A 144,179-nucleotide genomic window follows, 5' to 3' on the forward strand; every position below is an offset into this window, starting at 1 on the left:
GGAGCAATAGTGTCAAACAACCAGACCCTCTGGAGCTCCGGGGGACTGGACCACCAACCAAAGAGTACACATGGCTCTGGCCACATATGTGGCACAGGGTGGTCTTGTTGAACATCAGTGGGAAGAACGGCCCTTGGGCCTAAGGGGGCTGTAAGGTGGGAGTGGGTGTGTGGGTGGGGAGACACCCTCATAGAGTCAGAGAGGGTGTGGGATAGGGGGGTTTTTGGAGCAGATACCTGAAAAGAGGATAACATAAAATATAAAAAAAGAAAATATACAATAAAAGAAAAACGTTGGGGGGGGAAAGAGAAAGAGAGAGAGAGAGAGAGAGAGAGAGAGAGAGAGAGAGAGAGAGAGAGAGAGAGAGAGAGAGAGAGATCTTCCTGACAGTTGAACCTTGTCCTTGGTTCTGAAATGAATTTCACTATCATATTACCTTTCTGAAGAAACTCACCTCTTCCCAGGACCATGAAAATAATATTATAATTTATTTCCCGAAGTTTTCTTTCGTCATTTTATCCTTCGATGCTAAACCAAAGATACTCCTAAGAAAAGTGATGTTCTTATAGAGAACTTGAGGACTGTATATGAATTCTTGACCAATGTGAATTATGGGAATATTTTAAGAGATAAAATCAAGAGAAAATGTAAAAGTAAAATGAAGAGCATTCGATAAAAATATCTTAAAACAATAACATTTGGCTAAAAACACTGATCACAAGGGTGCTTTCAGACTAAAAGACAGCTGCTAGGCAGATGTCCTCACTGCAGTATTTTGTATAAGGTTATTATCTTATTTACTTTTTACATTGCTGAGAAAAAAATACTTCAACAAAAGCTACTTAATGGAGAAAGGATTTTCAGATTTCCATACATTATAGTATGGAGTTATAGTCTTAAGTGTTTGAGGAATTGATTACATAGATCCTGCAACCAAGAAATAGAGTCCAATGAATGATTGTGGTCTTTCTACATTTTGTACAGTCCAGGATTTAGCAGAGGGAGTGTTCCTCCAACACACACTCATTAGACCATTCTTACAACTTCTAAAAGAGAGACATGAAGGTCAATTGTGGTAACATTTCTGTCCATTTTTAAAGCCAAAATCTTTTATGGAAGTTTTCTGAATATGGAAGCTAGAAGCAGATGTACACTACAGAGGCAATGAAGACAAATCAGGATGATTCAGAACTAGATTCAGTGCCTTGGGGTGAAGAAGAAGAAGAAGAAGAAGAAGAAGAAGAAGAAGAAGAAGAAGAAGAAGAAGAAGAAGAAGAAGAAGAAGAAGAAGAAGAAGAAGAAGAAAAGAAGAAGAAGAAAATATCTCCATGCTTTGGACTTACTTCACATTAAAATTACTTATGTCAGTAAACAGCTTCAACTTTGATCAGGAAGCTGACCTAAAAGTCCTATCTCATGAAGATAACAGAGTCCTTTAAGGAAGATACAAATATATCACTGAAAGAAATACAGGAAAACACAGGTAAATAGGTAGAAGACCTTAAGGAGGAAACAAATAAGTCTGTTAAAGAAATACAGGAAAACACAATCAAACAGGTGAAGGAACTGACTAAAACTGTCCAAGACCTGAAAGTGGAAGTAGAAACAATTAAGAAAACACAAATGGAAATAAACTTGAAAATGAAAAACCTAGGAAAGAGGTCATGAATTACAGATGTAAGCATCACCAACAGAATACAAGAGATAGAAGAGAGATCTCAGGTGTAGAAGATACAGTAGAAGAGATTGACACAACTGTCACAGTAAATTAAGAAAAATTTTATTTTCAAGTTCTGTATACATACATGTATAGTGTGTGCTATGTGCTGATACATCCAGGTACCCCAAGGAGAATAAAAGGCAGTATTGGATGTCCTAGAACTGTAGTTATAGGTGCTGTAAGCCAATGCCATGGAAACCTAACCCAGGTCTTCTGCAAGGACAGTTCAAGCTCTAAATATTGAGCGATCTCTCCAGTCTCTGGTTTTTACTTCAAAAATATTATTTCTTACGAGTTGTCTAATTTCCATAATTTATTCATCAAATGCTGGGTGTGGTGGTGTCTGCCTTTTAAATGCTCCAGTATTATAAAGAATATTGGGGAGAAATCCGGCCTGAGTAGGGCCACAAGCCTCTTCCGGTTTGAAAAGCACAGGGGTAGCTAGGGCGCAGGGTCTGCTGACACTCACCAGCTACCCACAACACCCGCCACAGGATCTTAAGACTTCTGGTGAGTGGAACACAGCTTCTGCTCCAATCCAATTGAGCTCGGGACCTGAGACTGCATTAGTTAGGGAAGCAGATAACCAGCCTGAGTAGGGCCACAGGCCTCTTCCGGCCGGACCAGCACCAGGGTAACTAGAGCGCAGGGTCAGCTGACACCCGCCAGCTACCCACGACCCCCGCCACAGGATTTTGAGACTTCGGGTGAGTGGAACACAGAGTCTGCTCCAATCTTTAAACAGTGAAAATGATAACAACTAACCCCAGAGATTACCAGATGGCGAAAGGTAAACGTAATAATCTTACTAAAAGAAACCAAGACCACTCACCATCATCAGAACCCAGTACTCCCACTTCGCCCAGTTCCGGGCACCACAACACACCAGAAAAGCTAGACCGGGATTTAAAAACATATCTCATGATGATGGTAGAGGACATCAAGAAGGACTTTAATAACTCACTTAAAGAATTACAGGAGAACATGGCTAAAGAGTTACAAGTCCTTAAAGAAAAACAGGATAATACAACCAAACAGGTAGAAGTCCTTATAGAAAAACAGGATAACACAATAAAACAGGTAGAAGTCCTTAAAGAAAAACAGGATAACACAATCAAACATGTAGAAGTCGTTAAAGAAAAACAGGAAAACACATCCAAACAGATGATGGAAATGAACAAAACCATACTAGACCTAAAAAGGGAAGTAGACACAATAAAGAAAACCCAAAATGAGGCAACACTGGAGATAGAAACCCTAGGAAAGAAATCTGGAACCATAGATATGAGCATCAGCAACAGAATACAAGAGATGGAAGAGAGAATCTCAGGTGCAGAAGATTCCATAGAGAACATTGGCACAACAATCAAGGAAAATGTAAAACGCAAAAAGATCCTAACTCAAAACATCCAAGAAATACAGGACACAATGAGAAGACCAAACCTACGGATAATAGGAGTGGATGAGAATGAAGATTTTCAACTCAAAGGACCAGCAAACATCTTCAACAAAATTATAGAATAAAACTTCCCAAACCTAAAGAAAGAGATGCCCATGAACATACAAGAAGCCAACAGAACACCAAATAGACTAGACCAGAAAAGAAATACCTCCCGACACATAATAATCAGAACAACAAATGCACTAAATAAAGATAGAATACTAAAAGCAGTAAGAGAAAAAGGCCAAGTAACATATAAAGGCAAGCCTATCAGAATTACACCAGATATTTCACCAGAGACTATGAAAGCCAGAAGAGCCTGGACAGATGTTATACAGACACTAAAAGAACACAAATTCCAGCCCAGGCTACTATACCCAGCCAAACTCTCAATTAACATAGATGGAGAAACCAAAGTATTCCACGACAAAACCAAATTCACACATTATCTGTCCAAGAATCCAGCCCTTCAAAGGATAATAACAGGAAAAAAACCAATACAAGGACAGGAACCACGCCCTAGAAACAACAAGAAGGTAATCCCTCAATAATCCTAAAAGAAGACAGCCACAAAAACAGAATGCCAACTTTAACAACAAAAATAACAGGAAACAACAATTACTTTTCCTTAATATCTCTTAATATTAATGGTCTCAACTCCCCGATAAAACAAAATAAATAATAGAAAGCCAACCTTCACGTGGAAACTAAACAACACTCTTCTCAATGATACCTTGGTCAAGGAAGGAATAAAGAAAGAAATTAAGGACTTTTTAGAGTTCAATGAAAATGAAGCAACAACATACCTAAACTTATGGGACGCAATGAAAGCATTTCTAAGAGGAAAACTCATAGCTCTGAGTGCCTCCAAAAAGAAACTAGAGAGAGCACACATTTTGCAACTTGAAAACACACCTAAAAGCACTAGAACAAAAGGAAGCAAACTCACCCAAGAGGAGTGGACTGCAGGAAATAATCAAACACAGGGGCGAAATCAACCAAGTGGAAACAAGAAGAACTATTCAAAGAATCAACCAATCAAGGAGCTGGTTCTTTGAGAAAATCAACAAGATAGATAAACCCGTAGCCAAACTCACTAGAGGGCACGGGGAAAGCATCCTAATTAACAAAATCAGAAATGAAAAAGGAGACATAACAACAGATCCTGAAGACATCCAAAACACCATCAGATCCTTCTACCAAAGGCTATACTCAACAAAACTGGAGAACCTGGATGAAATGGAGAAGTTCCTAGACAGATACCAGGTACCAAAGTTGAATCAAGATCAGGTGAATGATCTAAACAGCCCTATATCCCCCAAAGAAATAGAAGCAGTCATTAATAGTCTCCCAACCAAAAAAAGCCCAGGACCAGATGGGTTTAGTGCAGAGTTCTATCAGACCTTCAAAGAAGATCTAATCCCAGTTCTTCACAAACTATTCCACAAAATAGAAACAGAAGGTACTCTACCCAACTCATTCTATGAAGCCACAATTACTCTGATACCTAAACCACAAAAAGACCCAACAAAGATAGAAAACGTCAGACCAATGTCCCTTATGAATATTGATGCAATAATCCTCAATAAAGTTATTGCTAACCGAATCCAAGAACATATCAAAACAATCATTCATCCTGACCAAGTAGGTTTCATCCCAGGAATGCAGGGATGGTTCAATATACGGAAATCCATCAACTTAATCCAGTATATAAAGAAACTCAAAGGCAAAAACCACATGGTCATTTCGTTTGATGCGGAAAAAGCATTTGACAAGATTCAAAACACCCATTCATGATAAAAGTCTTGGAAAGATCAGGAATTCAAGGTCCATACCTAAACATGATAAAAGGAATCTACAGAAAACCAGTAGCCAACATCAAAGTAAATGGTGAGAAGCTTGAAGCAATCCCTCTAAAATCAGGGACTAGACAAAGCTGTCCACTTTCTCCATACCTATTCAACATGGTACTTGAAGTCCTAGCCAGAGCAATTCGACAACAAAAGGAGATCAAAGGGATACAAATTGCAAAAGATGAAGTCAAAATATCACTTTTTGCAGATGATATGATAGTATATATAAGTGACCCTAAAAATTCCACCAGAGAACTCCTAAACCTGATAAACAGCTTAAGTGATGTAGCTGGATATAAAATTAACTCAAACAAATCAATGGCCTTTCTCTACACAAAGAATAAACAGGCAGAGAAAGAAATTAGGGAAACAACACCCTTCTCAATAGTCACAAATAATATAAAATATCTTGGCGTGACTCTAACTAAGGAAGTGAAAGATATGTATAATAAAAACTTCAAGTCTCTGATGAAAGAAATTATAGAAGATCTCAGAAGATGGAAAGATCTCCCATGCTCATGGATTGGCAGGAACAACATTGTAAAAATGGCTATCTTGCCAAAAGCAATCTACAGGTTCAATGCAATTCCCATCAAAATTCCAACTCAATTCTTCAACGAATTAGAAAGTGCAATCTGCAAATTCATCTGGAATAACAAAAAACCTAGGATAGCAAAAACTCTTCTCAAGGATAAAAGAACCACTGGTGGAATCACCATACTGGACCTAAAGCTTTACTACAGAGCAATTGTGATAAAAACTGCATGGTACTGGTATAGTGACAGACAAATAGACCAATGGAATAGAATTGAAGACCCAGAAATGAACCCACACACCTATGGTCACTTGATCTTCGACAAGGGAGCTAAAACCATCCAGTGGAAGAAAGACAGCATTTTCAACAAATGGTGCTGGCACAACTGGTTGTTAACATGTAGAAGAATGCGAATCGATCCATTCCTATCTCCTTGTACTAAGGTCAAGTCTAAGTGGATCAAGGAACTTCACATAAAACCAGAGACACTGAAACTTATAGAGGAGAAAGTGGGGAAAAGCCTTGAAGATGTGGGCACAGGGGAAAAATTCTTGAATAGAACAGCAATGGCTTGTGCTGTAAGATCGAGAATTGACAAGTGGGACCTCATGAAACTGCAAAGCTTCTGCAAGGCAAAAGACACCATCAATAAGACAAAAAAAACCACCAACAGATTGGGAAAGGATCTTTACCTATCCTAAATCAGATAAGTGACTAATATCCAATATATATAAAGAATTCAAGAAGGTGGACTCCAGAAAGTCAAATAACCCCATTAAAAATTGGGGCCCAGAAGTAAACAAAGAATTCTCACATTAAGAATACCAAATGGCAGGCGGATTTCTGAGTTCGAGGCCAGCCTGGTCTACAAAGTGAGTTCCAGGACAGCCAGAGCTATACAGAGAAACCCTGTCTTGAAAAACCAAAAAAAAAAAAAAAAAAAAAAAAAAAAAAAAAGAATACCAAATGGCCGTGAAGCACCTGAAAAAATGTTCAACATCCTTAATAATCAGGGAAATGCAAATCAAAACAACCCTGAGATTCCACCTCACTCCAGTCAGAATGGCTAAGATCAAAAATTCAGGTGACAGCAGATGCTGGCAAGGATGTGGAGAAAGAGGAACACTCCTCCATTGTTGGTGGGTATTGCAAGCTTGTACAACCACTCTGGAAATCAGTCTGGAGGTTCCTCAGAAAATTGGACATAGTACTACCTGAGGATCCAGCAATACCTCTCCTGGGCATATATCCAGAAGATGTCCCAACCGGTAAGAAGGACACATGCTCCACTATGTTCATAGCAGCCCTATTTATAATAGCCAGAAGCTGGAAAGAACCCAGATGTCCCTCAACAGAGGAATGGATACAGAAATTATGGTACATTTACACAATGGAGTACTACTCAGCTATTAAAAAGAATGAATTTATGAAATTCCTAGCCAAATGGATGGACCTGGAGGGCATCATCTTGAGTGAAGTAACACAATCACAAAAGAACTCACACAATATGTATTCACTGATAAGTGGATATTAGCCCAAAACTTAGGATACCCAAGATTTAAGATACAATTTGCTAAACGCATGAAACTCAAGAAGAATGAAGACCAAAGTGTGGACACTGTGCACCTTCTTAGAATTGGGAACAAAACACCCAGGGAAGGAGTTACAGAGACAAAGTTCGTAGCGGTGATGAAAGGATGGACCATTTAGAGACTGCCGTATCCAGGGATCCATCCCATAATCAACTTCTAAACGCTGACACCATTGCATACACTAGCAAGATTTTGCTGAAAGGACCCAAATATAGCTGTCTCTTGTGAGACAATGCTGGGGCCTAGCAAACACAGGAGTGGATGTTCACAGTCAGCTATTGGATGTATCACAGGGCTCCCAATGGAGAAGCTAGAGTAAGTACCCAAGGAGCTAAAGGGATCTGCAACCCTATTGTTGGAACAACATGATGTACAAACTAGAACCCCGGAGCTCTTGTCTCTAGCTGCATATGTATCGAAAGATGGCCTAGTCAGCTATCAATGGAAAGAGAGGCCCATTGGACTTGCAAACGTTATATGCCCCAATATAGGGGAATGCCAGGGCCAAAAGAATGGGAATGGGTGGGTAGGGAAGTGGGGGGCGCTATGGGGGACTTTTGGGATAGTATTGGAAATGTAATTGAGGAAAATATGTAATAAAAATATAAAAAAAAATAAAATAAAATAAAATAATGCAACATATTTTCTAAAAAAAAAAAAAAAAAAAAGAATACCAAATGGCCGTGAAGCACCTGAAAAAATGTTCAACATCCTTAATAATCAGGGAAATGCAAATCAAAACAACCCTGAGATTCCACCTCACTCCAGTCAGAATGGCTAAGAACAAAAATTCAGGTGACAGCAGATGCTGGCGAGGATGTGGAGAAAGAGGAACACTCCTCCATTGTTGGTGGGTATTGCAAGCTTGTACAACCACTCTGGAAATCAGTCTGGAGGTTCCTCAGAAAATTGGACATAGTACTACCTGAGGATCCAGCAATACCTCTCCTGGGCATATATCCAGAAGATGTCCCAACCGGTAAGAAGGACACATGCTCCACTATGTTCATAGCAGCCCTATTTATAATAGCCAGAAGCTGGAAAGAACCCAGATGTCCCTCAACAGAGGAATGGATACAGAAATTATGGTACATTTACACAATGGAGTACTACTCAGCTATTAAAAAGAATGAATTTATGAAATTCCTAGCCAAATGGATGGACCTGGAGGGCATCATCTCGAGTGAGGTAACACAATCACAAAGGAACTCACACAATATATATTCACTGATAAGTGGATATTAGCCCAAAACTTAGGATACCCAAGATATAAGATACAATTTGCTAAACGCATGAAACTCAAGAAGAATGAAGACCAAAACATGGACACTGTGCCCCTTCTTAGAATTGTTTACAAAACACCCATGGAAGGAGTTACAGAGACAAAGTTTGGAGCTGTGATGAAAGGATGGACCATCTAGAGACTGCCGTATCCAGGGATCCATCCCATAATCAGCTTCTAAACGCGGACACCATTGCATACACTAGCAAGATTTTGCTGAAAGGACCCAAATATAGCTGTCTCTTGTGAGACGATGCATGGGCCTAGCAAACACAGGAGTGGACGCTCACAGTCAGCTATTGGATGTATCACAGGGCTCCCAATGGAGAAGCTAGAGAAAGTACCCATGGAGCTAAAGGGATCTGCAACCCTATAGTTGGAACAACATGATGAACTAACCAGTACCCCGGAGCTCTTGTCTCTAGCTGCATATGTATTGAAAGATGGCCTAGTCGGCCATCAATGGAAAGAGAGGCCCATTGGACTTGCAAACTTTATATGCCCCAATATAGGGGAATGCCAGGGCCAAAAGAATGGGAATGAGTGGGTAGGGAAGTGGGGGGCGGTATGGGGGATTTTTGGGTTAGCATCGGAAATGTAATTGAGGAAAATATGTAATAAAAAATATTAAAAATTTAAAAAAAGAAATAAAATAAAGAATATTGGGGACTGTGAAGGCACTCAGCTGCCTCTGCCATTTCTTTAATTTTTGGAAGCTGCTTTCCTGCACTATCTGTACACTCAAGTAATATTTATTACTTCTCAGGTCTCTGATGAAGTTGAAGAATACATAGTTGTAGTCTCACAATTAAACTTCAATTGGTTAGCATTTAAGAAGATGTTCTAGTTTTGAAAAGATGTTTTTAGGGTTATAAAATACTTTAGCTTGCCAAGTATAAACAGACTTGACATTGTAAATGTATATCATATCTTATAGTTTTTTATAATTGTTTCATAATTATTATAATTGCATTCAATTTTTATTTGAAAGAAATCGATTATATTATCAGATTACAAAAGGGGGCCTAGCAAACACATAAGTGGAAGTTCACAGTCAGCTATTGGATGGATCACAGGGCCCCCAATGGAGGACGTAGAGAAAATACCCAAGGAGCTAAATGGATCTGCAACTGTATAGGTGGAACAACATTATGAACTAACCAGTACCCCGGAGCTCTTGATGCATATGTATCAAAAGATGGCCTAGTTGGCCATCACTGAAAAGAGAGGCTCATTGGACTTGCAAACTTTATATGCCCCAGTACAGAGGAACGCCAGGGCCAAAAAGTGGTAGTGGGTGGGTAGGGGAGTGGAGGGGAGGGGAGGGGGGAATTTTGGGATGGCATTGGAAATGTAAACGAGGAAAATACCTAATTAAAAAAAAGTTAAAAAAAAAAAACTGGACAAAGGGACAACCTATCAATAAATGAATGGCTAAGTAGCAGGAAAAAAAAAAGGAGTTTTAGAGAGGACATCTAGTGTACTCTATGGATGCATCACCTGTCAATTAAAAAACCTAAGGACTATTCCTTAGGCAGGAAATAGAAGGTGGGAAATTGAGAGGAGAAAGAATTCTGGGATAAAAGGAGGTGGGCAGATTTGCCAGGAATTTATGATGAGCCAAATGCATAATACTTGAGCAAAAGAAACTAGCAACGTAGCAGAATGTAGGCTATAATAAATGGGATTTTAAAGTTATATCTAGTTAGAGAAGAGCATAGCCATATGACCAAGGTATTTCTATATATATATATATACTTTGAGTTTAAGTCTTATTTCTGGGATCATGGAGCTGGGAGGACAAACCGGGGCCTAACTTCAACATATATTAAATCTAATAGAAAAGAAAGTTGGAAATAGCCATGATTTAATTTATACAGAAGACAACTTCCTGAACAAAGCAACAATGACTAAGACTCTAAGATCAATAACTGATAGTTCAGATCTCATAAAATGGAAACAGAAATTTCTGGTTTCTTTGGAGACTTGGTTGTGTCTTGTGATCTTTTTCTGGAAGCTGTCTCATGAGAGGATGTTTTGCTGAAGGAGACAATTGATAGGATGTTTTGCTAGAAAAGATATGTGGTCTTTTTATGGAAGTTGTCTTGTGAAAGAGCATGTGATATTTCAATATACCAGATGCTTGAAAGGGCATATGATGTTTAGAAAGTATATAAATTAAACCTCACAGATACTGAGAGGATGTTCTTCCATTGGTTTACTTTGCGACGCTTTGCTGGTCATCATTGATGGTGTTCTTGTATTGGTACACTTTACACTTTACTGTTCTTCTCTGACCTTTGCTTATCATGACTTCATAGAAAGGAACCTGCCAGAGAACTTCTTTTGGTATTCTAGCTACTTCTTGGCACTTCTATGGCCATGCTAATTTGGCAGAGCCTTGCAATTTCTTCTGGATTAAGTCACTGCTACTGATTCATGCTTGGTGTTTTGGATTGAACTGCTGATATACTGACAACAAAGATTCGAATCACCAAAAAAAAAAAAAAAAACTACTTCTAAACAGGTACAAATCTGCTGTTTCCTATTAACTTTTCTTTTTCCCTACCTCTGATAGGTGAGCTGTAATAGAGGTTGAAACATTTAAGAACCATTATTAGGTTTGAAAAATCTAATCATACAGTAAACTGAAAATCTTCTGTAAGGCAAAGGACACTGTCATTAGGAAAAATGGCAACCTTCAGATTTGGAAAAGATGTTCATCCACTCTACATCTGACAGAGGGCTAATATCCAAACTTCATAAGGAACCCATGAAGTTAGACACAAACAACCCAAATAATCCAATTAATAGTGGGGTATAGAGCTAAACTGAAAATTCAAAAGAGGATTCTTAAATGCCTGAGAAGCACTAAAAGAAATGTTCAAAGTCCTTAGTTATCAGGGAAATGCAAATCAAAACAACTCTGTAACTCCTCTATACCCATCAGAATGGCCAAGATCAAGAACTCAAATGATAGAACATGCTGGTGAGGATGTAGAGAAAGGAAAATACTCCTCCATTGCTGGTGGGTATGCAAACTTGTACAACCACTTTGGAAATCAATTTGGCAGTTTCTTAGAAATCTTGAATTAGTTCTACTTCAAGAACCAGCTACATCACTCTTGGACATTAACCCACTATACCGCAGGGACACTTATTCAACTGTGTTCATAACAGCTTTATTCACAATAGCCAGAGACTGAAAACAACCTAGATGTCCCTCAACTGAAGAATGGATGAAGAAAATGTGGTGCATTTATACAACAGAATTGTATGCTCGGCTATTAAAAAACAAAGATATGAATTTCATTGGAAAATGGGTAGAATTTGAGTATCATTCTGAGTGAGGTAACCCAGACTCAAAAGGACATGCATGTTATATACTCAATTATAAATGGCTATTACCGATAAAAATACAGGATAATTATGCTACTCTACACAAACCCAAAAGAGCTAAACAAGAAGGAAGGACAAAGCAAGGATGCTTGAATCTCACTTTAAAAGAGGAAGAAAATAATCTAAGGCATCAGATGGAGAGAGGGAACTGGGGAAGAAGGGATGGGAATGGGGAAGTTTTAGGATCAGATGTAGGGAGAGAAAAGAGAGATGTCCAAATAGGAATGAGAGTGAATGGAAATCTTCAACTGGCAGGATTTGGGGGAGTATGGGGCATTTTGAATACATGCCACATGCCTGGGACAGGGGAGGTTCCCAAGAATCAATGGTGCTGACATCAGCTGAGACTCACAACATTGGGGATATAAAACAGGGTGAGAAAAGGGACACTAACCCACCTTCAAAACTTTCTTTTTTTTTAATATTTTTATTAGGTATTTTCCTCATTTACATTTCCAATGCTATCCCAAAATTCCCCCATACCCCCCCACTCCCCTTCCCACCCACTCCCACTTTTTGGCCCTGGTGTTCTTCTGTACTGGGGCATATAAAGTTTGCAAGTCCAATGGGCCTCTCTTTCCACTGATGGCCGACCAGGCCATTTTTTTTTTATTTGTTCGTTTTTTTTATTACGTATTTTCCTCAATTACATTTCCAATGTTATCCCAAAAGTCACCCATACGCCCCCCACTTCCCTACCCACCCATTCCCATTCTTTTGGCCCTGGCATTCCCCTGTATTGGGGCATATAAAGTTTGCAAGTTCAATGGGCCTCTCTTTCCAGTGATGGCCGACTAGGCCATCTTTCGATACATATGCAGCTAGAGACAAGAGCTACGGGGTACTGGTTAGTTCGTCATGTTGTTCCAACTATAGGGTTGCAGATCCCTTTAGCTCCTTGGATACTTTCTCTAGCTTCTCCATTGGGAGCCCTGTGATCCATCCAATAGCTGACAGTGAGCATCCACTTCTGTGTTTGTTTGGCCCCAGCATAGTTTCACGAGAGAGAGCTATATCTGGGTCCTTTCAGCAAAATCTTGCTAGTGTATGCAATGGTATCAGCGTTTAGAAGCTGATTATGGGATGGATCCCTGGATACAGCAGTCTCTAGATGCTCCATCCTTTCATCACAGCTCCAAACTTTGTCTCTGTAACTCCTTCCATGAGTGTTTTGTTCCCAATTCTAAGAAGGGGCACAGTGTCCACATTTTGGTCTTCATTCTTCTTGAGTTTCATGCGTTTAGCAAATTGTATCTTATATCTTGGGTATCCTAAGTTTTGGGCTAATATCCACATATAAGTGAACACATATTGTGTGAGTTCCTTTGTGATTGTGTTACCTCACTCAAGATGATGCCCTCCAGATCCATCCATTTGGCTAGGAATTTCATAAATCCATTCTTTTTAATAGCTGAGTAGTACTCCATTGTGTAAATGTACCATAATTTCTGTATCCATTCCTCTGTTGAGGGGCATCTGGGTTCTTTCCAGCTTCTGGCTATTATAAATAGGGCTGCTATGAACATAGTGGAGCATGTGTCCTTCTTACCGGTTGGGACATCTTCTGGATATATGCCCAGGAAAGGTATTGCTGGATCCTCTGGTAGTACTATGTCCAGTTTTCTGAGGAACAACCAGACTGATTTCCAGAGTGGTTGTACCAGCTTGCTGGACCAGAAAAGAAATACCTCCCGACACATAATATTCAGAACAACAAATGCACTAAATAAAGATAGAATACTAAAAGCAGTAAGAGAAAAAGGCCAAGTAAAAAGATTGCAGCCCTTCAAAGGATAATAACAGGAAAAAAACCAACACAAGGACGGGAACCACGCCCTAGAAAATACAAGAAGGTAATCCCTCAACAAACCTAAAAGAAGAAAGCCACAAGAACAGAATGCCAACTTTAACAACAAAAAAAAACAGGAAGGAACAATTACTTTTCCTTAATATCTCTTAATATCAATGGACTCAACTCCCCAATAAAAAGACATAGACTAACAAACTGGCTACACAAAAAAGACCCAACATTTTGCTGCTTACAGGAAACACATCTCAGAGAAAAAGATAGACACTACCTCAGAATGAAAGGCTGGAAAACAAATTTCCAAGCAAATGGTATGAAGAAACAAGCTGGAGTAGCCATTCTAATATCTGATAAGTTTGACTTCCAACCCAAAGTCATGAAAAAAGACAGGGAGGCGCACTTCATACTCATCAAAGGTAAAATCCTCCAAGAGGAACTATCAATTCTGAATATCTATGCTCCAAAAACAAAGGCAGCCACATTCATTAAAGAAACTTTAGTAAAGCTCAAAGCACACATCTCACCTCACACAATAATACTGGGAGTCTTCAACATACCACTTTCACCAATGGACAGATCATGGAAACAGAAACTAAACAGGGACACAGTGAAACTAACAGAAGTTATGAATCAAATGGATCTGGCAGATATCTACAGAACATTCTATCCTAAAACAAAAGGATATACCTTCTTCTCAGCACCTCATGGTACCTTCTCCAAAACTGACCACATAATTGGTCACAAAACAGGCCTCAACAGATACAAAAATATTGAAATTGTCCCATGCATCCTATCAGATCACCATGGACTAAGGCTGATCTTCAATAATAAAATAAATAATAGAAAGCCAACATTCACGTGGAAATTGAACAACACTCTTCTCAATGATACCTTGGTCAAGGAAGGAATAAAGAAAGAAATTAAGGACTTTTTAGAGTTCAATGAAAATGAAGCAACAACATACCCAAACTTATGGGACGCAATGAAAGCATTTCTATGAGGAAAACTCATAGCTCTGAGTGCCTCCAAAAAGAAACTAGAGAGAGCACACATTAGCAGCTTGACAACACTCCTAAAAGCTCTAGAAAAAAAGGAAGCAAATTCACCCAAGAGGAGTAGATGGCAAGAAATAATCAAACTCAGGTGCGAAATCAACCGAGTGGAATCAAGAAGAACTATTCAAAGAAACAACCAATCAAGGAGCTGATTCTTTGAGAAAATCAACAAGGTAGATAAACCATTAGCCAGACTCACTAGAGGGCACAGGGAAAGCATTCTAATTAACAAAATCAGAAATGAAAAAGGAGACATAACAACAGATCCTGAAGACATCCAAAACACCTCAGATCCTTCTAAAAGGCTATACTCAACAAAACTGGAGAACCTGGATGAAATGGAGAAGTTTCTAGAGAGATACCAGGTACCAAAGTTGAATCAAGATCAGGTTAATGATCTAAACAGCCCTATATCCCCCAAAGAAATAGAAGCAGTCATTAATAGTTTCCCAACCAAAAAAAGCCCAGGACCAGATGGGTTTAGTGCAGAGTTCTATCAGACCTTCAAAGAAGATCTAATCCCAGTTCTTCAAAAACTATTCCACAAAATAGAAACAGAAGGTACTCTACCCAACTCATTCTATGAAGCCACAATTACTCTGATACCTAAACCACAAAAAGACCCAACAAAGATAGAAAACTTCAGACCAATATCCCTTACGAATATTGATGCAAAAATCCTCAATAAAGTTCTTCCTAACCGAATCCAAGAACACATCAAAACAATCATCCATCCTGACCAAGTAGGTTTCATCCCAGGGATGGAGGGATGGTTCAATATACAAAAATCCATCAACATAATCCAGTATATAAACAAACTCAAAGACAAAAACCACATGATCATCTCATTAGATGCGGAAAAAGCATTTGACAAGATCCAACACCCATTCATGATAAAAGTCTTGGAAAGATCAGGAATTCAAGGCCCATACCTAAACATGATAAAAAGCAATCTACAGCAAACCAGTAGGCAACATCAAAGTAAATGGTGAGAAGCTTGAAGCAATCCCACTAAAATCAGGAACTTGACAAGGCTGCCCCACTCTCTCCATACCTATTCAACATTGTACTTGAAGTCCTAGCCAGAGCAATTTGACAACAAAAGGAGATCAAAGGGATACAAATTGGAAAAGATGAAGACAAAATATCACTTTTTGCAGATGATATGATAGTATATATAAGTGACCCTAAAAATTCCACCATAGAACTCCTAAACCTGATAAACAGCTTCGGTGAAGTAGCTGGATATAAAATTAACTCAAACAAGTCAATGGCCTTTCTCTACACAAAGAATAAGCAGTCTGAGAAAGAAATTAGGGAAACAACTTTCTCAATAGTCAGAAATAATATAAAATATTTTGGCGTGACTCTAACTAAGGAAGTAAAAGATCTGTATAATAAAAACTTCAAGTTTCTGAAGAAAGAAATTATAGAAGATCTCAGAAGATGGAAAGATCTCCCATGCTCATGGATTGGCAGGATCAACATTGTAAAAATGGCTATCTTGCCAAAAGCAATCTACAGATTCAATGCAATTCCCATCAAAATTCCAACTCAATTCTTCAATGAATTAGAAAGGGCAATCTGCAAATTCATCTGGAATAACAAAAAACCTAGGATAGCAAAAACTCTTCTCAAGGATAAAAGAACCTCTGGTGGAATCACCATGCCTGACCTAAAGCTTTACTACAGAGCAATTGTGATAAAAACTGCATGGTATTTGTATAGTGACAGACAAGTAGACCAATGGAATAGAATTGAAGACCCAGAAATGAATCCACACACCTATGGTCACTTAATCTTCGACAAGGGAGCAAAAACCATCCAGTGGAAGAAAAACAGCATTTTCAACAAATGGTGCTGGCACAAGTGGTTGTTATCATGTAGAAGAATGTGAATTGATCCATTCCTATCTCTATGTACTAAGGTCAAATCTAAGTGGATCAAGGAACTTCACATAAAACCAGAGACACTTAAACTTATATAGGGTAAAGTGGGGAAAAGCCTTGAAGATATGGGCACAGGGGAAAAATTCTTGAATAGAACAGCAATGGCTTGTGCTGTAAGATCGAGAATTGACAAGTGGAACCTCATGAAACTGCAAAGCTTCTGCAAGGCAAAAGACACCGTCAATAAAACAAAAAGACCACCAACAGATTGGGAAAGGATCTTTACCTATCCTAAATCAGATAAGGGACTAATATCCAATATATATAAAGAATTCAAGAAGGTGGACTCCAGAAAATCAAATAACCCCATTAATAAATGGGGCTCAGAACTGAACAAAGAATTCTCACCTGAAGAATACCGAATGGCAGAGAAGTACCTGAAAAAATGTTCAACATTCTTAATCATCAGGGAAATGCAAATCAAAACAACCCTGAGATTCCACCTCACACCAGTCAGAATGGCTAAGATCAAAAATTCAGGTGACAGCAGATGCTGGCGAGGATGTGGAGAAAGAGGAACACGCCTCCATTTTTGGTGGGATTGCAAGCTTGTAAAACCACTCCTTCAAAACTTTCAACACAAAATTTATCCTATCTACAAGAAATACAGGCATAGGGGAGGGAGCATTAAACAAGGGAATAGCCAACCAATAAACAATGCAACTAGAGTCACATTATTTCTGTAAGTAGAAATCCTTGACACTATTAATGGTACTCTGTTGTGTTTGCAGACAGGAGTCTAGCATGGCTGTCAAATATAAACTGCATGGTACTGGTACAGGGACAGACAGGTAGATTAATGGAAAAGAATTGAAGACACAGAAATGAACACAAAGACCTATGGTCACTTGATCTTCGACAAGGGAGCTAAAACCATGCAGTAGAAAAACCACAGCATTTTTAACAAATGGTGCTGGAACAACTGGCGATTATCATGTAAAAGAATGCAAATTGATCCATTCTTGTCTCCTTGTACAAAGCTCAAATCTAAGTGGATCAAGGAACTCCAAAAAACCAGATACACTGAAACTTATAGAGGAGAAAGTGGAGAAAATCCTCAAAGATATGGGCACAGGGGGAAAATTCTTGAACAGAAGAGCAATGACTTGTGCTGTAAGATTGAGAATCCACAAAGGGGACTTTATAAAATTACAAAATTTCTGTAAGGCAAAAGATAGTGTCAATAAGACAAAAAAGCCAGCAACAGATTGCGAAAGGATTTTTACCAATTCTATATCTGAGAGGGGACTAATATCTAATATATATAAAGAACTCAAGAAGCTGGATTCCAGAAACTCAAATAACTCATTTAAAAAATTGGGGTACAGAGCTAAACAAAGAATTCTCAACTGAGAAATACCGAATGGCTGAGAAGCACCTGAAAAAATGTTCAACATCCTTCATCACCAGGGAAATGCAAATCAAAACACCCCTGAGATTCTACCTTACATGAGTCAGAATGGCTAATCAAAAATTCATTTAACAGCAGATGCTGGCAAGGATATGGAGAAAGAGAAACACTCCTCCATTGTTAGTGGGATTGCAAGCTGGTACAACCACTCTGGAAATCCTTTTTGTGTTCCTCAGAATATTGGACATAGTTGCAGATCCAGCAATACCTCTTCTGGGCATATACCCAAAGATGCTGTAACTTAAAATAAGGACACATGCTCCACTGTGTTCATAGCAGCCTTATTTGTAATAGCCAGAACCTGGAAAGAACCCAGATGTCCCTAAACAGAGGAATGGATACAGAACATGTGGTACATTTACACAATGGCGCAATTAAAACAATGAATTCTTAACTAGATTTTTTAAAAAGTAAGAATAATTTATTCTTTACTTGTTATTCATTGTTACATTAGTATAGAGTTACAGATTTTTTTAAAAATTCATTCATTACAAGTTTAATGGCTCAGCCTGATACTTTGATTTAGATCTATCTATCTTTCTAAGAATAGAATTTTCATCAGATCTCCACACTTTGCTGTTTTCAACAAAGATCCAACCTGCTGGTTTTTACTAGTAGACAAAAGTCAAAAGAGGAAGCCTATGGAAAAAAAAGAAAAGAAAAGAAAAAGCATTTGACAAAACTCAGCAGCCATTAATGATAAAAGTCTTTGAAAGATTAGGAATTCAAGGCCTATACATAAATATAATAATAAAACAATACACAGCAAACTTGTAGACAACATCAAACTAAATGGATCTCAGAAGATGGAAAGATTTCCCATACTCATGGATTGGCAGGATTAATATAGTAAAATTGGCTATCTTGCCAAACAATCTACAGATTCAATGCAATCCCCATCAAAATTCCAATTCATTTCTTCACTGAGTTAGAAAGGGCAATTTGCAAATTCATCTGGAATAATAAAAAGCAAAAAAACAAAAAACAAAAACAAAACAAACAAACAAAAAATTCTAGGATAGCGAAAACTATCCTCAACAATAAAAGAACCACTGGTGGAATCACTATGCCTGATGTCAAGCTTTACTACAGAACAATTGTGATTAAAAACTGCATGGTACAGGTATAGCAACAGACAGGTAGATCAATGGAATAGACTTGAAGTCACAGAAATGAACCAACACGCCTATCTTCACTAGATCATTGACAAATGAGCTAAAACCATCCAATGGGAAAAAGAAAGCATTTTCAAAAAAATGGTGTTTATCACGTAGAAGAATTCGAACTGATCCATCATTATCTTATTGTACAAAGCTCAAGTCTAAGTGGATCAAGGAACTCCACATCAAAACAGATACACTGAAACTTATAGAGGAGAAAATCCTCAAAGATATGGGCACAGGGGGAAAATTCCTGAACAGAACAGCTTGTACTGTAAGATCAAGAATCAACAAATGGGACCTTATAAAACTGCAAAATTTTCTGTAAGGTGAAAGACACTGTCAATAAGACAAAAAGGCCACCAACAGATTGGGAAAGGATCTTTACCAATCCTAAATCCAATAGGGGACTAATATCCAATATATACAAAGAACTCAAGAAGTTGGACTCCAGAAAATCAATTACCCCATTTAAAAATGGGGTACAGAGCTAAACAAAGAATTCTCAACTGAGGAATACCGAATGACTGAGAAGCACCTGAAAAAATGTTCAACATCCTTGATCATCAGGGAAATGCAAATCAAAACAACCCTGAGATTCCATCTCACACCAGTCAGAATGGCTAAGATCAAAAATTCAGGTGTCAGCAGATGCTGGCAAGGATGTGGAGAAAGAGAATCACTCCTCCATTGCTAGTGGAATTGCAAGCTGGTACAACTACTCTGGAAATCAGTCTGGCAGTTCTTCAGCAAACTGGACATAGTACTACCAGAAGACCCAGCAATACCTCTTCTGGGCATATACCCAGAAGATGTTCCAACTTTAATAAGGACACATGCTCCACTATGTTCATAGCAGCCTTATTTATAATAGCCAGAAGCTGGAAAGAACCCAGATATCCCTCAACAGAGGAATGTATACAGAAAATATAGTACATTTACACAATGGACTAGTATTCAGCTATTAAACCCAATGAATTTATGAAATTCTTACGCAAATGTCTGGATTTGAAGAATATCATCCTGAGTGAGGTAACACAATCACAAAAGGACACACATGATATGACTCACTGATAAGTGGATATTACACCAGAAACTTAGAATGCCCAAGATACAATTTAAAGCACATGAAACTCAAGACGAAGGAAGTCCAAAGTGTGGATACTTCCAACATTCTTAGAATGGGCCACAAAATACTCATGGAAGGAGTTATAGAGAAAAGGTTAAGAGATGAGAGGCCATGAATGACCATCCAGAGACTGCCCACGTTGGGATCCATCCCAAAACAACCAACAAACTCAGACACTATTGCATATGCCAGCAAGATATTGCTGTCAGGACCCTGATATAGCTTTCTTTTGTGAGGCTATGCCAGTGCCTGGCAAATACAGAAGTGGATACTCACAGTCATCTATTGGATGGAACACATGACCCCCAATTAAGGAACTAGAGGAAGAACCCAAGAAGCTAAAGGTGTCTGCAACCCTATATGGATTGCCAGTGCCAGGAAGTGAGAGTAGGTGGGTTGGGGAGCAGGCAAGAGGAGGGTATAGGGAACTTTCGGAGAGGAAACTAGGATAGAGGATAGCATTTGAAATGTAAATGAAGAAAATATCTAATAAAAAATCTTAAAACAAAAAATAAATAAAAACAATGAATTTATGAAATTCTTAGGCAAATGGATAGATCTGGAGAATATCATCCTGAGTGAGGTAACCCAGTCTCAAAAGAACACACATGATATGACTCACTGATAAAGGATATTAGTCCTGAAATTTAGAATACCCAAGATAAAATTTGCAAATCACATGAAACTCAAGAAGAAGGAAGACCAAAGTGAGGATACTTCATTTCTTCTTAGAATGGGGGACAAAATACCCATGGAAGAAGTTACAGAGACAAAGTTCAGAGCAGAGCCTGAAGGAATGACCATCCAGAGACTGCCCCCCTTGGGGATCCATCCCACAAACAACCACCAAACCCAGACACTAGGCAGAAGCCAACAAGAGCCTGCTGACAGTAGACTGATATAGCAGTCTCCTGTGAGGCTCTGACAGTGACGGCAAATACAGAAATGGATGCTCACAGTCATCCATTGGACAGAGCACAAGGTCCTCAATGAAGAAGCCAGATAAAGTACCTGGGAAGCTGAAGGGGTCTGAAACCCCATAGGAGGAACATCAATATGACCTAACCAGTACCTCCCAGAGCTCCTTGGAACTATACCACCAATCAAAGAAAACACATGGAAGAACTTGTGGCTCTAACTATATATGTAGCAGAGGATGGCCTAGTTGTTCATCAATGGGAGGAGGGGTCCTTTGTCCTGTGAAGGCTCTATGCCCCAGTATAGTGAAATGCCAGGACCGGGAATGGGAGTGGGTGGGTTGGGGAGCAGGGAAAGTGGGGAGGCAATAGGGGATTTTCGGGGGCCGGGGAAACTAAGAAAGGCGATAACATTTTAATGTAAATAAAGAAAATATCTTTAAAAAAAAAAAGAATCTCATCATTTCAAATTTAGTCTCTACTTCCTGTTTGTGGCTCAAGATGTGAGCTCTCAGCTTCCAATACCATCTGCCATGCCTGCTTGCTGCCAGGCTTCCTTACTGTGAGAGTAATAGACTCTTATCCCTCTGGAATTGTAAGCCCCAAATAAAAACTTCTTTCTGTAAAAAAAAAAAGAAAGAAAGAAAGAAAGAATAGAATAGAAGAGAAGAGAAGAGAAGAGAAGAGAAGAGAAGAGAAGAGAAGAGAAGAGAAGAAAAGAAGAAAAGAAAAGAAAAGAAAAGAGAAAAGAAAAAAGAAAGTTTAGTGTAAATCTTAATATGCTATTCAGATTTCTCTTGCATTTTTACTTATTTAATTGTATTTCTTATGGTTTTAGTCCATAGTTTGTTCTATTGGTTTGGTTTGGTTGTTTGGTTTGGTTTGGTTTGGTTTGGTTTGGTTTAGTTTGGTTTGGTTTGGTTTGGTTTGGTCTAACTTAAAGAAATCATGTATCATGAACCAGAATCATTGATAGTTACACTTTTAAGATGGAATAAATATTTGTTTCTTTTAAGACATGGTCTCACTATGTAACCTTAGCTTGCTGGAAATGCATAAAGATCTACTACCTCTGCCTCTTAAGGTGGTAGCATTAATGTCACACACCACCACACTCAGTGGGCTAAATTTTATTATCTCTACATCCTTTCAAACTTCAATGAAAGTCATTTGAGTGGAAAATAAATTTTTCCATAATTTTACAACTGTTATATTAACAATTGTGGCCTCCCTTCCCCCAGCCTGGAACCTGCCTGCTCAAGGGTGGAGCTACTGGCTCATTCGTCCTGCCACGCCCACTGCTGGAACCTGCCTTTGCTGCCTGGAGGCACACACGTGTTCGTCCTGCTATTGGACCCTGAGTTACTTGGCGGGATATTGGGTTCCCTCCCCCTTCCTTTATAACTGAGTGTCTGGAATTATTAAAATTGAGCTTTGATCAGGATTTGTCTTAGCTCCATTCTTTCTTCCGCCCCGTCTAGATTCCTCTCTTTTCAGTGAACTGCCATTCTCAGTTGAACCGTTTGTGTTGTGGACTGCGGGCAGGCCGCAACAGTTGGCGCCAGAACTGGGACCTGAAGAATGGCAGAGGGATGCTAAGAGAAACGACTGCTGTGTGGAGCTCCACAAGAAAGGAAAGGATCTTCGTATCGGAGGAGCATCGGAGCAACGAACAGGTACACATGCTAGCGCTAGCCTAAAAAAAAAAAAAATTCAGTTTTGTAAAGTGTTGCTGAGGATGCGGTAGGATACTAATCAAGTTTGAATCAGTGCTGACCCAACACTGTTTGTGCTTGGGGTCAGCAGTTCGTTAATCGGAACTAGATACGGAGACAGGCGGTGTGCCGCAGCTTTTTAGAAAGCTGCTTAGGTGGAAGAAGGAAGGGTTCAACGTCATGGATCAGGTGGTTGTTTTTAGTTTTCAGGAGTTGCTTAAGAAAAAAGGAGTAAGGCTTGAAGTACAATTAGTAAGAAATTTTTTAGATAAGATAGATAGCTGTTGTCCATGGTTCAAAGAAGAAGAAACGATAGATTGTGGAACCTGGGAGAAAGTTGGTGAGGCCCTGAATATCGCTCAGACAGATAATTTTACCCTAGGTCTCTGGGCGCTTGTAAATGATGCTATAAAAGATGCAACTTTTCCAGGGCTAAATCGCCCTCAGGCGGAGTTTGTGGTATTTCAGGAGGAGTGCCTATCAGAGAAGGCCTCCTCAGAAAAAGATCTTCTTAACTCAAAAATTGATAAATGTGGAAACTCTGATGATGGACTGAATTTTAACAAAAATCACTCAGATAGAGGAATTGCCCATTACCTTAATGAGAATTGGTCCTCTTGCGAATCTCCTGCTTCACCTATAGTCACCACTTCGGGAGGTGCTACGCATAGGGACACACGGCTAAGCGAGTTAGAATTTAAGATTAAGCTTCAGAGGCTGACTAATGAGCTTCAGGAACTAAAAAAGATCTCAGAAGCGGAGAAGAGTAACTCTTCTGTGGTTCACCAGGTGCCGCTAGAAAGAGTTGTGAGTCAGGCTCATGGGAAAGGACAGAATTCGTCTAATACACTGGCCTTTCCTGTGGTCGAGGTAGTTGATCAGCAAGATGCTAGGACCAGACATTACCAGACCTTGGATTTCAAGTTGTTAAAAGAGTTAAAGGCAGCTGTTGTGCAATATGGTCCTTCAGCCCCATTCACTCAAGCATTACTGGACACAGTTGCGGAGTCAAACTTAACCCCCTCAGATTGGAAGACTCTGTCCAAGGCTACCCTGTCAGGAGGAGATTTTTTGCTTTGGGATTCTGAATGGCGAGACGCCAGTAAGAAAACTGCTGCTTCTAATGCTCAGGCTGGTAACCCAGACTGGGATAGCAACATGCTTTTAGGAGAGGGTCCATATGAGGGACAGACAAATCAGATTGATTTTCCCGTTGCAGTGTACGTGCAAGTTGCGACAGCCGCACGCCGTGCTTGGGGAAGGTTGCCAGTTAAAGGAGATACTAGTGGAAGTTTAGCTAGCATTCGGCAGGGTTCTGATGAACCATATCAGGACTTTGTGGACAGGCTGTTGATTTCCGCTAGTAGAATCCTTGGAAGTCCAGACACAGGTAGTCCCTTTGTTATGCAGCTGGCTTATGAGAATGCTAACGCAACTTGCCGAGCTGCAATTCAACCGCATAAGGGACAGACAGATTTGGCGGGATATGTCCGTCTTTGCGCAGACATCGGGCCTTCCTGCGAGTTCTCGCAGGGAACCCACACGCAAGCAATGTTCTCGAGGAAACGAGGAAATAATGCATGCTTTAATTGTGGAAGTTTGGATCATTTTAGAAGTAATTGTCCTAAGAACAAGGGCGCCAAGGGTAGACAAACAGGCCGTACCCCAGGAATATGTCCCCAGTGTGGGAAGGGCCGCCACTGGGCAAAAGATTGTAAGCATAAACCAAGGGTTTTGAGCCGCCCGGTGCCGGGAAACGAGGAAAGGGGTCAGCCCCAGGCCCCGAGTTACTCAAAGAGGACAGCTTATGGGACCATAAATCTGCTGCCCAGCCAACAAGATCAGTTCTTGAGCTTGTCAGGTCAAACCCAGGAAATGCAAGACTGGACCTCTGTTCCACTGTCCACGCAGTATTAACCCCAGAAATGGGAGTCCAAACTCTGCCTACCGGAGTCTTCGGACCACTGCCCACAGAAACCTGTGGCTTTCTCTTGGGACGAAACAGTTCTATTGTAGAAGGCCTGCAGATTTTTCCAGGTGTTATAAATAATGATTATGAGGGAGAACTTAAAATCATAGCCGCTTGCCCTCGTGGTGTTATAACTATACCTGCTAATCAAAAAATTGCTCAACTTACTTTGATCCCTTTACGCCAGTCACTGTATAGATTCTTTGAAAGTGAGGAAGGACAAAATAATTTTGACTCCTTGGGCGTAAATTGGGTGAAATCTATCACAAATCAGAGACCTAACCTTAAATTGACTCTTGATGGAAAAGGCTTTGAAGGATTAATAGATACCGGGGCCAACGTAACAATTATAAGAGGGCAGGACTGGCCCTCAAACTGGCCCTTGACTGCTTCCTTGACTCACCTTCAAGGAATTGGGTACGCCAGTAACCCAAAACGTAGTTCCAAATTGCTAACCTGGAGAGATGAGGAAGGGAAATCAGGAAAGATTCAGCCGTATGTTATGTAAAATTTGCCTGTGACCCTGTGGGGAAGAGATCTGTTGTCACAGATGGGTGTTATTCTGTGCAGTTCTAAGGAGATGGTGACTGAGCAGACATTCAGGCAGGGACTCCTGCCTGGTCGTGAACTAGTAAAAAAAGGACAGGGAATTAAGACCTTTGAGGATCTTAAACCCCACTCTAACATGAGAGGTTTAAAGTATTTTCAATAGCGACCACTATCTTGCCTGCATCCCACGCGGAAAAAATTCAATGGCGTAATGATATTCCGGTGTGGGTAGATCAGTGGTCTTTACCTAAAGAGAAAATAGAGGCCGCTTCTTTGCTAGTGCAGGAGCAGTTAGAAGCAGGACATTTGGTGGAGTCTCACTCTCCCTGGAATACACCCATTTTCATTATCAGGAAGAAATCTGGAAAATGGAGACTGTTACAAGATTTAAGAAAAGTTAATGAGACCATGGTACTTATGGGAACCTTACAACCGGGGCTCCCCTCCCCAGTGGCCATTCCTAAGGGATATTATAAGATTGTTATAGATTTGAAAGATTGTTTCTTTACCATCCCTTTGCATCCAAAGGATTGTGAGAGATTTGCTTTTAGTGTTCCTTCTGTAAATTTCAAGGAACCCATGAAAAGATATCAATGGACAGTCCTCCCGCAGGGGATGGCTAATAGTCCCACTTTATGTCAAAGGTTTGTGGCGAAAGCAATTCAGCCTGTTAGACAACAATGGCCAAATATTTACATCGTTCATTTCACAGATGATGTCTTGATGGCGGGAAAGGACCCCCAAGAATTGCTTTTGTGTTATAAAGGTTTACAAAAAGCCCTAGCTGATAAGGGATTGCAAATTGCTTCTGAAAAGGTACAAACTCAGGATCCTTATAATTATTTGGGTTTTAGACTCACTGATCAAGCTGTTTTTCCCCAAAAGATCGTTATTCGTAGAGATAACTTAAAGACCTTAAATGATTTTCAAAAATTGTTAGGTGATATTAACTGGCTTCGCCCCTATTTAAAGCTTACTACAGGGGAGTTAAAACCTTTATTTGATATTCTTAAAGGGAGTTCTGATCCCACTTCCCCTAGATCCCTAACCTCAGAAGGATTGCTGGCCTTACAACTAGTGGAAAAGTCTATTGAAGAGCAATTCGTTACCTATATAGATTACTCCCTGCCGCTGCACCTGTTAATTTTTAATACGACTCATGTGCCTACGGGACTGCTATGGCAAAAATTTCCTATAATATGGATACATTCAAGGATTTCTCCCAAACGTAATATCTTGCCATATCACGAAGCAGTGGCTCAGATGATTATCACTGGAAGAAGGCAGGCATTGACTTATTTTGGAAAAGAGCCAGATATCATTGTTCAGCCTTACAGCGTAAGTCAAGACACTTGGCTGAAACAGCATAGTACAGATTGGTTGCTTGCACAAATAGGGTTTAGTGGAATTATAGACAACCACTACCCTCAAGATAGGTTAATAAAATTTTTAAATGTACATGATATGATATTTCCTAAGATGACTTCTTTACAGCCTTTAAATAATGCTCTATTGATTTTTACTGATGGCTCCTCTAAAGGGCGAGCTGGATATCTTATTAATGATCAACAGGTTATCGTAGAGACTCCTGGTCTCTCGGCTCAGCTAGCCGAATTAACAGCAGTGCTAAAGGTCTTTCAGTCTGTACATGAGGCTTTTAATATTTTTACTGACAGTTTATATGTTGCTCAATCAGTACCCTTATTAGAAACCTGTGGCACGTTTAACTTCAATACGCCATCAGGATCCTTATTTTCAGAATTGCAAAACATCATTCTTGCCCGGAAAAATCCGTTTTATATTGGCCACATACGGTCTCACTCTGGTCTTCCTGGGCCTCTGGCCGAGGGTAATGATCGCATTGACAGGGCTCTAATAGGAGAAGCTTTAGTTTCAAATCCTGTTGCTCTGGCCCAACGTGATCATGAAAGGTTTCACCTCTCTAGCCACACCCTAAGGCTCCGCCATAAGATCACTAAGGAGCAAGCAAGAATGATTGTAAAACAATGTCCTAAATGTATTACATTATCTCCAGTGCCACATCTAGGAGTCAATCCTAGAGGCCTTATGCCTAATCATATTTGGCAAATGGATATAACCCATTATGCAGAATTTGGAAAACTAAAATATATACATGTTTGCATTGATACCTGTTCAGGATTTCTCTTTGCTTCCCTGCATACAGGGGAGGCTTCAAAAAACGTAATTGATCATTGCCTACAAGCCTTTAATACCATGGGGTTGCCTAAGCTTATTAAGACAGATAACGGGCCATCTTATTCTAGTAAAAACTTTATTACATTCTGTAAAGAATTCGGTATCAAACATAAAACTGGAATTCCTTACAACCCCATGGGACAAGGAATAGTTGAACGTGCTCATAGCACCTTAAAGAATTGGCTTTTTAAAACAAAAGAGGGGCATCTATATCCCCCAAGGTCACCAAAGGCTCATCTTGCCTTCACCTTATTTGTCCTAAACTTCTTACAAACTGACATTAAAGGTCAGTCTGCAGCGGAACGCCACTGGCACCCAGTTACTTCTAATTCTTATGCATTGGTAAAATGGAAGGACGCCCTGACTAATAAATGGAAGGGTCCAGATCCAGTTCTAATCTGGGGAAGAGGCTCGGTTTGTGTTTTTTCACAAGATGAAGATGAAGCACGGTGGCTACCAGAGAGATTAATTCGTCAGGTAAACACAGATTCTGTCTCTTCTCATAAATATCATTCTAAAGACTAAAATTCCTCTTGAGCTGGGAGTGGAAGCTCTCAAAAAACACTGTTTTCCTCTGAGCCAATTCCCCTACAAGAGGCCGGAGATTAACTTTAGTTTTACAATTTGCATCTAAATAAAGTACCTTGACTTCTCCAAACAGAAAATTTACATTGCTACACTCTCATTGTTTAGAATTCTTCCTTTTCTCAAGCAGGTCAATCTACATTCTCCGGTTCTCCGCCCCTACGAGCAAACAGGTGGTACTGCTAATCTCCCTTCCAAGGACATCCCAGCATGTGGCTTTTCAGTCTAAGATAAGATTTAGATTTACCAGGAGAGCTAGGGAAGTAGAAATTTCATATATATTTACAGAGATTAGTTCTTATTTTGATAGAGATGGGCTTAGTCCCTTAGCTGGCCTCTGGCTTTTCACCCTTGCTGTTACTGCAAGGTGTCCTTAGTTCCTCAGGCTACTGGGAATAACAGGGATGAAGAGGAAAGACTTTCAGCTCCTATTTTAACCAAAATTAATGGTGTTAATACTGACATAATTCTTATCTTGGCCTTGCTAAATCTGAGGTTGACAAGTCTCATATAGAGACCGTGCAATAACTCAGAATTGCGCTACTGATTCATAATCATATGAATACAGTATGGGTACCGCTTGGCGCAGGAGATTACTGTGGAGGGAAGGTCCAGTTTGACCGTTTCTGAGTTCCCTGTGCGACACACCTGATTTGAAAGAGGTTGGTATCTGACTCCAGCTAAAAACCAAAAATACTTAAGGCTCTGCCTCCCCTCCCCAAAAGATACCAAGAGCCACAGATGTGAGTTGTTACAATGCTCACGGGAGGAATCAGGTCAATGTCCACCCAAGTCAAGGTTAAAGGCCCACTCATCTATGGATGAAAAGAATCATTTGATCACCTCTGTTAAGCATTGCCTATTTAAACTTATTTAATAGGGGGGAGAGAGGTTGGAGACCTTGCTGTCGTAAGGGCAAGCCCTTCACTGCCTCCCACCCAAAAAATAAAAAAGCCAACTGGCCTTGTACTAGGAGCCAGCCAGTCTTACCCCCTTCTCCCTGTTCCCCTGCCTTTCACCCAAAATTGTGGATAATTATGAGCTCAGTGTTATTCTAAAATTGTTTAGTTAAACTCAGCCAGGGTTCCAACGCCCTACTTAAAATGCAAACAGGTAGCTACCTATTCAGCACTAATTAGCATTATAAAGTCAGAGCCTACAGCCCAGCGCTGCTATTCCGTCAGTGCTTTAAAGACAGTCTTAGCCAGATACAGTTTACCATTAGAAAAGTTAGGGAATCCCACGGAAACAGGTTTTTTCTTTAGCCCTAGGAACTCAGGCAGAATTATTGAACATAGATAATTTTTCTGCCTCAGGCCACCCCCTTTTTTGTTTTTGTTTTGTTATCTAATGGGGGGAAATGTGGCCTTCCTTCCCCCAGCCTGGAACCTGCCTGCTCAAGGGTGGAGCTACTGGCTCATTCGTCCTGCCACGCCCACTGCTGGAACCTGCCTTTGCTGCCTGGAGGCACACACGTGTTTGTCCTGCTATTGGACCCTGAGTTACTTGGCGGGATATTGGGTTCCCTCCCCCTTCCTTTATAACTGAGTGTCTGGAATTAGTAAAATTGAGCTTTGATCAGGATTTGTCTTAGCTCCATTCTTTCTTCCGCCCCGTCTAGATTCCTTTCTTTTCAGTGAACTGCCATTCTCAGTTGAACCGTTCGTATTGTGGACTGCGGGCAGGCCGCAACAAACAATCATTTGTATTTCATTCTAATTGTCCTCCCCTAACCCCTGTGAGTATATGTGTAAGGTTTTTTGTTTGTTTGTTTCCTTCAATGGATGGATGGATAGATGATAGATAGATAGATAGATAGATAGATAGATAGATAGATAGATAGATAGATGGATAGATAGATGATAGATAAATTGATCAATCTCATAAGACACCAAAAACTTTCACCTTGGTGACCACATGAGTAGTTACACAATCAGAAATGTTTATCTAGACTGTGACCTTGAGTATGTAGTCTATTACACTGATTTCCACATTCTGCACTATGCTGCCCTCATAAAATGGATTATTTTACAAACATTCCTTTAGTTTGCAACATTGAACTCACAGGGATAGCACTTGTTTAAAAGCTCAAATTATTCTAACTGTCCTTTACCTTAACAAGAAAGATTTGTACATTGTACAAGATCTCTTCTGGAGTTAAATTCTGTCTTTTGTGGGAAACTGAGATTAATCATTACCTAAGAGCAGGTGGTGTGGATAACCAAAGAGTGAAGAATGGACTAAGAGATGAGAAAAGTTGGTAGAACACAAAGAGAACAAAACCCTATTATTGTAGAAAACAAAAGGCCCCTTATTTCTACCAATAAAAAACAAATAGGATTTTGAAGAGTGTTGCTAAGAAAGGATATTTTGAGTATTTGAAAATGAATTCAGTAATCCATTATATAAACAAACTCAAAGACAAAAACCACATGATCATCTCCTTAGATACAGAGAGAGCATTTGACAAAATCCAACACCCATTCATAATAAAAGCCTTGGGAAGATCAGGAATACAAGGCCCATACCTAAACATAAGAGCAATCAATCTACAGCAAACGAGTAGCCAACATCAAAGTAAATGGTGAGAAGCTGGAAGCAATCCCACTAAAATCAGAGACTAGACAAGGCTGTCCACTTTCTTCCTACTTATTCAACATTGTACTTGAAGTCTTAGTCAGAGCAATTCGACAACAAAAGGAGATCAAGGGGATACAAATTGGAAAGGAAGAAGTCAAAATATCACTTTTTCAGATAATATCATAGTATATATAAATGACCCTAAAAATCCCACCAGAGAACTCCTAAACCTGTTAAACAGCTTCAGTGAAGTAGCTGGATATAAAATTAACTCAAACAAGTCAACAGCCTTTCTCTACACAAAGGATAAAGAGGCTGAGAGAGAAATTAGGAAAAACACACCCTTCTCAATAGTCACAAATAATATAAAATACCTTGGCATGACTCTAACTAAGAAAGTGAAAGATCTGTATGATAAGAACTTCAAGTCTCTGAAGAAAGAAATCAAAGGAGATCTAGGTGGATGGAAGCTCTCCCATGCTCATGGATTGGCAGGATCAATCTAGTAAAAATGGCTATCTTGCCAAAAGCAATCTACAGATTCAATGCAATCCCCATCAAAATTCCAACTCAATTCTTCAACGAATTAGAAAGGGCAATCTGCAAATTCATCTGGAATAACAAAAAACCTAGGATAGCAAAAACTCTCCTCAAGGATAAAAGCACCTCTGGTGGAATCACCATGCCGGACCTAAGCTGTACTACAGAACAATTGGGATAAAAACTGCATGGTACTGGTATAGCGACAGACAAGTAGACCAATGGAATAGAATTGAAGACTCAGAAATGAACCAACCTACCTGTGGTCACTTGATCTTGCACAAGGGAGCTAAAATCATCCAGTGAAAAAAAGACAGCACTTTCAAGAAACGGTGCTGGCACAACTGGCGGTTATCATGTAGAAGAATGTGAATTGATCCATGCCTATCTCATTGTACTAAGGTCAAATCTAAGTGGATCAAGGAACTCCACATAAAACCAGAGACACTGAAACTTATAGAGGAGAAAGTGGGGAAAAGCCTCGAAGATATGGGCACAGGGGAAGTTTTTCTAAATAGAACAGCAATGGCTTGTGCTGTAAGATCAAGAATCGACAAATGGGACTTCATAAAATTGCAAAACTTCTGTAAGGCAAAAGACACAGTCAATAAAACAAAAAGGCCACCAACAGATTGGGAAAGGATCTTTACCTATCCTTAATCAGATAGAGGACTAATATCCAATATATATATACATATACATATATGTATATATATATATATAGAACGCAAGAAGGTGGACTCCAGAAAATCAAACAACCCCATTAAAAAATGCGGCTCAGAGCTAAACAAAGAATTCTCAGTTGCGGAATACCGTATGGCTGAGAAGAACCTGAAAAGAATGTTCAGCATCCTTAATCATCAGAGAAATGCAAATCAAAACAACCCTGAGATTCCATCTCACAGCAGTCAGAATGGCTAAGATCAAAAATTCAGGTGTCAGCAGATGCTGGCAAGGATGTGGAGAAAGAGGAATACTCCTCCATTGTTGGTGGAATTGCAAGCTTGTACAACCACTCTGGAAATCAGTCTGGTTGTTCTTCAGAAAACTGGACATAGTACTACAAGAGGATCCCACAATACCTCTCTTGGGCATATATCCAGAAGATGTTCCAACTTGTAAGAAGGACACATGCTCCACTATGTTCATACCAGCCTTATTTATAACAGCCAGAAGCTGGAAAGAACCCAGATGCCCCTCAACAGAAGAATGGATACAGAAAATGTGGTACATTTACACAATGGAGTACTACTCAGCTATTAAAAAGAATAAATTTATGAAATTCCTAGGCAAATGGATTGACCTGGAGAGCATCATCCTGAGTAAGGTAACCCAATCACAAAAGAACTCACATGATATGTACTCACTGATAAGTGGATATTAGCCCAGAAACTTAGAATACCCAAGATACAAGATACAATTTGCAAAACACATGAAACTCAAGAGGAACAAAGACGAAAGTGTGGACACTTTGCTCCTTCTTAGAATTGGAAACAAAACATCCCATTATCAGCCCCCAAAGGCTGACACCATTGCACACTCTGGCAAGATGTTGCTGAAAAGACCCTGATATAGCTGTCTCTTGCAAGGCTATGCACGGGCCTACAAACACATAAGTGGAGGCTCACAGTCAGCTATTGGATGGATCACAGGTCCCCCAATGGAGGAGCTAGAGAAAGTACCCAAGGACCTAAAGGGATCTTCAACCCTATAGGTGAAACAACAATATGAACTAACCAGTACCCCCCGGAGCTCAAGTCTCTAGCTACATATATATCAGAAGATGATCTAGTCGGCCATCAGTGGAAAGAGAGGCCCATTGGTCTTGCAAACTTTTTTTTTTTTTTGAAAAGTGATTTTAGCGTTTATTTCTAAGTTATAAAATGTTTCCTATGAAAGCTCTCTAAGAAAAAAGGGAGAAATCAGAATGAGTAATAAAGGGGGATATAGGAAAATTCTTTGCTCAACTCTTCTTTGTCCTCAGCATTTATACAACTTTTTAGAATACATCATCACATGGTAAAAAGTTCATCACAAGTTAACAAATAAAACCAAATCATAAATCAAATAAGTAGATAACAGTAGTGAACGTTTACATGCACATCCTTTAGGAGTATTTATCTGGCTAAACTTGTATTACCTGTCAAAGCTCCCCAGGTTCATCAAGAGGTAAAAACCATAACTAAGTTACTAGTGAACTTTTGTATAGATAACTCAGTCAATATATTATCTTCTGTCTTACACCTGTAATAAATTTTTAGTTCCTTTTTTAAAACCTTTGTTTAATGGTTTACAACTTTTTTTTTAAAAAGTTTTATTTATTTATTATATGTAAGTACACCATAGCTGTCTTCAGACACCCCAGAAGAGGGCATCAGATCTCATTACAGATGGTTGTGAGCTACCATGTGGTTGCTGGGATTTGAACTCGGGACCTTCAGAAGAGCAGTCAGTGCTCTTAACAGCTGAGTCATTTCTCCAACCCGGTTTACAACTTCTTGGAATATGCTTTGTGTAGTAGAAAATCTGGTTACTATCTAAGAGTAATTAACTGGTGACACATGGGAATCTGACAGAGTTCTCATTGAAGTTTTGACTATTAGAAGAGACCTAATAGCAGTCCCACTGCAAAAGAGCTTAATAAATACTGATATAATTTTAGGAATTCTATAGGACCATCATAAAGAATTGAGAATTCATCTATTTGTCTATATAGCATCAGTTCAAGACAGTACATCTTTGTAGATCTACAGAGGTCAGCTCAAAAAAGTGGACTAATACCTAGTGATTGTCATCTATGTTTAATAACAGGAAAAGCAGATTGATTAATAGTAGCAGGAATCTTTCCTAAAATGATTTTGGCGTGGGCTTTGTGTATTGAACTGAATTTGTTGTGGACTATTATAATCTGAGGCAGGCCATCTCTGGAAAATCACCTGCTAGTTATTAACTTGTCGGCTCCTGACAAAATGTCAAAAACTATAGATATGTAGTTGGAGGGTAATTATATTCTAGGTGCTGAAAAGTTACTGGTACACTCTTTACATGGGTGCTAATATTAAACATTTAGGTAAGTATATAGTAATATCGAGTATCTATGCAATCATTAGTAAATAGAATTCCTAACATAACCTAAGACACTGAATTGTTTTGAACTTTTAAATTTATTTTATATAGAAGTGAATGCAGTAGAAAAAAAAAGTTAAGGTAAGATATAACAATATACATCTATGAAATATTCTTGCCTAATATGAGGCCAATAAAAACTTAAAACCAGCTAATAATTTTATAGGTCTATAAAACAAATGAACTAAACCATTGTATGAACATCTCAGACAAACCCAAATTTAAAATATATTCTTGATATAAACCAAGTTCTTAAAAAAATCTGTGATAATTGGTAGACAATTAGAGTGAATATTTTAACATTACAAACCCCATAAATATCTTAACATTGTGGATACTGACAGACTGATTGTAAGAGCCAGAAGAACAGGGAGTATGATATGAGATTGTAGATTGTCCCTTCTAAAATGATACTGAAGATAGATACATGTAGTCTCAAAAATATGGCTACCTAAATAAGACCTGAACAAGGAAGATATCAATAGAAATACTAGCACAAAGTGGAGAAACCTCATAGCATACCAACGCTAAACAAAAACCTATAGGAAGCTAAGAAATACTGAAGCAGGAGGCATAAACTTCTCTAAGGATGAGCATTCTTAATTAATTATCCAATAACTGGTTAGCCCTGAAACCACATATGTGCAAGTGACAGTATACATTTACACACTGAACATGTTGCACACACAAACACACAAAAATACAATGTGTGTGTCTCTTTGTTTATCTCTGTCTCTCTGTCTCTGTCTCTGTCTCTGTCTCTGTCTCTCTCTCTCTCTCTCTCTCTCTCTCTGTGTGTGTGTGTGTGTGTGTAAAAACAACAATTAAAGAAAAAGAGTCAATGAATCTTAGGGACAGAGCAAGTAGCGCTCTATGTAAGGGATTGGAGGGAGGACAGAGAAAAGGGACATGGAAATATATTGTAATTTAAGACAAATTAAAGAACAACATATCAATCATTGTTAATGGATACCCTATTCAGTATGCTTCCAGGTATGGACATGAATGGGGTGGAAATTAAATGAAGAAAAGATGTACACATATAGACTAATGAATACATGGAATAGCTGAAATAGGGAGGACTGAGCTCTCTGATGGAGAGTCCATTGGTCCTTTCAGAGCTTAATATGATTAATGTATACACCTGAGGAAGGACATGAAGTTAATACAGGAAAACCAAACCAAACAAACCAAACCAAACCAAACCAAACCAAACAAAACCAAACAAAACAAAACAAAATATGGAGGCAGGTTTACTGGTATAAATGTGGATAAAGGAATCAGGTTTAGGCAGGTAGAGGTCACTATAATGGGGAAATACATACCTGGTTAGAGAAAGCTATAGTGGACACTTTCTGCACACACTATCAATATTTAGTAGTGGACCAGAGGAAGGCCTTGCCATCCCACATCATGTTCCTATTCTCTGAGGCTCTAGCCTTTGAGGTAGACTCATATCAACAAAATTACTTCCTTCAGGACTTCACATACTCAGGTCTTCCTCTTCTGCTCACAAGTAGGACGTAAGTTAGATTCTACTTCTGGATCTTGCAAACTTTATATGCCTCAGTACAGGGGAATGCCAGGGCCAAGAAGTGGAAGTGGGGGAGAGGGGAGGGAGGAGGGTTTGGGGGACTTAGCATTGGAAATGTAAATGAAGAAAATACCTAATTAATAAAAAAAAAGAAAATGAATTTATTTTCTCAGGAAAGTTATAAAACCAAATATCTCTCTATTGCTACAGGCTGGTTTTGTAATGGAAGAAACAGGCAATATGAATGTCTGAACAGGGGCATGGGAGAGTGAAGATAAAACCTTGAGAAATGCAGTCACCCTCCCACTCCCAGACAGATTTACAGGGTTACTTTTTATCCAAGTAAGTCATCAAACTCATTTAGCTGTCCCTTCAAATACATCTTAACTGTTTGCTTAGAAATTTGTGTAACTGAGTAAATAGGTACCTTGTTTTCCTGCAGCTCTTTGTAGTTCCTCCTCCTTTCAAAAGTCCTATAATAATATGATAGATTTTTACAAAAGTCAACTTTTACACAACTTACCTAGACAACTTCTAATGTATTTCCAAGTACATTACTCAACCAAAACAAACTCTGTAAGGGCTATTTGTACCTCAGCAACCCTTCAGTCCTTGCTGTTCTTAACACTGTACCAGACTTAGTTCTGTTTCTGCAACTGATCTGCAACTGCAAGTAGTCAAATGGTAAATGTTTAGCATCTTTCAAGACTCAGCTTCTTCTCTGCATGACTTACCTACTCTTTTCTCTTGAATTTTCTGCCTTTCTCTTTTCTTTACACTTGAAAGACAGTAAGGAACTACAGACCACCTGAAAACACCAACCTAAAAAAAATGTATATGAATATCTCTTACCTACCTTTTTCCCTTCTGAGAGACAGTTTATGGTAAAAGACAGATACTAGAGTGACCATATGTAATAAGTAACAAATACTGGCAATTTCTTTCAGTGTGTTTTTTGAGGCAGCCTGACCTGACACTTTGCTCAGCAACCAGATTTGTTGGAAATCACAATGCTCATTTAGTGATAATGTGGGTAACCTGTTGGAAAAATTATGGAGTAAATGTCAAAATATCACTCCACCAACCAACTTGAAGCCAATACTTGTGAGTAGAGCCCAAGTACTCTGCTCCCATTACTCACCAGTCAGGTTGCCTAGACTTCAGCAAGCCAGAAAGATAATCACTAGAGACTTAACCCAAGCTACATCTTTCAGTTGTACTGACCTAACAACTCCAAAAAAAGCTTCACATGGGTGAATCTAAGGTGAACACTTTTCTAGTTCTTCTTTGCAGATATCTAAACTCTGACTTGTATTAATCAAGTGGGTTAGAAATGAAATGTTGTCAGATGGCATGTAACATGGACAGAACTGGATTTTTTTACTTTGACACATTAAATTTCTTAATGTACAAAGATATTCGTTTGAAATAAGCAACTGAAATATATACTTTTAACGATATTGGACCCATTGATAACCTTTTACCTATTTAAGTATTAAGTAGAGATTTCACTCGCAAGTCCTGCACACACACTGGTCTGGACTGAATTTTGAAAATATGTAATCTCTCCTTTAAAAAAATTCATAAAAAAATAAAATAAAATGATAAAAAGATGTAATCAATCTCTCTCATCTATCTATCTCTCTCTCTATCTATCTTTGTGTGTGTTTCTGAATGAGGATAAATTTATTGAATTAGCTTAATTACTTTATTTCTTTCTTGACGTTAATTTCAATTAAAAGCTAATAATTGAGAGAAAATCTTAAATAATATTCAAACTTTTTGTTCTTTTGAAAGAGGAAAATTACTGACCACCAGAACACTCACCCCAGAGTACATTCTGAACTCTCACACCAGAGTCAGACCCCCTCTCAAATGAAAACTGTTCCGGGGACATTTCTGAGATAAGGGTTTCCTGGAACGAACCCAGTCCTACCCCTCCCAACTAAGGACTGTGCCAGGGACATTTTTGAGATAAGGGTGTGAGTAAAAACCTCAGTTCCAATGAATCAAGTACATGGCCAAAGTGTGGGACGCGGTTGCAAAAGCACTTTGGAAAAACCCTTGGCTGAATCACTTAGTGACGTAAAACCTGTATTTTCCCTGCCCTGCTCCCCCCCTTGCCTCCTACCTATAAAAGCTTGTGAAAAGTTTGGGCTAATCGCCGGATCTCCTCTGCACCTTGCAGGCTGCATGAGGTCCGACCCCAGATATCTGGTATATGTGCTTTTTGTTTGTTTTGTTTGCTTTCTTGTCGTTGTTGTATTAAATCTTACTCCCTATACATCTTAAGTACCGGTCTCAGTGTCTTCTTGGGTGCGCGGCTGACCCGAGGCTTGAGTAAGTGCCTCCCTTTGGGAGTTTTGGAGTCTTTCATTTGGTGCATTGGCCGGGAATCAGCGCGACCACCCAGAAGTCCTGGACCCACTCAGAAGTAAGATTTACTGTTCTGTTTTGGTCTGGTGTCTGTGTTTTGTTTGTCTCTGAGAAGGCCATTCTGTATCTGGTGCGATCGCAGTTTCGGTTTTGCAGACGCTCAGTGTGCAATGTGCACAGTGAGACCGCGCTCCGGGTAGGAGCGCAGGGTGTGGATAGACAGACGTGTCCAGGTGTCCACCGTCTGTGCACCCTGGGAGACGTCCCAGGAGGACAAGGGGAGGACTAAGGACGCTTAGTGGACCCCTCTGTGCGAGATCGTGGGTTCGAGTCCCACCTCGTGCTTCAGGGTGCGAGATCGTGGGTTCGAGTCCCACCTCGTGCTTCTGGTTGCGAGATCGTGGGTTCGAGTCCCACCTCGTGCTTCTGGTTGCGAGATCGTGGGTTCGAGTCCCACCTCGTGCTTCTGGTTGCGAGATCGTGGGTTCGAGTCCCACCTCGTGCTTCTGGTTGCGAGATCGTGGGTTCGAGTCCCACCTCGTGCTTCAGGTTGCGAGATCGTGGGTTCGAGTCCCACCTCGTGCTTTGGTTTTTTCTTCTTATCTCAGTCTCGTGTCTGCTTTTGTCGTGTCTGCTATTATTCTAGAAATGGGACAATCTGCTGGGTGTGTAGGTGTGGAACTGCTGCATTTGTGTATTCTGAGATTGTGGGTTTATTCTGGCAGTGGCTGTGAGAGGACGACTGTCTATGGCCTCACAATCTGCACCCCAAAAAGAGATGTTCCAAGGGAGACCCTGGAAGGAGTGGCCAGGGTACAGAACAGTTAAAAAGACCTGGCTGTTGCCTGGCAGAGTGAAGGAGAGAGAGAGTGTTCTCTCTGCCAGAGCAGGAGTGGATGTGGAATCCCACCCCTATCAGGAAAAAGAGTCAATGTGAAATCCGACCCCGTCAAAAAGTGGCGTTTGGCTGGTTGTGTTTGTGTCACGTGACAAGACTGTGTGTGTGTGTGTTAACCCTTTGTCGACTGTAGACTTGGACTGACGTCAGGACAAAATTTGTCAGCAATAGTTTTAAAAAAGGAAAAAAAGGGAAAAAAACTCAGTGCTGGTGAGTCCCAGACTGCTCAAAAGAGCTCTGAGATTGCAGAGCTGGGCTAAGAATTTCCGGCTTTGGCAGCGCGAGTAGGGCTTTGATAGCAGCAGTGGCGCTGAGGTTCTGGCTTCTGCAGGCACGGCAGAAGCAGAGGCTGTCTGTGCCCCGAGTTGTGAGATGCTGGTGGTGAGTGACCCCGCCTGCCGGTCCCGGAGTGGCCGTGAAGCCTGCCACAGCTGGGGAGGGGCCGACTACAGCCGCCGTCCCTCCTTTGGCCCCCCCAGAGTCTACCCGCACTCCCTTGTGCCTGCCTGACTGTGTTAATAGTTCCAATGAATAGTTCAAATGAGGTAGTTAAATAGTTAAATTGCTGCCTCTGCCTGCCTGCCAGCGTTTGTTTGCCACTCCCAGGAGTTGACGCTGCATTCCGGCGCGCGGCGGAGACTCCGCTCTGGGCTCTCCGCATCAAAGGGTTTGTTTTCAGCCTTTGCCTGCCTCTTGGGTGGGAGAAAGGCTCATTCTCCTGCCCCCTGTATCCTGTCTCTTGTAAACAGAAAAAATTGTGTTCATTTTGAGATATCAGTGTACAGCCAGATGTAAGAGCTACACTCCCTTCTCTGCCCCATGTGTTTTCTCTTCTCAGGCATCGCCCTGAGCTGCTAGCAGTGAATCTGTTTTAAGCTCCGGTGAGGGAGACATACAAGGTAAGGAGCACCTGACTGCCAGGCTCTGTTGAGGGTCTCATGTCTGTGGGGCTAGTAAATGTCCCATCAATCTGACCTAGGTAATAGGTAATAAAAAGTTATAGAAGTTAAGAAAAGGATAGAGGTCTGCAAAAAAGAACTGAGAGCAAAGCTTCAGCGGACTCAAAAGAAATAGGTTAACAGTAAAAAGAGGTAAACTATGAAAAAGTTAAGTGACAGAATATAGATGTAATAATTAGATAACATTCAAAGGAAAGAGAACAAAGAGATATATATATATAGATAGAAAGAGAAACATTATATGAGATCTCCATTGCAGTTAAAAAACAGGAGTAAAGAGAGATAAATGACAAAGACTAGAACCTAGCAAAGTGACACTTGCTAATAATACTAGCACTTAGAGATGATCTGTAAGAAATAGGGAGCCAGAAAATTTTCAAAAAAGATAAGAGAAATGAAATGCTGGTCACAAAAGTCAGGGAGACTAGAAAACTTAGTACCTGGCAACAGAAAAAAAAAAGAAAGCTTTTGGCTAAAGATCAGAGTGTTTGCTGTTGAAAAAGAAGAGCACTGGGTGAGAGACTGTCCTAACAAAAAGAAGAGGAGCCCCCCCTCATGACCAAACCCTTCACCTGTTTGTGGCTGAAAGTAAAGAAAAAGCAGAAGGGGTGCTAACACAGAAGCTGAGTCCTTAAGAGAGACTGGTGGTCTACCTGTTAAAAGCAGCTAAAAAGAGACTGTGTTTTCATATTCCTCCACTGACCAATGCAAGGCAAGTTTAAAAGGTTCCTGGACGCTACAGGTCCTTGCAGACTGTGGATTCCAGGTTTTGCTGAATTAAAAAGATAAACAGCCCTTCGTATAAAAAATAAAAAGAACAACCTTGGATGGCCTTAGATGCTATTGAGACTGCCCTAATGTTGTCCCTAACTTTGGGACTCCTAAATGTGACTGAGAACAAAAGTATTGCCAAAGAGGTTCTTACTCAGAAATTGGGACCCTAAAAGACCAGTGGCACTTGAAAAATTAGACCTGGTGACTGTAAGATGACCTGCTTGTCTGCACATAAGTGGCTTCTGGTCAAGGACGCAGATAAACTGACTCTGAGACAAAACTTGGCACATGCCCTAAAAGTGTGGTTCAGCCCCCTGACCGATGGCTGACTAATGCTCTGGAAAACATTATCAAATTGTTCCCCTGACTGATGGACATATTATCAGAGCTTTTTGTTGACTCATCACTGACATTCTGGCAGAAGGAACTTCGGCTCAGAAGGCTGAACTCTTGGCACTAACCCAAGCCCTGCGGTTGGCTGGGGACAAAGAAGAAATTCTGGCCCTCCTAGAAGCTCCTGAATGAACTGGGTTAGTTGGGGTACCGGGTATCAGCCAAGAAAGCTCAGTTATGTCGTACCGAGGTGCTGAGACGACGAAAAGCGGTGGCTCACCGAGGCCAGAAAAAAGACTGTGATGCTGATCCCAACCCCCACCACCCCGCGCCAAGTACGTGAGTTTCTGGGGACGGCGGGCTTTTGCAGAAAAGAAAAAGTCCCATTCACCTGGACTGAGGAACACCAAAAAGCCTTTGACAGCATAAAGGCAGCCCTGCTTGTTAAAGACGCTGACAAGCTTACTCTGGGTCAGCATGTGACTATACCCACTACCAGAGTTTACTGCTCCTTGGCGGATGACTCCACTCCTGTACATCAATGTGCTGATGTCCTGGCTGAGGAAACTGGAACAAGGAGAGATCTGACTGATCAGCCTTGGCCAGGTGTGCCTGCCTGGTACACAGATGGCAGCAGCTTTGTCACAGGAGCAACAGTAGTAGATGGAAAGCAGCTCATATCCATGGGGCCATCTACCAACAGAGGGGGCTACTTACCTCGGCAAGTAAAGATCAGATCAGCCTTGGCCTGAGAGTTTGAGCTGGTACACGGACGGCAGTAGCCTCGCGATTGAAGGTAAGCGGAAGGCGGGGACAGCAGTATGGTGGTGGACAAAAAGCAAGTGATCTAGGCCAGCAGCTTCCCTAAAGGGACTTCAGCCCAAAAAGCTAAACTTGTGGCTTTGATACAAGCTTTATAAAAATCTACACTGACAGCAGGTATGCTTTTGCCACTGTATGGAACAATATACAGACAAGGAGAGCTGTTGACATCTGCAGAAAAAGACGTTCTCAAAATGGATAAATGAGACTGCTCACATAGTCATCAAGAATATTATTGAAGAAAATTTTTCCAAGGTTCAGAGTGCCAAAAGCAATAGTGTCAAATAATGTTGCCCAGGTAAGTCAGGGTGTGGCCAAGCATTTAGAGGTCAAATAAAAATTACATTGTGTGTATAGACCTCAGAGCTCAGGACAGATAAAATAAATTAGTTTAAAACTCTATGACAGACCTTGACAAAATTAATCGTGGAGACTGGCATGGACTTGGTGTTCCTTCCCTATGCCCTATCTCTTGATTCAGTTTTACTCTGTTTAAAATCCTTTATGAGACTCCTATGCCCATTATGGTCTTAAATGATGTGTTTAAACCTATGTTGTTATAATAATGATCTGTATGCTAAGTAAAAAGGCTTGCAGGTGGTCTGGTCATAACTGGGAAAAATTGGACTGAGTACGCGGACGACATTGCTCCAGGGATCCCAACAGCTGAGACAGTGAACGAGCTGGGTATCCCAAGGACATCTCACCAGTTCCAGCCAGAGATCTGATCTACGTGCACCTACATCATGCCCAGACCCTCAAGCCTCGCTAAAAGGGCCCCTGCCTAGTTCTGTTTACTAATGCTTCTTGTTCTGTTTTTGTTCCCATGTTAAAATAGAGTCTTTCATTTGGTGCATTATGCAGTATCTGAAATTCTAAGATTAGAATTATTTACTAAAAGAAGGGGGGAATGAAAGAGGAAAATTACTGACCACCAGAACACTCACCCCAGAGTACATTCTGAACTCTCACACCAGAGTCAGACCCCCTCTCAAATGAAAACTGTTCCGGGGACATTTCTGAGATAAGGGTTTCCTGGAACGAACCCAGTCCTACCCCTCCCAACTAAGGACTGTGCCAGGGACATTTTTGAGATAAGGGTGTGAGTAAAAACCTCAGTTCCAATGAATCAAGTACATGGCCAAAGTGTGGGACGCGGTTGCAAAAGCACTTTGGAAAAACCCTTGGCTGAATCACTTAGTGACGTAAAACCTGTATTTTCCCTGCCCTGCTCCCCCCCCTTGCCTCCTACCTATAAAAGCTTGTGAAAAGTTTGGGCTAATCGCCGGATCTCCTCTGCACCTTGCAGGCTGCATGAGGTCCGACCCCAGATATCTGGTATATGTGCTTTTTGTTTGTTTTGTTTGCTTTCTTGTCGTTGTTGTATTAAATCTTACTCCCTATACATCTTAAGTACCGGTCTCAGTGTCTTCTTGGGTGCGCGGCTGACCCGAGGCTTGAGTAAGTGCCTCCCTTTGGGAGTTTTGGAGTCTTTCACTTTGAGATTATTAATTGAGAACAAACTGTGGGAAACCAGACCCTCAACAACTCTCACCCTGAAGATTTGGCTGACCCTTTGATGGGAGTTATGTCACCCTCTCCTTCATGTCTCCACTTGGCACCTGGGACTGTTTAGATAGAGCCAATATTCCAGGATAAGCTGCAAGATGTTTGAAGCCTGCAATCAGCATCTGCCCCAGATGTCCATCCCTTTCTCTGTACTTTTATAATACTCCCTTGACCCCTCCCTATTTTCTCTCATTCTGTGCTTATAATCAGGCTTCTAGACTCCATTAAACAGACCTTGACAACACTTTGCTTGGTCTGGCTCCCTTTTCTCTGCCTGTTTCTCTTTCAGGCCTCGGTCCTCCTTGACCCAGGGAATTACTAAGTCCTACTGTTGGGACACGTGCACAAGGAGACCAGGTGCTGGCACTGACTGTAAGGGACTTGTGACCCTGGTCAGGCCTGGTTTTCTGCTTCCCTAATGCTGTCTCAGGTCCCACGCAATTGGATTGGAACAAAAGTTGTGTTCCACTCACCAGAGGTCCTAAGATTGTGTGGAGAGTCCTCTAGGGACCTTGGGGGTGTCTGCCAACTCCGCGCACAAGGTATCCCGGTGCTTGCGCCAACTAGAAAGAACTTGTCTGAAGTTCTTATAATAGAGATCCATCACTTTCTTAGTTAGAGTCACACCAAGGTATTTTATATTATTTGTGACTACTGTGAAGAGTGTTGTTTCCCTAATTTCTTTTTCAACCTATTTATCCTTTGTGTAGAGAACAACCACTGATTTGTTTGAGTTAATTTTATATCCAGCTACTTGACAGAAGCTGTTTAATCAGGTTTAGGAGCTCTCTGGTGGAATTTTTAGGATCACTTTTATATAGTATCATATCATCTGCAAATAGTAATATTTTGACTTCTTCCTTTCCAATTTGTATCCCCTTGAACTCCTTTTGTTGTTTAATTGCTCTACCTAGGACTTTAAGTACTATATTGAGTAGGTAGGGAAAAAGTGAGCAGCCTTGTCTAGTCCCTAATTTTAGGGGGATTGCTTCAAGTTTCTATGCATTTAGTTTGATATTTGCTACAGGTTTGCTGTAGATTGCTTTTTTTATGTTTAGGTATGTGCCTTGAATTCCTGATCTTCCCAAGACTTTTATCATGAATGGGTGTTGGATTTTGTAAAATGCTTTCTCAGCATCTAACAAGAAGGTCATGTGGTTTTTGTCTTTGAGTTTGTTTATAAAGTAGATTACATTGATGGATTTCTGTATATTAAACAATTCCTGTATCCCAGCCTACTTTATCATAATGGATGATTGTTTTGATGTGTTCTTGGATTAGGTTTGCAAGAATTGTATTGAGTATTTTCACATTGATATTCATAAGGGAAATTGGTCTGAAGATCTCTTTCTTTGTTGGTCTTTAGGTGGTTTAGGTATCAGAGTAAATGTGGCTTCATAGAATGAATTGTGTAGAGTACCTTCTATTTCTACTTCATGAAATAGTTTGAGGTTAATTGGAATTAGGTCTTCTTTGAAGGTCTGATAGAACTCTACATTAAAGTACTGGGCTTTTGGGAGGGAAGGGGTTGTGAAAATATTAATGACTGCTTCTATTTTTTTAGGGCATGTGGGGCTTTTTAGATCATTAATCAGATACTGATATAACATTGATACCTGGTATCTGTCTAGAAATTTGTTCATTTCATCCAGATTTTCCAGTTTTGTTGAGTATAGCCTTTGTAGTAGGATCTGATGATGCTTTGGATTTCCTCAGGTTCTGTTGTTATGTGTCCTTTTTCATTTCTGATTTTGTTAATTAGGATACTGTCCCTGTGCCCTCTAGTTATTCTGGCTAAGGGTTTATCTATCTTGTTGATTTATTCAAAGAAACAGCTTATGGTTTGGTTGATTCTTTGTATAGTATTTTCTGTTTCTACTTGATGGATTTCAGCCCTGAGTTTATTATTTCCTGCCGTCTACTCTTTTGGGTGAATTTGCTTCCTTTTGTTCTAGAGCTTTTAGGTGTGCTATCAAGCTGCTAGTGTGTACTCTCTCTAGTTTCTTTTTGGTAACACTCAGAACTATAAGTTTTCCTCTTAGGATTACGTTCATTGTGTACCATAAGTGTGGGTATGTTGTGGCTTCATTTTCATTAAACTCTAAAAAGTCTTTAATTTCTTTCTTTGTCTCTTCCTTTACCATGTTATTATTGAGGAGAGTGCTGTTCAGCTTCTACATCAACGCTGGCTTTCTATTATTTATGTTGTTATTGAAGATCAGCCTTAGTCCTTGGTGATCTGAGAGGATGAATGGAATAATATCTGTATTTATGTATCTGCTGAGACCAGTTTTGTCACCAATTATATGGTCAATTTTTGAGGAGGTACCATGAAGTGCTGAGAAGAAGGTATATTTTTTTGTTTTAGGGTAAAATGCTCTGTAGATATCTGTTAAATCCATTTGTTTCATAACTTCTATTAGTTTCACTGTGTCTGTTTAGTTTCTGTTTACGAGATATGTCCATTGATGATAGTGGGGTGTTAAAGTCTCCTCCCTATTATTGTGTGTGCTGCAATGTGTGCTTTGAGCTTTACTAAAGTTTCCTTAATGAGTGTGGTTGCCCTTGCGTTTGGAGCATAGATATTCAGAACTGAGAATTCATCTTGGTAGATGTTACCTTTTGATGAGTTTGAAGTGCCCCTCCTTGTCATTTTTGATAACTTTGGATTGGAAGTCAATTTTATTCGATATTAGAATGGCTACTCCAGCTTGTTTCTTTGGACCATTTACTTGGAAAATTGTTTTCCAACCTTTAACTCTGAAGTAGTGGCTCTTTTCCCCTGAGATGGGTTTCCTGTGTGCAGCAATATGTTGGGTCCTGCTTATGTAGCCAGTCTGTTAGTCTATGTCTTTTTATTGCAGAATTGAGTCCATTGGTGTTAAGAGATATTAAGGAAAAATAATTGTTTCTTCCTGTTATTTTTCTTTTTAGAGTTGGGATTCTGTTCTTGCTGCTATCTTCTTTTAGGTTTGTTGAAGGTTTGCTTTCTTACTTTTTCTAGGGTATCATTTCACTCCTTGTGTTGTAGTTTTCCCTTTATTATCCTTTGAAGGGCTGGATTCATGGAATGATATTGTGTGAATTTGGTTTTGTCATGGAATACTTTGGTTTCTCCATCTATGGTAATTGAAAGTTTTCCTGATTATAGTAGCCTGGGCTGGCATTTGTGTTCTCTTAGGGTCTGTATAACATCTGTCCAGGATCTTCTGGCTTTCATAGCCTCTGTTGAGAAATCCATTGTAATTCAAATAGGTTTTCCTTTATATGTTACTTGACCTTTTTCCCTTACTGCTTTTAATATTCTATCTTTATTTAGTTCATTCATTGTAATGATTATTATGTGTCAGAAGGAATTTCTTTTTGGTCCAGTCTATTTGGAGTTCTGCAGGCTTCTTGTATGTTCATGGGCATCTCTTTCTTTAGGTTAGGGAAGTTTTCTTCTATAAATTTGTTGAAGATATTTGCTAGCCCTTTAAGTTGAAAATCTTCATTCTCACCTAACCTATTATCCTTAGGTTTGGTCTTCTCATTGTGTCCTGGATTTCCTAGATGTTTTGAGTTAGGATCTTTTTGCATTTTGCATTTTCTTTGATTGTTGTGCCCATGTTCTCTATGGAATCTTCTGCACTTGAGATTCTCGTTTCCATCTCTTATATTCTATTGCTAATTCTATGGTTCTTGATTTCTTTCCTAGTATTTCTATCTCCAGAGTTGTCTCCCTTTGTGATTTCTTTACTGTTTCTACTTCCATTTTTAGACCCTGGATGGTTTTGTTCAATATTTCCCCTGTTTGATAGTGTTTTTCTGTAACTCTTAAAGGGATTTTTGTGTCTTCCTTTTAAGAGATTCTAACCTGTGTTCTCCTGTATTTCTTAATGTCCTCCATCATCAATATCACTTTTTGCAGATTATATGAAGTCTGGTGTTTTCTCTCTCTCTCTCTCTCTCTCTCTCTCTCTCTCTCTCTCTCTCTCTCTCTCTCTCTCTCTCTCTCCTCTCTCAGCAAACATTAATTTACTGTAGCTTTTCTTATAGAACTGATGTTTTGTCAGAGATACAAGTTTTGTGAAATGTCATACAGAGGTTTGGATGAGGTACTACATCTGTAGGTTATTATTAGTAGTATAAATAATTCTATAGTATCAAATCTCCCCATACATGAGCATGGGAGATATCTCTTCCCATCTTTTAGTATCTGCAACTTCATTTTTAGTGTTTTAAAGTTTTTATTGTAAATGTCTTTCACTTCTTTGGTGTTCTGATGTGTTATTTAATTTTTACATCAACCTAATACAAAGTAGAGTCACTGTGGAATCATGAAACTAAGTTGAGAAAATGCCTCAATCCAATTTCACAATTTCTTGATTGAAGATTGAAATAAGTGGCGTGACACTCTGAGTTGATGGTCCTTAGTACAATAAGAAACTAGTCTAAACCAGTGATGGAATACAAGCTGGTAATCAGTACCCCTCTGTTGCCTCTGCATCAGTTCCTGCCACCAAATCTCTGCTCTGAATTCCTTCAGGGATAAACTGTGATGAAGAATTGTAAGCTGATTAAACTCTTTCCACTTTCTATATTCATATAGGGTTTATGAACACATGATAAAATCATCTAGTATTGGACCTATGTTTTTAGGGCTGACCCTTTAGGATTGGGTAGCCTATGTGGAAACTCATGACTAAAAGCCAATTTTCTTTGGTCATGGTATTTTATCAAAACAATAGAAGTCCTAATTAAGACAACTGGTTTCTTCATTTAATTTTAAAACTACCTTTATCTATTTTTATTCTTTAATCATTTTTTTACAGTCCAGACTATATCCTCTTTGAATCTGCCCCATCTGCTCCCCATCCCAAACCTCCCCCTCCCATTTCCAAGAGGATATCCCCACTCCCCACCCTCACCACACCAGGTCTCCACATACCCTGGGGCCTCAAATCTCTCAAGAGTTAGGCCCATATTCCCACACTGGGGCCAAACCAGGCAGTCCTTTGCTATATATGTCTTGGCAGCATGATATTGGCTGGTGTATGCTACCTGGTTGGTGGCTCAGTGTATGAGAGTTCTTGGGGGTCCAGTCAGTTGAGACTGTTAGTCTTCCCATGGGGCCACATTTCTCCCAGCTTCTTCCAGCTTTTTCCCAATTCAACCACAGTGGTCCCTAGCTTCAGATCATTGTCTGGGTCTCTCAGCAGCCATCCATGCTAGGCTCCTGTCTGTAAGCACACCACAGCATCAGTATCAATATCAAGGCCCTGATCCTTTTCTTGAGTTGTGTCCATCTTTATCTTAACCTAGATTTCATTATAAATTTGATAGAATCTAGAGTCACTTGGGAAGAGATACTCAACTGAAGGATTGTTTCCATCAGATCTCAGTGGCCATGACATGAGAGACTGTCTTAATGAATGACTGATGCAAGAGAGCCCAGTTCACCACATGTGACACAGTCTCTAAACAGGAATAAGAATGTGAACTGACCATGATCCACAAAATAAACGAGTAAGAAAAACTTCTCAATGGTTTGTGCTTCTGTTCCTAATCTCTTCCTTCTCTCCCCTTTCAAAGATGGAATGTATAAGTCAGTACTAATATAAATCCTTTCCTCCCAAAAGTAACTTTTGATCATTGTACTCACACAGAAACAGAAGGCAAATGAATTCTTGGTGAGGCTAATTCCCAATCTTTGCTGTTTACTTTTCTTTGAAGCAATTTTGAATGAAATTATTTTCCTAAATTCTTTCTTGGTGTGTTTCTAATTTCTATCAACAAGACATCATTTCCTGACAAGAATATACGGATCTTTTTCCTGTTTGTTTACATTTAACTTCTGTCTCTTTATGATCTTGTCTACATGCTTCAAGCCCAATATGAAAAAAGAGCTGAGAAAATGAACAACACCCTTGTCTTGCTCCTGACTGTAGTGAAATATTTCAGTTGTTAAACATGTATTATATTGGTGACTATAGGTTTGCTGTACTTAACATTCATTATTTTGTTTGAATTTGTTTATATGGTGGATTAAATTAATGGGTTTCCATGCCTGCACCCCTGGAATGAAGTCCACTTATTCATGGACACCGTTTGTTTATATGTGTTCTTGAATTTGATTTGCAAGTATTTTATTGAGTATTTTTGCATGGATATTCATAAGGGAAATTATTCTAATGGTCCCTTTTTTTTTGTTCGGTCTTTGTGCAGCAGCATAACTGTCACTTCATAGAATGAATTAAGTAATGTTTCTTCTGTTTCTACTTTGTGGAATACTTTGAAAACTATTGGTACTTGGTCTTCTTTGAAGATGTGGTAAAATTCTGGACTAAAAGCATCTGGCCCTGGGCCTTTTTTAGTTGGGAGACTTTTAGTGACTGCTTATATTTCCTTAGAGGTTATGGGATGTTTAGATGGTTTATCTGATACTGATTTAAATTTGTTACATAGTATGTGTGTAGAAAATCATCCATTTCACCTAGAATTTCAGTTTTCTTGAGTATATTGTTTTGTAGTAGGATCTGATGACTTTTTGAATTTCTTCAGGTTCTGTTGTTTTGTCTCCTTTATCAATTCTGATGTTAGTAATTTTGATACTGCTACTGGATCCTCAGTTTGGCTATAGGTTTATTTCTCTTGTTGATCTTCTCAAAGAACCACCTCTGCAGCCAACCATCCTAGAACTCCATGATCTCTTTGAACTTTCAATGTGGTTAACAAGCAACACATGTATTTAATCTGATCTGTAGCCTCCCATAAACCTGAAGCAGGCTAAACCAGAACTTGACCTTGCTGCCACTAAGGAAATTATCTAGGGTGGAGCCTTCCTCCCTAGATCACTCTATTGTTCTGCCACTGCTGCTGTTCCTCTTCAAGATACTGCTACCTGCTGAGAGCCCCCCCCCCCACTCGGGAGCTATTCCAGAGATTATGTCCTATCCTGCCCGTCTTCACCTGCAGCTGGTTCCAAGCTCCAAAGATGAATTGGTGGAAATGGACTCTCCTCGCAACCCCCCCTTTTATTAAGCGTGTCTGCCATTAAAAATTTGAACCTTCATCAGAACACTGTCTTGGTTCCATATTTCTCTTGTAGCCTAGTTTCCCTCTCTTTCAGCACTGGTCTGCTATTCAGGTGTACTCATCCTTGTGAGCCACTGGAAAGCTCACAATGCTGATCCATCTAAGTGGCTAGTGAATGGGAAGAGAGATTGAGGGGTTGGCAATCATCCTGGTGCAGCACCTTTATCATAGTCTTAAATAGGAGCCTGGCCCATTCTTTCACAATTGGGATAGTAGCTCCTAAGATTCAACAAGAGGTCATGAAGATTGAAATGCATCCAGGACTTTATAGGTGCCTTTTGTGAAGCTCAAGACCAGGTTATTTTCTATGTAGCACTTTTGCATAAAGTTGAGAGACAGGAGATATCCCTCAGAAGGTCCACCATTTAGAGAGGAAGAAAGCAGAAGCAGTTTGGTCTTCTGTGATTGTCCTAACCTTGAGGCTTCCACTTAAGTGAGGGCATCTGAATTATCTCCCAACTCTTTAACCTCATGAATCAAAGCTACAGCTTCTTTAAAATCCTTCATTAGCCTGTACCAGATGCTTCCTTTTCAATCCACTAGGCATGCTTTTCCCAAACTACAATTTCTACAGTGTGTGATATAAATTTTTTTTCACACATCATTTTGTCTAACCTCACTGGGAATAGGAATTTTAGATTCAACCAATGAGCTCTATTTTCAATATGTAATCCTTTGTGCTTGACAAACTATAAATCGCTTTCTGCTTCTTACATTTTGTATATATTTCAGAATAGATTCAATAAAATTCCTTTCTAGTAATCCATAAATCACTTTAATGAAATACTATATTTTGTGTGAATATATTAGAATCAAATTATTCTTATTTGCAACAAAATATTTGACTAAGATATTCCTGCAACAGATTCAAGCTATCATGATGCTCTCTGTCAATGAAGCTAACTAACCATGGGACCTCTGGACCTAGGAACTAACGTAAATCTTTCTCTTCTTAAAGAGACTCTCTCATGTATTTGCCACATAGTAAAAGAATGTGATACAAGTCAGGATTAGTGGTGCACACTGTTAATCCCAGCACTCAGGAATCAGAGCCACGATAGTCTGTGGCCAGTCTGATCTACATAAGTGAGCCCAGGATACCCACGACTATTTAGATAGACCCTGTGTCAAAATAACAACAGCAAAATTTCCAAAACAACAAATGAATATAACATACACCACGATCATTTAAAGTGCCATTGATTTATTTGTGCTTACAAGGACAGTATATGTTATCTTAACCAAATGGCTATACAGTAAAGGATTGTCTTCAGGGCCTGGTGTTACTAGTACATATTAGAAGGGACTAATTCGAGAAACTCATATGTATGAAGCATACCCTTGGATGGGATAAGCTTCCTGCTTTTTCTTCTCTTTCATCCAGTAATTGTGGAGAGAACTATTTGCTCTGCCATATTTTAAAATGTGTATTGCAAAACTGTAAGCCAACAGTACATTTACAACAGTTGAAACCACAAACAAAAATCAATTTTTGATCTGAATAAATTAACCATTTTGGGTATTTAGTTACAATGATGTAAAGCAGAACATGTGGGTTCCATTTGATGACTGTTATGAATACTGCTACTGTGAGGATATTTTCATGTGTTGAACAATCTTTCCATTCCAAAAGTAAACCCTACCCATTCATATCACAAGTTTGGCTGTATTTCATAAGGCCACTACCATATGTATACATGATCCAAATTTATTAAACATTTTGTCTACAGTTGCTTTACTAATTACATTCATTCTTCATTGAAAATTTTGGATTCACCTTTATTTCTAGTTATTAAAGTGACTTCATATTAAATGTTTAACCATTACATTGATATGGTATGATTTCAATTAGTGATACATGAAAAGAGAACTGTTTTCATCCTTTTACCCTGTGATTAAACTGACAATTATTTAATTTTTGATTTTTATGTCTTTGGCAAACTGAGACCTGTTAACACTGTTTTTAAAAAGCATATGAAATTTGTTTATATATGCCGTTTGTCTTTATGTCACACAGCATATTCTATCAAACTTACTGATTTTGAACAAAATTAACTGTAGTTTAATTACAAGAATAAAGGGATTTCTAAATGATTGTTTGACCCTGAATTAATTGAAAGGAAAAATGTGAACTATAGAATACTCAAAAAAATATATCTATGAACTGTGTTTTATGCTTTCTGTTATATCATTTGTTTGTTTTCTTGTTTTTGATTTTTGGGTTTGTTTTGTTTTTAGTTTTTTTCTGTGTTTTTGTTAATGAAACCAATGCTCATAGCTCCCTTTGAAAGTCATGTTATGGCAAACAATCTAGGCATAAGTTATTCATTTTGTAGATAAATTTTTCTTTAAAATTAATAGTTAAATGAGAGAATACATTAATTTTAATATTAAACTACATCCTCTTCATAGTACATTTTCATATTCACATGGAGATTAAAGTTCTACTTCTCATTTATATCCCAGATGAATTTTAAGGGGATGTTTTTCATGTTCATATGAAATATCTTGTCAAATCTTTCATTTTGATCCACAGTCAAATGATGTTTCCAGTCTCCAACGATACCTAATAGGAGAAGCACAGAGCAGTCTCTACATAAACAGTACTCTACTGTCTTTAACTCACATTGCATATCACTAAGTTCTCAGTAGGGATCAGGTGGATACCTCTCCTTTTATCACTGATCAGTAAACTAAACTTCCCTTTAGGAGCATAGTATATATATATATATATATATATATATATATATATATATATCACTAGTTACTACTACCTAACCATACCAATTTTTAGAAAAAAAAAAAACTTCATTAAATGTTAAACTATATTAGAACCTTAAAGCTATATTTTGCCATCTAACAATTCTTAACTTAAAAAAAATACTATATTTCAAAGAAACCTCATGAGATACATATGAGACTTTTCCAAACACACACACACACACACACACACACACACACACACACACACACACACACAAATGAATTTTCATGGTTTCAGCAAGTAAAATCAAAGTGACACAGTGTGTCAGAAGAGCCAATGTCATAATTCTACTGGACAGGAATTTTAAATAGTCAGTTGGTAATGGCACATGCCTTTAATCACAGCATGTGGAGGGCAGAGACAAGCAGATTTTTGTGAGTTCAAGGGCAACATGGTCTGCAGAGTGAGTTTCAGGACATACAGGGCTACACAGAGAAACCCTATCTTGAAAAAAAAACAAAGTAAATCAAATAAAAACAAAACAAAACAGAATTTGGAAGGATCACTACTATATCATTTAAAGGCAAATAGTCATTTGGGATCTACAGCTGTCCGAGATGAGAACATTAAATTATTGTTTGCATTTGGAACAGATGGTGAGCTATTCTCGGTAAGACATTTGGTCTTATTGAGAATGAGATATGAGAGTTGACATTAAGTGGCAGAACAGACAAAGAAGAAGAGTTCCTGAAAAATATAAAAATCCAGAGATAATACAATATAACCCAGTGCCCATAATAATGATGTTTGAAGAGCATTATAAGAAATTTTCTTTCTTATCCACACCTACTGGCTTATAATGAGATTATAAGAATGTATAATGCCTTTGATAAAATTCAATTCATACCACATAAATGTATTAAGACATCATTCAAATTTTATAATAAACTATCTCAAACATGGAGAAACACTTTAAATCTAATCCTCAAGTTACAAACATTGGGAGGGGTTTGTTGCAGAGACAAGAAGAATATCAATTCAAGCCTTGGTTGCCTGGGTTATACTGTAGTTCTCTCTCTCTCTCTCGCTCTCTCTCTCTCTCTCTCTCTCTCTCCCTCTCTCTCTCACAGACACACACACATACACATATATACAATCATGCATGCACACACATACATGCATGCTTGCACACTCATGTCACCACCACTAACACCAGCAACACCAGCAACAAACCAGATCAAAGCAAAATAACAGAACAACAGCACAAGATAAATTATAATCTTCACTTCTAACACATCTCTCAACTAGAATAAAACTGCTGATACACTTTAAAAAGTTGATTTGTGTGGGCCAAAATGAAGGAAAGTCATATTTATATAGTAAGTGAAATTGACAGATTTTGCACTAAAACACTACTAGAAACTTAGGCCCTCTGTTAGCTAAAATATTTGATTCTTCCAAATATTATCAGCTTGAGAAATATTTTGGAAACGCAGATTATTACTACTGCATATAAACACTTGAGGGAACACACAACATATTTGCTACTACAGACCACTGGATATCACCTTTGCGAAGGAAACTTCCCGTATTATTTTTTGTTCCAAATTCATATTTCATAATGTGTTCATAGTTTGCTCGTGGGTCAGCTTTCATTTTCTGAAAGGTAGCTTGTCTTAAAACAGCATCCAATTCTTCTTCACTCAGTTCTTTCTCCAGAAAACTGCAGATTTTAAGCACTGAGCTTCTGAGGTCCTGAAATAGTCATCAGCTGAGAAATTACTGACCTTATGAATTACAGCCAAACTTGTGATATGAATGGGTAGGATTTACTTTTGGAATGGAAAGATTGTTCAACACATGAAAATAGCACAGAAACAGGGTGAAGCAAAATACTGAAATCATTATTTAAGGTCAATGATAAAGAATAGGCCTTTAATAAAACACAATGTTTTGAGACTTTGTATTCTAAGCTAGCTGCTTAGTACACTAGGCTGCTTTCAAAGTTAGAATGGTGTTCCTGTTTAGTGTTCCATGTATGGGGCAACTACAATATCTCAACATCTTTCTGTAAAATAAAAACTGCCAAGTAATGGAAGAAGGAAAGTACCGCAACACAAAACACTGTATATTAAATACTTGTAGCTAAAAGTCACATGGTTGAGGAGAATGTGGTCATTTTCACCTGAGGTCTGGAATAAGCCATATTTCATCCTTTCTATTTAGCACATTACTGGTAAATAGGCAGATCATTTGGCCAATGAATAGAAACTTAGGATCTGAATTAGAGACAAAAAAGTACAATTTTCTCCTTAAAGCAGAGAGAATGGTCTCATAAGTATAAAACTAGCAAAAGCGCATACACAGAAAACTACTAGAGCAAGAAGTTAACAAAGTTTTCAGATATTAAATAAAAAAATCAACACACAAATATTAGTTTAAATTCTAAATAGCAGCAGTGGGTTATCTGAAACAAAATAAGAAAAAATACATGAACTTTGTAATCGTAGCATTAATAAAAAATAAAATAAAATAAATATTAAGACTAATAAAAAAACCTATGATTTAAGTTTGATAAATTTACAAAGGTGAGTGGCAGATCTATTGATATAAACAAAACTTTGATGAAAGAAATAAAAAACAAAAATACACAGAACACTATTTTTCATGCATGGATTGGGCAGTCATTTTAAACATGGCTATGCACAGTGATTCACAAATTCAATGCAGTCTTTATTAAAGATTCAAGAAGCTTTTTACTTTTGAGGAAAAAAGAGAAAGAAAAGAAAATCTTTCAAAGATGTATATGAAAGCTCAAAGAATCTGAACAGCTAGTCTTGCAATAGAAGATTAAATTTGCAGGAGTCATATTTTCAGATTTCAAAATTACTTCATTATATTTTACATATCTTGATTATTTATGCATTTATGCATAGTACCTGTTTATTTTAGTATCACACATTGTCTCAGAGGACAACTGGTAGGACAACTGCTGATTCTCTCCTTCTACTGTGTGTCTTGACAATTGAATGTAAATCATCATAATAGGCAGCAAGCCCCTTAAGTCACTTAATGATCATCTCTACACAGAAAAATCAGCTCAGTTTTATGGTACTCTTAACAGTGTGGTAATAACTTCAATGATGTGATAGGACAGAATAGAATTCACAAGAATCATCTCTTACTTAAAGTGGCAAATGATTTTTGATATGACTGCTAAGGACATTAAATGGGAAAGACCAATTATCTGGTACAGGGATGGGTTTGCAGATGGGTACAAGAGGATTTTGGCCCTGCTAAATTGGCTTATGCTGTGGATTTCTGTTTGTACTTTGATGCTAATTCTGCTCCCTCAAAAAAGGTGCCCTGATTATGTGTAGATCACTTATTCATGATATTTCAGGTGAAACCTCTCCCCTTGTTAACTGGTCAAATGAAGGCTACAGCCTGTGATTGACTAGTGGAAGGAAAAGGTGGAGCTGGGAGTTTTTGAAAGGGAGAGAGAGGAAGGGGAAGAGGAGATCAGGTGATGAGGGAGAGAAAGGAGGTCAAAAAAGAAGAGGTTGTAGGAAGATGGAGCAGTAACATATGGCCTGGAGGAAGCACAAGTAGCAATGGATTTTGTAGCTGAGGAAGAGTAGTGTAGTAGTATATCTGCCCAATCTAGGTATGCAGTTTTTACATAATATAACTGAGTCGTGTGTTCTTTGCACAGGCTTATTGGGGTTAGAGATTTACTGTAACAATTTGGAGACCATCATATTGATTAGAACCCAACTAACCTGAGATAAAAGTTCAATGCCACTCCAACACCCACAAATAAGTGGCTGGGGCAGTGATCTAGGCTGCAGCAGTGTGTAGATTGAAAGCTGACTGGGTCTGAGGGGCTTACAAAGAACTGCAGAGAGGCTCATTCCTCAAGCCCCAGAAAAACAGGTATGGCTGGTGGCAGCATCCCAGCCTAGAGCTGATATTGGGCATCACTGTGTAGGACTCTAAGGGAAGGTCTGGGAACCCAGGAGCACAACTGTCTATGAGGTGGATTTTGGGCAAATACAGTGAACGGATCAGAGCATCTATGCCTGAGAGAGAGCCACCCCTTCCCCCATATTCTATGTGTGTACAGAGGAAATGCACTGGGCTTTCCCAGCTACTTGTGCTTCTGTTACATCAGCACATAAGCATATGCTGCCACCTGCAATCCAAACAAAGGACAGAAAGCCAGCTAAGTGGCACTCCTTTCTACAGAAAGCCCCTCCCTGTAAACAAAGGAATTGGAGAAGGCTACATGGTTCTGAATCAAGCAGTAGATGGACTTTAGGGGAAGATATTTTGAACTGTTCAACAGGGATGAATTTAAAGGAAACACACATTCTGTTATTTACTGGTGTTTCAATAGTTAGTCTCTTGATTTGCTATGGCTTCTCAAAAGACAGGGCCCTAGGTAAAAAAAAAAAAAAAAAAAAAAAAAAAAACTTAGAAAAGAGATTAGAGGAAACACTAGAACTAAAGGTTCAGGATTTTATAGGTCAAAATATGTTAAGTCTAGAGGATAATTTACTAAAGATAGTAAATCAAAATAAGGCAGAGGCAAGACTTGCAAAAGAGAGAAAGAGAGGGAGACAGAGAGAGAGAGAGAGGGAGAGAGAGAGAGAGAGCACATTTACTTGTGGCCAACCTAAAAAACATCCTAAAGATTTATCTGGAAGATATGCTCCAATAATCTTTTTTAAAACAGAGAGAACTTGTCCTGCATGGTCAGTTATGGGCTGTGGCTCTAACTGTTCACATTTTACAGTAGATTCATGTTAGTTGGTAGCTTTTATTAAGAACTGAGCATGTATACACTAGCAAGAATTTGCTGAAAGGACCCAGATATAGCTGTCTCTTGTGAGACTATGCCGGGGCCTAGCAAACACAGAAGTGGATGCTCACAGTCAGCTAGTGGATGGATCACAGGGCTCCCAATGGAGGAGCTAGAGAAAGTACCCAAGGAGCTAAAGGGATCTGCATCCCTATAGGTGGAACAACATTGTGAACTAACCAGTACCCTGGAGCTCTTGACTCTAGCTGCATACGTATCAAAAGATGGCCTAGTCAGCCATCACTGGAAAGAGAGGCCCATTGGACATGCAAACTTTATATGCCCCAGTACAGGGGAACGCCAGGGCCAAAAAAATGGGAATGGGTGGGTAGGGAACTGGGGGGGAGGGTATGGGGGACTTTTGGGATAGCAATGGAAATGTAATTGAGGAAAATATGTAATAAAAGTATTAAAAAATTAAATTGCTAAAGAAAAATTGTTTATCTCCTATTGCTAAGGATGTTGCTAAATCTTATTTATGGATTATGACAAATGGATAGAAGATACTTTTAAAGGAAAATTACCAATGTTTACATTTGCACCCCAATTTAAAATGAAATGTTATTCATATTTGCATGCTAATTACATATTAAAATGATAAAATGCAAAACATTAAAAAAAAAAGAACTGAGCATGGAAGACTATGAGAAAATGGATCATCATGCCAGCTATAGTATCCCTGAGGCTATAGCTAATGGAAATGATGCTGCCATTTAAAGCCTTATTGTTATCTAGTGCTAATGTTCTGTATTTACAACCACAAGACAAGGACTCAGCCTATAGTCCTTCAATAGACTGAAGAGTAAAGAATTTATGATACATGTCATATACTATACTTATGAAATAAATTATTACTCATACATAACAATAAGATGAAATTCTGTCACATGCATGAATGTATGAAGCTATGGGCTAAGTTAAATAAGCCAGAACAAATGCCATGTGTGATCTCATATTTTGAAAATTACAGTAGAATTGTGATTAATAATGATTTGGATTAACAGTGATTGGGAAAGGTTTTACGGGAAGAACAGATGACAATTCAAGAAGAGTGGATAGATGAGTATTCTGTTTAATACATACTCTATTCATATGCAGGAACACCACACTAGACACCATTAGTATATGTAATTATCCTGAAATAATCAAGTATTTATGAATGAAAGCCATTGCTGCTGTGAAAGTTTGAGATTGGTTTTACGCATGTGGTTGTAAAAGAAGGGACCAGGAAAGACTACTGAACAGAGAAAAGAGAGTACTGGGGAAGTCCAGTCAATGATCAAAGGCAAGAGATTAGGAATCTTCTCCAGCAAAGAAAAAAACCAAGGAAGAGTTATATATGGAGATACCAGGGAGAGTGAGCTTTCAAACAAGAGGAAAACAAAGTAAAATATCATGTAAAACTGACCCTCAAGAGACGTGAGGCCCCGGGTAGGAGAAATGCCTGGCAGTGTGTGGAGTAGGACATCCTCTTGGAGACAGGGGGAAGGGGGAATGGGATGAGGAACTGTTAGTTGAGCAGCTACAAGGGGGTTAATGACTGCATTTAAAAAAAAAAGAGTAATTAAAAACTACAATTTTCCCATCTTACCTTCTTCATGTCTTCAAAGCTTATGAACATTATATTGAAATCATGTCTGTGTTCATACCAGCCTCTTATGTGGTCAAACCAAATGTTTACTCCCCCTGCAATGAAAGGTAATGAGTAAGAATGGTGAGCTGTGTGTGCCTGTAGGAAACAACAAACTTGACCCTCTTTTCTGTGAATGTTCAGAAATAAAACAGAGTTGTTGCAGTGGACATCTGTGTCACTATTTAAAATGTTTAGTGTTTTGGGGAACAGTTAGCTGACATTTGTCAAAATCCCCTATATAAAGTAACCAAAAGTAGCAAGGAAGCAATACCCAAGAGCCCAAGGCTGAAGATGGCTTTACTAATACAAAATCCAAATAACATATGTCTATGCTTATGTTTCATTTTCCTCCATGTCTCTATTTCTCCTCTTGTTTGATAAGATATCTGAGCAACAATGTTCACTGTGTGTGGTGGCACAAAATATGACTATCCTCTTACAAATGATTGGGACACTGGCTCCACACTCAATGAACCTCTTGCATTAATTATTCCACCTAAGTAGTGGAATGAACAATTCTTCAGTTGAATTTAAATCCTTACACAGGACCATGAAAAACATACACTCGTCCTCAAAATTCACTGGGCCAGAATGGTTCACTCTATGGTTATCTCTAGCTGGAAGTAATTTATAGAATAGCTATAAACAAAATACTTCCTTTGTGACCTTGACAATCCAGTGGTGTACAAAGATAGAACAGTTATTCAATTGGAGGCAGATGGATTTGACATAAAATTGTCACTCAAGATGAATTGTTTGGGGTTTGTTTTTTGTTTGTTCATTTGTTTGTCATTATTGTTTTTATTTCTTCTTTTCATTTTCCTTTCTCAGAATTGAAACATGGATTTTCATTTCATTGGCATGTTCCATTTCTTTAAATTGTGTTCTGTAAGTTTGAAACTTTGGCTAACTAGAAGCTTTGGTGTAATTCATTTATATCCAGTTAAAAGTATGAATACTTACAGTTTCCACTTAGAAATCTTTGCATAAAATTTTCCAGATTATCTGAACCTTTGAGTACAGCCATCAAATTTGAGAAATGAAAAAGGGAGATCAAAACATCCTTAGGATTCCTGTAGACATAAATAATCTGTAGACACAATTATGAAATCATTTCATTTAACAATCCTTGGTTAGGCTTATAAATTTAAAAAACAATTTATACTATTTGATTATGACAATAAGCATAATTATTTCTTCCAGTATTTCAGCTGTGCAAAGGCAAGTGGTTATTTTGTCGTTTTGGTATTACAACCAATATTCTAACAAACAGCTTTTCTCAATGGCATTTCATACATGTCTACAAAATGTATCTAAGTTCTCAAGAAGTGATATTATTTGCAGTTCATAAATATGGAAAGTTAATTTACATTATATGATCAAAATATATTGTATTCCAATTTTGAAAAGAAAATTAATTTCTCATGTGATAGTAAATGTACAACTAGGGCAATATAGGAGATAATTAAAAAAAACAATAATCAGATCAATATACATCTTTCCTTCATAACTTTCAAAAATAACATATGTAGATTAAACATATAAGTAGTATAAAAACCCACACACAAAATGATAATCTTGTCTGTCTACAATCCTAGAATCTGGGAGATTAGGACAGGAGGAAAAGCTCATGCCTGCCTTGGCTACACAGACTATCACCAGAAAAAAAGGAGGTGAGGAAGGAAAAGAATAAGAAAGAAATACAAAACCCAAAAACCATATATCTACTCATAAAGCAAGGAAATATATATTAAATATGAATTTATTTGAAGGAAAAACAATCAGTTTGATAACACTAAAATTAAGAATGTATCTTTTAGATTTTCCTATGTTGGGGTAGGTTAGTACCTATGAGAGGGCCTTCTGTTCTCAGAAAAGAAGGGAGGGGAGGGCTAAGGAAAGTGTGAGTGAAAGGAGAGGGGGGACTGCAGTACGGATGTAAAGTGAACAAATAGATGAATTAAGAAACAAAAAAAGAATGTTGCTAATCAAAACATATATGAAAAAGCAATGTGGATGAGCTGAAATAGATTAAATTCTAGAAGTAATGCAAAGAAAACTGATAAAAAATGTAACAAAATGTTGGTCATTAGACAGAGCCCTTTCAAAGAATGAAAAACACTTATGGACAATAAATATCAAACATGATTATTCTAATTATGAGTATGCAAATAAAGGTCTACTTGAGACACATTTTATTAGATGCCATGTTGATAAACATTTAAAACTCTGATAAAAACTCTTTCAAACATTAAATTGAGATAATGATAAATCTACTTTCTTCAGAGGAAAAAGCTGAGTACTCTGGTACTTGTGGTTATTGATAGCAGTTGCATTATAACAGCAGAATACTGAAATAAACTAATTATACAGTACTTAGAAAAGTCATTTTTGTGAGTACAGCAAGTGGCTAAGTTCTGTGACATACTTTGGCTTTTTTGTCCTTGAGACCTTTTGGTACTAAGTAATATGGAAGGTGGGAAGTGAAGATTCGAGGGGATGTCATTTTGGCATAGTCTAATTTTTTAATATTGTACTCAAGGGATGGTATTCTATCGAATGTTGTGATGTTTTCAGTTCCATTCCGGTAACCCTCAAAACAAATCAAGCAGAGGATGTGTTGAGTCCAGATGGTACCTGTTAAAATAGAGAATAATGCTGTTTTCAATCCTGAAGTAGGTTTTAATAATGAATATTAATAGTAATGCCATCTATCTTGAATATAATTTGGTTCTTTGTCCTTCTTTGCACTTTGAGCATGCTTCAATATGCCCAGTGTTATTCCCTGTTGTCTGTATTTATACCCAAGTACTTAAGGCTAAAATCAATGACTTCATTCCATTTTCTTGTGAATGGAGGTAGTGTTTTAGGAGTGATGATTCAGATTTTTCTTGTAGTGACTGTGTATTCCATTCTTCATGGGGAATACTTGTGGAAATGTTTAGCTGTTATTTGTATAACATGTGCTGATATTCACCATCAAAGTGCAACATCACTACACATAAATAGAGTGTTTTCAGATCAGATCAGGCCAGGGTAAGTGGTGCTTCCCTCTTACTACATCTTTTTTTCTTTGTCATTTTTTTTGATTTTTAATATTTTTATTACATATTTTCCTCAATTACATTTCCAATGCTATCCCAAAAGTCCCCCATAGCGCCCCCCACTTCCCTACCCACCCATTCCCATTCTTTTGGCCCTGGCATTCCCCTATATTGGGGCATATAAAGTTTGCAAGTCCAATGGGCCTCTCTTTCCATTGATGGCCGACTAGGCCATCTTTCGATACATATGCAGCTAGAGACAAAAGCTCCGGGGTTCTGGTTAGTACATCATGTTGTTCCAACAATAGGGTTGCAGATCCCTTTAGCTCCTTGGGTACTTTCTCTAGCTTCTCCATTGGGAGCCCTGTGATACATCCAATAGCTGACTGTGAACATCCACTCCTGTGTTTGCTAGGCCCCGGCATCCTCTCACAAGAGACAGCTATATTTGGGTCCTTTCAGCAAAATCTTGCTAGTGTATGCAATGGTGTCAGCGTTTAGAAGCTGATTATGGGATGGATCCCTGGATACAGCAGTCTCTAAATGGTCCATCCTTTCATCACAGCTACGAACTTTGTCTCTGTAACTCCTTCCCTGGGTGTTTTGTTCCCAATTCTAAGAAGGTGCACAGTGTCCACACTTTGGTCTTCATTCTTCTTGAGTTTCATGCGTTTAGCAAATTGTATCTTATATCTTGGGTATTCTAAGTTTTGGGCTAATATCCACTTATCAGTGAATACATATTGTGTGAGTTCTTTTGTGATTGTGTTACTTCACTCAAGATGATGCCCTCCAGGTCCATCCATTTGGCTAGGAATTTCATAAATTCATTCTTTTTAATAGCTGAGTAGTACTCCATTGTGTAAATGTACCATAATTTCTGTATCCATTCCTCTGTTGAGGGACATCTGGGTTCTTTCCAGCTTCTGGCTATTATAAATAGGGCTGCTATGAACATAGTGGAGCATGTGTCCTTTTTACCGGTTGGGACATCTTCTGGATATATGCCCAGGAGAGGTATTGCTGGATCCTCCGGTAGTACTATGTCCAATTTTCTGAGGAACCGCCAGACTGATTTCCAGAGTGGTTGTACAAGCTTGCAATCCCACCAACAATGGAGGAGCGTTCCTCTTTCTCCACATCCTCGCCAGCATCTGCTGTCACCTGAATTTTTGATCTTAGCCATTCTGACTGGTGTGAGATGGAATCTCAGGGTTGTTTTGATTTGCATTTCCCTGATGATTAAGGATGTTGAACATTTTTTCAGGTGTTTCTCTGCCATTCGGTATTTCTCAGGTGAGAATTCTTTGTTCAGTTCTGAGCCCCATTTTTTAATGGGGTTATTTGACTTTCTGCAGTCCACCTTCTTGAGTTCTTTATATATATTGGATATTAGTCCCTTATCTGATTTAGGATAGGTGAAGATCCTTTCCCAATCTGTTGGTGGTTTTTTTGTCTTATTGATGGTGTCTTTAGCCTTGCAGAATCTTTGTAGTTTCATGAGGTCCCACTTGTCAATTCTCGATCTTACAGCACAAGCCATTACTGTTCTATTCAGGAATTTTTCCCCTGTGCCCATATCTTCGAGGCTTTTCCCCACTTTCTCCTCTATAAGTTTCAGTGTCTCTGGTTTTATGTGAAGTTCCTTGATCCACTTAGACTTGACCTTAGTACAAGGAGATAGGAATGGATCAATTCGCATTCTTCTACATGTTAACAACCAGTTGTGCCAGCACCATTTGTTGAAAATGCTGTCTTTCTTCCACTGGATGTTTTTAGCTCCCTTGTCGAAGATCAAGTGACCATAGGTGTGTGGTTTCATTTCTGGGTCTTCAATTCTATTCCATTGGTCTATTTGTCTGTCACTATACCAGTACCATGCAGTTTTTATCACAATTGCTCTGTAGTAGAGCTTTTGGTCGGGCATGGTGATTCCACCAGAGGTTCTTTTATCCTTGAGAAGAGTTTTTGCTATCCTAGGTTTTTTGTTATTCCAGATGAATTTGCAGATTGCACTTTCTAATTCGTTGAAGAATTGAGTTGGAATTTTGATGGGGATTGCATTGAATCTGTAGATTGCTTTTGGCAAGATAGCCACTTTTACAATGTTGATCCTGCCAATCCATGAGCATGGGAGATCTTTCCATCTTCTGAGATCTTCTATAATTTCTTTCTTCAGAGACTTGAAGTTTTTATTATACAGATCTTTCACTTCCTTAGTTAGAGTCACACCAAGATATTTTATATTATTTGTGACTATTGAGAAGGGTGTTGTTTCCCTAATTTCTTTCTCAGCCTGTTTATTCTTTGTGTAGAGAAAGGCCATTGATTTGTTTGAGTTAATTTTATATAAAGCTACTTCACCAAAGCTGTTTATCAGGCTTAGGAGTTCATGGTGGAATTTTTAGGGTCACTTATATATACTATCATATCATCTGCAAAAAGTGATATTTTGACTTCATCTTTTGCAATTTGTATCCATTTGATCTCCTTTTGTTGTCGAATTGCTCTGGCTAGGACTTCAAGTACAATGTTGAATAGGTATGGAGAAAGTGGACAGCCTTGTCTAGTCCCTGATTTTAGAGGGATTGCTTCAAGCTTCTCACCATTTACTTTGATGTTGGCTACTGGTTTTCTGTAGATTGCTTTTATCATGTTTAGGTATTGGCCTTGAATTCCTGATCTTTCCAAGACTTTTATCATGAATGGGTGTTGGATCTTGTCAAATGCTTTTTCCGCATCTAACGAGATGATCATGTGGTTTTTGTCTTTGAGTTTGTTTATATACTGGATTATGTTGATGGATTTCCGTATATTGAACCATCCCTGCATCCCTGGGATGAAACCTACTTGGTCAGGATGGATGATTGTTTTGATGTGTTCTTGGATTCGGTTAGCAAGAACTTTATTGAGGATTTTTGCATCAATATTCATAAGGGATATTGGTCTGAAGTTTTCTATCTTTGTTGGGTCTTTTTGTGGTTTAGGTATCAGAGTAATTGTGGCTTCATAGAATGAGTTGGGTAGAGTACCTTCTGTTTCTATTTTGTGGAATAGTTTGTGAAGAACTGGGATTAGATCTTCTTTGAAGGTCTGATAGAACTCTGCACTAAAGTCATCTGGTCCTGGGCTTTTTTTAGTTGGGAGACTATTAATGACTGCTTCTATTTCTTTGGGGGATATAGGGCTGTTTAGATCATTAACCTGATCTTGATTCAACTTTGGTACCTGGTATCTGTCTAGGCACTTCTCCATTTCATCCAGGTTCTCCAGTTTTGTTGAGTATAGCCTTTGGTAGAAGGATCTGATGGTGTTTTGGATGTCTTCAGGATCTGTTGTTACGTCTCCTTTTTCATTTCTGATTTTGTTAATTAGGATGCTTTCCCTGTGCCCTCTAGTGAGTCTGGCTAAGTGTTCATCTATCTTGTTGATTTTCTCAAAGAACCAGCTCCTTGATTGGTTGATTCTTTGAATAGTTCTTCTTGTTTCCACTTGGTTGATTTCGCCCCTGAGTTTGATTATTTCCTGCCGTCTACTCCTCTTGGATGAATTTGCTTCCTTTTGTTCTAGTGCTTTTAGGTGTGTTTTCAAGCAGCTAATGTGTGCTCTCTCTAGTTTCCTTTTGGAGGCACTCAGAGCTATGAGTTTTCCTCTTAGAAATGCTTTCATTGCATCTCATAAGTTTGGGTATGTTGTGGCTTCATTTTCATTGAATTCTAAAAAGTCCTTAATTTCTTTCTTTATTCCTTCCTTGACCAAGGTATCATTGAGAAGAGTGTTGTTCAGTTTCCACTTGTTTGTTGGCTTTCTATTATTTATTTTGTTATTGAAGATCAGCCTTAGTCCATGGTGATCTGATAAGATGCATGGGACAATTTCAATATTTTTGTATCTGTTGAGGCCTGTTTTGTGACCAATTATGTGGTCAAAATTGGATAAGGTACCATGAGGTGCTGAGAAGAAGGTATATCCTTTTGTTTTAGGATAGAATGTTCTGTAGATATCTGCCAGATCCATTTGATTCATAATTTCTGTTACTTTCACTGTGTGCCTGTTTAGTTTCAGTTTCCATGATCTGTCCATTGGTGAAAGTGGTGTGTTGAAGTCTCCCACTATTATTGTATGAGGTGCAATGTGTGCTTTGAGATTTACTAAAGTTTCTTTAATGAATGTGGCTGCCTTTGTATTTAGAGCATAGATATTCAGGATTGATAGTTCCTCTTGGAGGATTTTACCTTTGATGAGTATGAAGTGTCCCTCCCTGTCTTTTTTAATGACTTTGGGTTGGAAGTCAATCTTATCAGATATTAGAATGGCTACTCCAGCTTGTTTCTTCATGCCATTTGCTTGGAAAATTGTTTTCCAGCCTTTCATTCTGAGGTAGTGTCTATCCTTTTCTCTGAGATGAGTTTCCTGTAAGCAGCAAAATGTTGGGTCTTGTTTGTGTAGCCAGTTTGTTAGTCTATGTCTTTTTATCGGGGAGTTGAGTCCATGATATTAAGAGATATTAAGGAAAAGTAATTGTTGTTTCCTGTTATTATTGTTGTTAAAATTGGCATTTTGTTCTTGTGGCTGTCTTCTTTTAGGTTTGTTGAGGGATTACCTTCTTGTTGTTTCTAGGGCGTGGTTCCTGTCCTTGTATTGGTTTTTTTCTGTTATTATCCTTTGAAGGGCTGGATTCGTGGAGAGATAATGTGTGAATTTGGTTTTGTCGTGGAATACTTTGTTTTCTCCATCTATGTTAATTGAGAGTTTGGCTGGGTATAGTAAACTGGGCTGGAATTTGTGTTCTTTTAGTGTCTGTATAACATCCGTCCAGGATCTTCTGGCTTTCATAGTCTCTGGTGAAAAATCTGGTATAATTCTGATAGGCTTGCCTTTATATGTTACTTGGCCTTTTTCTCTTACTGCTTTTAGTATTCTATCTTTATTTAGAGCATTTGTTGTTCTGATTATAATGTGTCGGGAGGTATTTCTTTTCTGGTCCAGTCTATTTGGAGTTCTGTAGGCTTCTTGTATGTTCATGGGCATCTCTTTCTTTAGATTTGGGAAGTTTTCTTCTATAATTTTGTTGAAGATGTTTGCTGGTCCTTTGAGTTGAAAATCTTCATTCTCATCCACTCCTATTATCCGTAGGTTTGGTCTTCTCATTGTGTCCTGTATTTCTTGGATGTTTTGAGTTAGGATCTTTTTGCATTTTACATTTTCCTTGATTGTTGTGCCGATGATGTTCTCTATGGAATCTTCTGCACCTGAGATTCTCTCTTCCATCTCTTGTATTCTGTTGCTGATGCTCGTATCTATGGTTCCAGATTTCTTTCCTAGGGTTTCTATCTCCAGTGTTGCCTCTTTTTGGGTTTTCTTTATTGTGTCTACTTCCCTTTTTAGGTCTAGTATGGTTTTGTTCATTTCCATCATCTGTTTGGATGTGTTTTCCTGTTTTTCTGTAAGGACTTCTACCTGTTTGATTATGTTATCCTGTTTTTCTTTAAGGATTTGTAACTCTTTAGCAGTGTTCTCCTGCAATTCTTTAAGGGATTTTTGTGCTTCCTCTTTATTGTCTTCTGCCTGTTTAGCAGTGTTCTCCTGCATTTCTTTAAGTGTGTTATTAAAGTCCTTCTTGAAGTCCTCTATCATCATCAGGAGATATGCTTTTAAATCCGTGTCTAACTTTTCCGGTGTGTTGGGGTGCCCTGGACTGGGCGAAGTGGGGGTGCTGGGTTCTGATGATGGTGAGTGGTCTTGGTTTCTGTTAGTAAGATTATTACGTTTACCTTTCGCCATCTGCTAATCTCTGGGGTTAGTTGTTATTGTTGTCACTGTTTAAAGATTGGAGCAGAAGCCGTGTTCCACTCACCAGCAGTCCCAAAATCCTGCGGCGGGGGTCGTGGGTAGCTGGCGGGTGTCAGGCAACCCTGCGCTCCCACTACCCCGGCGCTGATCCGGCCGGATGAGGCCTGTGGCCCTACTCAGGCCGGTTTGCTTCCCTAACTAATGCAGTCTCAGGTCCCGAGCACTTGGGTTGGAGCAGAAGCTGTGCTCCACTCACCAGAAGTCTTAAGATCCTGTGGCGGGTGTTGTGGGTAGCTGGCGAGTGTCAGCCGACCCTGGGCCCCAGCTGCCCAGGTGCTTTTCTGACCGGAAGAGGGTTGTGGCCCTATGTAGGCCGGATTTCTCTCTCCCCAACCAGAGCAGTCTCAGGTCCCGCGTGATTGGACTGGAGCAGAAGCTGTGTTCCACTCACCAGCAGTCCCAAAATCCTGCGGCGGGGGTCGTGGGTAGCTGGCGGGTGTCAGGCAACCCTGCTCTCCAGCTACCCTGGCGCTGATCCGGCCGGATAAGGCCTGTGGCCCTACTCAGGCCGGTTTCTGCTTCCCTAACTAATGCAGTCTCAGGTCCCGCGCAATTGGATTGGAGCAGAAGCTGTGCTCCACTCACCAGAAGTCTTAAGATCCTGTGGCGGGTGTTGTGGGTAGCTGGCGAGTGTCAGTCGACCCTGCGCCCCAGCTGCCCAGGTGCTTTTCTCTCTTTGTCATTTTTAAATATTTAAGCCTTCTACAATATTTTTCTTGATTTTCGTAAAAGATACATCAGGTTACTTAATGCCACTTTATTGTTGTTCATGAGACATTTCATTTCTTTCTTTTTTGTTTTTGTTTTTGTTTTTGTTTTTGTGTGTAGTCCTGGCTGTCCTGGAACTCACTCTGTAGACTAGGCTGGCCTTGAACTCAGAAATCCGCCTGCCTCTGCCTCCTGAGTGCTGGGATTAAAGGCATGTGCCACCACACCCGGCAACATTTCATTTCTTAAGTTACTTCATTACTTGTTTGCCTATAATAAAACTATTAGAATCAAATATTTCCAGTTTCCACTCCTTCATTTTCTTTGCATGCTCAAGCACTTCTCTGGCATATTCCAAGCAACAGATCAGAACACAGATGTTGAAAGAGGACACTAAAGATTTCAGTGTTCTTACTAATATTTGGTTTCTTAATCATTAGAGTCAAGTCACACCGTGGAAAGATAGTGGTAAGGTTGTTATTTATTATTTATAATTTATTTATAATATAAATTTAGTTATCTTAAACAAAATTTATTTACAGTATTTAATCTATTTCATTAAGTTTATTTTATTAAATAAAAAATATATAAATAATACATTTATATTAAATTTATAATTTATTATAATATATTTATTATTTTCATGGTTATTTGAAATAATTCACTGGGTTCATAATAAAATTATTTATTTATTTATTTATTTATTATTTACTCATAATTTATTAATGACTATCCAAGATAATTCAGTGGTGGAAGTGATGACTTGATTGTAAGTTATGCCTTCAGTCTCCAGAGCTTGTTACAATGAATGTGTCTTATATCCTGGGTTGTACAATATGAACACTTATTGTTCATCTCAATCTTACCAAGAAACTAGGAATCCTCCCCGCTCAAGATTTCTTTCTTTCTTTCTTTCTTTCTTTCTTTCTTTCTTTCTTTCTTTCTTTCTTTCTTTCTTTCTCTCTTTCTTTCTCTCCTTTGTTCGTTCGTTCCTTCTTTCTTTCTCCTTTTCTTTTTTTTTTTTTTTTTGAAAATTTGCAGTGAATTACAGTTCTCTCAGAAATCTTGTCAACAAAATTAAATGTATTGGAAATTGAATCATTGTTTGAGAAAAAAAAATGCCTCTAAATAATAAAGCATGTGTCTCTTGTAGAAAAAGGTTTTGTACTATTTCAGTCTTGTCCAACAGGCTAAGGCATTCATCATCATTTACAAATTAGTTGCTATTGCCTACAAACTTTTTTCCCTGTATTTTTCCACAAGAAATTAAAATATAAGCATAGAAATATATGATATAGAGTCTTACATTTGATTTAATCTCTCTTTACCATAACTTATTCTAAAACTTAGAGTGCAGCAGCAGCTGATATTGGTTTTCTTATGAGATTTGGAGTTAGCATAGAGACAAATCTTTGTGCATGTGTGTGAGGAGTTATCTCTATTAGGTTCATCCACTTGGGGTTCCTGACTGAAGATAGAAAGTGACAAGCTTCTGCCAGTGTGATATCTTTGACTTGATGAGGTCTTTCATTTTTAAATGAGGAAAGAAACTAATACAGTTTAATTGACATCACCATGTGCACATTATATGGACTTATTCAACCAACACAAAAGACCAGCATAATATGTCCTAATATGACACTTACCAGACTTTGGATATGTGACTATAAAGATGTCATCATCCCGAATTTCATAATCTTCCATATTTTTCACTGTCTCCATATTAACTAAAGCACTGAGAAACTTATGGCCTTTGAATTTAAAAGTATGTCCATCTTCATTGTCCATAATTAGTCACCTAAAAGTAAAAATATAAAATTTTCTTTACAATCTTAGTAGTTTACAATAGTAAATAATAATTACTGAGTGGCCTACATGGGACAAGCACCACTGAAATGTCCCTCATGTATTAACACTTACTATAATAAATATATTATGTATACAAATTTATTTAAATTCATAATAGTATTATATTACTATGTTTCTACTGACACTTTATGAGATATGAGAAAATAAAGACAACATCAAGCCAGAAATATTTTTCTATGATTAGATATGAGAAAAAGTGATCCTTACTCTAAACATACAGATGCAGAATCTAGGGTACACAGGATACAGCCAAGTTATTCAAGGTTATCCAGATGGTTAACTTAAAAAGACAATAAAAATTTGGCATGGAATTCAGGTTTATAATGAAGGAGTTTTTTTGTATATTATACTTTTATTCCTTATACTTTTGTTATAAAAATAAGAAAATCTGTAAGGAATATGATTCAATTATTCTATTCCTACAGTACAAATCACCTTCTATCTCTGGGTGTTTCTTCTAAACTTGGTATCTGAAAGACCATTTCTAATTAAAAAAATAAATCTTACCTGAATAAAACTTATGGTCTTTAGTGACATCATTCTTCTATGGCCACAAACATTGTATGAAAATGTTAATAAAGGTAATATAATTTTGAACAGAGATATATAAAATAAAAAATGTGTGGCAACATTTGTTTAATTGTGATACAGGTTACCATGTATCCACCTGGCACTTTCATGCACACTTCTTTGAAGGGATCCCATTTCCCATGCTCCCTGAACGTGTCTACCCTCAAAATTTTCCTTACATTTCATAAATACATTGCTGACCTAATGTCTTTCTTTCTTAACCATCATTTCCCCTCTTTTTATCCTTTTTTCTAGTTTCATTATTAATGTTCAAATTCCCATATAAATACATATATGTAAAATCTGGAAACTAGGATCTGCATAGAGTAGAGAACCAGTGATAATTTTTCTTGGTGAGCTTAAGTTTCTACATTTAATATAATATTTTCTAGCTTAATCCATTTTTTTCTAATTCCATAGTATCATTTTTATCCATTCATTGGTAGGTAAATATTGAGCCTGATTCCATTTCCTTCTTACTGTGAATACACAATCAATGATGAGATGATGATGATGGTGATGATGATGGTGGTGGTGGTGATGGTGATGGTGATGGTGTTGGTTATGGTGATAGCATTCAAGTTCCTTTAAAGGAAATAATTTCTGTATGGTCACGATAATAAAATCTCTGACCTGGGTGGAGATCTAACATTATAATTAGGCAGTACAATGACTTGACTGGAATAACCTAGGAAGGCAGTCTTACCTTAATCCATATTAAAGAAATCGAGGAATAGTTGGCTATTATTGAGATAGTGTACTTATCATCCCCAGAATACCAGCTCTCTAGTTCTGTCCCTATAAGCTACTACATGTTTGATCTTAAATTCTTTTATTACTGAGACAAAGACTCCCTAGAGGCGACTCTGATTTCCCCAGTAACATGTGTGACTCTGGTGGAATCCCAAAATCTTTTGTAAACCATGAATACAAGTATCTGTTTAACAAGATATAGATTCTCTTGGGCATATGTGTACGAGGAGTAGAGTTGGCTGATCCTGATTCCACAGTCCCTTCATCAGCTTACACTCCCACTAATAGTTAATAAAGTTTCCTCCTGTTCCTCATCCTCGCCAGTGTTAGTCGTAATAAGGTAAAAGTAGAAAGAAGGAAAGAGGAAAGTGGAAGTGAACACAAAATGGACTGCTGTACTCTCCACAAAGTAACACAGGAATTGCAGGAAATAATCAATATGTGATCTAGGTCATGTTAGGAAAATATAGTTTCTGTAGCAAAGAACAAACAAGCAAACGATCAGAAGAAACTTCAAAACAAACTTCAGAATCTGTTCCAAGGGGCTCAGATTCAGTGAAGGATTAGCACATTCCAGTTGAGTGCTACTGCTGGGAGTTAGAACCACAGCACAAAAACCAAGAGAAAGCCTCAGAATATTTGTACCACACTTTAAATAACAGTATATTTTAAGGAGAGATAGGGGGCAGATAGAGAGACAGAGATGCACAGAGAGACACAGAGAGAGACAGATACAGAGACAGAGACAGACAGAAACAGAGACAGGCAGACACAGAGACAGGCAGACACAGAGGCAGGCAGACCCATAGACAAAGACAAATATGGAGAGACAGACACAGAGAGATGGAGACAGACAGAAAGAGAGAGACACAGAGACAAGATGTAGGTACTATTTATGGCATAGGATAAGGCAGTGCTAGTAAATGTTAACAGAGGATTGACAAAAAGTCATTTTAGGAAAAAGCTTGCTGAGTTGGAGGTTAGGCAGCCCTACAGGCAAAGATTTCTTTATTCATGGCTTATCCTGGGAGTCAGGGGGAAGAGCCTTGTGATTATATTCTTATCATTTGACCTATAGAATAGTTTTATGTTGAAAAGAAAACCATTGAGTCAGAATGTAGCAATGCTCTTTGATATGAATATCTGGTCTGAGTCATAGTTAGTGGTAGACAATTTAGAGCCATGCAAGAGACATGTTGGAAACACAAGACCTTAATAGTCAGTTTATGTTTAGACAACAGAGTACAGATATAAATATACCGTGGGTCAAAATAGATAGTGCTGGACATCTTGAAGTTAATGAGTGAGTACAAACCAAATGATCCAGGAACTTGTAAACAGCGATAAAAGCTGTAATACAATTACATGGAAAACTGACATGCATGTGTGATTCTGTATAAATATGTTTTTAAGAAGCCTGAGCCTTCATCTTCTCCTTTCTTGATGACAGTCAACCTGTGCTCATCTGTAGTCTTGGGTGTATACCTCCAAAGGCTTGAGTGCCAGTAAGTATGTGTAATTTGCCCATGGCTACTTACATATTCCTCTAAATCATGAAGGACCATGACTACCTTTCTTTCTGGACATGAAAAATGGACCTTTAAGGAGCATGTGCACAACACATTGCTTATTACACAGTTTTAATTTAGTGTATCAACTTTGCTCTGTCTTGCTACTTCTCTCGTTATTGGTGTTTTGGCTTTGTATTAATAGATTTTCTTAAAGAACACAGTTTGGCCTGGGTGTGGGAGTATGCTTTAGCATACTAACTATTACATCATATTTAGCATACTATTATATTATCTGGGTCACGAATGACTCAAAAAACTTTACCAGAGACCTCCATCATTGGATACAAATTAACTTAAAAAAAAATCATCCCTCCTTCATAAAAGTGATAAATGGGCTGTGAATGAAATCAAGAAACCAGCGAATTTCACAATAAAAATCAATATTAAAAAATAACTAAGTCAATACTTAGAATTTATAAAGAACTAAAAAACTGACCAAATTATAAAAATACTCTGCATTTCTCCTCCAGCACTTCACACACACACACACACAGTTTTCTGTATCAGAAAAATCTAGGACCCATAAGTTTTAGAAACCATAAATATATAATAGTTTCATTTCACTAGTCTAGCTCTAAATTGCATGGAGATGAATGTGTTCAGTGTGAATGATATACTAATGTGTGAGTGATATTGTCTTTATGAATCCTGGTACAATATGGCAATTAACACAAAATGGCCTAACCAATAGCAAGTATAAGGAAAATTAGGATTAACAACCCATATTATATGTACTAACTTAGTAATATGAAGTATATATTATCATAAAGCATATTAATAGGGACAGACTAGAAAGAAATGTAGTAAATATAAAAAAAATCAACTGAAAATATGTTATACAATTGACTAAATTAGATAAGATTTAGGTATTAGTAATTACTTGTAAAATTTCAAATAACAATCTTAGAGAACAAAATATTTAAATATTAGCTAAACTTTTCTCTTAATTATTAGCTTTTAATTGAAATTCAAAAAAAAAATAAAGTAGTTAAGATAATTCTGTAAATTTACTCTCCTTCAGAATCACACACACATACACACACACACACACACACGTGTGTGTGTGTATGTGTGTGTGTATGTGTGTGTGTGTGAGAGAGAGAGAGAGAGAGAGAGAGAGAGAAGAAACTTATCTTTTTTTAAAAGTCAGATTACATGTTTTCAAAACTCAGTTCAGAACTCTGTGTGTGTGTGTGTGTAGGACCTGCCAGTGAAATCTCTACTTAATGCTTAAATATATAGGAGAATGTCAGTGGTCCAATATCATTAGAAGTATATTTTCAGCTGTTTATTACAAAGAAATATCTGTGTACATTAAGAAATTTAATGTGCCAAAATCCAAAAAGAATCTCATTCTGTTGGTGTTACATGCTACCTGAATCGTTTCATTTCTTTAGAACCATCTAACTCACATAAAACCATAAGAAGGACACAGGCTCCACTATGTTCATAGCAGCCTTATTTATAATAGCCAGAAGCTGGAAAGAACCCAGATGCCCCTCAACAGAGGAATGAATACAGAAATTATGGTACATTTACACAATGGAGTACTACTCAGCTATTAAAAAGAATGAATTTATGAAATTCCTAGCCAAATGGATGGACCTGGAGGGCATCATCTTGAGTGAGGTAACACAATCACAAAGGAACTCACACAATATGTACTCACTAATAAGTGGATATTAGCCCAAAACTTAGGACACCCAAGATATAAGATACAATTTGCTAAAAGCATGAAACTCAAGAATGAAGACCAAAGTGTGGACACTATGCCGCTTCTTAGAATTGGGAACAAAACACCCATGGAAGGAGTTACAGAGACAAAGTTTGGAGCTGTGATGTAAGGATAGACCATCTAGAGACTGCCATGTCCAGGGATCCATCCCATAATCAGCTTCCAAACGCTGAAACCATTGCATACACTAGCAAGATTTTGCTGAAAGGACCCAGATATAACTCTCTCTTGTGCAACTATGCCGGGGCCAAACAAACACAGAAGTGGATGCTCACTGTCAGCTATTGGATGGATCACAGTGCTCCCAATGGAGAAGCTAGAGAAAGTACCCAAGGAGCTAAGGGGAACTACAACCCTATAGTTGGAACAACATGATGAACTAACCAGTACCCCGGAGCTCTTGTCTCTAGCTGCATATGTATCAAAAGATGGCCTAGTCGGCCATCACTAGAAAGAGAGGCCCATTGGACTTGCAAACTTTATATGCCCCAATACAGGGGAATACCAGGGCCAAAAGAATGGGAATGGGTGGGTAGGGAAGTGGGGGGGGGTATGGGAGACTTTTGGGATAGCATTGGAAATGTAATTGAGGAAAAGACGTAATAAAAAAAAAAAGAAAAAAAAAAGAAGTTTAGCCTAGATAGTTGGGTAATCATTAATCTTTGTAAATATCATACTATTATTTCAACTTCAAAGGAGTTTTATTTATGGATTAACTACAGAGAGCTACAGGAAAAGATGGTAGCTATTTACTCAGTTACAAAAATGTATGAGCAAATAGTTTAGATATATTTGAAAGTGACAGGTACAATGAGCTTTGATGATGACTTACTTGGATAAAAAGTAATCCTGTGCTAGGCCTGGGTTGTGGCTGCATTCCTCAAGATTTTAGCATCACTATCCCGTGTCCCTGTTTTGATGTTTATCTAGCCTGTTTCTTCCATTTCAAACACAGCATGCAGCAATAGAGAGATCAGTGGCTTTATAACCTCCCTGAGTAAATGTATTCATTTTCTAATGTTCAAAGTATCTTCTTAGCAAAGACCTTCCAAATCCCATTTGTTTCTTATTGGTAGAAAAAAACATGTCTTTTGTTTCCTAAAATAATAGGGTCCTTTTCTTTTCTTTTCTTTTCTTTCCTTTTTTCTTTTGTTTTGCTTTTTGTTTTTTGTTTTTTTCTTTTTGTTTTGGTTTTTGTTTTGTTTTGTTTTGTTTTTGAGACAGGTTTTCTCTGTATAGCCCTGGCTGTCCTGGAACTCACTTTGTAGACCAGGCTGGCCTTGAAATGAGAAATAGGCCTGCCTCTGCCTCCCAAGTGCTGGAATTAAAGGTGTGCGCCACCTTTAATAGGGTCCTTGTCTAACTGTGTTCTACCATCTACTGTCATTTCTTAGTCCATTCTTCACTCTTTAGTTACACATATGAATTCCTCTTTGGTAATGATTAATCTTTGATTGCCACCAAAGATAGATCGTTACTACAGGTGTACAAATCTTTCCTGGTAATGGAAGAGGATAGTCTGAGAATAATTTAAACTTTTAAACATCAAGGCTGTCCCTGTGTGTTCAATGTTGCAAACTTAAGCAGTGCTTGCAAAATAATACTTCTTGTGAAAGCAGTGAGTACAGAATGTTGAAATTGCTGTAGTAGACTACTTACTCAAGGGAACAACCTAGATAAACATTTATAATACAAGTTGTCATGTTTTCAGTGTCCTATGAAATAGATCTATCTATCTTCTATCTATCCATCTATCTATCCATCTATCTATCCATCTATCTATCTATTTATCTATCTATTTATCATATGGAATGAGACAGGAAAACTACACATATAAAAAAGGGGTCAGGGGAAGAAAATTAGAATAAAGAACAAATGGTTGTGAAATCATTACAGTTGTCAAATTGTAAATATATATATATATATACATATATATATGTATATATATATATATATATATATATATGTATATGTATATATGTGTATATATATATATATTCATACATACATATTACATTTAAATGACCTTAATTAGTCCAGCACCGGGGTTCCTTGCCTGCAGAGTCTCTGGACCCCCTCAAGGACCCTCACAGGATCCCCCATGGGATGTTAAGACCTCTGGTGAGTAGATCACAGCATCTGCTCCAATCCAATCACACGGGACCTGATACTGCATTAACTAGGGAAGCAGATAACCTGGCCTGACCAAGTGCAAAAGTCCCTTCCGGTCCACTCCAACACCAGGGTTCCTTGCCCCAGCACTCGCACCCCACCTAGTACTGGGCACCCCAACACACCCGAAAATCTAGACCCGGATTTAAAAGCATATCTCATGATGATGGTAGAGGACATCAAGAAGGACTTTAATAACTAACAAAAAGAAATACAGGAGAACACAGCTAAACAGGTAGAAGAACTTAAAGAGGAAACACGAAAATCCCTTAAAGAATTGCAGGAAAACACGACCAAACAGGTGATGGAATTGAATAAAACCATCCAAGACCTAAAAAGGGAAGTAGACACAATTAAGAAAACCCAAAGTGAGGCAATGCTGGAGATACAAACAATAGAAAAGAAATCTGGAACCATAGATGTGAGCATCAGCAACAGAATACAAGAGATGGAAGAGAGAATCTCAGGTGCAGAAGATTCCATAGAGAACATCAGCACAACAATCAAACAAAATACAAAACACAAAAAGATCCTAACTCAAAACATCCAGGAAATCCAGGACACAATGAGAAGACCAAACCTACGCATAATAGGAGTTGATGAGAATGAAGATTTTCAACTTAAAGGGCCAGCAAATATCTTCAACAAAATTATAGAAGAAAACTTCCCAAACCTAAAGAATGACATGCCCATGAACATACAAAAGCCTACAGAACAGCAAATTGACTGGAACAGAAAAGAAATTGCTCCCAACACATAATAATCAGAAAAACAAATGCAATAAATAAAGAGAGAATATTAAAAGCAGTAAGGAGAAAGGTCAAGTAACATATAAAGGCAGGCCTAAGAGAATTACACCAGACTATTCACCAGAGACTATGAAAGCCAGAAGAGCCTGGACAGATGTTATACAGACACTAAGAGAACACAAATGCCAGTCCAGGCTACTATACCCAGCCAAACTCTCAATTCTGTAGATGGAGAAACCAACCTATTCCAGGACAAAACCAAATTCACACATTATCTTTCCACGAATCCAGCCCTTCAAAGGATAATAACAGAAAAAACCAATACAAGGACGGAAATCACACCCTCGAAAAAGCAAGAAAGTAATCCCTCAACAAACCAAAAAGAAGACAGCCACAAGAACAGAATGCCAACTCTAACAACAAAAATAAAAGGAAGCAACAATAACTTTTCCTTAATATCTCTTAATATCAATGGACTCAATTCCCCAATAAAAACACATAGACTAACGGACTGGCTACACAAACAGGACCCAACATTCTGCTGCTTACAAGAAACCCATCTCAGGGAAGAAGACAGACACTAGCTCAGAGTGAAAGGCTGAAAAAAACTTTTCCAAGCAAATGGTCTGAAGAAAGAAGCTGGAGTAGCCATTCTAATATCGAATAAAATCGACTTCTAACCCAAAGTTATCAAAAAAGACAAGGAGGGACACTTCATACTCATCAAAGGTAAAATCCTCAAAAAAAAAAAAAACTCTCAATTATAAATATCTATGCTCCAAATGCAAGGGCAGCCACATTCATTAGAGACACTTTAGTAAAGCTCAAAGCACACATTGCACCTCACACAATAATTGTGGGAGACTTCAACACACCACTTTCATCAATGGACAGATCATGGAAACAGAAAATAAACAGGGACACAGTGAAACTAATAGAAGTGATGAAACAAATGGACTTAACAAATATCTACAGAACATTTTATCCTAAAACAAAAGGATATACCTTCTTCTCAGCACCTCATGGTACCTTCTACAAAATTGACCATATAATTGGTCACAAAACAGGCCTCAATAGATAAAAAAAATATTGACATTGTCCCATGCATCCTATCAGACCACCACGGACTAAGGCTGATCTTCAATAACAATATAAATAATGGAAAGCCAACATTCACGTGGAAAATGAACAACACTCTTCTCAATGATACCTTGGTCAAGGAAGGAATAAAGAAAGAAATTAAAGACTTTTTAGAGTTTAATGAAAATGAAGCCACAACATACCCAAACCTATGGGACACAATGAAAGCATTTCTAAGAGGGAAACTAATAGCTCTGAGTGCCTCCAAAAAGAAACTAGATAGAGCACACACTAGCAGCTTGACAACACACCTAAAAGCTCTACAAAAAATAAATAAATAAAATTCACCCAAGAGGAGTAGACGGCAGGAAATAATCAAACTCAGGGGCAAAATCAACCAAGTGGAAACAAGAAGAGCTATTCAAAGAATCAACAAAAAGAGGAGGTGGTTCTTTGAGAAAATCAACAAGATAGATAAACCCTTAGCTAGAATCACTTGAGGACTCAAGGACAGCAAAGTAATTAACAAAATCAGAAATGAAAAGGAAGACATAACAACAGATCCTGAAGAAATCCAAAACACCATCAGATCCTTCTACAAAAGACTATACTCAACAAAACTGGAAACCTGAACAAAATGGACAAATTTCTAGAGAGATACCAGGTACCAAAACTAAATCAGGATCAAGTTAACGATCTAAACAGTCCCATATCCCCTAAAGAAAGAGAAGCAGTCATTAATAGTCTCCCAGCCAACAAAAGCCCAGGACCAGATGGGTTTAGTGCAGAGTTCTATCAGACCTTCAAAGAAGATCTAATTCCAGTTCTGCATGAACTATTCCACAAAATAGAAGTAGAAGGAACTCTATCCAACTCATTCTATGAAGCCACAATTACTCTGATACCTTAACCACAGAAAGATCCAGCAAAGATAGAGAACTTCAGAGCAATTTCCCTTATGAATATTGATGCAAAAATACTCAATAAAATTCTCGCTAACCGAATCCAAGAACACATTAAAACAATCATTCATCCTGACCAAGTAGGTATTATTCCAGGGATGCAGGGATGGTTTAATATACAGAAATCCATCAACATAATCCATTATATAAACAAACTCAAAGACAAAAACCACATGATCATCTTGTTAGATACGGAAAAAGCATTCGACAAGATCCAACACCCATTCCCAATAAAACTCTGGAAAGATCGGGAATTCAAGGCCCATTTCTAAATATGATAAAAGCAATCTACAGCAAAACAGTAGCAAATATCAAAGTAAATGGTGAGAAGCTGGAAGCAATCCCTCTAAAATCAGGGACTAGACAAGGCTGTCCATACTCTCCATACCTATTCAACATCGTACTTGAAGTCCTAGCCAGAGCAATTCGACAACAAAAGGAGATCAAGGAGATACAAATTGGAAAAGATGAAGTCAAAATATGACTTTTTGCAGATGATATGATAGTATATATAAGTGACCCTAAAAATTCTACCAGAGAACTCCTAAACCTGATAAACAGCTTCGGTGAAGTAGCTGGATATAAAATTAACTCAAGCAAGTCAATGGCCTTTCTGTACACAAAGAATAAACAGGCTGACAAATAAATTAGGGAAAAAACACACTTCTCAATAGTCACAAATAATATAAAATACCTTGGCATGACTCTAACTAAGGAAGTAAAAGATCTGTATGAGAAGAACTTCAAGTCTCTGAAGAAAGAAATTAAAGAAGATCTCAAAAGATGGAAAGATCTCCCTTGCTCATGCAATGGCAGGATCAACATTGTAAAAATGGCTATCTTGCCAAAAGCAATCTAGAAATTAAATGCAATCCCCATCAAAATTCCAACTCAATTCTTCAACGAATTAGAAAGAGCAATCTGCAAGTTAATCTGGACTAACAAATAACCTAGGATAGCAAAAACTCTTCTCAAGGATAAAAGAATCTCTGGTGGAATCACCATGCCTGACCGAAAGCTTTACTATTGAGCAATTGTGATAAAAACTGCATGGTACTGGTATAGTGACAGACAAGTAGAGCAATGGAATAGAATTGAAGACCCAGAAATGAACCCACACACCTATAGTCACTTGATCTTCGACAAGGGAGCTAAAACCATCCAGTGGAAAAAAGACAGCATTTTCAACAAATGGTGCTGGCATAACTGGTGGTTATCATGTAGAAGAATGTGTATTGATCCATTCCTATTTCCTTGTACTAAGGTCAAATCTAAGTGGATCAAGGAACTCCACATAAAACCAGAGACACTGAAACTTATAGAGGAGAAAGTGGGGAAAAGCCTCGAAGATATGGGCACAGGGGAAAAATTCCTGAATAGAATGGCAATGACTTGTGCTGTAAGATTGAAAATTGACAAATGGGACCTCATGAAACTGCAAAGCTTCTGTAAGGCAAAAGACACCGTCAATAAGACAAAAATGTCACCAACAGATTGGGAAAGGATCTTAACCTATCCTAAATCAGATAGGGGACTAATATCCAATATATATAAAGAACTCAAGAAGGTAGACTCCAGAAAATCAAATAACCCCATTAAAAAATGGGGCTCAGAGCTAAACAAAGTATTCTCACCTGAGGAATATCGAATGGCTGAGAAGCACCTGAAAAATTGTTCAGCATCCTTAATCATCTGAGAAATGCAAATCAAAACAACCCTGAGATTCCATCTCACACCAGTCAGAATGGCTAAGATCAAAAATTCAGGTGTCAGCAGATGCTGGCAAGGATGTGGAGAAAGAGGAACACTCCTCCATTGCTGGTGGGATGGCAAGCTTGTACAACCACTCTGGAAATCAGTCTGGCGGTTTCTCAGAAAATTGAACATAGTACTACCCGAAGATCCCACAATACCTCTCCTGGGCATATATCCAGAAGATGTCCCAACCAGTAAGAAGGACACATGCACCACTATGTTTATAGCAGCCTTATTTATAATAGCCAGAAGCTGGAAAGAATCCAGATGTCCCTCAACAGAAGAATGGATACAAAATAATGTGGTACATTTACACAATGGAGTACTACTCAGCTATTAAAAGGAATGAATTTATGAAATTCCTAGGCAAATGGTTGGACCTGGAGGGCATCATCCTGAGTAAGGTAACACAATCACAAAAGAACTCAAATGATATGTACTCACTGATAAGTGGATATTAGCCCAGAAACTTAGTATAGCCGAGATATAAGATACAATTTGCAAAACACATGAAAATCAAGAAGAACGAAGACCAAAGTGTGGACACTGTGCCCCTTCTTAGAATAGGGAACAATCACCCAGGGAGCTGGGACAAAAGGATGGACCATCTAGAGACTGCCATATCCAGGGATCCATCCCATAATTTGCCTCCAAATGATGACACCATTGCATTCATTAGCAAGCGTTTGCTGAAAGGACCCTGATATAGCTGTCTCCTGTGAGACTAGGCTGGGGCCTAGCAAACACATAAGTGGATGCTCACAGTCAGCTATTGGATGGATCACAGGGCCCCCAATGGAGGAGCTAGAGAAAGTATCCAAGGAGCTAAAGAGATCTGCAACCCTGTAGGTGCAACAGCATTGTGAACTAACCAGTACCCCGGAGCTCTTGACTCTAGCTGCATATGTATCAAAAGATGGCCTAGTTGGCCATCAGTGGAAAGATAGGCCCATTGGACATGCAAACTTTATATGCCCTAGTACAGGGGAACGCCAGGGTCAAATAGTGTGAACGGGTCAGTAGGGGTGGGGGGAGGATATGGGGGACTTTTGGGATGGCATTGGAAATGTAATTGAGGAAAATATGTAATAAAAAATATTTTAAAAAAGAATAAAAATGGAATACTTTATACAAAATATTCTCCATGTTTTAAAGTTGACCTCAATTAAAATTAAATACTTTCCTGCTTAAAGAAAAAAAAAATGATTTTAATTGAAGTTTGAATGTATGTAAACATAAGAAAGTTTAGTCTTCAGGGTATGGTGGACTGTGAGTTTAATGCCACTACTTAAGTGGCAAAGGCAGATGGATCCTAATGCATTTTAGCCACCTAAGGGTAAATCGTGAGACTGTTCTTAAAAATACATTTTATCCAAACTTATCAAAGTGTAACTGTCAATGATTCTGATCCACTATATATCATTTCTTTAAATTAGCAAAACACAAAACATAACAAAATAATCCAATAGATTAAATGACTAAAACCATAATAAATGAAATAAGTAAAATGCAAAAGAAATCGGAATCGTTTACTAAGATATACACTAAACTTTCTAATTTGGCCATAGTCATGGAAGTACAACTTAAAATATTTCACAGAAAACAGATCATCATGTCTATCAATGTATTAATCTGTGTTATCTAATTTGATTGTCATGCTTAGAAAGGACTGTTACAGAAATATTAAACCACAATATATGTGACTAGGCTTCCAACTTATGAAAACGAATTCAAGAAAAATATAGGCTTAGACATGGTGGTGCTTTCCTTTAATCCCAGCACCCAGGATACAAAGGTATGCAGATATCTATTGTAGTAAATATTTTATATAAATATAAATAGGGAATTTCTACTCTGCCTTTGATCAATTTGTTTCCAAATAGAAGACACAATAGAGGCAAAATGTATCTGCTGCTGCTTAACAAAAACGATGTTGTGTGTAATTTTAAAAACCTGCTTGAACTGGTTAGGCCCTGAGATCTTCAGCCTTCAACCAGCCATCTACCCAGTCCCAACAGATAGCTAATGCTTTTCTCATAAATTTTGGGAGCAGTGATCGTTCCATACTGTCCATCCCCTTAGTGCAGATGGCTGCACTAACATGGTCTCCTTGTCCGGAGCTTCAGCCCCTCACAACTTAGTTCTGAGATCACTCTGCTACTGCTTCCACTTCCACAACTCCAATACATCCAGCTGACTCTGCTAACCCACGGGGTGGGGGTCAGGGGGAACCTGTCACTCCTAAGAATGCCTGAAGCTACTGCTCACATTCCACTGACTTGCCACCATGATGGCCTGTGCCTGCTTTCTCCTTCCCACCTTTGTTGCCTTGAATGGAAAACACCAAGAAATCTTAGTATTTTAAAATCAGCCAGATGGCAAAGCCTCTCAGCATGGAATCTATAGTCCTAAACTCATCAGCTGTCCTATGTTGAATTTCATTTGGTGGTGAAGTCTGCCACCAGTTCTAATAGCTCCCAAGCCTACATGGTTCCTGTCCTCTTGTCACAAACCTGGACAAAAGAGGTCCCGTTCCCTATCTCTTCTCCTCCTCTTTCTGCTGGGGCTGAGAAATCCCAATTTTATATTTTAGCCAAACGATAAGCCTCTGCCAACTTTATTGACCCAATCAATCAACACTTAGGGAACCTCCCCTTACACAAACACTGCAAGAGGTGCAACTCATTTTCATCTTTCCTCTCCATCTGGATTAAGCTCATTGTGAGGGGTAAACACCCCCAAAATATGTCTTTGTCCCTTTGTGGTCATAATTTTGTTATTGGGCTTGTTGGTCCCAACATGGGCCCCAAGTCAGATTCTGATACCAATCCTTGATAAAGTCAACTAGAGAGCCAAATTAATAAAAGAAGTCAGAAAAAGGAGATTTACTCAATGTGGCCATATTGGGGGAAAGAACAATGAGATATAGAAAACCCCTCAAGCCCTGAAGTCAATCATCCTCATCTGCTTTCCAGATGATATCCATTTGACTGTCAAGATGGAGTATCAAAGCACTTTTTTTTTTTTTTTTTTTTTTGGTTTTTTCGAGACAGGGTTTCTCTGTATAGACCTGGCTGTCAAAGCACTTTTAATTTGACTGTCTCTAAATTGTGAATATTTGTCAAATATTTGTGCACTATCTTGAGAATTGTCTATTCATTTCACTAGCACATTTGTTGATTAGACAAATTAGACTTTAAGTATTTAGAGTTTGCAATGCTTTTGATGCTTTTGAAACAAACCCTAATTCTTACTAATAGTTAGTAATGATATTTCCAATTCTAAGTGCTGTCTTTTCACTCTGTAGATTTTTTCCTTTGCTGTGAGGAGATTTTAATTTCACTTAATTCCATTAGCAATATTTTCCATAGTTTCATGTACTATTAGGGTCTTTTTGGGAAACCCTTAACTGTGTCCACATTTCCATTTGGGTTCATGATTATGCTCATTTTTTCTGCCAGTTATAGAAATACAAATCAAGAGAACTTACATGGAGTAATAAGTATGAGTATATGCTTCATTCTAATAATGTTGCATTTTAATTTGTCTTAAAAACAAAGAGATCAGATAAATGAATTTCACATGTGTTCAATCATTAAGTATGGCGATGAGAAATAATTGCATATATAATATATCACTCATAGTTTTAGTAAAATATACATATATTTACCAAATATCATAAACTATTGCAGGATATTTGATCATAGTGTGAACCTGGAGACTGTGTTGTTTACTGGAAAAACCTGTTTCTAGTTGTGGCGTGGCTCAGCCTTAGCACATAACTTTAATCAAAGGGTTTTCTGTTAATTGTAAAAGGGATTAAATAAAGTCAACTAGGTCAAGAGGCAGAGCACACAACCAGTTGACAGGAAAGGAACATAGGACAAAACCACAATGAATAAGTAGAAGTCAGGAGGATGGATAGAGAGAGACACAGGGAATAGAAGGAAGGGACATTAGTTGGAGGGTTTTTAGAGATGGTATGTAGTAGAGCTTCCCTTTGGAACACTGGGTGTGGAGGAAGGTCACCTATATGCTTTTTCTGCCTCTCTGAGCTTGGTAGGCTTTCAACCTAGCATCTGGATCCTTAGTGTTTATTGGCAAAGTTAAATATTTATGATTTCAAAAAATATTTGGTATTCCAATGCATGGCATGAGCACATGTTTAGAGAAATCATGTTAGCTGTAAGCAAACTAAGAAGCTATTAGATTTGTTACCTCACTGCAAAGTACTCAAAAATCGAGTTAAGGATGGGAAATATTATAACACTAGACACTAGGACCCTGTTTGGTGATACTTTAGATGGCTTGAACATAGAAGCAGAAAATTTAAAAGCTAAAAGACTTAACTGAAATTAGTTCAATAGCATCATTATTATTATAGTTAATACTATTTTGTAGTTCATATTTGATCATTAATATCCATACCTGCATTTGGTATCATCTAAAAGAAAAAAGCCTTTAGATAGATGGGAAAAAGAAAACTGTGAAAAGTTGACTGATAAGCTATAAGCCTTCAAAATATTTATAAATACAAGTGAAAGAATTACTCAGGCACAGGCAGAGAAATTTAGAAAAGCCTTTTCTTTCTTAGAAATGAAAAAAAAAAAAACTCAGACACACACAGAGGAATAGATAAGTACCTACTGAACCACATGTTTAAAGTGAAGAGGAAATGTCCCAAGGCTGTTAAAGTTACAAACCTCAGTTTTTCCAGATACTCTTCAAGACCTAAAAGCAGGTGATAGACACCTCCAAGTTATTGGATAAATTAAATGGAATCCTATAGATATATTAAGTTTGATGAAATTTAAGTAAGTAATTGTTTCAAATAGTATGCATTCACCCTGTTGAGGTGCCGCAATTGGCTCACAATCCACACAAACACTGATCTTAATTAGACAGGGATAGTTAATTAAGCATACGCCCCAGGGCTGACCTACTAGGCTCATGGTCAAGATTTGGGACCTGAACTATGACATTGACTTAAGACCCTATGAAATTATAAAGTCTCCAATCAACAAACATCTGTGTGCAATTATTCCACTAGTCATTATTTAGGAATAGGGAATTTCCTTAGGGACACACCTTTGTTGTATATTTATCCTATTCCCATTGGTTAGGGTTTCCAACTGATTTAGGGGATTTGCCTGGTCGTATGTTCATATCTCAAATCATCTACCAGGAGGGTAATTGCCTTTTCTAACATTCATGTCTTAACTGGCCAACTAGGTTGTCAGTTACCCATGTATATGTCTCCTTATTCCAAGAAGGATGTTAGCTACAGGGACATTTCTTAACCACTTCTCAAAATAGTTGGGTTTTTTTTGTTTTGTTTTGTTTTGTTTTTTGCAAATTGCAAGAGGACTTTTATTTCAAGAGCACTCTTGGGCCCACATTCATACACCCTGCAGAGGGAGAGGACCATGGTGCACCTAGTAGCTGGGTAAGGAGGGTATTTAAAAGGAAGAAACCAAAACTCAAGGGGGTGGGGAGGGCGTTGTTGGAAAATACCAAAAAATACCAGTTAAGTGGAAAGTCAAGACAGTTTTCTATGAGCCTCTCACAATAGCACATTCGCATAGTGGGTTCCAGCAATGGTCAGGGTGACTTTCTTTGAATGAACACTCCCTGAACCCAGGAAGCAAGTGAGTGGAGGAAAGTCACTATCTGTTTTAAGATTAGCATACCTTGGAGCATTGAGTCACAAAGGTCACATTCTGAAGCCTGGGCCTAAAGGTCTAGAATTTTTTGTTTTTTATGTTTCACTTTTTCATTCCCCACTTCTACTTGTTAGTAGGTCTAATCTTAGAATAGAACTAGACACTATCTTCTCCCTGGTGCACTTGATCCTTTAGGGCATGGTACTGTTGTCTCAAAACTAAAAACTGCACTGCACTAATTCTTGTTCTCTAACACACATGGACCTACAACTAAAAGTAGAAGCAAAATCAAAAGGGGTCCCATAAGAGTAGAAATTAAGGTCGTCAAGAGTACAAGATAAGAGCCTTTCTACTGAATTTCAAGGTTTTCTGCACGATGGCATCTAATGTAGACTTAATCTCTAACTTGGAAGCGATGTGGGGCTTGCAGGTCTCCATCTCTTGAATAGGCCTTCTAGAGCTGCTTCCATGCTCGCTGTCTCACCCACTTGAGTACCGTGAGCCTAGAGAACAAAGGCTGGGAAAGCAGCATGTCAGCACTATGTACAGAGGCTATTTTTACCAGTGGAGGAGCCCCCCATAGAGTAATTTATAGGGGGGAGGGGTCAGTCCAAACTGTCCAGGGGTGTTTCTAACCCTGAAGATCACAAGGGTAGGAAAGCTATCCAATAATTAGCGCCAGTCTCCTCTGTCAATTTCGTAAGGGTTTCTTTAATGGTTTTATTCATCCTCTCTACCTGTCTTGAGCTTTGGGGCCTGTATGTACAATGTAACTTCTAAACAATCCCCAATATCTTGACCAGTCCCTGACTTACCTGGGCAACAAAGGCAGGTCCATTATCAGACCCGAATACCTTTTATCCCAAGTCTCGGGAAGATTTCTTCTAAGATCTTCCTGGCCATCACATTGGCTGTCTCAGTCCTGGTAGGAAAAGCTTCTACCCAGCTTGAAAAGGTGTCTATAAACACTAATAAGTACGTGTTGCCATATCTAGCTGGCTTAATTTCTGTAAAATCTACCTCCCAGTAGGCTCCAGGCCGGTCACTCCTGAGCCTCTTCTCGGGAGTATACATGGAGTGTCCTGCATTAGTCATAGCACAGGCCTTGCAGCTTTTGACTATTTCATCTGCCAAGTCAGAGAGTCCTATAACATAGTAGTCAGAGGACCTAACCACACCTTTTAATTTCTTGGGCCCCAAGTGGGTCAAGTAATGTAAGCTGGTAACATACTTGTGTCCTTCTTCCCATGGGAGGACTAGTTTTCCTTCTTCTGTTTCTACTACCCAATACGGGGTTTCCTTTCCCAGTCCTAATTTGTTCACTAACTTGATAGTCTTCAGAGGTGTATATAAAGCTGGTCTCTCTGATGTCATAATAATCTTTAGGCTCCTTGACTGCCAGAATCATTGCTCCTTGGGCTACCTGTTTGGCGGTTAGGTCTGCCATCTGATTCCCTTTAGCCACAGCATCTCGGGTTTTCTGGTGTCCTGGACAATATATAATGGCCACCATTTTTGGCAAGTATATAGCCTTGAGGAGTCTCCAAATTTCCTATTTTTTATGTCTTTCCCTGCAGATGTCAACAGCCCTCTTTGTCTGTATATTGCTCCATGCAGTGGCAAAAGCAGACCTGCTGTCAGTGTAAATGTTGATAGACTTCCCCTTTGCCAATCGTAGAGCTTGTATCAAAGCCACAAGTTCGGCTTTCTGGGCTGATGTCCCTTCAGGGAGGTTGCTTGCCTAGATCACTTGCTTTCTGTCCACCACTGCTGCCCCCACCTTCTGCTTACCTTTTTTATTTGTTTGTTTGGTTGGTTTTTTGGGTTTTTTTGTTTTGTTTTTTAATTTTGTTTTGCTTTTACATTGGGGTAGGTGTCTCTCTTATCTTGGTGTCTATCCCAGGGGCAACTTATACAATATAAGCATATACAGAGGTGTAGGAAATTCTGCTGGGTGGTTGGGTTGAGTCCAAATTTATTATTGGTTAATTGTACAAAGTATTTCTACTGACTCCAATTATGATTGGCTTCTAAGGGCACAGAATGTGTAATCAACTGGGACATGAGAAACTTCCTATTAACAATAGAAACATGTAAGAAAGTTTCATTTTAATGGGAGTTAGCCAGATAACAGTTCCCTAAAATTTAACAACCCTACGTGAAACAGATATTAAATTCATGATTAACTCAGAAGAGAATTGCCTCTCAAGACTGGAAAGATTTGACAGTAGCAATATTATAAGGTGGTCCTAAGTTACAATGACAAACATGATGGAAAGAGAAAACTATGCCCATAGAACAATGACATAAGGTGAGAGGCATTGATATTTCCCAGGATCAGTTACTAGGTGAACGCCATTATGCTGGGTTAAAACAAAACAGTTTGACATGCTCCACTATGTTCATAGCAACCTCATTTATAATAGCCAGAAGCTGAAACGAACCCAGATGTCCCTCAACAGAGGAATGGATACAGGAAATATGATACATTTACACAATGGAATACTACTCAGCTATTATAAAACAATGAATTTATGAAATTCTTAGCAAATGGATGGACCTGGAGGATACCATCCTGAGTGAGGTAACCCAATCACAAAAGAACTCACATGATATGTACTCACTGATAAGTGGATATTAGCCCAGAAACTTAGAATACCCAAGTTACAAGTTGCAAAACACATGAAACTCAAGAACGAAGACCAAAGTGTGATCACTTTGCCCCTTCTTAGAATTGGGAACAAAACGCCCATGGAAGGAGTTACAGAGACAAAGTTTGGAGCTGAGACAAAAGGATGGACCATCTAGAGTCTGCCGCACCTAGGGATCCATCCCTTAATAAGCTTCCAAATGCAGACACCATTGCATACACCAGCAACATTCTGCTGAAAGGACCTTGATATAGCTGTCTCTTGTGAGGCTATGCCGGGGCCTAGCAAACACATAAGTGGATGCTCACAGTCAGCTATTGGATGGAACACAGGACCCCCAATGGAGGAGCTAGAGAAAGTACCCATGGAGCTAAAGGGGTCTGCAACCCTACAGGTGGAACAACAATATGAACTAACCAGTACCCCCAGAGCTTGTGTCTCTAGCTGCATATGTAGCAGAAGATGGCCTAGTGGGACATCATTGGGAAGAGAGGCCCCTTGGTCTTGAAAACTTTATATGCCTCAGTACAGGGGAACACCAGGGCCAAGAAGTGGGAGTGGGTGGGTAAGGGAGTTGGCGGGGAGGGTATGGGGGACTTTTGGGATAGCATTTGAAATGTAAAATAAGAAAATACCTAATAAAAAATTGCTAAAAAAAAAATAGTTTGAATTTGATAATCACATATTGGTACAATGTTGTTTAGCAGATTTCAATGGTTGGGACAAGGTTGATATAATATTTGATGAAAGAAAGAATTTTGCCTTGATGGGGATTACAAATTGCAACTAAATGATCATCTCTACACAGAAAAACCACTTCAGTTTCATTGCATTCTTAACAGTTTAGTAATGACGTGAGTGACGTGATAAAACAGAATAGAGTTCCCAAGAATGATCTCTTACTTATAATTGCAAATGATTTTTGATATGACTGCTAAGGACATTAAATCAGAAAGACCACTTATCTGGTACAGGGATGGGTTTGCAGTTGGGAAATGACACTACATACTCATCAAATAAAAAAATCCACCTGGATGAACTCTCAATTCTGAACATCTATGCTCCAAATGCAAGGGCCCCCATATTCATTGAAGAAACTTTACTGAAGCTCAAAGCACACACTGTACTGCACACTTTAATAGTGGGAGAGTTCAGGCTCTCAGCAATGGACAAATCATAGAAACAGAACCTAAACAGAGACACAGTGAAACTAAAAGAAGTTATGAACCAAATCTATTTAACATATATCTACAAAAGACTTCACCCTAAAAAAAAGAATATACCTTCTTCTCAGCACCTCAAGGTACCTTCTCAAAAATCAACCATATACTCAGACCCAAAACAAACCTCAATAGATACAAAAATATTGAATTCATCTAATATATTCTATCAGAGCACCAGGCATTAAGGTTGGTCTTTAATAGCAACAAAACAACAGAAAGCCCACATACATGTGGAAGTTGAACTCAATGATAACTTGGTCAGGGAAGAAATAAAGAAATTAAATACTTTTTAGAATTCAAGGAAAATGAAGGCACAACATATCCAATCTTAAGGAACACAGGGAAAGCAGGCCCAGGAGGAAAACTCATAGCTCTGAGTGTCTCCAAAAAGAAACTGGAGAGAGCATGCACTAGCATCTTGACAGCACACCTGAAAGCTCTAGAACAAAAAAAGGCAAATATACCCAAGAGCAACAGATGGCAGGAAATAACCAAACTCGGGGCCAAAAAATCAACCAAACAAGGAGCTGGTTCTTTGAGAAAATCAACACCATAGATAAACCCTTAGCCAGATTAACCAGAGGGCACAGAGACAATATCCAAATTAGCAAAATCATAAATGAAAAGGGAGACAAAACAACAAAAAGGGAAGAAACTTTGAAAAAATCAGATCCTACTACAAAAGTCTATGCTCAACAAAACTGGGAAACCTGGATGAAGTGGGTGATTTCTCTAGAAAAAAACAAGTAATAAAGTTAAATCAGGTTCAGACAAATAATCTAAACAGATCTGAAAGTCCCAAAGAAATAGAAGCAGTCATTAGAACACTCCCAATAACAAAAATAACAACAAAAACCCAGGTCCAAATGGTTTTAGTGCAAAATTCTATCAGGCCTTCAAAGAAGATCTAATACCAATAGTCCTTAAACTATTCAAAAAAAAAAAAAAAAAAAAAAAAAAACAGAAGGAACATTACCTGATTCTTTCTATGAAGCCATAGTTACACTGATACCTAAACCACAAAAGGCCCAACAAAGAAAGAGAACTACAGACCAATGTCCCATATAAGTGTCAATGCAAAACTATCCAATAAATTTCTTACAAATCTAATACAAAACACATAAAATTGATGGTTCACCGTGAGCAAGTAGGCTTAGTGGGGAATTGCAGGCTGGTCTCCAGTAGAGCTGAGGTAGGAACCCCGATGGTCATAATTCACCACATGACAAGGTAGGAGTTCCCTCATGCTCCTGGAACTCTGGCCTCTACCTAAGGTACCACCTCCCACAGCCCCCACATGAGAAGCATGGTCAGTAGTCAAGTAAGCAATGGCCCAAGCTTCTGATCTTCAGGCTAAACTTGTCCCCAGTTACATAGCAACAGTGAAGACCATAAAAAGGGGTGCGCAGCCCCCACCTCACTCTCTTACTCTTACTCTATTGTTCCTCTACCTCTCAATTCTCTCACTTCCCCCTCCTCTTCCCTTTCTTTGTCTTCTCTCCTCTCTCCTTTCTCTTTGCCTCCTCTCTCTCTCTCTCTCTCTCTCTCTCTCTCTCTCTCTCTCTCTCTCTCTCTCTCTCTCTCTCTCTCTCTCTCTCTCTCTCCCTTCTCTCTTTATGCATTTCTATAATAAAGCTCTTAAACCATAGAGAATCTCTGCTCCTTCAAGACCTGCTGCACACTCTCACCAGTGTTTGGAACTTCTTCCCCTATCCCCCCTCTCCTACAACCCTGGGGTTTTAGTAAGGTAGCACCAGGGTCCCCAGTTGGGGGCTGCCCCTTTTCTACCCTCTGCTGCATGGGTCAGGCACGCTCACCCAGGGCCCAGTGGAAAAGTGTCCGATAGCTCTGCCTGCGTTCACCTGCCCAGAACACAGGAACTCTGGCCGGATGTTAGGCCCCTTATCCTCCCCCACTTCTCCCCAGGCGCCCCTTTATTTTGTTCCCAATAAGGCTTCATTCATGGAATTCAGAGATGGTTTAATATACGGAAATCCATCAAAGTAAGCCACTATATAAGCAAACTCAAAGAAAACAACATGATAAACTCATTAGATGCTGAAAATGCATTTGACAAAATACAACACCCATTCATGGTATAGGAGAGATCAGTAATTCAAGGTACATAACTAAATATAATAAAAGCAATATACAGCAACCAATAGCCAACATCAAACTAAATGGAAAGAAACTAAAAGCAATCCTATTAAAATCAGGGAAAAGACAGGGCTGCTCACTCCCTACCGATTCAATTTAGTATTTGAAGTTCTAGCCAGAGAAATTAGACAACAACAGGAGATCAAACAGATACAAATTGGAAAGACGTCACAATATCACTATTTGCAGATGATATGATGGTATAGTTAAGAGACTACAAAAATTGTACCAGAGAGTTCCTACAGCTGATAAACAACATCAGCAAAGTGGCTGTATATAAAGCTAACTCAAACAAATAAGTACCCTTCCTCTCTCAGAGGATAAAATGGCTAGAAAGAAATTTGGAAAACAACACCCTTCATAAGAGTCATAAAGTATATAAAATATCTTGGTGTGACTCTAACTAACCAAGTGAAAGATTTATATGACAAGAACTTCAAATTCCTGAAGAAAGAAATTAAAGATGAACCTATAAGATTTAAAGATCTCCCATGCTCATGGAATGGCAGGATTAATATAGTAAAAGTGGCCATCTTGCCAAAAGCAATCTACACCCATCAAAATCCCAACTCAATTCTTCACAGATTTAGAAAGAGCAATTCTCAAATCCATTTGAAATAACCAAAAACCTAGGATAGCGAAAACTATTCTCAACAATAAAAGACCTTCTGGGGGAATCTCCATCCCTGACCTTCAGCTATAGTATAGACCAATAGTGATAAAAAGTGCATGGTATTGTTACAGAGACAGGCAAGTAGATCAATGGAATAGAATAGAATAGAATAGAATAGAATAGAATAGAATAGAATAGAATAGAATAGAATAGAATAGAAGATCCAAAAAATGAAGCCACACAACTATGTCCACTTGTTCTTTGTCAAAGAGGCTAAAACCATTCAGTGGAAAAAAAGACAGCATTTTCACAAATGGTGCTAGTTCAACTCAAGGTCTGAATGTAGAAGAATGCAAATTGATCCATTCTTATTTCCTTGTACAAAGCTCAAGTCCAAGTGGATCAAAGACCTCCACCTAAAACCAGATACACTGAATCCAGTAGAAGAGAGAGTGGCAAAGACCCTTGAATACTTTGGCACAGGGGAAAACTTCCTGAACAGATCACCAATGGCATATGCTTTAATATCAACAATCAACAAATGGGACCTCATAAAATTGAAAAGCTTCTGTAAAGCACAGTGCCAATAGGACAAATGGAAATCTACAGAATGGGAAAAGATCTTTACCAACTAGGGTAATCTGACAGAGAGCTAATATCCAAAATATACAAAACAAACAAACAAACAACAACAACAACAACAACAAAAACCTCAAGAAGTTAGACTCCAGAAACAAATAACCCTACTAAAAAGTGGAATAGAGATCTAAAGAAAGACTTCTCAAGTGAAGAATACTGAATGGCCAAGAAGTACTTAAAGAAAGTTCAACATCCTTAGTCTTCAGGGAAATGCAAATCAAATCGACCCTAAGATTCCACCTCACACCATTCAAACTGGCTAAAATAAAAAACACGTGTGACAACAGATGTTGTCAAGGATGTGGAGAAAGAAGAACACTCCTCCATTGCTAGTGTGACTGTAAGCTAGTAAAACCACTTTGAAAATTAGTCTGGCAGTTCCTGAGAAAATTAGAAATAGTTCTATGGGAGGACCCAGCTACACTGTTCCTAAGCCTATACCCAAAATAGTCTCCTTCATATAACAAGGACACATGCTATGTTCATAGTAGCCAGGATCTGGAAACAGCACAGATGTCGCTCAGCAGAAGAATGGATACCGAAAATGTGGCACATATATACAGTGGAGGACTATGCAGCAATCACAATGCCCATGATACAGCCTACAGACCATATTGAGTGTAGAGGGAAGGAAGACCAGGGTGTCAATTCTTCAGTCCTGCATTGAGGGGGAAGCAGGATATTTGTGGGAGAGGAAGACAACGGAAGGAGAAAGAAGGGGGATAAAATAAGGGTGGCTGTATCAGGAACTGAAGAAGATGTAAGAGAGGTACTGAGGATCAGAAAATCAAACAAAAATAGATACCAGTGGGGATGAGGAATAGGGGATAGCCACTGGAAAGTAACAGACACCAGAGAAACGTGAGGCTACCAGAACCCACAGAGATGTCTTTAGCTGAAATGTGCAGAGAAGTAGGAGATTGAACCTGTTGAGACTACTTCAAGTAGATAGCCATGGCCCTGGTCACGGAATGGGACCACCCACCTATCTCAGAGTTTTTAACCCAGAAATATTCTTTTCCTTAGGAAGAACTGGGACACAAAATGGAACAAAAACTGAAGGAAGGGACAACTGAGGACAGCCCCACCTAGGTATTCATCATGTCTGCAGACACCACAACTTACACTGTTGCCATGGTTAAGAGGTGCTTGCTGAAAGGAACCTAGTATGGTGTGATGTTTCCTTGGGAGGTCCTGTCACCAACTAACAAATTCAGACATAGATGTTTGGAACCAACCATCAGACTGAGCTCAGAGAACCTGGTTGGTGAGCTCACTAAAGGACTGGAGGAGTGGAAGGGGTTTGTAACCCCACTGGAAGAACAACATAGGCTGGCCTGACCACCCAGTTCTGCCAGAGTCTAGATCACCAAGCAAGGACTGTACCTGGAGGGATCCATGGCTCCAGACACATATGTAGGAGAGGATTCTCTTGCCTGACAGCAATAGGAGCAGAGGCTCTTAGTCCCCATGAGATTTGATTCCCCAGACTAGGGGGAAGCTAGAGCGGTGGGGTGGGAAAGTTTGGGTAGGTGGGGGAAGACTCTCATACAGGCAAGGAGCAGGAGGGAAAGTAAATGTGAGAGGGAGATTTATTGAGGGCTAACCAGGAAGTGGTATATTATGTGTATGTGTGTGTGTGTGTGGGGGGGGTAATGGAGGGGATAACCAGAAAATGGGATAGCCTTTGAGAATTAAATGAATGGAATGATTAATTAAAAAAATTCAACCAATGTACAAATCAGAAAAGATTAATTAAAAACTCTTAATGGTTTTCAAATATTGCTGGAAGATATTACTGGGTATGGCTGATAATAGGTTTATCTACTCGAGTCAAGTAACTTATTTCAAACCTTAATAGGTAATGAGAACTTAAATAGTCCACGAAAATTATCAGCTGAGGCTGAAAGAGAATGACTTGAGTAGAAAAGAAATTAGAAATTAAATAATGCAGATGTGAATCATTTGGATCTAAAGCTGGGTTGTATTTTAGTTATTTTGCTCCCTACTCATTCTCCCACAGCAGTTCAAATGCAGAGAGAAGATATCTTACAGTGGATATTTTTAGCACATAGTGTCAAAAGGTAAAGATCTATGGAGAAAAGTTTTGTAATTTATTCTGAAAAAAAAAAAAGAGAGAGAGAGAGAGACTTTGTTTCTTCTGGAATAGTCCAGCAGTAAGCATAGTACCTTTTACTCATGTTGGGTTTCCTTCATTATGAGGAAAAAAATAACATTGGCAAAAAGCTTGCAGTAACTTTTGCAGAGAGATTAACAACAAATATGTTCCAAACAAGAGACATCATTATAAAATTAAGTAATTGGACTCTCCTTCATATAGTAAAAAGGGACTCCTATTTTTGGAGCCTCTTCATTATATATTGATGCAAATAAATCAGAAAAGGTAGGTTATAAGTCAGAAAAAATATGCAAAGTAGTTTAGAGCTCTTATGATTCAGTTAAAAATTCAGAGCTGTATGCCATTTTATGGTAATGCTAACATTTTTCTGAATCTATTAATATACTTACTGACTTTCAATATGTAGAAATAGTTGTTTTACATATTTAAACCACTTAACTTATTCCAGATGTTCAGAATTAAGCTCACTACTTGTAACCTCAACCCTAGCCTGAAGAAAGCTGAAACAGACCTCGACTTTGCTGCCACTACATAGGGTGGAGTTTGCCTCCCTAGATCACTATTGTTCAGCCACTGTTGCTGCTACCTGCTGGGAAGTCAGCCTAGCTATTCTGGAGACTACACAGGGTCACCTGCAGCTGGGCTCCAAGGATGAATTGGCAGGAATGGGCTTCCCCTTCCTTTATAAAGCGTGTCTGTCATTGAACATTAGAACCTTGAGCATACTAGTTGTCTTGGTTCCATTATTTCTTGACCCACCTAGGTCCCCTCTTCTCTTTCAACTCCAGGCTGCCTCCCAGGCTTGAACCCGGACATGAGAGCCACAGGCCAGCCCCAACAATTTGGCGCCTAATGTGGGGCCTGGGAATGGCAGAAGACACTGGAAGAAACACTACTGGTATGTGGCTCCACAGGTAGAAAACTCGTACCAGAACATGGAGAAGCAACGGGCAAAAGGTTACTAAGGTGTGGTACGGTCTGAGCTGGAACAGCGGTGACCCACACTGGATACACTCAGGTTCAGCAGTGATATCAGGATCTAGGAACATAACAGGCAGTCGGCCCCAGCTTCCAGAAGCTGCTTTTTAGGCAAGAGAAATAAAAGAATTTAATAAAAGGGATTAAATAATCAGGCGGATTGGCCGCAGTCAGAAACTGCATCAGGCAGGAGGAAAATGGATTTTTGAAATTCTCCCAGAGGCAAAGAGAAATCTTAGGGGATGCCCTGCCTTTTTCTCTCTAGCCCTTACAGCAGAGGTTCCCTGCTCTCTTTGTGTTGTTTAACCTCTAATGTCTGGTGCACCAGTCTGTTCACGTGTCCAATTCATGTGTGTTCGTGTCTAGTTGTCTGAATGACTGAATGTTCTGTTTCATGTTGGAAAATAAAGGTGACTAAAATGTTATCTGCTGGTTTAGCTAGAGAGTAGCCACATGCTTAGCCAGGATCAGGCACAGCAGGAGGGCCCCTGCTGGAAAAACTGGTGTTTTGTTTTGTTTTGTTTTGTTTTGTTTTGTTTTGTTTTGTTTTGTTTTGTTTTGTTTTGTTTTGTTTTGTTTTGTTTTGTTTTTTAAGTAAGGAAGTCTGCAGCCTCATGGTTTTGGGGCGAAAAAGCTGATAGATGTTTTTTTCCTAAGAAAATTCTCTGCATTCATGATTACTGCATTTAGCTAATGACAAAGTGCTTTTTATTTTATAATTATAGCTAGAAATATTAAAACTCTCCTATTGGTCTAAGTGTAGCCACTTCATTTCAGCTCATATATTACTGGTTAGGATTAAATAAGTGTAACATTGGTAACAGAAGGTTAACTATAAGTAATCTTAAGGAAGACTGTCCAAAAACTAGAAGCATAGACAGACAGTCAATTTGTTCCCCCCAAATCAGTCCTCATTACAGGAGTGCCAAAATGCTCAGGTTAGAAAATTTTTTCTTATGTTCGAGTTAATACAAGTTCAGAGCAGCCTCAGTGAAGTTGGCACAAAATCTCCTTTGTTTCGCAAACTGTGACTAGGGAAGTTCTGAGAACCTCCCCCCTCCCTGCCTTCAGTAGAGAATTCCTTTTAGCTATAAGAGTACCTTTGCAGATGTTGTTCTAAATAAAGTTTAAATTCTAAGTTTATAAAAAAGGTCAATCAAGCTGTAGAATTTTTCAGGACATTGCGATTTGACTTGCCTACTTTCTATAAAGTTATTATAGATTTAAAGTTTGTTTTTTCTTTTGCATCTGGATAAATTGTAATGGGTTTGCTTCTAGTGAGCTGTAATCAAAAAGCTAAGAGTTTGAATCTTTCAGAGTATATTGTTTTCTAAGTGGAACGTATTTTATTAGCTAATGCCTCTCAAGGGAAGTTTACTTTAAATCTTTGCTCTCATACAAGGAGCTTTTAAGTTCTGGGGAGTAGCTGTTGCTCCAGAAAAAATTCAGAGGCAATATCTTTTTAATACTTGGGGTTTTAGTTTACTACAGAAGGCTTTGCAGAAAATAAAGAAAGCTTTTATAATTGTTTTTAATTATAATCAACGGCAATTAAATATTAGCTGTGCCCACAGCAATTCTTTGGCAAGAGAAAACATTATTGTAAAGTCATTTTTCTCATCCTCCCGGCCGATTGTCAGCCCACATGGAGCCAGCTGGCTGCTGCGTGACGGGGCCTTGGGGCACGCAGCTTTACCTGAGCAGTAGTGGCACAGGAGGCCACCAGAAAGTGGTCAGCTTTGTATTGAACTCAGGGGAGGGCCGCACTCACCATTGCCCCATGAGCCTCTGTCATTCCCTGCTGGGATAGCCATATTTTTCCCACCAAGACTCAAGGTGCTCTGCCACCCTTGCTTGGGCTTTCTGGTCTACAACAGATTGGCTGCCTTCAGCCTCTTCTGCCTGAGAGGAAGGCAGAGGGTGGGCGAGGCCAAGGTGGTGTTCACCTCAAAGCACAGTTTCAGCATCCTATTAAGCCACTGTGGTGCTAACAAAGAATTATAAGATAAATTAATATAGTTTGGGATAACTATAACAAAAATTGTGTCTTAAGAACCTGACAAAGTGTCTGTTCCTTGTTTAAAACAGCAATTAAATTGGCTATTACAGAATATTAATAATTGGCCTATTGCATAGCATCATTTTAAATAATAATAGACAAGTTAAAAAATTGTTTTTATGCATGCTTTTGTATCTTCTATAAATTCATGCTTGCATTTAGTTACTGTGTTTAAAAACAACCCCTCTATGGGAAATAAGTAGATGTGAATTAGATCACATGTTTATTCTTTTGAACTTCCCCCTGTTTCAGCACAGATAATTAAGTTGTGTGCTGTGGATGGTGTTTTAAAATGTTAAACAATCAAACCTTGATTTGTATATTAATAGTCATTATTATATCTCAGAGCTCACAATTGCTTAAGATTGTTCATCCCTTGAATGCTATTAATTCTCAAATTTGCAATTGCTTATGCATATACAATACATAAGTAAAAATGCTGGATTTATATCTCAGACAGTCTATAGGTCCTACATATAAGATGGATTGGATATATAATCTCGTTCTTTATATATTCGAAACAATTATGGCTTAAGATAATATTTTGGTATTCATGGAAAATGTGCATGTCAAATTGTAAAAAAAAAAAAAATTCTTTTGGTCTTAGTGTCCTCAGTTACTACTTGTTTCCACATAATAGTGTTAATTCTTGAGGTCTTATACTTAATAAATTGCTTCAAATATATGCTCTTATTCTTAGTTAATAAATAAATTATACACATGTGACTATTAATAACTTTTCAAGCTTTCTAGTTACAACTGCTCTTCAAGAGAAACAATTGAAAGTGCAATTAGTCACTGCCCATGTTACATTAATACTGAATATAACAGTCAAGTATTTGAGATGTTTTGTCAACAAATTATTAATTCTCAAGGACAAGGTATTGTGGAACTTTAAAACTTTAGCTTCTTAAAAGACAAAGAAGGGGGAAATTGTATCCCTGTAGATATTATTTAATGTATTCCACTGTACATTATTTAAATCATACTTTTATTTTAGAATTTTGAGATTTGGATGTCAAAGAACTTAATAAATGCCTTATAGTATCTTAAAAGGATCTACTTTTTGGCATATGGCTTGATCCTGAACAGCTACCTTATTAGGAAAGGGAAAAGCATAGGTTTTCTTCAGAGAATGCTGCAGAAGCATGATGGCTAATTTGTGTGACAAGCTGACAGATAAGTTCGCTCATTGCCCTGACCTTAGTGGCAAGGAAGCTGAATTGGGTAAATGTTTTCGACCCATCCTTGCTTGCGATTTTTCCAGTTTGGACAAACAAAGCTGCGTTGCTTCAAGCTTTTTAACCTTATGGTAAAAAGAACATTAGAGACTGTGTAATTGGACTTAGAAAGATTAGTCATATAAAAAGAGTTATGGTGATTCTTCTCTTTCTTTCGATGTGACCGGTTATTCTGACTCAATCTTGGACTGGTCCAGGAATAATTCCAGTATTAGGTTAATGTCTTAGAAGTAGTAGTCTTAACAATAGGGCAGGACATAGCATATATTAAGGCTAGAAAGGCAGAAATTTCAGATATTAGCAATAGGCACTTGGACACTTGGAACATTTATGAATTGGCCAGAGATATAAAAAAAAACAACCTAAGTGCATTAAATCCCCTGGATTGGGTTCAATATATATTCCTACTTGCTATTATTATTGGCATTATTTTATTAGTAAATCGTTGTGTTTCCACTCATCTTTAGAGCACTCCTGAGATCTGTAGCTATGATGAGACAGAACATTCCAGAACTTCTGCAGAAATATAAGAAAGTGAGAGAGTGCTATGCACATGCCAGTGAAGTTTGCTTGGCAGGCCAAGAAGCCTGGGAGCACTCACGAGGCAAAGAGTTTCACGAAAACTCACCTCCTGGAACTTTGGCATTCTCATACCCAGATATTCTTACCGTATTCCCGTGTCAGTCTGGTGTGTGGATCCACGTGCTCTCTTTTAGTATTATCTTATTATAAGTGCCTTTTAAGATTGAATTCTGATATAGCTAGCCTTCTCCAGTGTTCCAACATCCTAAAAAGATCTTGAAGCCAACAACTGGGAATTCAGTATAAATTCAGTAAGGAAGTTACCTATTCAGTAGCTAATTAATCATTAAAAAAGACAGAGCCAACAGCTCAGGGCTGGTATGCAAAGTGTTCACTAAAGACAGTAGCCAGTTTTAACCAAACAAGGGTTTACCATGAGAAAAGTTAGGGAATCCCACTGAGACAGGTTTCTTCACTAGGCCCAAAGAAATCAGGCAGAATTATAGAGCATAAATAAATTTTATGCCTCAGTCCACCTTTTATTTTAATATTAATAACAGGGAGAAAATTGTAACCTCCCTCTTAGCCTGAAGCAGGCTGAACCAGACCTCAACTTTGCTGCCACTTAGGAGATTAACTAGGGTGGAGCCTGCCTCCCTAGATCACTATTGTTCAGCCACTGTCGCTGCTACCTGCTGGGAAGTTGGCCTAGCTATTCCAGAGAAGATACAAGGTTACCTGCAGCTGGACTCCAAGGATGAATTGGCGGGAATGGGCCTCCCCCTCCATTATAAAGCGTCTCCACCATTAAACATTAGAACCTTGAGCATACTAGTTGTCTTAGTTCCATTATTTCTCAACCCACCTAGGTCCCCTCTTCTCTTTCAGCTCCAGGCTGCCTCCCAGGCTCGAACCTGGACATGAGAGCCTCAGGCAGTTCCCAACAATTACTTATTTAAATACAACAAGAAATAAGAAGGAGAAATCATCCATTGTATATAACATGTATCAGATCTAGTACAGATAATGATAAGACTGATCAGCTCCTATCATTAAATGTACTGGAAGCTTCTCAATTTCATGAGTAGCACCATGTTAACAGCAAAGGTTTAAAAAGGGATTTTTCTATCACTTGCAAACAACTCAAGGAAACTGTAAGATTTCCTAGTAGTCCTCTGTATAACCAAACCCCATCTTACCTGTAGAAAGTAACCCAAAAAGTACCCAAAGAAATGGAATTTGCCAAAAGGATATATTTCATTTTGCAAAGTTTGGAAAATTAAAATATGTGCCCTATACCATGGATATGTATTCAGGATTTCAATGAGCAAATGTTTAATGTTCTGAAAAGATTGATTCTGTAACTACACATTTATTAGAAGTTATTCTTATTATGAGACACCTGTACAAATTAATACTGACAATGCCCTAGCATGCGTCTCTAGTAAATTGAAATTCTGTTGGGTTTTTCTCATATTACAACATTTAGCTACAGAATCATTTACTGATCATCAGCTACTGATAATGGAAATGCCACTAAAGGAAAGGGGCAGCCTATAGACTGGAAGATGGAATGACCATTACTGAGGAAGGACTCACCAAATCACTGAAGCACTATTAGGTATAAGACAAACACCTAGGAAAGCAAAAGGAATTATCTGCTCATGGTGTATGTCCACTTATATAGCTATATAATTATCAAAATGGAAAGCCACTAGATGGCATATAAATGGCAAAGATATATGGTCATGGGAGGCAAGAATAGAAATGGGAAAACCTAGCAAAAGTTAGCAAAGACATCAAATTTTATCACTAATATGAGAAAGTCAGAAGAAATATTTCTGAAAATAATGAAATAGTAGACAAGTTGACATTATGTTTAACTTAATTATACTAGAATATTAAAATTTGCCATGAAACTATTTCAGAACAGATAGGAAAGAATGATAGATTACACAACCAAAGAACTTGAAACTTTACCCTAACAATAAAAAGTAAGAGGAAATATGGAACCAAATAAAACTGGGATAACTGTTATAAGGAATCTATAGCCAGATGTAGGTTCAAACTTTTAATCCCAGCACTTGGTAGGCAGAAGCAAGCACCTAAGAATTACAGTGATTACCACCAAACCCATACACTATTACAGATGCCAACTAAAGCTTTTTGAAAGAAGCCTGATACAGCTGTCTTCTGAGAGGCTCTGCCAGTACCTAACTATTACAGAAATGGATGCTCACAAACATCCATTAGACAGAGCACAGGGTCCACAATGAGGGATCTAGAGAAAGTACCTTAGGAGCTGAAGGGGTTTGCAGCCCCATAGAAGGAACAACCATATGAACTAACCAGTACCCCCAGAGCTCCCTGGGACTAAATCACCAATCAAAGAAAACATATGTAGGGACTCATGGCTCTAGCTGCATATGTAGCAGAGGATAGCCTAGTCAGTCATTCAATGGGAGGAGAGTCCCTTGGTCCTGTGAAGGTTCTATGCCCCATTATAGGGGAATGCCTGGGCCAGGAAGTAGGAGTGGATAGGTTGGGGAGCAGGGGGAGGGGGAGAGTATAGAGGATTTTGAGACAGGAAACTAGGAAAGGGGATAACATTTGAAATGTAAATAAAGAAAGTATCTAATAAAAGTAAAAAAGAATTACTGTGATTTAAATTTAAAAACTGCTTGCAATTGGCCAGCTGAAATTTAAAGTGACTTTCCTGTATGATCTAAAAATACACTCAAACCATCAATTTATATATAAAGAAGAAGGGGAATGTAGGCATATTTACCCACTCATACTGAAGTATATTTAGTTTCAAATTTTGAAAAGATATTTTTTAATTTTCAATTGAAAGTTAATATTTTTCATTTCCAAAAAACACACCTCTCACCTTGAATTAGGTTGGTGGCAAGCTTTTCCAAAATAAGCATTCAACTATGGAATCTGGACAAGTGAAACATCTGTAAAAAAAGGAAAAGATGTGGAAGAAAATATGTTCAAAGGAAAAGTAAATTGGCCAAGTGGTATTGCCCACCTCCAGTTTGTCTCTGCTGCACTCTACAGGCATAAGTGACAGATGGGTTTGGGTGGCTCCAATTCAATTAAAAATGAAAGCTGCCTTTGGGGTGAAAGCATGGCTCTCTGCTGCTCTAAGCCCACACATGCTCTTAAAGGGAAACCCCAAAATCGTCTCATATCAGAAAACCCCTTGGTATGGAACAGAGGGAAACAAAAACCTAAGGGTTTATTCTAGTGTCACTAATCTCTTAATCTTTTAGTTTTAATTTGACTCTAAAACTCTTTTTAAGCTATGAATATTATCTCAAAGTCTATATAAGATTATTGTGAGTATATATATATATATATATATATATATATATATATACATATATATATATATATATACATATATACTTTCTGTTGTGATATCAGTAGTCATACAGAGTACTAGTTCTGTAAATAAACTTCATCTGACTTCCTGTGTATTTTTTCAGCTTTGAGTAACTAGGAACAGAGTTTGTGTACCATGGATGGACTTAATAGATTGCAGTATTCAAGTCTTTCATAATTCTTCTGAATATGGAATTTAAAATGTTTAAGTTTTCTACCATTCTAATAAATGATGGAGCCCTGTAATTACAAATCTACGTGGATTGTGTTAGTGCTAAACACTGGACAAAACTGCTCCATGCATCTTCTGCTGCCACGTTCTATAAAAACAATGAAAATAATTGTGTTGATTGCTATGTTCTACCTGGGCAGGACTGCCACTAAGCTGCCAAATATCACGTAAATAACAACTTCTGACTATAATCTGCTCAGTACATTAAAATTTCTGACTGTATAGAAGATTGACAGGAACATTTTACAGAATGTTGAACTAAAAAATTACTTACCCTTAATATGACCAAATACAATTAAACTAGATATTGTGGAAACCTTGGCAGAAATAGTCAAGTATTAAAATAGTATTGTGAACAGTTTTACTGTGTTACAGTTAAAATCTATTTTTTTTTTAATTTGGACAGAAAGAGGGAAATGTTGAGGGATATTTGATCATACTGTGAATCAAAAAATTATGCTGTTTATTTGAATGAACTGTTTTTAGTTTTGGTATGGCTCAGCCTTAGAACACATCTTTAAATGAAGTCAACCATATCTCAATATTTGGATCAAGCATAACCAGAAGAAATTATAGGAAAAAAAAAAACAGAGAATAAGAGGAATTCAGGGCAACAAATAGGTGTACAGGTGGTAAAAGGAAGGGACATTCGATTTAAGCAGTTTTGAGACAGGATGGTGGAGATCTTCCTGTTGGGATATCTGCTGTGGAAGATAGTAAGCTTGGTGTTTTCTCTACCTCTCTGAGTTTTTACTCCACTTCCTGACTCTGGACTCTTTATTGGTAAAATTGAACATTTAAGATTTTCTTTAAAACAGCAATAAACCAATTAAATAACTAGAAATAAGCACATTTATTTATAAATTCCAAGTGGAGAAATAACCTCAAATTGTAAACGAAAAGCAATAATCTTTATGTCCTTTAACAGAGGAATAGAAATGGAAAATGTGGTACATTTACACAACGGAGTACTACTCAGCCATTAAAAACAGTGACTTCATGAAATTCGCAGGCAAATGAATGGAACTTAAGAATGTCACCGTGAGTGAGGTGACTCAGTCACAAAGGAACAAACATGGCATGCACACACTGATAAGTGGATATTAACCCAAAATTTCAGAATATCCAAGACTCAATTCACATATCATATGAAGCCTAAGAAGGAAGGCCAAAATGGGGATGCTTCAGTGCTCATTAGAAGGGTGAACAAAATACTCACAGGAGGAAATATGGAGACAAAGTAGGGAGCAGAGTCTGAAGGAAAGGCTACCCAGAGACTGTCCCACCTGGGGATCCATTCCATATATAGCCACCAAACCTGGACATTATTGTGGATGCCTGGACATGCCTGCTGATATGGCTGGGAGTGAAGGAGCTGAGGGGGTTTGCATCCCCATGGAGGGAGCAACAGAGTCAACAGGTCAGACCCCTGGAGCTCCTGAGGACTAGATCATCAACCAAAAAATACACATGGAGCAGCCCATGGCATTGGTCACATATGTGTCAGTAGATGGCCTTGTTGGGCATCATTGGGAAGAGAGGTGCTCAGACCTGAGGGTGTTCAATGCCCCAGTGTAGGAGAATGCCAGGGCAGAAGGATGGAAGTGGATAGGTAGCAGATCACCCTCATAGAGGCAGGGGGGAGGGGGAATGGAATGTATTTCCAAAGGGGAGACCTGGAAAGGGGGAAACATTTGAAATGTAAATAAATAAAATATCCAAGAAAAAAAATTAGTTAAATTACAATTTTAGGCTTATGTATTTTTGAAGTTTCTTTTTTATTGATTGTTCTATTCATTTATATACCAAATGATATTCCACTTTTCTGTTACCCCTCTGCAAACCCCAATTCCATCCCCCTTCCTCCTCCACTTTGCTTTTATGAGGATGTTCCTCCACCCACTCACCTATTTCTAACTCTCTGCTCTATCATCTCTCTAAACTGGGCCATCAAGCCTCCACAGGACCAAGAGCTTCCCCTACCACTGATATCAGATACGGTCATCCTCTGCTACGTATTCCTTTGTAGCCACGGTTCCCTCCATGTATACACTTTGGGTGGTGGTTTAGTCCCTGGGAATTCTGGGTGGTACAGTTAGCTGATAATGTTCTCTCTTATGACATTGCAATCCCCTTCAGCTCCTAGATATTCCATTGTTGTCCACAGGCTCAGTCTGATGACTGACTGTAAACATCTGCATTTGTATTAGTTAGGTGCACGTAGAACCTCTCAAGGAATAGCCATACTGGCTCCTGTTCGCAAGTCCTTCTTGGCAATAGTAATTGTATGAGAGTATGGTATCTGGAGATGGGATGGATCCCTAGGTTGTGTGGTCTCTTGGCCTTTCCTTCAGTCTCTGTTCCAATTTTGTCCCTGTCTTTCCTTTGTACAGGAACATTTCTGGGCTAAAAATTTTAAGATATATGGTGGCCCATCCCTCAACTGGGGGCCATGCCTATCTACTGCAAGAGGAGAATGGGAGCCTCTTGCTTCCCTGGAGTCTGGGACTTTCTGTTACCTCCTTCCAGCCTAGTAAGGCTGGCTGTGACCATCTGCTGCCACTTGAGCGGAGCCACCTGCTGTGCTGCTCTATTAATGTGCCACTACCTGCCTGAGGCCCAACTTGCCAGAGGGCGAACCAGTTCTTGAAAGGAAATAAAACTTGAGACCTGTGATTCATGTAATGTATGTCAAATAGCCCAAAGAGTTGTTTGTGAGCTTTGAAACCTGGGGCTGAAAAAATAGCAGAACAGGCCAGGACATGCCCGGGCAAGCCTGTTGTTACATGTTCTGACTGGCCTGGTGCCTCCCTATCTCCCGCCCTTCTGATAGTCTGTTGATGTTTAAATGGACCAATCATGTGAAACCGCACCAATTCCTGCCCCAACCCCACCCCTTTTCTATAAAAGTCCCTAGCTTCCAAGCCTCGGGGTCAAAACCACTGTCTCCTGCATGAGATAGGTTTCGAACTGGAGCTCTGCCATTATGGCTCCACCATGTGGTCAACACCTGTCTTCTGCGGGAGATATGTGTTGGCCTGGAGCTCCATCATTAAACTACCTCATGCTTTTGCATCAAGATGGCCGTCTGTTCATGATTCTTGGGTCTGTGCCGAATCGAGAATTGAGTGGGGGTTTCCCCACTAGGTTCTTTCATTCTCTTCTAAGAATCTTCCGGAGTTAACACCAAACTGTGATCTTTACAAGTTCCCACTAAAAGGCTGACCTATCTACTTCAAAAAACCTTTGCTTGGCCAGGGACGGGCCTCCCCTTTTCTTTATAAAGCTTGTTTGCTGACATTAAAATTGAACCTTGAGCAGAGAGCTTTGTCTTGGTTCCTTCCTTATCTCGCACAGCACAGCCCCTCTTCTCTTCCAGGTTTCCAAAATACCTTTCCAGTCTAGAACCCAGACCTGTGATCTGCTGGCCGGACACAACATTTGGCTCCCAATGTGAGGCTGAGAAACGACAGAGGACGTTTAGAGGAGACACTGCTGGTTTAGAGCTCCATAGAAGAAGAAAATAATTAAAGAAAATTCATGCCAGAGAAGGTCGGTATGGGCTAAGCTGAAACAGCATTAAGCCCGAGCACTAGTTCACTTAAGTTCAGCATTGAAGCTTAACAGTAGCTGGGAACTATAACAGGCAGTAAGCAGTGGCTCTTCGAAACTACATTTTTAGGCGTGAGAAAAGAAAGGGTTCATTAAAAGGAAATTAATAATCAGGTGGATTACATCATGAGGGAGGAAAATGTCCCAAAAAGCAGAAAGAAATTTCAGGATTGCCATACTTTGTTCTCTCTGGGCCTTATAGCAGAAGTACTCTGTCCCCTTTTGTGTCTTGTCTAATGTCTGGTGCAATCTGTTCATGTGTTCAATTCATGTACGTTCATGTCCAGTCTGTATGAATAAATGTTCTATGTTTTATGTTGGATAATAAAGATGGTATAAAAAACTTTATCTACAAAGCCGAGAGCAGCCACGTGCTTCAACCAGGAATCAGATACATGGCAGGAGGGTCCCTGCTAGAAAAAACTGTTCATTTTAGGAAAAAAGGGTGAGTATACAGCCTCTTAGTTTCAGGGTAAGAAAGCTGATAAATGGGTCATGATTAATGTGTTTGACAAATGGTAAAGTGCCTCTTATTCTATGATTGTAGCTACAAAAATTAATATTCTCTGATTGGTCTAAATGTAACTGCTCCATTTGGGTCCTTTTTATTGGTAATGCACTCTGCATGTTTTCACATTCAGCTCATAAGTTGTTGGTTAAGATTAATAATTGTTACATTGCTACAAATGGCTAGTGTTAAATTTGATAACACAAGTTTAGAGTTCTTCTGACACGTGGCATGAGGCAGGCCAAGAGGCTGGGTCTCTAAAGATATTTCTAGTTTAAATAATAATTAATGTGGTTCCTATCCTAAAAAGTAAAAATTAAAGATAAAATTTAAAGCAATGCCTCTTTATTAAAGCATTAAAGCTTACATGTATTCATAGGTATTAATTGGCAGCCAAACTTCGTGATATGATGATAATGCTTCTAATTTTGATTTTAAAGATGATAAGTTGTTTTAAACTTAGGTTTTGCTTTCCTGAGGTTGTAGATATTATCCTAATGTTACAAAAGAAACTTGAAAATTATGGTTAAAACTGTCAGTGTTCCATTGACTGAAGCTTGCGGTTTGATTGCAAATTTAAGATTTTTCTACTCACCCATATATTGTTAGTTAAGATAATTACAAGAGTAGTCATCTTATGAGAACACTAATACTGTGGCCATACAGCCATACAAAGCTCAGAGCAGCCTTGGCAGGGCTTGTGTTACTTCCTTTGTCTTGCAAACGGTGCCTAAGGAAGCTCTTAAAACTTGCCTCTCCCTGCCTCCAGGGAAATTATGTTTTAGCTAAATGAACAGTGTTACAGATCTAGTCAGATGTTGTTCTAAATAAAGTTCTAATTCAAAGTTTATAGAAGGGTCAATCAAGCTGTAGAACTTATAAAGGCAATACAATCTGGCTTGCCTACTTCATGTAAAGTTATTATAGGTTTAAAGGTTCGTTTTTTCCTAGCATGATAAAGGGTTTGCTTCTGGTGAACTGGTAATCACTAGAAAATTCTGCCTCTAGGTATGGCTAATGTAACTTTACATTATGTAAGAAAATTTTTTATTGTTTCTGCTTCTATACAAGAAGCCAAGAATTTTAATCTTTCAGTGTATATTGTCTCCTAAGTGGAAAGTATTTTATTAACTAATGCTTCTCAAGGGAAGTTTACCTTAAATCCTTGCTCTCACCCAAAAGATTCAGAGACAATATCCTTTTATTACTTATTACTTAGGGTTTTAGTTTATTACAAAAGGTTTTACAAAAAGTAAGGAAAGCTTTTATAATTGTTATTAATTATATTCATTGGTAATTAAATATTATTTGTGCCCTAGAAAATTCTTTGGCCAGAAAAAAACATTGTAAAATCATTTTCCTCATCCTCCCAGCCGATCTTTGGCCCACGTGTGCCCAACTAGCTGCTGTGGGGCAGAGCCTTGAGACACACAGTTTCCCCTGTTTCAGCACAAATAATCTAGTTGTGTGCTGTAGATGGTGTTTTTAATTACTGAACAATCAAAACCTTAATTTGTATATTAATAGTCAATGCCATATCTCTGAGCTCACAATTGCTTAAAATTGTTCGTCCCTCAGATACTATTAATTCTCAAATTTGCAATTGCTTATGCATATACGACTCATAGAAAAAATGCTGTCCTTTTAAGAAGGTGGTTTTTAAACATTTATTAAATTGTCCTAATTGCCTGGACATTTTTAAAACAATGCCAGGATAAATTTATATCTCAGACAGTCCAAAGGCCGTCCATATAAATAGGTTAGATATATAACCTCGTTCCTTATATATTCATAACAGTTATGGTTTAAGATAATATTTTAGTATTCTTAAAAATTGTGCATGTATAATTCCTTTTAGTGTCCTCAGTTAATACTTGTTTACACATAATAGTGTTAATTCTTGAGGACTTTTACTTTATATTTTGCTACAAATGAATGTTCTTATTTCTAGTTAATAAATAAATTATGCACATGTAAGTCTTAATAACTTTTCAAGCTTTCTAGTTACAATCACTCCTTAAGAAAATGATTGAAAGTGCAATTAGTCACTGCCCCTTTACAGCCAAGTATTTAAAAAGTTTTGTCAACAAGTTATTAATTCAAAAGATTAGATATTGTAAAACTTTATAACTTTTAACTTCTTAAAAAAGAAAAAAGAGAAAAATTGTATCCCCGTAGATACTATTTAGTGCATTCCCATCCTCACTATTTAAATCGTACCTTTATTTTCAATATTTGAGATTTAAATGTCAAAAAATTTAATAAATGCTTTATAGTATCTTAAAAGGATCTACTTATTGGCTTATAGAGTAATCCTAAATAGCTACCTTAGTAAGAAAGGGAAAAACAAGTTCTCTCCAGAACGCTGCAAAAGCATATTGTTTCATTCGTGTGATGAGCTGACAGGTAAGTTGACTCAGTGTCTTGATTGAAATGACTAAAAAACTAAATTAAATTCATGTTTTAAATCCATCCTTGCTTGCCATTTTTCCAGATTAGACTAGCTTGAAGCCTTTTAACTTTAAGGCAATAGTACATCAGAGACTGTATATTCTGACTTAGTAAGATCAGTCATTTAATAGAGTCATAATGATTTTTCTTTTTTCTTCAGTGTGACCAGTCATTCTGACTCAATCTTAGACTGGTCTAATATTCAGCCCAATATCAGAGATTCCTATATTCGTAATTACCTAGCAAAGTTAATTCAGAGCACATCCCCCACTTCCAGAGAGTCTCTGGCCTTTTTACTATTCTAAAACCAGCCCAGAGACTGAGCTTGTGTCTTGCTAATTTGCAACTGAATAAAGTACCTGAACTTCCCCAAAAGAAGCTTTGAGATGTTACTCTTCACTGTCTAGATTTTTGTTTTTCAAGCAGGTCAATCTACACCTTCAGCAGGACTGCAGTGGGCATGCATCCCTGCCCCCTAGAGCATAAAGGAGGCAGCTACTATTTTCATTTCAGCAGTTTTGTGACTTTGGGTCTAATTTGAGATTTAGGCTTAGTTAAAAAGGCAGATATTTCTAATATTAAAAGAGATTATTTTTTATTTTGATAGACGGCCTTAGTTCCTTAGCTGGCCTCTGGCTTTTCACACTTGCTGTTAACACAAGGTCCCCTTAGTTCCTCAGGCTGTGGGAATAACAGAGATGAAGAGGATGACTTCCAGCTCCTATTTCAGCCACAAGTCGTGGTGTTACTAATGACATAATTCTTGTCAAGGCCTTGCTAAATCTGAGGTTGACAATTCTCCTTTAGGAGCTGCACAATACTCAGAATTATGCATACTGGTTCGTGATCATACGAATACAGTATGAGTATCGCTTGGTGCAGAGAACTACTGCAGGGAGAGGTCCAGCTTGACTAAGTTCCCTGTGCAATATACCCAGTTTGAATAGAGGTTGGTATCTATTTCCAGCTAAAACCAAAAATATCTAACGCTCTGCCTCCCCTCTACAAAAGATACCAAGAGCCACAGGTGTGGGTAGTGACAGCACCCACGGGAAGAATCAAGTCAATGTCCACCCAAGCCAAGGTTAAAAGCCCACTAATCTACAGATGAGGAAATTCATTTGATTACCTCAGTTAAGCATTGCCTTATTAAACTTAATTAATAGGGGGAGAGAGAAGTTAGAGACAGTACTGTTGGAAGGGCAAGCCCTTCACAGCCTCCAACCCTAAAAAAGCCAATTGGCCTTGTACTACAGAGCCGGTCATACCCCTCCTCCCTGTTTCCCGCATGTCATCCAAAAATGTAGAAAAAAATCAACTCAGTGTTATTCTTAATAAAGTACATTTCAAATTTGTACAGTCAACCCTCGCCAGGGTTCCAATGACCTACTTAAAATTCAACTAGGAAGTTACCTATTCAGTACTAATTAACATTTTACAGTCAGAACCTACTACTCAGGGCTTTTCTGTTAGTTGTTTACTAGGACAAAAAGGGCAGTCTTATCCAGATACGGTTTTCCATGAGAAAAGTTAGAGATTCCCACTAAGACAGGTTTCTTCATTGGACCCTAAAAATTCAGACAAAATTATAGAACATAAATAAATTTTTTGCCTCAGTCCACTTTTGTTTAATATTATTTAAAGGGGGAAAATGTTACCTCCTTCCAGCCTAGCAAGGCTGGCTGTGACCTGTTGTGCTGCTCTTTTAATGTGCCACTACCTGCCTGAGGCCCAACCTGCCAGAGGGCGAACCAGTTCTCTTCCAATAATCTTCGCTAGTTAACACCAAACTGTGATCTTTGCGTGTTCCTACTAAAAGGCTGACCTATCTATTTCAAAAGAACTTTGCTTGGCCAGGGATGGGCCTCCCCTTTTCTTTCAGGCTTTTCTCCACGTTCTCCTCTATAAAATTTAGTGTCTCTGGTTTTATGTGGAGTTCATTGATCCAGCTAATTTTGAGCTTTGTTCAGGAGATAAGCATGAATTAATTTGCTATGCACACCTTCCCCGCCAGAGGAAGGTCTGCCTCCAGGGAGGGTGCTGACCCCTAGACAAGGTGAAAATGCCATCTTGTATTCTGGGTCTCTCAGATACCAGTCCTCAAAGGAGAACGCTTGAACCACAGAAGCAACAGAGGTTCTTCAATAGGGTCCTTTTCGGCCTTCATCTTCATATAGGAGGCAGAGCTGAAATCCACAGATCTGCATACTTTCCCTGCCAGAAGAGAGTAGGACATCAGGGAGGGCTCTGACCCTGGGTCTCAGCCAGGAATCAGTGCTGAGACTCATTCTTCTGGGCACCTTCCCTGCCAGAGGAGATTCAGCCTCCAAAGAGGACGCTGACCCTGGGACAGAGGTGAGAAATCAATCTTGTATCCCAGGTCTCTCAGGAGAACACAGGGACCACAGAAGCAACAGTCATGGAAACAGTCACTTCAGGCCTTCATCTTCAGCCAGGAGGCAGAGCAAAGTTCCAGACCTCTGTGCACCTTCCCTGCAAGAGGAGAACTTGCCTGCAGAGGGTGCTATGACCAATCAGACTCAAGAGAGAGTTGGACTCCCATAAGTGCTTACAGAGGCTAACGCAATCACAGTAAGAACAAGCTGCAGCCAGAGACACCTCGAACAACTAAGACCAGAGTTTACCAGATGGCAAAAGGCAAACTAAGAATCTAACTAACAAAAACCAAGACCACTGGGCATCACCAGTACTTTCACCACAGTGAGTCCTGGATGCCCCAACACACCCAAAAAGCAAGATTCAGATTTAAAGCCTATCTCATGATGCTGGTAGAGGAATTTAAGAAGGGCATTAATAACTCACTTAAATAAATACAAGAGAACACTGTTAAACAGGTAGAAGTTCTTTTTTTTTTCTTTTTTTTTTAATTAGGTATTTTCCTAAATTACATTTCCAATGCTATCCAAAAAGTACCCAATACACTCCCCCACCAGTCCCCCACCCAACCACAGCCACCCCTTGGCCCTGGCATTCCCCTGTACTCGGGCGTATAAAGTTGGCAAGTCCAATGGGCTTCTCTTTCCAGTGATGGCCGACTAGGCCATCTTTTGATACAACTACAGATAGTGTCAAGAGCTCTGGGGTACTGGTTAGTTCATAATAATGTTCCACCTATGGGGTTGCAGTTCTCTTTAGCTCCTTGGGTACTTTCTCTAGCTCCTCCATTGGGGGCCCTCTGATCCATCCAATAGCTGACTGTGAGCATCCACTTCTGTGTTTGGTAGGCCCCGGCATTGTCTCACAAGATACAGCTATATCTGGATCCTTTCGGCAAAATCTTGCTAGTGTATCCAATGGTGTCAGCGTTTGGAAGCTGATTATGGGACGGATCCCTGGATATGGCAGTCTTTAGATGGTCCATCCTTTCTTCACAGCTCCAAACTTTATCTCTGTAACTCTTTCCATGGGTGTATTATTCCCAACTCCAAGAAGGGGCACAGTGTCCACACTTTGGCCTTCCTTCTTCTTGAGTTTCATGCATTTAACAAATTGTATCTTATATCTTGGTTATCCTAAGTTTTGGGGCTAATATCCACTTATCAGTGAGTACATATTGTGTGAGTTCCATTGTGAATATGTTACCTCACTCAGGATGATGCCCTCCAGATCCATCCATTTGCCTAGGAATTTCACAAATTCATTCCTTTTAATAGCTGAGTAGTACTCCATTGTGTAAATGTACCACATTTTCTGTAACCATTCCTCTGTTGAGGGGCATCTGGGTTCTTTCCAGCTTCTGGCTATTATAAATAAGGCTGCTATGAACATAGTGGAGCATGTGTCCTTCTTACCGGTTGGAACTTCTTCTAGATATATGCCCAGGAGAGGTATTGCTGGATCCTCTGGTAGTATTATGTCCAATTTTCTAAGGAACCGCCAACCTGATTTCCAGAGTGGTTGTACCAGCTTGCAATCCCACCAACAATGAAGGAGTGTTCCTCTTTCTCCACATCCTCGCCAGCATCTGCTGTCACCTGAATTTTTGATCTTAGCCATTCTGACTGGTGTGAGGTGGAATCTCAGGGTTGTTTTGAGTTGCATTTCCCTGATGATTAAGGATGTTGAACATTTTTTCAGGTGCTTCTCTGCCATTCAGTATTCCTCAGGTGAGAATTCTTTGTTCAGTTCTGAGCCCCATTTTTTAAAGGGGTTATTTAATTTTCTGGAGTCCACCTTCTTGAGTTCTCTATATATATTGGATATTAGACCCCTATCTGATTTAGGATAGGAAAAGATCATTTCCCAATCTGTTGGTGGTCTTTTTGTCTTATTGACGGTGTCTTTTGCCTTGCAGAAGCTTTGCAACTTTATGAGGTCACATTTATCAATTCTTGATCTTACAGCGCAAGCCTTTGCTGTTGTATTCAGGAATTTTTCCCCTGTACCCATATCTTCGAGGCTTTTCCCTACTTTCTCCTCTATAAGTTTCAGTGTCTCTGGTTTTATGTGGAGTTCTTTAATCCACTTAGATTTGACCTTGGTACAAGGAGATAGGAATGGATCAATTTGCATTCTTCTACATGATAACCGCCAGTTGTGCCAGCACCATTTGTTGAAAATGCTCTCTTTTTTACACTGGATGGTTTTTGCTCCCTTGTCAAAGTTCAAGTGACCATAGGTATGTGGGTTGATCTCAGGGTCTTCAATTCTGTTCCATTAGTCTACTTGTCTGTCGTTATACCAGTACCATGCAGTTTTTATCACAATTGCTCTGTAGTACAGGTTTAGGTCAGGCATGGTGATTCCACCAGAGGTTCTTTTATCCTTGAGAAGAGTTTTTGCTATCCTAGGTTTTATGTTGTTCCACATGAATTTGCAGATTGCCCTTTCTAATTCGTTGAAGAATTGAGTTGGAATTTGGAAGGGGATTGCATTGAATCTGTAGATTGCTTTTGGCAAGATAGCCATTTTTACAATGTTGATCCTGCCAATCCATGATCATGGGAGGTTTTTCTATCTTCTGAGATCTTCTTTAATTTCTTTCTTCAGGGACTTGAAGTTCTTGTCATACAGATCTTTCACTTCCTTAGTTAGAGTCACGCCAAGGTATTTTATATTGTTTGTGACAATTGAGAAGGGCGTTGTTTCCCTTATTTCCTTCTCTGCCTGTTTATCCTTTGTGTACAGAAAGGCCATTGACTTGCTTGAGTTAATTTTATATCTAGCTACTTCACTGAAGCTATTTATCAAACTTAGGAGTTCTCTGGTTGAATTTTTAGGGTCACTTATGTATACTATCATATCATATCATCGGAAAAAGCGATATTTTAACTTCTTCTTTTCCGATTTGTATCCCCTTGATCTCCTTTTGCTGTCTAATTGCTCTGGCTAGGAATTCAAGTACAATGTTGAATAGGTAGGGAGAGAGTGGGCAGCCTTGTCTAGTCCCTGATTTTAGTGGCATTGCTTCCAGCTTCTCACCATTTACTTTGATATTGGCTACTGGTTTGCTGTAGATTGCTTTTATCATGGTTAGGTATGGGCCTTGAATTCCTGATGTTTCCAAGACTTTTATCATGATTGTGTGTTGGATTTTGTCAAATGCTTTTTCAGCATCTAACGAGATGATCATGTGGTTTTTGTCTTTGAGTTTGTTTATATAATGGATTACATTGATGGATTTTCTTATATTGAACCATCCTTGCATTCCTGGGATGAAACCTACTTGGTCAAGATGGATGATTGTTTTGATATGTTCTTGAATTCGGTTAGCCAGAACTTTATTGAGGATTTTTGCATCAATGTTCATAAGGGAAATTGGTCTGAAGTTCTCTATTTTTGTTGGGTCTTTATGTGGTTTAAGTATCAATGTAATTGTGGCTTCATAGAATGAGTTGGGTAGAGTATCATCTGATTCTATTTTGTGGAATAGTTTGTGAAGAACTGGGATTAGATCTTCTTTGAAGGTCTGATAGAACTCTGCACTAAACCCATCTGGTCCTGGGCTTTTCTTGGTTGGGAGACTATTAATGACTGCTTCTATTTCTTTAGGGGATATGGTTCTGTTTAGATCATTAACCTGATCTTGATTTAACTTTGGTACCTAGTATCTGTCTAGAAACTTGTCCATTTCATCCAGGTTCTCCAGTTTTGTTGAGTGTAGCCTTTTGTAGAAGGATCTGATGGTGTTTTGGATTTCTTCAGGGTCTGTTGTTATGTCTCCCTTTTCATTTCTGACTTTGTTGATTAGAATATTTTCCCTATGCCCTCTAGTGTGTCTGGCTAAGGGTTTATCTATCTTGTTGATTTTCTCAAAGAACCAGCTCCTTGTTTGGTTGATTCTTTGAATTGTTCTTCTTGTTTCCACTTGGTTGATTTCACCCCTGAGTTTGATTATTTCTTGCCTTCTACTCCTCTTGGGTGAATTTGCTTCCTTTCGTTCTAGAGCTTTTAGGTGTGTTGTCAAGTTGCTAATTTGTGCTCTCTCTAGTTTCTTTTTGGAGGCACTCAGAGCTATGAGTTTTCCTCTTAGAAATGCTTTCATTGCATCCCAGAAGTTTGGGTATGTTGAGGCTTCATTTTCATTAAACTCCAGAAAGTCCTTAATTTCTTTCTTTATTCCTTCCTTGACCAAGGTATCATTTAGAAGAGTGTTGTTTAGTTTCCACGTGTTTGTTGGCTTTCTATTATTTATTTTGTTATTGAAGATCAGTCTTAGTCCATGGTGATCTGATAGGGTGCATGGGACAATTTCAATATTCTTGTATATGTTGAGGCTTGTTTTGTGACCAATTATGTGGTCAATTTTTGAGAAGGTACCATGAGGTGCTGAGAAGAAGGTATATCCTTTTGTTTTAGGATAAAATGTTCTGTAGATATCTGTCAGATCCATTTGTTTCATACCCTCTATTAGTTTCACTGTGTCCCTGTTATGTTTCTGTTTCCATGATCTGTCCATTGGTGAAAGTGGTGTGTTGAAGTCTCCCACTATTATTGTATGAGGTGCAAAGTGTGCTTTGAGCTTTACTAAAGTATCTTTAATGAATGAGGCTGCCCTTGTATTTGGAGCATAGATATTCAGAATTGATAGTTCCTCTTGGAGGATTTTACCTTTGATGAGAATGAAGTGCCCTTCCTTGTCTTTTTTGATGACTTTGGGTTGGAAGTCAATCTTATCAGATATTATAATGGCTACTCCAGCTTGTTTCTTCCTACCATTTGCTTGGAAAATTGTTTTCCAGCCTTTCATTCTGAGGTAGTGTCTATCTTTTTCTCTGAGATGAGTTTCCTGTAAGCAGCAAAATGTTGGGTCCTGTTTCTGTAGCCAGCCTGTTAGTCTATATCTTTTTATTGGGGAGTTGAGTCCATTGATATTAACAGATATTAGGGAGAAGTAATTGTTGATTCCTTTTATTTTTGTTGTTAGAGTTGGTGTTCTGTTCTTGTGGCTGTCTTCTTTTAGGTTTGTTGAGGGATTACCTTCTTGCTTTTTCTAGGCCGTGGTTTCTGTCCTTGTATTGTTTTTTTTTTTCTGTTATTATCCTTTGAAGTGCTGGATTTATGGAAAGATAATGTGTGAATTAGGTTTTGTCGTGGAATACTTTGGTTTCTCCATCTATGGTAATTGAAAGTTTGGCTAGGTATAGTAGCCTGGGCTGGAAATTGTGTTCTCTTAGTTTCTGTATAACATCTGTCCAGGCCCTTCTGGCTTTCATAGTCTCTGGTGAAAAATCCGGTGTAATTCTGATAGGCTTGCCTTTATATGTTACTTGACCTTTTTCCCTTACTGCTTTTAGTATTCTATCTTTATTTACTGCATTTGTTGTTCTGATTATTATGTGTCGGAAGGAATTTCTTTTCTGGTCCAGTCTATTTGGAGTTCTGTAGGCTTCTTGTATGTTCATGGGCATCTATTTCTTTAGGTTTGGGAAGTTTTCTTCTATCATTCTGTTGAAGATATTTGCTGGTCCTTTGAGTTGAAAATCTTCATTCTCATCTACTCCTATTATCCGTAGGTTTGGTCTTCTCATTTTGTCCTGGATTTCCTGGATGTTTTGAGTTAGGATCTTTTTGGATTTTGTATTTTCTTTGATTGTGGTGCTGATGTTCTCTATGGAGTCTTCTGTACCTGAGATTCTCTCTTCCATCTCTTGTATTCTGTTGCTGATGCTCATATCTAAGGTTCCAGATTTCTTTCCTAGTGTTTCTATCTCCAGCATTGCCTCAATTTGGGTTTTCTTCATTGTCTCTACTTCCCTTTTTTGGTCTTGGATGGTTTTATTCAATTCCATCACTTGTTTGGTCTGGTTTTCCTGCAATTCTTTAATGGATTTTTGTGCTTCCTCTTTAATGTCTTTTACCTGTTTAGCAGTGTTCTCCTGTATTTCTTTAAGTGTGTTATTAAAGTCCTTCTTGATGTCCTCTACCATCATCATGAGATATGCTTTTAGATCCGGGTCTAGCTTCTCTGGTGTGTTGGGCTGCCCTGGACTGGGTGAAGTGGGAGTGCTGGGTTCTGATGATGGTGAGTGGTCTTGGTTTCAGAAGTCTCAAATTCCTGTGGCAGGTGTCGTGGATAGCTGGTGGGTGTCAGCCGACCCTGTGCTCTAGCTACCCCGGTGCTGGTCAGACCGGAAGAACAGGTAGAAGTTCCTAAAAAGGAAGCACAAAAATCCCTTAAAGAATTACAGGAAAATACTGCTAAACAGGTAGAAGTCCTTAAAGAAGAAACACAAAAATCTGTTAAAGAATTTCAGGAAAACACAACCAAACTGGTTACTGAATTGAACAAAACCATCCAAGATCTAAAAATATAAGCAGAACCAATAAAGAAAACTCAAAGGGACACAACTCTGGAGATAGAAATCTTAGGAAAGAAATCAGGAAACATAGATGCATCAGCAACAGAATATAAGGGATGGAAGAGAGAATCTCAGGTGCAGAAAATTCCATAGAAAACATGGACACAACAATCAAAGAAAATGCAAAATGCAAAAACATCCTAACTCAAAACACCCAGGAAATCCAGGACATAATGAGAAGACCAAACCTAAGGATAGTAGTTGTTACTTCCTTCCAGCCTAGCTAGGCTGGCCTCAGACCATCTGCCACTTAGGTGGAGCCACCTGTTGTGCTGCTTCTCATCACTCTCCTTTGATGTGCCACTACCTGCCATAGGCCTAAATGATTCTCCAAGATTTTCCTGAGTTAGCACAGAACTGTGATCCTCTCCAGTTCCCACTAAAAGGCTGATCTGTCTACTTCAAAGGAACTATGTGTGGCTTGAAATGGGCCTCCCCTCTTCCTTGTAAAGTGTGTTTGCCAACATTAAAGTTGAGCTTTGATCAGGATCTTGTCTTAGCCCCATCCTTTCTCATGCCGCCTAGATTCCCTCTTTTCTTCCAGATTCCAAGATGCCTTCCAGGCTCAAACCCGGACATGTGAGCCACTCCCTGGACTCAACAAATAGTTATAGATGAGAATGAAGATTTTTAACTTAAAGGGACAGTGAATGTCTTCAACAAAATTATAGAAAAAAACTTCCCTAACCTAAAGAAAGAGATGCCCATGAACATACAAGAAGCCTATAGAACTCTGAATAAACTGGACAAGAAAAGAAATTGCTACACAACACATAATAATCAGAACAACAAATGCACTAAATAAAGATAGAATATTAAAAGCAGTAAGGGTAAAAGGTCAAGTAACATATAAAGGCAGACATTTTAGAATTACAACAGACTTCTCACCAGAGACTATGAAAGACAGAAGATGCTGGAAAGATATTATAGAGACCCTAAGAGAACACAAATGCCAACCCACACTAATATACCCAGTAAACTATCAATTACCATAGATGGAGAAACCAAAGTATTCCAAGACAAAACTGAATTTTCACAATATCTTTCCATGAATCCAGCCCTCCAAGGGATAATAAAGGGAAAACTCCAACACAAGAAGGGAAATGAAGCTCTAGAAAAAGCAAGAAAGAAATCCTTCAACAAACCTAAAAGAAGATAGCCACAAGAACAGAATCCCAACTCTAACAACAAAAATAACAGGAAACAACAAATACTTTTCCTTAATATCTCTTAATGTCAATGTACTCAATTCCCCAATAAAAAGACATAGACTGACTGACTGGCTACATATACAGGACCCAACATTTTGCTGCTTATAGGAAACCCACCTCAGGGACAAAGACAGACACTACCTCAGAGTAAGAGGCTGGAAAACAATTTTCCAAGCAAATGGTCAGAAGAAACAAGTTGGAGTAGCCATTCTAATATGGAATAAAATTGATTTCCAAACCAAAGTTATCAAAAAAAGACAAGACAGGGCACTTCATACACATCAAAGGTACAATCTTCCTAGATGAATTCTTGGAATATCTATGCTCCAAGTGCAAAGGCATGTAAATTCATTAAAGAAACTATAGTAAAGCTTGAACAATACATTGTTCCTCACACAATAATCATGGGAGACTTTAACACCCCACTATCATCAATGCACAGATCCTGGAAACAGAAACTAAACAAAGTCACATTGAAATTTACAGAAGTTATGAAACAAATGGATTTAACAGATATCTACAGAACATTGTATCCTAAAACAAAAGAATATATATACCTTCTTCTAGGGACCACATGGTACTTTTTGAAAGTTGATTATATAATTGGTCACAAAAAAAGGCCTCAACAGATACAAAAGTATTGAAATTATCCCATGCATCCTATCAGACCACCACGGAAAAAGGCTGATCTTAAATAACAACAAAAATAATAGGAAGCCAAATTTCACTTGGACGTTGAACTCAATGATACCGTTGTCACACACAATTCAGCTTAACCTCACTGGAAATAGGAATTCTAGACTCAGCCATTGAGCTCTATTTTCTATAAGTATTCCTTTATGCTTGACATTACCTCATTACTCAAGTTAGAATATACACTCCAGGAAAGTAAATGGTTTTTTAGTACATTCTCAGACTGAAACACTAGAGTTGTTTGCTTTCTACAAACACAGATTTTCTAAGTTAGAAAAATATAACAGTACTGGAGATAATTTTCTGTGTAATTTCTTATAATTTTAACAATTTACATCTAATATGGAAATTAAAATCATATTCACTTGCATAATATTTTATAACATGTCTTCCCTCTCACAAACTCAGCAATAGAATATTGAATCTATTTGACTTAAGTGTCATTCAGCTAAATATTAATAAAGCTACTAATGATTTAACATGGTCAAGGTTTCTCTACAATAACTGTAGGCAGGGCAATGTATAATGGAGGCAATGGTTGGTCTCATATGACCCTATCATCTTGTATGCTTATGATATCATTTTGTATGAAATAGGTCACAGATGCTGCCTAAGACCTACTGAGTGTGATTTTAAGAAGGGACTGTTGCCTAAGGAAACTGAAGAATAGTTAGCTGAGATCTGTATGAGAAAAGAAAGGTAAATTCTGATAAAAGCATACTCTGTTATCACTTGGTCCAAGCCCCAGAGTCACCTTAATTCTGTGAGATCATGAAAGGCAATAAGGGAACCTGGACTGGAAGTTATACTTGTTTTGCTGGCAAACAATAGAAAAAAAAAAAGAAGAAGCAACAGAGAACAAGCTGTAGAAAAATAATGACTACACAGTGTACTGTAGAGAAACCCTGACTCTATACTGACTTTTCAATATGGTTGCTAATAATTCATTGCATGAATGTACTTAAATAATTTAGCACCAGTATGTTAATCATCTAGGTATAATTGGAGTATATCATATCATGTTGTTTGTTTTTATAATGAAGTTGTTCACTTAACTTATTTATAAAAATAAACTTTAATCATAGATGTAGTCTTAGCTTGGGCTATTGGTGCTGTGAAAAAATGTCATTACCAAAACAAGTTGGGGAGAAAAGGTTTATTTGGCTTACATTTCCATATCACTGTTCACGATTAAAGGAAATCGGAATAGGAACTCTGACAAGGCAGGAATCTGGAAGTAGGAGGAGCTTATGCCGAGGCCATGCATGGGTGCTGCTTAGTGGCAGCTTATTCCCCATGATTTGCTCAGCCTAGTTTCTTATAAAACCCAGGACCACCAGCTCAGACGTGTCCCCATTTACAATGAACTGGGTCCTCCCCTGTGGGGCCATAGGTGTAGGGGAAGACGGGGGAGGGAGAGAATGCCCATGTCCAACCAGACTTCCGGTGCTCTGTGCAGGCTGAGGCACTGACTTCACACAGCTGGGGGTGGACAAGGGGCAGCCCCTGTTACCAGGTACTCAGTCTCTGGCATCCTATGCCAGATATGACAGAGGAACTGAGAAAAGAATAGGGGCCCTGGGGTAGCACTAAGCCCTGGAGATATGGGAAGAGGGGGCAGGGGGAAGAGGAGGGGGGCACTGGGTGGTTCCCATACAGGCAAGTGTGTTTAATTCAGGCCTTGATGAACAGAGACAGTCTATGGTTTTAGAGCTTTATTGTAGAAAGGCAGGGGAAAAGTGAGAAGATAAGCGAGACAGAGAGAGAGAGATAAAGAGAGAGAGAGAGAGAGAGAAGCCTAGTTTTTGAACTAGGTCACTCGAAGTCTTGGACAATTTGGAGTTCTGATGAAGGTTTCTGTGTGCGGAGAGTCTTCTTTAGCTGGTTCCATCTCTCATGGATGGCATAGCCATTCTCTGCTACCATTTATGGAGCTGTGGATGTAGTGGGTGTAGCAGAAGAGGCAGGGAGAGAGAGAGTGCACATGTCTGGCCAGAGTTCCAGTGCTCTGAGCAAGCAGATGTGAGAGGACTGCCAGATGCTTTCATGTGGCCCTGGGGTGGGCATCTGGCTGTGTGAAGACACTGACCCCTCACGGCAGAAGGTAGACAAGGGTCATCCCCTGGTACCAGGTTCTCAGTCTCTGGCATCCCACGCCGGTTATGACAGAGGAGCTGAGAATAGAAGAGGGGCCCTAGGGATAAGGAACTCCCCTGCAATACAGCACTAGGCCCTGAAGATATGGGAAGAGGGGGCAGGGGAGAGAGGAGGGGGGAACTGGGTGGTTCCCATACCGGCAAGTGTCTTTAGTCCAGGCCTGGATGAACAGAGACAGTCTATGGTTTTAGAAATTTATTGTAGAAAGGCAGGGGGAAAACGAGAAAATAAAAGAGAGAGAGAGAGAGAGAGACAGAGAGACAGAGAGACAGAGAGAGAGAGAGAGAGAGAGAGAGAGAGAGAGAGAGAGAGACTGGACATGGCCAAGAGGAGAGAAGGGAGAAGGAAAAGAGAGAAAAGGAGCTAGAGAGTAAGAAAGGTGAAGGCTTAGAGAAAGAGAGGTAAAAGCTTAGAGAGAGGGAGAGAGAGCTTAGAGATCTAGGAGGGGCTAAGCATCCCCTCTTATAGTGGGCTTGTTATCTGCTGTTGCTAGGCAACTGTGAGTAGGAGTCTAGACAGAAGACCAGAACCTTTTGACATCATGTGACTGAAAGCCACAAGACACTCCTGTGGGGGTTGTTGGGGGCGGTAACTTCAACAGGAGCCAGGGGGTCAAGGAGACATGAGGGAACACCTTCTGTCCCATGTAAGTGAAAATTACCACCACAGGCTGTCTGTACATAGCTCATTGCCCCACACTCCCCTATGAATCACCAATTAAAAATGCCACAGGCTTGCCTACACCTGATCTTATGGAGGAATTTTCTCAATTGAGGTTCCTTTCTTTTAAGTCAGTCAAGCATATGTCATGTTAATATAAAACTATCCAGGACAAACATATTCAAAAAGATAATATTTATTTTAAAAGATTTTTGTCTAAAATTTCACAAAAATCATTGGCTACTAGGCTGGTCATGTATTGCCTGGGATCATTCAGAAATGTTAATGTTAAACTCTGTAAATCTGTCCTACAAATATCTCAAATATTTATATTTCAAAGATCCTAGAAAGCAGTAAAATTATTCAGAGACCTGAAGGAGATCAGCAAAATGGACCTACAGCAAAACATGCTGGGAAATGGCTTTATTTTTGTTGGGCATCAATGATACTCATCATTGTCTCAGGGTCAGCTGAAAGAACAAGATCATCTTTACTGACATATCATCTTCTTGTGAATGTGATACCTCAGGCTACAACTCAGTGTAATCTTAATATCATATTTTACTCTGATTATTTCCCTTTTGCTTGGGAAAGTAAAATGTTTCTCACCCTAGAACAATACAAGAATCCACTGGTGTTTACCATTCTTCAAAGGCATTCAATATCAGGGCTTAATTTTGTTTTACTACAGAGATTCTTTTCTCATCCGTTTAATTCTAGTGACTTCATATTAATTTCCTATGCACTAACAATTAATTCTTTAATTTAGAAAAGTATGAATTAAATATTATTGATTCATTGGAACCTGGCTTGGTCTGGTTATTCCTTCATAGAGAGTTGGCTCATAGGACTAGAATATTTATATCATCCCATGCTTCCTTGAATTGTGAGCCTGTTATATGACAGAGCATAAAAAAATTAGGAAACAAATCAGAAATATAACCTAGGTTTTCATTTGTTTCTAATATGCAAAAAGTGAAGTCTAATGAGATGCTTCCAATTAGGAATAATTAAAATGTAAAATATTAATGAATTTATACATCAGTCATTTTGTAAGAATCATTGAATTTTAAACAATGTAAATAATCATTTTTATTTGCACCACACACTCTTTATGATATATTATTCAAGTGGAAGTCTGCTCACAATTTTTCAAATGTAAATGTGAATGATTCCTTCTTTTAAAGAGTTTCATTGAAGGCACACTCAGTTTCACTTTAAACTATTGGGCAATTCACAAAATGTCCCCAAGTCCTGATTTTCTCCTCACATTAATTTTCCTCCTTTGCATGATAAATTAGTCCAGTTAATGACTCAAAGCAAGAAAGTGAAAAATTTCTACCAGTAACATGTGAAGACACCAAATCAGGAAACTGAAAAAGACACTGAGGGGTGGAAAGCAATCTCACGTGATTAGCAGGAATAATTTTGCATTTAATTACATATTCTATTTAGTCTTCATCAACATTCAAGATGCTCTTGGTTCTTGGGTTCTTTAATGCAAAGAATTTACACCGGGGACATTGAAATTTTAATTAAGCCCTGGTCAAGAGTAAAGGAGAAGGTAAGCACATCATCCAGAGTGTAGGGCAGCCTCCGCTGAGCTTCAGTGTCAAGACTGTTTCTATTACCTATATGTACCAGGTTTGACCTACAATTTCTTCTTATCTTGCCCACCCATGGGATATCCTGGGAGTGGTCTCTTTCTTGGAACAGGTGAAGTCCTTTTTATATGTGATCTTTACCCACAATTCAGTCTGTTAAACTGAAAAAATATGTATAAAAGTATAACTACCCACAGAGTTAAGAAGTTTGCTAGGGAAAAGGGCAGCAATGTCATATGCATGATCCTGAAGGGTGAGGAGTATGTGTTTCCTGAGACCTGGTCAGAGTTTTAAAAGACCACCAATGTTCTCCCACTTACTAATCTGACTGGCTTAGCAAGATATTTCATATCATACTCAGCTGAAGCCCCCTTACTCACCTACCTCAGTGTTTCTTGTGATACGTGATCACTCTGTCCTGCTTTAGCAAAACCACTGTTATGTCTCTTAAACCAGAATCACCCTCAGTCCAGTTGTTTTTCCTCAATAATTTTCCATCTTGTTACCTCAATCCTGAAATCTGGCTTAATATTTTCACTTTTCCATGGTATGTTCAAAATTGAGTCCAAGATTCTGGTTCATGCTATTACTCTAAAGATGATTCAATAGTTTGGTTGATCATCAGCCAGTTCTCTGTTCTCAAATAGTGAGTTTCCAGTTACTGATTCTTGAATTGTTTTTTTCATCGATTTTTCCTCTCAGAAAATAATTAACTGCTGCACAAACCCAGCAAATATCCTGGATATTCTATCACCAGGTATCAACTGCCTATCCTGTTGATTGTTAGTGAACAAAAGCCAACTGGACATATCCAAATGAAAGAGATAGTCTTCTTCCTTACTTTAACAAGGGAGAGGACTGAAAACTTCTTTGCTTAGCTTAACATTAGTAAAGCTTCTGGATCGTACTCTAAATTTTTCTCTGCGTGTCTCCAAATATATGTTACAGAAAAAATTCCTTGCAAGGCCATTGAAGAAGTCTACCCCACCCTTTAGATGGCCACTTAAATTTGATGGGGCTCCTTATCTTTCCTCTTTCTGCAGGTGATGACCAGTCACCCTGATTGGCCTCAGCAAATATCCTGTTGATTCAGTGTACATGGTATTTCCCTCACTCCAATCTTCCTGAGTTGTTCACTAATTGTATGGTTTTCACTTTGTCCTAAACTTGGCTATAAATCATTCTGAATTGCTCTCGACTCATTTCAAAATCCTATTGCACCGGTCCACCATAAGGATGGTCTTTCTTATAATATTTTACTGGCTATTATTGAAATGCTTTTTATGAACAGTGTACCTTGAAAATAAAACATAATATCCAAAAATAAGAAATTGGAAAAGAGAGGGAAGCAGAAAACGGCCTGAGTAGGGCCACAGGCCTCATCCAGCCGGATCAGCGCCTGGGTAGCGGGAGCGCAGGGTTGCCTGACACCCGCCAGCTACCCACGACCCCCGCCGCAGGATTTTGGGACTGCTGGTGAGTGGAACACAGCTTCAGCTCCAATCCAATTGCGCGGGACCTGAGACTGCATTAGTTAGGGAAGCAGAAACCGGCCTGAGTAGGGCCACAGGCCACATCCGGCCGGATCAGCGCCGGGGTAGCGGGAGCGCAGGGTTGCCTGACACCCTCCAGCTACCCACGACCCCCGCCGCAGTATTTTGGGACTGCTGGTGAGTGGAACACAGCTTCTGCTCCAATCCAATTGCGCGGGACCTGAGACTGCATTAGTTAGGGAAGCAGAAACCGGCCTGAGTAGGGCCACAGGCCTCATCCAGGCGGATCAGCGCTGGGGTAGCGGGAGCGCAGGGTTGCCTGACACCCGCCAGCTACCACGACCCCCGCCGCAGGATTTTGGGACTGCTGGTGAGTGGAACACAGCTTCTGTTCCAGAACAATCACGCGGGACCTGAGACTGCTCTGGTTGGGGAGAGAGAAATCCGGCCTACATAGGGCCACAACCCTCTTCCAGTCAGAAAAGCACCGGGGCAGCTGGGGCGCAGGGTCGGCTGACACTCACCAGCTACCCACAACACCCACCACAGGATCTTAAGACTTCTGGAGATTGGAACACAGCTTCTGCTCCAATCCAATTGCACGCGGGACCAGAGACTGCATTAGTTAGGGAAGCAGAAAAACGGCCTGTGTAGGACCACAGGCCTCTTCCGGCTGGACCAGCACCGGGGTACCATCAGCTACCCACGACCCCCGCCGCAGGATTTAGAGACTGCTGGTGAGTGGAATACAGCTTCTGCTCCAATCTTTAAACAGTGACAACGATAACAACTAACCCCAGAGATTACCAGATGGCGAAAGGTAAACGTAATAATCTTACTAACAGAAACCAAGACCACTCACCATCATCAGAACCCAGCACCCCCACTTCGCCCAGTCCAGGGCACCCCAACACACCGGAAAAGCTAGACACGGATTTAAAAGCATATCTCCTGATGATGATAGAGAACTTCAAGAAGGACTTTAATAACACACTTAAAGAAATGCAGGAGAACACTGCTAAACAGGCAGAAGACAATAAAGAGAAAGCACAAAAATCCCTTAAAGAATGGCAGGAGAACACTGCTAAAGAGTTACAAATCCTTAAAGAAAAACACGATAACATAATCAAACAGGTAGAAGTCCTTACAGAAAAACAGGAAAACACATCCAAACAGATGATGGAAATGAACAAAACCATACTAGACCTAAAAAGGGAAGTAGACACAATAAAGAAAACCCAAAATGAGGCAACACTGGAGATAGAAACCCTAGGAAAGAAATCTGGAACCATAGATACGAGCATCAGCGACAGAATACAAGAGATGGAAGAGAGAATCTCAGGTGCAGAAGATTCCATAGAGAACATCGGCACAACAATCAAGGAAAATGTAAAATGCAAAAAGATCCTAACTCAAAACATCCAAGAAATACAGGACACAATGAGAAGACCAAACCTACGGATAATAGGAGTGGATGAGAATGAAGATTTTCAACTCAAAGGACCAGCAAACATCTTCAACAAAATTATAGAAGAAAACTTCCCAAATCTAAAGAAAGAGATGCCCATGAACATACAAGAAGCCTACAGAACTCCAAATAGACTGGACCAGAAAAGAAATACCTCCTGACACATAATAATCAGAGCAACAAATGCTCTAAATAAAGATAGAATACTAAAAGCAGTAAGAGAAAAAGGCCAAGTAACATATAAAGGCAAGCCTATCAGAATTACACCAGATTTTTCACCAGAGACTATGAAAGCCAGAAGATCCTGGACGGATGTTATACAGACACTAAAAGAACACAAATTCCAGCCCAGGCTACTATACCCAGCCAAACTCTCAATTAACATAGATGGAGAAACCAAAGTATTCCACGACAAAACCAAATTCACACATTATCTCTCCACGAATCCAGCCCTTCAAAGGATAATAACAGAAAAAAACCAATACAAGGACAGGAACCACGCCCTAGAAACAACAAGAAGGTAATCCCTCAACAAACCTAAAAGAAGACAGCCACAAGAACAAAATGCCAACTTTAACAACAAAAATAACAGGAAACAACAATTACTTTTCCTTAATATCTCTTAATATCAATGGACTCAACTCCCCGATAAAAAGACATAGACTAACAAACTGGCTACACAAACAAGACCCAACATTTTGCTGCTTACAGGAAACTCATCTCAGAGAAAAGGATAGACACTACCTCAGAATGAAAGGCTGGAAAACAATTTTCCAAGCAAATGGCATGAAGAAACAAGCTGGAGTAGCCATTCTCATATCTGATAAGATGGACTTCCAACCCAAAGTCATTAAAAAAGACAGGGAGGGACACTTCATACTCATCAAAGGTAAAATCCTCCAAGAGGAACTATCAATCCTGAATATCTATGCTCCAAATACAAAGGCAGCCACATTCATTAAAGAAACTTTAGTAAAGCTCAAAGCACACATTGCACCTCATACAATAATAGTGGGAGACTTCAACACACCACTTTCACCAATGGACAGATCATGGAAACAGAAACTAAACAGGGACACAGTGAAACTAAGAGAAATTATGAATCAAATGGATCTGGCAGATATCTACAGAACATTCTATCCTAAAACAAAAGGATATACCTTCTTCTCAGCACCTCATGGTACCTTCTCCAAAATTGACCACATAATTGGTCACAAAGCAGGCCTCAACAGATACAAAAATATTGAAATTGTCCCATGCATCCTATCAGATCACCATGGACTGAGGCTGATCTTCAATAACAAAATAAATAATAGAAAGCCAACCTTCACGTGGAAACTGAACAACACTCTTCTCAATGATACCTTGGTCAAGGAAGGAATAAAGAAAGAAATTAAGGACTTTTTAGAGTTCAATGAAAATGAAGCCACAACATACCCAAACTTATGGGACGCAATGAAAGCATTTCTAAGAGGAAAACTCATAGCTCTGAGTGCCTCCAAAAGGAAACTAGAGAGAGCACACATTAGCAGCTTGACAACACACCTAAAAGCACTAGAACAAAAGGAAGCAAATTCACCCAAGAGGAGTAGACGGCAGGAAATAATCAAACTCAGGGGTGAAATCAAGCAAGTGGAAACAAGAAGAAAAATTCAAAGAATCAACCAATCAAGGAGCTGGTTCTTTGAGAAAATCAACAAGATAGATAAACCCTTAGCCAGACTCACTAGAGGGCACAGGGAAAGCATCCTAATTAACAAAATCAGAAATGAAAAAGGAGACATAACAACAGATCCTGAAGACATCCAAAAAACCATCAGATCCTTCTACCAAAGGCTATACTCAACAAAACTGGAGAACCTGGATGAAATGGAGAAGTTCCTAGACAGATACCAGGTACCAAAGTTGAATCAAGATCAGGTTAATGATCTAAACAGCCCTATATCCCCCAAAGAAATAGAAGCAGTCATTAATAGTCTCCCAACTAAAAAAAGCCCAGGACCAGATGGGTTTAGTGCAGAGTTCTATCAGACCTTCAAAGAAGATCTAATCCCAGTTCTTCACAAACTATTCCACAAAATAGAAACAGAAGGTACTCTACCCAACTCATTCTATGAAGCCACAATTACTCTGATACCTAAACCACAAAAAGACCCAACAAAGATAGAAAACTTCAGACCAATATCCCTTATGAATATTGATGCAAAAATCCTCAATAAAGTTCTTGCTAACCGAATCCAAGAACACATCAAAACAATCATCCATCCTGACCAAGTAGGTTTCATCCCAGGGATGCAGGGATGGTTCAATATACGGAAATCCATCAACGTAATCCAGTATATAAACAAACTCAAAGACAAAAACCACATGGTCATCTCCTTAGATGCGGAAAAAGCATTTGACAAGATCCAACACCCATTCATGATAAAAGTCTTGGAAAGATCAGGAATTCAAGGCCCATACCTAAACATGATAAAAGCAATCTACAGAAAACCAGTAGCCAACATCAAAGTAAATGGTGAGAAGCTTGAAGCAATCCCTCTAAAATCAGGGACTAGACAAGGCTGTCCACTTTCTCCATACCTATTCAACATTGTACTTGAAGTCCTAGCCAGAGCAATTCGACAACAAAAGGAGATCAAAGGGATACAAATTGGAAAAGATGAAGTCAAAATATCACTTTTTGCAGATGATATGATAGTATATATAAGTGACCCTAAAAATTCCACCAGAGAACTCCTAAGCCTGATAAACAGCTTCGGTGAAGTAGCTGGATATAAAATTAACTCAAACAAATCTATGGCCTTTCCCTACACAAAGAATAAACAGGCTGAGAAAGAAATTAGGGAAACAACACCCTTCTCAATAGTCACAAATAATATAAAATATCTTGGCGTGACTCTAACTAAGGAAGTGAAAGATCTGTATAATAAAAACTTCAAGTCTCTGAAGAAAGAAATTATAGAAGATCTCAGAAGATGGAAAGATCTCCCATGCTCATGGATTGGCAGGATCAACATTGTAAAAATGGCTATCTTGCCAAAAGCAATCTACAGATTCAATGCAATCCCCATCAAAATTCCAAATCAATTCTTCAACGAATTAGAAAGTGCAATCTGCAAATTCATCTGGAATAACAAAAAACCTAGGATAGCAAAAACTCTTCTCAAGGATAAAAGAACCTCTGGTGGAATCACCATGCCGGACCTAAAGCTCTACTACAGAGCAATTGTGATAAAAACTGCATGGTACTGGTATAGTGACAGACAAATAGACCAATGGAATAGAATTGAAGACCCAGAAATGAACCCACACACCTATGGTCACTTGATCTTCGACAAGGGAGCTAAAAACATCCAGTGGAAGAAAGACAGCATTTTCAACAAATGGTGCTGGCACAACTGGTTGTTAACATGTAGAAGAATGCGAATCGATCCATTCCTATCTCCTTGTACTAAGGTCAAGTCTAAGTGGATCAAGGAACTTCACATAAAACCAGAGACACTGAAACTTATAGAGGAGAAAGTGGGGAAAAGCCTTGAAGATATGGGCACAGGGGAAAAATTCCTGAATAGAACAGTAATGGCTTGTGCTGTAAGATCGAGAATTGACAAGTGGGACCTGATGAAACTACAAAGCTTCTGCAAGGCTAAAGACACCATCAATAAGACAAAAAAACCACCAACAGATTGGGAAAGGATCTTCACCTATCCTAAATCAGATAAGGGACTAATATCCAATATATATAAAGAACTCAAGAAGGTGGACTCCAGAAAGTCAAATAACCCCATTAAAAAATGGGGCTCAGAACTGAACAAAGAATTCTCACCTGAGGAATATCGAATGGCAGAGAAGCACCTGAAAAAATGTTCAACATCCTTAATCATCAGGGAAATGCAAATCAAAACAACCCTGAGATTCCACCTCACACCAGTCAGAATGGCTAAGATCAAAAATTCAGGTGACAGCAGATGCTGGCGAGGATGTGGAGAAAGAGGAACACTCCTCCATTGTTGGTGGGATTGCAAGCTTGTACAACCACTCTGGAAATCAGTCTGGCGGTTCCTCAGAAAATTGGACATAGTACTACCGGAGGATCCAGCAATACCTCTCCTGGGCATATATCCAGAAGATGTCCCAACCGGTAAAAAGGACACATGCTCCACTATGTTCATAGCAGCCCTATTTATAATAGCCAGAAGCTGGAAAGAACCCAGATGTCCCTCAACAGAGGAATGGATACAGAAATTATGGTACATTTACACAATGCAGTACTACTCAGCTATTAAAAAGAATGAATTTATGAAATTCCTAGCCAAATGGATGAACCTGGAGGGCATCATCTTGAGTGAAGTAACACAATCACAAAAGAACTCACACAATATGTATTCATTGATAAGTGGATATTAGCCCAAAACTTAGGATACCCAAGATATAAGATACAATTTGATAAATGCATGAAACTCAAGAAGAATGAAGACCAAAGTGTGGACACTGTGCACCTTCTTAGAATTGGGAACAAAACACCCAGGGAAGGAGTTACAGAGACAAAGTTCGTAGCTGTGATGAAAGGATGGACCATTTAGAGACTGCTGTATCCAGGGATCCGTCCCATAATCAGCTTCTAAACGCTGACACCATTGCATACACTAGCAAGATTTTGCTGAAAGGACCCAAATATAGCTGTCTCTTGTGAGACGATGCCGGGGCCTAGCAAACACAGGAGTGGATGTTCACAGTCAGCTATTGGATGTATCACAGGGCTCCCAATGGAGAAGCTAGAGAAAGTACCCAAGGAGCTAAAGGGATCTGCAACCCTATTGTTGGAACAACATGATGTACTAACCAGAACCCTGGAGCTCTTGTCTCTAGCTGCATATGTATCGAAAGATGGCCTAGTCGGCCATCAATGGAAAGAGAGGCCCATTGGACTTGCAAACATTATATGCCCCAATATAGGGGAATGCCAGGGCCAAAAGAATGGGAATGGGTGGGTAGGGAAGTGGGGGGCGCTATGGGGGACTTTTGGGATAGTATTGGAAATGTAATTGAGGAAAATATGTAATAAAAATATAAAAAAAAAAAAGAAAAGCAAAAAAAAAAAAAAAGAAATTGGAAAAGAATGGTAAACTATAAATTCCTTTCTGCTCATTATTTCTTGTATATAGTTCTGCATAGGTTCAAGAATATTCCTTTCTAATACTCCATAAATCATTCTAATGAAATACTATGTTTTGTATAAACATATTAGAATCAAATTATTCTAATTTGCAAAAAATACTTGACTAAGATACAACTGCAACAGATTCAAGCTATCTTGATACTCTCTGCCATCAGGGATCCTGAAACAATAAATCTATCTAACCACAGAACCACTGGACTCAGGGATCATAGTAAATCATTCTCTTCATAAATAGATTCGAGTATTTGCCACATAGTAAAATAATGTGATACAAGCCAGGTTTAGTGGTGCATACTGTTAATGCCAACTCTCAGTAGTCAGAACCAGGCTAGTCTAAGGCCAGTCTAATGTACATACGTGAGTCCAGAACCCACACAACTATATAAGCACACCCTGTCTCAAAATAACAACAGCAAAATCTCCAAAACAGCAAAAGAATATAACATACACCACAACCATTTCAAGTGTCATTGGTTTACTCTATTTATTTCTGCATAAAGGGCAGTGTGGTATATGTTATCTTAACCAAATGGTCATAGAGTAAAGGCTTATCCTCCAGGTCCTGGTGCTATTAGAACTTAGTAAAAGGGCCTAATTGGAAGAACTCATATGTATGGATGCATGATCTTGAATGGTATATTAGCTCTTAGCTTCCTGCTTTTGCCTCTTGGAGCATCCAGTGGTTTTGTGGAGAACTGCTTTGCTCTGCCACATTCTACAGTGTGCATTTTCTGGACATAGACTGTAAGTCAACGCTGTACTTTACAAAAGTTGAAACTGCAATTCAAAATCAATTTTTGAGCCAAATAAATTAGCCATTTTGGATATTTTTTACAGAGATGTAAAGCTGTACAACTTGGATTGATTTCATTTGATGACTGTTATGAATGCTGCTACCTTATATGTTCGTGATACAAATTTAGTAAACATTATGGCTATAGTTGCTTTATTAATTAAATTTTTTTCATTGAAAATTTTAGACTGGTATATTTTTAGTTATTAAAAATGATTTATATTAAATGTTTAACAATGAAATTAATATGGCATGGGTTGAAATAGTGATAGATGAAAACAGAACTAGGTTTTCATCCTTATACCTTGTGATTGATTATACCAGCAAATGTTTAATCTTTGATTTTATGTCTTTGTTGCAAATTGATACTTGTTATATAGTTTTTAAAAAGCATATATCACATTTTCCTTTATTTCACACAGCACATTTTATCAAGCCTACTAATTTTAAACAGAATGAACTAAAGTTTAATTACAAGTATAAAGGGATTTTAAATGATTGATGCTAAATTAATTGATGATTAAAAAAGGTGAACTTAGAATACTCATAAAAGATATCTACAAGCAGTGTTTTATGCTTTCTGTTGAACTATTGTGTTTTTGGTTGGTTGGGTTTTGTTTGTTTGTTTGGGTTTTGTAAATGAATCCAATGCTAGTAACTCCCATGGAAATTCATGTTATGGAAAACAGTGTAGGCACAAGTTAATCATTTTGTCCATGAATTATGATTTATAACTAATAGTTAAATGAGAAAAATACATTAATTTTAATACTAAAATACATCTCTGATTTTCACATTTTCATTTGATTAATTGTCATGGTGATTAACATTCTACACCTCATTTATATCCCAGAAGAATTTTAATGGATTTTTTTCATGTTTCTAAGAAATATCTTGTGAATGTTTCACTCTGCTCCACAGTCAAATGATGTTTCCAGTCTACAACAGCTCCTAATGGAAGAAGCACAGGACATTACTTAAGTAAACAGAACTTTACTGTCTATGACTCACCCTACACATCACTGAGCTCTAGTATGTATTAGTTGGATACTTCTCCTTACATAATGACAAACTAAAGCTTATTGTCTGACACTTACCCAGATTTTGTAACCTTGGAAAAATATCAGAGCTGTCATGTTGTTATTCAGGGAGCAAAGCAAACATTGGATACTTATCTGCACTGACCCAGAACACTGTAACCTTCAGGAGAAATTTGAGCTGCTGAACCTACATCTAACTAATTAAAGAGGTCCGGGTGTAATGACTTCTCACTTCTTAAACAAAAGCCCTGCTAAGATTCCTTTTAAGACCATCATCTGCATGACCTTGCAGTTCTTGATTGGTATTAATCTCATCTTGGCAGGCTGCCTTCTCCTAACAGGATATGTCAGCTATGAAAGGACCAGCAGGGCCATTGCCATCCTGACTGTGAGCATTTTGGTGTTTGTGCCAGGATTTTACCACCTGGATATTATCTGCAGAGCCTTCAGAGGCTGCTAGAACTTCTCTGAGTGAAGTGTCAGATTATGAGGACTAGCCCACCACAATAGAGAGAAGGAAGACTTACAAGTGGGACTGCACGACTTTGGCATATGGAGAAATATACCTGGAATTGGGAAATTCTTTATTCTGTGCTCCACACTTTGTCTCCATATATCCTCCCATGAGTATTTTGTTCTCCCTTCTTAGAAAGGCTGAAACATCTATACTTTTGGTCTTTCTCCTTGAGCTTCATGTCATCTGTGAATTGTATCTTGGGTACTCTAAGCTTTTGGGCAAATATTCACTTATCAGTGAGTGTATACCATGTCTGGGTTTGTGTGTGTGTCTGTGTGTGTGTGTAAGAGAGAGAGAGAGAGAGAGAGACAGAGAGAGAGAGACAGAGAGAGAGAGAGAGAGACAGAGAGAGAGAGACAGAGAGAGAGAGAGAGAGACTACGTTACCTCAATCAGTATGATATGTTCTAGTTCCATTCATTTGCCGAAGAATTTCATAAATTCATTGTTTTTAATAGCTGAGTAGTATTCCAATGTGTAAACATACCACATTTTCTGTATCCATTCCTCTGTTGAAAGACATCTGGGATCTTTTGAGCTTCTGATTATTAGAAATAATGTTGCTATGAACATAGTGGAACATGTGTGCTTGTTATATGTTAGAGCATCTTTGGGGCATATGCCCAGGAATGATAAAGCTGGGTCCTCAGATACTACGATGTCCAATTTTCTGAGGAACAACCAGATTAATATCCAAAGTAGTTGTATCACCTTGCAATCTGACCAACAGTTGAGGAGTGTTCCTCTTTCTCCACATCCTCATCAGCATCTGCTGTCACCAGAGTTTTTGTTCTTAGCCATTCTGACTGCTGTGAGGTGGAATTTCAGGGTTGTTTGGATTTGCATTACCCTGATAACTAAGGATGCTGAACATTTCATTAGGTGCTTCTCAGCCATTCAATATTCCCACAGTTGAGAATTCCTGGTTTAGCTCTGTACCCCATTTTTAATATGGTAACTCCGTACCCCATTTTTAATATTTGCTTCTCTGGAGTTTTATCTTCTTGAGTTCTTTGTACGTAATAGCCCATGTGTTCAATTCTTTTCCCAACTTTCTCTTCTATTAGTTTCAGTGTATATGGTTTTATGTGGAGACCCTTGATCCACTTGAACGTGAGCTTTATAAACTGAGATAAGAATGGATAAGAATTTTCATTCTTCTACATGCAAACACACACAAATGGATAAATAATAAAATCTTTATAAAAAAACAGCATGACTCTGGTACAAATACAGATACAAAATCATTGAAACAAAGTCTAAGAACCAGATATAAACTCAAGTATCTATGGCTACCTGATTTTAGAAAAAGATTCCAAGAATATGCTGTATGTAAAAGGCAATGTCTTCTGCAAATGTTACTCACAAAAACTGGATTATCATACATAAAAAATTAAACTTGACCCAAATATCTCATACCTTATGAAAAATAAACTCTCATTTTACCAAAGACCTAAATGTAAAACCTAAAACGCTAAAATTGGTATGGGGAAAAAGTAAGTATAATACTTCAAGACATTGGCATAGGTAAAGTCTTTGTGAATAAGACACAGGTGCCCAGGAAGAAACCTCATGGAACTTAAAAGCTTACTACAGAAAAGGAAACAACTGGGTGAAGGAATAGCTTGTCTAATGGGGAAAAATTCTTACAAGGTATACACCAGAGGATTCATAGTTTTAACACTCAAAGATCTCAAAAAGTGCCTGGTGTGGTGGTGCACACCTTTAATCCCAGCACTCTGGACGCAGAGGCAAGCAGATTTCTGGGTTTGAGGCCAGCCTGGTCTACAGAGGTAGTTCCAAGACAGCCAGGGCTATACAGAGAAACCCTGTCTCAAAAAAAAAAAAAAAGTCTCAAAAAGTATATAACTAAGTAAGATGCTAGTTAATACATGAGTTGATAAAAAGAGCAAAAAGTTCTCAACAAAATCAAGTATGTTGGGGCTTAAGTAATGTTTCAGTGGTTAATAACACTTTCTTCTCTTCCAGAGGAAATATATTCAGTTCCTAGCATGGATCTTGAGAAATTTACAATCACTTGTAGCTTCAGCTCCAGGGAATATGGCACTCTCTATCTTCCATTGGCACCTACACACATATGGCATACACACACACACACACACACACACACACACAAAGAGAGAGATACATGAGATACATACACAAGAACATAAATAAAATAAAATTTAAAAGTTGATGTGCAAGTGGCCAATGGGTATTTTAAAAATGTTCAGCTTCATTAGCCATGAGAAAAATTCAAAATTAAGAGTACATTGAGAGCTTGACTCACTCTAATTTAGAATGGTAATCACCAGAAAAATAAATAATAACAATGCTGTTAAGAACATGGACCAAAGGAAACCTTTATACACTACCATTGACTATTTAAAGTAGCCCAAAAAACATGGAAATCATTATGGAAATGTCAAAAAAAAAAAAAGTAAAAGAAGGAAATCCTAACAAGAGAACCTTTTAAATTGCCCAGCTACACTATGCATTGTTTTTTGTCTTTTTAACCCTAAGACTCCAAGTCAATACACCAAGAGAATATAAACACAAAGTGACTATTGCACTATTCACAACAGCTCTCCTGGAACCAACCTAGGTTTCAAACAACAATGATATGGAAAAAAGGGTTTTTTTCCCAGCTATAATAAAATAAATTCATGCCACTAACAGGAAAAAATTAGTAACAGAAAACTAATTATGTCAGTGTCAGAAAGACTTTGTGTATCCAGACACCATATATGTATAACTTGTAAGTATTGTTGACATGAAGGTAGAGATAAATCTGTATGTCTACAGAGCAAAGGTGACTAAAAGGTCCAAGAAGAAGAGCAGTGGGGCATGAGTAAAATATACTTCAAGTACATTGCAGACTTGTGTATAAATGTTTCTGTTTAATAAAATATAGGCATAGAAAGAAACATCATTTTAGGATACAAATATGATGATACAGTAAATAAATGTTCATCCATAGGTGAAACCTACAAAACAAAGTTACACACATAGGTGGCATGTGAGTGTGATCACACAAAATGGCACAAGAAAGACTCCATTTAAATTCCAGAAACAATTTGTGTAATACATTTGGTGATTTCAACTGTTATTTGAGCAAGGCTTTGACAACTCTTTTTGTTTGTTTGTTTGTTTTTTGTTTTTGTTTTTTGAGACAGGGTTTCTCTGTATAGCGCGCCATCACGCCCTGCTGACAACTCTTGCTGAATGTTTTGAAATAGATTTCCAAACTGTCTGGCCGCTCTAAAATCATAGTTCATGCACAGTAAGGCAGATTACCTAACTCAGAGAACCAGAAAAGAGGCAGAAGATTTATGGCCATCTCCTGAAAGGCTCTACCAGAGCCTGACAAATACAGAGGTGGATACTCGCAGCCAACCATTGGACTGAGGGCAGGGTCCCCGATGAAAGAGTTGGAGAAGCTGAGAGGGTTTGCAACCCCATGTTGGGAGCAATAGAGTCAACCAACCAGACCCTCTGGAGCTCCCGGGGACTGGACCACCAACCACAGAGTACACATGGCTCTGGCCACATATGTGGCACAGGGTGGTCTTATTGAACATCAGTGGGAGGAGCGGCCCTTGGGCCTAAGGGGGCTGTAAGGTGGGAGTGGGTGTGTGGGTGGGAAACACCCTCATAGAGTCAGAGAGGGTGTGGGATAGGGGGTTTTTGGGAGCAGATACCTGAAAAGAGGATAACATAAAATATAAAAAAAGAAAATATACAATAAAAGAAAATCGTTGGGAGGGGGAAGAGAGAGAGAGAGAGAGAGAGAGAGAGAGAGAGAGAGAGAGAGAGAGAGAGAGATCTTCCTGACAGTTGAACCTTGTCCTTGGTTCTGAAATGAATTTCACTATCATATTACCTTTCTGAAGAAACTCTCCTCTTCCCAGGACCATGAAAATAATATTATAATTTATTTCCCGAAGTTTTCTTTCGTCATTTTATCCTTCGATGCTAAACCAAAGATACTCCTAAGGAAAGTGATGTTCTTATAGAGAACTTGAGGACTGTATATGAATTCTTGACCAATGTGAATTATGGGAATATTTTAAGAGATAAAATCAAGAGAAAACGTAAAAGTAAAATGAAGAGCATTTGATAAAAATATCTTAAAACAATAACATTTGGCTAAAAACACTGATCACAAGGGTGCTTTCAGACTAAAAGACAGCTGCTAGGCAGATGTCCTCACTGCAGTATTTTGTATAAGGTTATTATCTTATTTATTTTTTCCATTGCTGAGAAAAAAATACTTCAACAAAAGCTACTTAATGGAGAAAGGATTTTCAGATTTCCATACATTATAGAATGGAGTTATAGTCTTAAGTATTTGAGGAACTGAAACATAGATCCTGCAACCAAGAAATAGAGTCCAATGAATGCTTGTGGTCTTTCTACATTTTGTACAGTCCAGGATTTAGCAGAGGGAATATTCCCCCAACACACACTCAGTAAACCATTCTTACAACTTCTAAAAGAGAGACTTAAAGGTCAATTGTGGTAACAGTTCTGTCCATTTTTAAAGCCAAAATCTTTTATGGAAGTTTTCTGAATATGGAAGCTAGAAGCAGATGTACACTACAGAGGCAATGAAGACAAATCAGGATGATTCAGAACTAGATTCAGTGCCTTGGGGAGAAGAAGAAGAAGAAGAAGAAGAAGAAGAAGAAGAAGAAGAAGAAGAAGAAGAAGAAGAAGAAGAAGAAGACGACGACGAAGAAGAAAAAGAAGAAGAAAAAGAAGAAGAAGAAGAAAAAGAAGAAGAAGAAGAAGAAGAAGAAGAAGAAGAAGAAGAAGAAGAAGAAGAAGAAGAAGAAGAAGAAGAAGAAGAAGAAGAAGAAGAAGAAGAAGAAGAAGAAGAAGAAAATATCTTCATGCTTTGGACTTACTTCACATTAAAATTCCTTATGTCAGTAAACAGCTTCAACTTTGATCAGGAAGCTGACCTAAAAATCCTATCTCATGAAGATAATAGAGTCCTTTAAGGAAGATACAAATATATCACTGAAAGAAATACAGAAAAACACAGGTAAATAGGTAGAAGACCGTAAAGAGGAAACAAATAAGTCTGTTAAAGAAATACAGGAAAACACAATCAAACAGGTGAAGGAACTGACTAAAACTGTCCAAAACCTGAAAGTGGAAGTAGAAACAATTAAGAAAACACAAATGGAAGTAAACTTGAAAATGGAAAACCTAGGAAAGAGGTCATGAATTACAGATGTAAGCATCAGCAACAGAATACAAGTGATAGAAGAGAGATCTCAGGTGTAGAAGATACAGTAGAAGAGATTGACACAACTGTCACAGTAAATTCAGAAAAATTTTATTTTCAAGTTCTGTATACATACATGGATAGTGTGTGCTATGTGCTGATACATCCAGGTTCGCCAAGGAGAATAAAAAGCAGTATTGGATGTCCTAAAACTGTAGTTATACGTGCTGTAAGCCAATGCCATGGAAACCTAACCCAGGTCTTCTGCAAGGACAGTTCAAGCTCTAAATATTGAGTGATCTCTCCAGTCTCTGGTTTTTACTTCAAAAA

General features: G+C 38.7%; 1 protein-coding gene and 2 long non-coding RNA genes across 8 annotated transcripts; 2 read left to right on the top strand and 1 right to left on the bottom strand.

Annotated features, from left to right (window-relative positions):
- Nucleotides 1-36,539: 36,539 nt before the first annotated feature.
- On the top strand, nucleotides 36,540-50,850 carry LOC147002607 (uncharacterized). Its single transcript, XR_015048385.1, has 2 exons — nucleotides 36,540-36,749; nucleotides 43,732-50,850. It is a non-coding gene; the product is annotated as an uncharacterized LOC147002607 (long non-coding RNA).
- Nucleotides 37,795-43,640, top strand: LOC147002608 (uncharacterized). The gene is made up of 2 exons (XR_015048386.1): nucleotides 37,795-42,201; nucleotides 42,405-43,640. It is a non-coding gene; the product is annotated as an uncharacterized LOC147002608 (long non-coding RNA).
- A 2,187-nt stretch (nucleotides 50,851-53,037) lies between the features above and the next one.
- Nucleotides 53,038-103,059, bottom strand: LOC147002609 (amine sulfotransferase-like). Of its 6 annotated transcripts, XM_085842753.1 has the most exons (9): nucleotides 102,928-103,059; nucleotides 98,911-99,020; nucleotides 71,756-71,828; nucleotides 71,326-71,477; nucleotides 62,503-62,711; nucleotides 61,038-61,164; nucleotides 60,033-60,127; nucleotides 55,146-55,332; nucleotides 53,038-53,439 (listed from the first exon to the last, which is right to left on the bottom strand). In XM_085842753.1, the coding sequence occupies exons 4-9, from the start codon at nucleotides 71,465-71,467 to the stop codon at nucleotides 53,318-53,320; spliced, it is 882 nt and encodes a 293-aa protein (XP_085698879.1). In that variant the 5' UTR covers nucleotides 71,468-71,477; nucleotides 71,756-71,828; nucleotides 98,911-99,020; nucleotides 102,928-103,059; the 3' UTR covers nucleotides 53,038-53,317. The 6 variants fall into 6 exon arrangements, with proteins under 6 accessions (XP_085698879.1, XP_085698878.1, XP_085698881.1 ...); XM_085842752.1 differs by lacking the exon at nucleotides 98,911-99,020; XM_085842755.1 differs by lacking the exon at nucleotides 71,756-71,828.
- Nucleotides 103,060-144,179: the final 41,120 nt, after the last annotated feature.

This window comes from Mus caroli, unplaced genomic scaffold (genome assembly GCF_978045245.1).
Source record: "Mus caroli unplaced genomic scaffold, Mus_caroli_1 scaffold_9, whole genome shotgun sequence".
Classification (NCBI taxonomy): Eukaryota; Metazoa; Chordata; class Mammalia; order Rodentia; family Muridae; genus Mus; species Mus caroli.

Excerpts from the sequence above, each read along its gene's own strand:
- LOC147002609 (XM_085842751.1), bottom strand. The coding sequence starts at position 71,467 with ATGGACAATGAAGATGGACATACTTTTAAATTCAAAGGCCATAAGTTT. Across the intron at positions 55,333-60,032 it reads GCTTTGAAGACATGAAGAAG|GACCTCAGAAGCTCAGTGCT; the intron begins GTAAGATGGGAA and ends TGACTATTTCAG. Across the intron at positions 53,440-55,145 it reads GGGAAGTTTCCTTCGCAAAG|GTATCGTTGGAGACTGGAAA; the intron begins GTGATATCCAGT and ends TTCTCCTATTAG.